The 116,889-nt window shown below is 37.9% G+C and overlaps 4 protein-coding genes across 11 annotated transcripts; 1 reads left to right on the top strand and 3 right to left on the bottom strand.

Annotated features, from left to right (window-relative positions):
- Window positions 1–25,787: 25,787 nt before the first annotated feature.
- Window positions 25,788–38,460, bottom strand: LOC139942972 (proton-coupled folate transporter-like). Its single transcript, XM_071939792.1, has 6 exons — window positions 38,215–38,460; window positions 34,267–35,272; window positions 33,332–33,463; window positions 31,799–31,882; window positions 28,638–28,794; window positions 25,788–27,878 (listed from the first exon to the last, which is right to left on the bottom strand). The coding sequence occupies exons 2-6, from the start codon at window positions 35,240–35,242 to the stop codon at window positions 27,785–27,787; spliced, it is 1,443 nt and encodes a 480-aa protein (XP_071795893.1). The 5' UTR covers window positions 35,243–35,272; window positions 38,215–38,460; the 3' UTR covers window positions 25,788–27,784.
- Window positions 38,461–43,561: 5,101 nt separating this feature from the next.
- LOC139942863 (radial spoke head 14 homolog) lies at window positions 43,562–55,661 on the bottom strand. Of its 2 annotated transcripts, XM_071939659.1 has the most exons (9): window positions 55,603–55,661; window positions 55,332–55,487; window positions 54,048–54,153; window positions 53,794–53,880; window positions 50,476–50,687; window positions 49,400–49,548; window positions 48,146–48,262; window positions 47,061–47,235; window positions 43,562–45,480 (listed from the first exon to the last, which is right to left on the bottom strand). In XM_071939659.1, the coding sequence occupies exons 2-9, from the start codon at window positions 55,422–55,424 to the stop codon at window positions 45,397–45,399; spliced, it is 1,023 nt and encodes a 340-aa protein (XP_071795760.1). In that variant the 5' UTR covers window positions 55,425–55,487; window positions 55,603–55,661; the 3' UTR covers window positions 43,562–45,396. The 2 variants fall into 2 exon arrangements, with proteins under 2 accessions (XP_071795760.1, XP_071795758.1); XM_071939657.1 differs by having other exon boundaries at window positions 55,332–55,646.
- A 112-nt stretch (window positions 55,662–55,773) lies between these two features.
- On the top strand, window positions 55,774–67,995 carry LOC139942861 (autophagy-related protein 101-like). 4 transcript variants are annotated; one of them, XM_071939656.1, is made up of 7 exons: window positions 55,774–55,919; window positions 57,911–57,999; window positions 59,363–59,440; window positions 60,070–60,255; window positions 61,270–61,384; window positions 62,792–62,958; window positions 64,541–67,995. In XM_071939656.1, exons 2-7 carry the CDS (start codon window positions 57,970–57,972, stop codon window positions 64,622–64,624), a joined length of 660 nt encoding a protein of 219 aa, XP_071795757.1. In that variant the 5' UTR covers window positions 55,774–55,919; window positions 57,911–57,969; the 3' UTR covers window positions 64,625–67,995. The 4 variants fall into 4 exon arrangements, with proteins under 4 accessions (XP_071795757.1, XP_071795756.1, XP_071795754.1 ...); XM_071939655.1 differs by having other exon boundaries at window positions 55,774–55,923; XM_071939653.1 differs by lacking the exons at window positions 55,774–55,919; window positions 57,911–57,999; window positions 59,363–59,440; ... (1 more) ...; window positions 61,270–61,384; window positions 62,792–62,958 and adding an exon at window positions 63,122–63,363.
- Window positions 67,996–70,252: 2,257 nt separating this feature from the next.
- On the bottom strand, window positions 70,253–116,482 carry LOC139943505 (APOBEC1 complementation factor-like). Of its 4 annotated transcripts, XM_071940329.1 has the most exons (9): window positions 115,524–116,482; window positions 99,969–100,143; window positions 97,331–97,523; window positions 96,196–96,382; window positions 93,620–93,703; window positions 90,380–90,478; window positions 89,373–89,502; window positions 83,556–83,837; window positions 70,253–79,122 (listed from the first exon to the last, which is right to left on the bottom strand). In XM_071940329.1, exons 1-9 carry the CDS (start codon window positions 116,214–116,216, stop codon window positions 79,025–79,027), a joined length of 1,941 nt encoding a protein of 646 aa, XP_071796430.1. In that variant the 5' UTR covers window positions 116,217–116,482; the 3' UTR covers window positions 70,253–79,024. The 4 variants fall into 4 exon arrangements, with proteins under 4 accessions (XP_071796430.1, XP_071796432.1, XP_071796434.1 ...); XM_071940331.1 differs by lacking the exon at window positions 93,620–93,703 and having other exon boundaries at window positions 115,524–116,479; XM_071940333.1 differs by lacking the exon at window positions 83,556–83,837 and having other exon boundaries at window positions 89,316–89,502; window positions 115,524–116,471.
- Window positions 116,483–116,889: the final 407 nt, after the last annotated feature.

The raw sequence follows: 116,889 nt of genomic DNA, 5'->3' as shown, positions 1-116,889 counted from the left end.
GCAAAAATGTTAACACGTTATCTTTAAGTGACCAAACGGAGGGCAACAATGTCATATGCGCCCTCATTATATTTGTAATAGTAAGTTTGAATCCGTTTTTAATGATAGTTGTAAGATTTGAGTTTGAACGAAATTTTGGTCTTTGAATGACTGTATAGTTTTCACTTTGTCTCTTCAAATTACTGATGTTACAAAAAGACACACGATTCTGTACACAAACAAATCAAAACAATACCATTTAATACTTTTGGGACCGGCACCACTTCGCCCACCATACGTTTTGTGTTGTTCGAAATACATGTAGCAATAAGAAACTGAAATAGTCACCACACTCTCTTGAACCATTCGATTCTGCTTATCCTTTACACTTAAATAAAAAAGTAAAGTAACCAGTTTAATTTCAAAGTTTTGTAATACCACTAAAAATCTAATTTTTGTTTTAAATCAACTTAAACATTTTCTTTTAGTTGTCTTAGTCCGGGACTTAGGCCTACTTTGTGTACAAAGATATTTCCAGACGTTCCTTCTGCGTATAGGATCCAGGTTCATATCCCGCCGGGGAGACTTTGTGACTGCTCAAGTTTTCCCAAGATTATTTCTCTGTGGATGATTTTCTTATCTATGAAATTGGAGCGATCTGTTCTTGTATTTGTTGGTCGTGTGATTGTTATTTGTTGGGTTTTATATGGGTCCCGGTTGGTTTGGTTTTTTGATGGAGTGTTTTTTTTATTTGTTCGGGGGGGGGGGGTGTCTAGAGCAACGGCAGCTTGCAAAATAAATATTAACTATGGCAATACTAACACTAACTCATAAAACTGAATATATTTACCAATAGCATTTCCTTAACAAAAATGTAGATTGTTGCAAACTCTGTAAATATACCCCTATTTGCTGATACATGGTTATTCGCTTCACAAAAAAAAAAATTAAAGCCACCTTTTTGTAGTTGACACGAACTGGTTTAAACATTTTAACTAAGAGTACTGTTCCTCTTTTCCATCTACAAAGCCGTTCATTTGTCCACCTATATCAAATATAATAATTAAATTAATCAGCAATGTTTCCAAACATAACAGAAGGCTTGTCAGTACAGAGAATTTGTTCACTCCTTGAGATCCGTACGAGATTGTTCAAGATGCACGCTGCCCATTCACAAGAAGTGCATGTTCTTATTATAAATGGAACTATATTTCACATGATACAAGCTCTTTTTATTGAGTTTTAATACACCCTTACCCTTCCCATCCCCAAACCCCATTTGCCAACATTCCGACACCTAAATGTTCCGACACCCCTATATTCCGACACCCCTATGTTCCGACACCCCTATATTCCGACACACCTATGTTCCGACAAACCTATATTCCGACACCCCTATGTTCCGACACCCTATATTCCGACACACCTATATTCCGACACCCCTATATTCCGACACCCCTATGTTCCGACACCCCTATATTCCGACACCCCTATGTTTCAACACCCCTATAATCCGACAACCGTAAATTTACAGCACTGTGCCCACCTGAATCCCGCTTAATCCATGTTAAGTTTTATGGGTTGTCGGAAAAAATATTGTGTAATTACTAAAATGTTTGCCTTTGTAATTGAAAGTTCAGAGTTCTTGTAATTGTGCAGGCTGGATTAATTAGCTGTGTATTACACTGGTCCAAGGCTCTCTACACGAGCAAGCACCGGTGTCGCATGCAATTATATCATCCATGCAATACTATCCGGAGGACATTGTTGCATATGCAATAATGTTCGCCGGACACATTTGCATATGCAGTTGTGTCCGCCCCCGTGCAAAACCGTCCTTGCAGTAAATTAAACGCCCTTGCTCGACGGAACACGTTCGCCATGCTTGTACAAGCTAAGTGCATGTCATGAATGACATGGGAAATGTTCGGCCGTTGGGTATTCGCTGCAATCATAAAATACGTGAATATATTTATGCTGCATGTACGTAGGTTCAGCTCGCTTACGCGCGCACATACATATTCATGTCCACCGGACGGTTTTTGCATAGCCCCGGACACGATAGCATATGCAAAAGTGTCCGGAGCGGACAGTATTGCATGGCGGACTTAATTGCATCTGACACCGGCCCCGCTCTGAATTCACGTAATGCATATAGATACTATGCTGCATGGTACATAACAGTACTTGTTACCGTGGGGTCGAAGTGAGTTTCTTCCTACGCGATGACTATAAACTGTGTCGTGCGTCAAAATTTCCATCGCGCGGGGACCATTGCGCGACCGATTATAAACCGGTCATTACTTAGTTTCGGCATGTTGGTGTTTATTTTCTGCATCACGAGCACAATCATTCATACTATCCGTTGCTTAGTATTAATTAAGGAAGTAAAGCAGTGAAAAGCGCTGTAAAATTAGTTCAAAACACAAAATCTCCACTTTGAGAAGATAGTTATACATGTTCTTACATTTTGCAGGAAAGCTTGATATTAAAAAGTGCTCAAATTCAAACACCGTTTTCTTTGATTGCAACTTGTTGCTGGCATATAATAATACGTTTGCGTCAGTCCAGTGACTCGACAATATCACATTGGATCCCAGTCGGGGGTGGGGGAGTCGGGGTTGGGGGAGTTGATGGTAATGGGTTAACACTACCTTTCTCGTATACACTACAAAATGAAAAGAGGGAGAGCAAACACATAATGATTGATAATGAACAGATTTCAGTGAAAGGGACCTTTCTAAAAGGTTTTTGCTCAGGCTTTTGTTGAGGTATTATAAGTTTTCTCGGTCAATTTCGGAAAATTACCAGCCAATTTAACCATCAAGCTATTCTATTTCGTTCTATGACTAGTAAATTGTAATGTTGCGTCATTCGATTTAACAAAATAATCATTCAATTTAGCAATTCATCAAAGCAGCATTCAAATTCGAAGACGCTTCTTGAGGCGTGTGTGTCACGAAAAAGAATGACGATACGCTAAATTGAACAGAGTGTTAAGGGAATTTGACAATTCGTGCACAATTCTCTCAAATTTGTTCAAAACAAAAAATCCCCACTTTGAGAAAATAGTTTAAATTATTTTTACATTTTGCAATGAAGATTGATATTTTAATAACAAACAGTGATTGAATTTTATGCACGTTTTTAAAAAACGCGCTTTAAAAGAATTTACACACTGTTGATATTGTCTATTGCATTTTGTTGGTGGTTTACTGATATGCGTGAGTTCGTAATGTCGGCGACTCGACAATATTATATTGATTCCCAGTGGGTGGGGGGGGGGGAATTGGTGACAATGGGTCCAAACTACCCTTCTCATCTACGGTGAAACTGACGAGTGGGGGAGAAAACGAACCATAATGAAAAAAACAGTCCGCGAAAGGGAGCAGACAGATTAATTTCCTGCTCCCGTTCACGGAACATTTTATAATACTTTAAAGGCAGTGGACACTATTGGTATTTGTCAAAGACTAGCCTTCACAGTTGGTGTATCTCAACATCAGCATAAAATAACAAACCTGTGAAAAATTGAGCTCAATCGGTCGTCGAACTTGCAAGATAATAATGAAAGAAAAAAAACAACCCTAGTCACACGAAGTTGTGTGCATTTAGATGGTTGATTTCGAGACCTCAACTTCTAAATCTGAGGTCTCAAAATCAAATTCGTGGAAAATTACGTCTTTCTCTAAAACTATGGCACTTCAGAGGGAGACGTTTCTCACAATGTTTTATACCATCAACCTCTCCCCATTACTCGTCACCAATTAAGGTTTTATGCCAAGCATTCATTATTTTGAATAATTACCAAATAGTGTCCACTGCCTTTAAGTATTTATAAAATGCCTTTGTTCAGGCTTTTGTTCAGGTTTGTGCTATGTAATACTACTGCGCTCACAAGGAAAGTAATCAAATCAATCCAAAAGCTCGCTTATTAAAGTACGTCATGTGAACCAAATATCCCTCAAGCCACTTCCCCAGTTTCGATCAATTACTGTAGAACAACCATGAAGTTTAAGATCCCCGTTAAAACCTCTGTGATTTGGGGGTGTTAATAATTTGTCATAAAAAAAAAAGGTTCGATGCCACAACAAAGGGGTCCATACATCATATTCACTAATGAATTCAATCACATCAGCCAACCTTGATAAACAAAGACCACCATTCTGTCTCACCATTCAAAGTCCATATTTATGAAGTCTGTTAGCACAAATCTCACCTATCATAATAATTATAGTCAATCATGTCTGTACTGGGGTCGACTTGGACTCGTCCTAGAATATCTTACGCCACAAACCAAGGCACAGCTTTCATTCGGGTAAATGGAGTCCCGTCGTTGGTTGAGAGCAATGCGAAGCCAGACAGACTGGTCCCATGTGTTTATACACAATGATATTTAATTTAAAGACCCATTTCAAGGGATGCAAATATTTATTTGGATAAACATGCAGCGATGAAACCTTTCCCTATTCTTGTTTTCTGTAGTCTGGTGTTTTGTTTGTCACTTTTCACTTTCGGTCGGCATGTGCGTTTTGCATCGTGTGCTGTGTACATGCAATACATGTAAAGCATTGCAATGTTGCTTTATAATGGTGTACATGTACGTAAGATTTGACCGCGAATCTCCACGTGAAACAAATGAGAGGTTAATGTGATTATTGGCGGTGAATGGCGTAGGCTCCGGGTAGATCTCCTGCGTAGTTTATACTAACCTCGAAGTTTGACGTCATATACAGGCTAGTAACCTATAGTTGATGCAAATGGTCATTTTATAAAAAGTAAACTTGCCTTCAACACGCGCCGAGGTTACACATAGTATTGTTGATCCATTAATTAGCATTCCTTGGCTACGCTTTGCGAAGAGTTTCATCTCATATCAAGATGGTGCCCAATGAAACTGCAGTTCCGGGTCCGAGGGAAATGGCACATTGGTTGGTCATCTTACCCAGACATTTGTTTTTATTTTAACCAAACATTATCATTCATTTCAGATTCTAAATCAGTGTAAACCCTTTTGGGGTGATTTTGACAAAATATTGTGGGAAATTTTGACCGAGTAAATTGTGAACGATTTTCTGAGCCCGGAATTCTGTAAAAAAAAAAAAAAAAAAAAAAAATTACCAGAATGTGTTATAGTTGAAACATGCTTGCCACAGTGCCCAATTGCATGGAGGTACACAATAAACAGATAATTATTCTTCGCTACTTTGTTACTACTCAGAGAAAAAAAATACTTAGGCCTAAGACTTGGTATTTTGGCGTAGAGTTATTCTAGTAAACATTATCATTGTGCATAACTTTTGTGTTTTTAAGAAATAACATAAACACAACATAAATAAATAAATAGAAATACAAATTTGTGAATGTCGAAGTGGCTAATAAAATAATGGAACTCAACTTTAAAGACTTATCATTTGAAATGATTAAATCCAAACTATGTTGTCTCTTTACCTTACTACAGACAATGCGTTATTAAAGACACTGGACACTATTGGTAATTGTCAAAGATCAGTCTTGTCACTCAGTGTATCTCAACATATGCATAAAATAACAAACCTGTGGAAATTTGAGCTCAATCGGTCATTGAAGTTGTGAGATATTAGTGAAAGAAAATACATCCTTGTCACACGAAGTTGTGTGCTTTTAGATGCTTGATTTCGAGACCTCAAATTTTAATTATGAGTTTTCGAAAATAAATTCGAGGAAAATTACTTATTTTCTCAAAAACTACTCCACTTCAGAGGGAGCCGTTTCTCACAATGTGTTTTATACCACAACCTCAGTCTCCCCCTTACTAGTTACCAAGTAAGGTTTTATGCTAATAATTGTTTTAAATAATTACTAATAGTGTCCACTGCCTTTAATTAAAGTATTTTTAACAACAAAACTAGTTCTTGTTTGCCTTTAGTTTATTTCAAAGCAGTCCTAGACCGATTCAACTTCGGAAAAGGGGGCAATGTATTCATACGAATATAATATTACTGTTGGCTTATCTAAAAATCAGCGGGTTCAACATGTAACCCTAACCCTAACCCTAACCCTAACCCTAACCCTAACCCAGCTCGTCTTGTAACAAGAACAACCCGTTCATCCTATACAACACCTGCTTCAAATATCTTCACTGACTCCCTCTTCGAAAGCTTGTCTGTTAAGTAATCATTCTCTCAATGTTTTGCCCTTAGCTACATTAATTGCCTTATTCTTTTTCTCTCTGTCACTTAGCCCTGATCTGCGACCTTCTACAATATCTAAACTCATTGAGAGCCATGTTCCAAAAGAACATTAATGGACAAGACATTTGATACAGCTGCTCTTTGTTTGTGATTTTGTTTACATCCTTATATTCGACAGTCTAGGTTATTAGATACTTTAAAATATCAGCTCAAAACGCAATATTGATTATACTCAACTTTGTGTATATCACAACTTATATATAAAATAACAAACCTGTGAAAATTGAGGCTCAATCGGTCATCGGAGTCGGGAGAAAAGAACGAAAAAAAACACCCTTGTTTCCGCACGTTTCGTCGTGTCATGTCATGTGTTTAAAATAAATCCGTTTTTCTCGATATCGAGAATTGATAGTTGTTCCAATGTTTCTCAAAAAGTAAAGCATTTCATGGAATAGTATTTAAAGGGAAGTCTTTCACCATTACATTATGTAAAGCGTGTAACATATTTGTAAACCTGTGAACTTTTAATTGTTTGTTCTGTTCAGAAAGTATTCAACGGCTTTAATAGGAACCTCACGGTGATATGCGCTATATAAAAAAAAATGGTTCATAATAATATTTTATATTATAGACCATCGAGCTAAGCTCCAAGTAAAGAGGCATTTCGAATAATTACAGCAGTGGCAACTGCAATGATTGAAAAGGTACGTTTTTGGGTAAGGATACATAAATTAAAGACACTGGAAACTATTGTCTTCTCAACATATGCATAAAATAACAAGCCTGTGTAAACTTGAGCTCAATAGTTCATCGAAGTTGCGAGGTAATAATGACAGAAAAAACAGCCTTGTCACACGAAGTTGTGTGCGTTCAAGTTCTAAATACCTCAAGTTCTAAATCTGAGGTCTCGAAATTATTAAAAAAATCGTGGAAAATTACTTCTTTCTCGAAAAATACTCCACTTAAAAGGGAGCCGTTTCTCACAATGTTTTATACTACCATCATCTCCTTATTACTATAGTTACCAAGTAAGGTTTTTGATAATAATTATTTTGAGGAATTACCAATAGTGTCCACTGCCTTTAATTGAGCTGTTACTCTTCCACACATAATATTATGCTCAGTTTGTCCCATAACTCTGTGAAAACAAATCCACAGGGAAGCACTGAGATACAGTGCCGAATACACATCGGTGCATGGGTATGAACCAAATTAATTTGCAATAAAAAGCACATTGCATTAAAAACAAATATTTGTCCTGCGTCTTTGTTTACCATAGCAAACGAGGACAGGCCTGATTGATGTTTTCATTATGCCGACCGAGAATATTAAAAAATATTAGCGAAACTAGGTCAAACTTGACCCATGCTCTCCTTTTATAATTCAATCAACTCCCATCTTGAGCTATCTGCCATTAGTCAAATAAACATGACGGTGGTGTTGTCATACTTAACATTGTAATTAAAGGTACACATTGGTCCATGAAATACGTTTGAAAACCGTTTGTTATAAAATGCATTATGGTTCGAATTGTTTTAAAAGAAGAAGATAATGATCCACACAGATATGCCTAGGAATTGCGTGGTTTTCATTTTACTTTGCTAACTAACATGGTCGGCCATTTCGCGGAGTCAAAAAGTAATTTGAATACACAAAATAGCGTGCCTTGTAAGTTCACGACGTATAAGAAAATACACAAAAAACGAGCAATTTCCAGGAATGGGTGTGTGGATTAATGTTTACTTTTAAAATATCCTTCTTACAAAATGCATTTTATAACAAACGGGTTTCAAACGCTGTCAATAGACCAACTCGACCGATCATAGCCAACGTATATCTTTAACTTGCTCTTAACTCATTCAATATAGAAGATCAATACAACATAATTGAAATGATAACAGGTTTCTCTAAGTGTCTCTTGGGTTGCCATGACAAACGTATCTGGATTGTGCTATCCGCGTGCCGTCTATGGCCTTGTTAAAACCAATGCCAACAAAAATAATAATAGGCGACATTTTACGATTGTAGAGAGGCTGTTCGATGAAACATTGCATTCTACTTCAGTATTGTTTTGATTACAAAATGATTTATTTGGTTTGCGCTAACAACATGTGGTATGATATACTTGTTGGGTTGATAATGGCCATTTGATAGCCTGTCTTGGTTGACAGGCATATTTAATAATAATAATAACAAATTCTTATGCATTTCACAATAAACCGTATCAATGCGCTTTACATTAGTCCCCTGGTCATAGGGCCAATAAACATCCCTTTAATCTTTCTCAGCTCCCATTAGGGAGTATACAGCCCCGAGCTGCCGTGGCGCTCCGAAAGCTTTTCATTCACAATATCAACCTCTACCCTCGCAGGTACCCATTTATACCCCTGGGTGAAATATATTCGTAACGTCGTTAGGACTCTATACTTGCGAAACATGAAATTCTTAGATTTTGTTTTCGGACATCCACATGCGTACAATAAACTCTCGAAAACTGATCATTATAGTTTTAAAGTTGTTTTACAAGATTGGTTGAACGTAAAACATAATTATTGATCTAACATGATATACGAAGCTGTTGTGAACAACGAAATTCATACAAAAAAAGATAACAATAGTAACGAATTAAACGGCAAAATCCTTCATTTTATTCGGTTGTAATTAATTAAGAAACTTGCCCAAATGAACAGCACGTGGGCAATGATACTTTTAACGTTTTTTTATTTTATTTGTGTTTTATTACATAAATTTAAATAATAATAATCAGCAAATATTACCAGATGCATTGAAAGCAACCACAATGCTCAGTGGCGCTTTCAAAGTAATAATAAAACTATAATCTCTTTAAAGCCATTGGTCCCTTTCGGTTCAGAAAAAATATAAAGTTCAAAGATTTACAAATAACTTACAGGATTTACAGAAGGCAATGGTGAAAGACTTCTCTTGAAATATTATTCCATGAAATGCTTTACATTTTTAGAAAACAGCAAAACAATATAAATTCTCGTTAACGAGAATTACAGATTTATTTTAAACACATGTCATGACACGGCGAGACGCGCGGAAACAAGGGTGGGTTTTTCCGTTGTTTTTTCCCGACTCCGATGACCGATTGACCCTAAATTTTCACAGGTTTGTTATTTGATATAGAAATTGTGGTACACAAAGTGTGGGCCTCGGACAATACTGTTTACCGAAAGGGTCCAATGGCTTTAAACACAAAGTAAATCTCAAAATTATTGGAAAGGTATGTCAATCATTTTAAATCAACAACAAATCACGAAGAAACCTTACAAGTATATTTAATGGCATTATTATGCAAGGTGTTTTATTCCATCTCAAGCCATAGTATTGCACATTGTATTATCAAAGGTAAAGACACTGGACACTATTCTATTGTCAAATGCCTGGTTTCTCACTTGCTGTATCTCAGCATAAGCATAAAATAAAAAATCTGTGAAAATTGAGCTCAATTGGTCGTCGAAGTTGCGAGATAAGAATGAAAGAAAAAACACCTTGTCACACGAAGTTGTGTGCTTGTAGATGCTTGATTTCCAGACCTCAAATTCTAAATCTGAGGTCTCGAAATCACATTCGCGGAAAATTATTTCTTTCTCGAAAACTACATCACCTCAGAGGGAGCCGTTTCTCACAATGTTTTATACTACCAACCTCTCCCCATTACTCGTTCCCAGGTTAGGTTTTATGCTGATAATTATTTTGAGTGATTACCATGAATATCCACGGCCTTTAAATACCGACACTAATGCACTAATTGTATTACTATCCATTGTTTTGTAAAGGCATCCCAGCCTACAAGCTTTGCTCTAATGGGCCATGTCTCCATACAGTCTACAGTCTTGTAAAATCCTATTGTTGGTAAATGTATGTTGTGTTTGTATGGAAATAAATGTTGATTGATTGATTGATTTGATTTGTTTTTAAATGGTCAGCAGCTGTTAGTTTAATCGGTTGATGCTCAAATCTTTTTCTCCTTCTTTCCGTTGATGTTTGCATTTCTCTTTGAGCTATAAACAAACAAATGATACGTGTAATTTCTTTTTGCTACGAAGTTTACCGGGAAATACGAGTGGCTTAGAAAAGCACCTGGATTTTTTGAATTGTACTTTTGTAATATTATTATCTTGCATCTTCGATGACAAATTGACCGACATTTTGAACGGTATGTTGTTTATGAATGTGTCGAGATACACAAAGTGTGACTACCGGTCTTTGACAATTTCCCCCTTTGACCCTTTATTATTGTTAGAACATTTCTTTACAGAGAATCCATATTTCATTTCACAGAAACTTATTTTTAAAATTATTTCGGGGGTTGAACTGAGAATTGACTAGAGTGGAATTCGGCCCAACGATCTCCGGATTAACGTGCCGACACTCTACTGAGCTATCTAGCCCAAGCTTGGCGATGGCCCTATTTTGTCACTCCCTTAGCTCTTTTTGTGTAAAACCCTTCAGGTGCAAAATCTGAAAGCAAAGACCCTTGATAAGTCAAGTTTGTGTCTTTTGGAATGACGTAATTGACCACGTCAATAACAAGTCTATTGAAAGAGAAGCTCCCCTGAAAGTTGCCATCGGGCTGGCCTCTCTGAGCACATCTTAAGTGCATTTTGCCGTACGTGATTAGCACTTAAAACTTATGATGAGTTTACACATTAAAAACGGTAAATGTATTTATCCTGCATAATGCAAAATACTAGTGATGGATAGCTCAACGTAAAATAATTGGATGACTGCAAAAAATTGTCAAATTCTAAATTATGTTGGCCGTTGACCGCATTAAACAAACACATACGAACAGTCAAACTAAGGACAACCAAACAAACACAAACTGATGCTTAACAATCATTGTTTGTTTGTGATGGCCAACGCTGACACAAAACAAGGCAACCCGCCATATGCGGTCACTTGTGAGGTGTTACAATTTAAGCAGGTTGCCATGTTCTGGTGCTAAGCAAAACAGTATTGTGCTATGTTAATAAAGGCTGTGGAGACTATTGGTAAACACTCAAAATAGTTATAAGCATAAAACCTTTTGATAATGAGTAATTGGAAGAGGTTGATAGTATAATACATTATGAGAAACGGGTCCCTCTGAAGTAACGTACTTCTAGAGAAAGAAGTAATTTTCCACGAATTTGATTTCGAGAATTTGATTTTCTCGAAATCAAGCAGGTTTGTTTTGTTATGCACATGTTGATAGGTACGAAGTGAGCAGACTGGTGTTTCACAATTACCAATGGTGTCCAGTGTCTTTAAATTAGCCTCTTGCTAAATAACTTGTTTGATAATTATTGCACATGGTGTATTTTTTATACAGTGTATGCCATTTGTTGGTAGGGGGCCGGGAGGGCACATCGCTTTGATGACAGTTTTTAAAACTATTGGCTTACCCTGGACGGCCCCTGCAAACAAAAAGTTATGTCTGGAGATTTAAAACAAAGAAATGGGAAGGGGTCAAGATAAGCAAATGAGAGTCGACTTACCAGCCACCGTGCACATGAAGGTCAAACTGAGTAATATTGGAAGGGCGAAACACCACTTCAACCACCCCATGATTTGATCGCAAAGTAAAACCAAACGCATCCTCATACCAGTAACGTTAAAACTGTCAGCACAGATAAAGTCCTGTCTCTTTACAAACGAACGAACAAGCGAAGTGGTTCGGACGAGAAACCAGGGAAGATTCCCAGCCTGCATCTGCATTGTGTATTACCACGTGTTGAGTTTCTGCGCATATTCAACACGCACCTGGGGGTGGAAGTGTTTTAATACAAAATGACATCAGCGAAAAACCACTGTTTATAGTGCGTTTATTACAAAAAAACAATGGAAAACAATATGGTTAAATGTGTCTGCTTTGTTCATTTATCGTTTGCTTTTTGTGATTTTTACTAATGCCATTGTGTTTTTACTTCGTTGTTTTCTAGTAGGTTTCATTCGTAATTTAAATTTTCTTAAATTTCCGGTTACCTTTTTCGTTTAATACAACATGGGGAAAAGCGCGTGCTCGTATACACCATGTATCATTATTTGTTATTATATTGACTTTTTTATTCTTTTCTGTGTAGTCACTTAATCTGTTGTCCTATCTTTACATTCATTCATTGGAACAACTTCAGGCAGGTCACACTCTGCTTGCATAAAAATAAAAAAAATCATACGATCCACGCATTTGCCGCTAGTTGCACTCGACTCGTGGACGCCGCCATGACAGCTACCGGAGGGTAACGGATGACTCAATACGGCACTAAAAATGGACTACTTTCGCTTACTGTGCGCAGGCATCGCATGACGTAATGCTACCGTATTTGGTCATTCGGAAAACTGAACACAGCGGACAGTTGAAACCGCCACACCGGTTCTAGTCTGATCAAAACACAGTGATTGCTTGATTTTACTCTCACTTATGTTTACTTACACATACAGTGGTACATTCTATTAAGGTGGGATACGAACCTACGAATTTTCCAATTCTAGAGTAGAGCGGTCTTACTAACTTGACCCACCGAGAATGCATGAGCGCCTTCGGCAGTTGGAATTACATGTTCTAAAAGTGGGTATCTGCGACGGTTTCGTGGATCTATGGTGCACATCCAAGCAGATACAATAAGTTTTAATATCAAAACTTGCCTATTAAAGCGTTATTTCAAGTGCCAATCGTTCCGCAAATTTTTCCATCGAGGATACCTATTATTTTGGTGTATGTAATACTAAGTCGTTTAACGTTATTTTGATAGAGTAGCACAAAAACAGCTCTTAAATTGATCGAAATCGGTACAAGACTCAGAAAGTTAACAGAGCACAGATATAAACCTTTATTGTGCAATGTATTATTCCTATTTTAGTCTGACTATTTGTAACTAAATATGCGTATTTAGGTAGAAAGTACCTTAAAGGCAGTGGACACTATTGGTAATCACTCAAAATAATTATTAGCATAAAACCTTACTTGGTAACGAGTAATGGGGAGAGGTTGATGGTATAAAACATTGTGAGAAACGACTCCCTCTGAAGGGACGTAGTTTTCGAGAAAGAAGTAATTTTCCACGAAATTGATTTCGAGACCTCAGATTTAGAACTTGAGGTCTCGAAATCAACCATCTTAACGCACACAACTTCGTGTGACAAGGGTGTTTTCTTCCTTCATTATTATCTCGCAACTTTGATGACTGATTGAGCTCAAATTTTCACAGGTTTGTTATTGTTTGCATTTGTCGAGATACACAAACTGTGAAGGCTAGTCTTTGACAATTACCAATAGTATCCACTGTCTTTAAAGTCAACACCAAATAATGTTTGCAGGTCAGCCTTTGCAGTTATCGGTAAGATAATCATATTGGGGTCATGTCCAAGGAAATTGTCCATGTAAAAAAGTGTCATACTGAATTAGGAACGCTTCAGAAACAAGTCCGGTATACTGCAATAGAATAACGGGGTTCAGCAGGGATTTGAATTATTGTTTTGTACTCGTGGCAGATTTTATTTGATGTGATGTGGCAGGGAGTTCTAGAGTAGCCTACATGTAATGAGTGTGATGCGGAGAGATGATCGAGTTAGCTCTTAATCACTTCTTTGTTCAGAACAAGAACACGGTAGAAAAGGGCACATGCATTTTCCTTATACCTCGTCCAGAAACACGGTCGGCCATTTATGGGAGTCAAACATTTGCAAATTCGAGGTTGTATATTATGCAAAAACATATTTAATTGCCAGACGTTTCGACTTTATCAGAGTCTTTCTCGAAGGCTAAATGACAACACAACACAACACACGTGAACAGGTAAGTGTAACACGAGCATTGAAGTCGAAATACATGAATGGAATTAAAGAAAGCATGACTGACAGTGGTTCGTTTGAGAATGGAGTGATTTGGTACAGGAATATTTAAAAAATAGACGAGCCTGCAATTTTACGATCAATATTATAGGAGCGCTATTTGAACATTCATTAAAAACTACAACTACAGAACTTAACTTATTTTGAACGGTTTTTTTTTAACACACGTTCAACGATAGTGCCAAGGGACGGGGAATTAACAATGTGGCCATAGATTGGTAAGACCCAACTCCCCGAAAATAGTTACCATAATTTTATGAAAAGTACTGCAACTTTTATTTTGAGATTCCATATGGACGTGCAACTAGGCTGTTTGTAGAATAATAATAATAATAATAATAATAATAATAATAATAATAATAATAATAATAATAATAATAATAATAATAATAATAATAATAATAATAATAATAATAATAATAATAATAATAATAATAATAATAATAATAATAATAATAATAATAATAATAATAATAATAATAATAATAATAATAATAATAATAATAATAATAATAATAATAATAATAATAATAATAATAATAATAATAATAATAATAATAATAATAATAATAATAATAATAATAATAATAATAATAATAATAATAATAATAATAATAATAATAATAATAATAATAATATATATATATATATATCATTATCATTGCTGTGATAACATGAAATAATAATAATAATAACAATGATAATGATAATGACAATGACAATGACAATGACAATGACAATGACAATGACAATGACAATGATAATGATAATGATAATGAGAATGATAATGATAATGAGAATGAGAATGATAATGATAATGATAATGATAATGTTAATGATAATGATAATGATAATGATAATGATAATGATAATGATAATGATAATGATAATGATAATGATAATGATAATGATAATGATAATGATAATGATAATGATAATGATAATGATAATGATAATGATAATGATAATGATAATGATAATGATAATGATAATGATAATGATAATGATAATGATAATGATAATGATAATGATAATGATAATGATAATAATAATAATGATGTCATAAATCATTATTATTTGTTTGCAGACAATTAGCTTCGGCGCAAATGGATGGACAAAATAGCATTTGAATATGGATAGGTTTGTGGTAACACCATGTAGTGACTATCTCTAATGGGTCGGGTGGTTCTGAAAAGAACCGTTGGTTTCAACTCGACGTTTCAAACAGTATGCCCCGATCGTCTTCTTAAGATGCTCTGATCGTCTTCTTGGGAAAGAAAGCTTCATCCAGAAGACAATCAGAGCATACTGATCGAAAAGTGGAGTTGAAACCAACGATTTTTTTCAGAACCATCCAACTCATTAGAGATAGTCATTACGTGATGTTACCGCAAACCTTTCCATATTGTATTTCCAAAATGCAGAGTTTCAAATCATAAGTATTTACAATGCTGTTTGTGACATCGCTTATAATTAATACGCGAATTGTTTTGTTGACAAGATATTTGCGACGCGTGAGGCACTTCAAGGCCGTCAAAATTGCCTGGTGTTCGTTAAGAACCATCGATACAACGGCAAAAAAAAATACACTCATAACAATAATAGGTCACTCCTAGTTTAATTACAATATTAGCCCCAATAAACATATTGGATGGCCGAGTTCGCGCTACAGACTTAGGGTGTGAACTCGGTGGCACTGCTGACCATTGCCTAAACATCTGATGTCACACTTCCAGACTCGTGAATTACACCGACGACTTACGCGCTTCCGATCACAATTTGTTCCACAACATTTCTGCACTAGCCTGTTAAAGGCAGTATAGCCACTATTGGTAATATTGTCAAAGACTAGCGTTCACAGTTGGTGTATCTCAACATATGCATACAATTGGTAATTACTCAAAATATTTATTAGCATAAAACCTTAATTGGTGACGAGTAATGGGGAGAGGTTGATGGTATAAAACATTGTGAGAAACGGCTCCCTCTGAAGTGTCGTAGTTTTCGAGAAAGAAGTAATTTTCCACGAATTTGATTTCAAGACCTCAGATTTAGACCTTGAGGTATCGCAATCAACCATCTAAAAACACACACATATTCGTGTGGCAATTGTGTTTTCTTCTTTCATTATTATCTCGCAACTTTGATGACCGATTAAGCTCAAATTTCCACAGGTTAGTTATCTTATGCATATTGTTGAGATACACCAACTGTGAAGGTTAGTCTTTGACAGTTACCATTAGTGTCCACTGCCTTTAAAACTAACAATGACACAAACATAATTTTAAACAACACCTTGAAACGTTTGAAAGTTGAACAAATACTGCTCGATATCACAAATCGTGCTTGAGGTCTCGATATGCGAATTAAGCCAACAATGTGTTGCGCAAACTGTGTAGCTAGTACTAACAGACTAGAGGTAAACATATTAGGTATACACAATAAGTCCTTAAATTGCTTATTTAAATTGCGTACAAACAACCGTGTGTCGTCGCACGATTTTGACAGAAACTTGGTTTTCGACTTTGTCTTACAACGATAGCTGTTTATTACTTTTGTTTTTGTCGGTGCAAAACAATTCTAAAGTGAAGCGGAAATTATGATTCCCCTTATTGCGAAAATGTAATATTATTACAATTCTTTAACTGAGTTAGTTTTCTTTATAGATTCAAACGATATTGAATTATTACTTTGGGGAATTCGATAACACGTCAAAATATTATTGTCATCTTCATCAAAACAAATAATTGCCACTTTACAAGATGTAGTCGCTATATTCAATATGCCCCAGTGGACAGATTTTCGCGAGAGCTCGTACGTTCTCTAGTTCATCTTGAGTTCAGTATTGAGTTGGGTCTGAAAGCAAACGCTTTCTGTGTAACCAAAACCATGTTAAACTGACTTTTTTTTACCAGGCAAACATTATTTTCAAACGGGAAAAAAATACAAGAAAAAAGGAGGAAAAACAAAATAACTTGGTCAATAACTGGGATGCTCGAAAGTAACAAGGGGCCGAACTCATAAAGCATTAGTTTCATCGCCAAACAAATTGTCAGTCTCAGTAATACCCTAGTGATTTGTTTTGTGACATCACACTTTTCTTACGATTGATTTGCTGTTGAAACAAAATAATATTGGTTAGTTGTGAAGTCGGCCGCAGGGTAATGTTTTAATTTTACTCAGAGCTGACTCCCACTGACTTTGATTCTGAGTCAAGATCCAACTGTTACCAGCCAGGTGTGGTGGTTTCAACTTTTCGCCGTGTTCAGTTTTCCGAATGACCAAATACGGTAACATTGCGTCATGCGACGCCTGCGCACAGCAAGCGAAAGTAGTCAATTGTTAGTGCCGCACTGAGCGCCGGAAAACTGGACACGGCGGAAGGCTGAAACCACCACACCTGTCATCCTGATTATTAACAAACAAACAACTATTAGCCTAAAGAAGTGTATGCTCGCGCAATCAAAACGTGTTAGCGTAGCTACCTGCTTGCTAGGCCCAATTTCATAGAAAGCAACAAAATATTTGCTGTGTAAAATCAGATTACCGGCTAAGACCCCACTTAATTGTTATGCTAAAGAAAACAACAGCTTAAAGCCATTATACACTTTTGGTAAACAGTATTGTCCAAGTCCAACACTTCGTGTATCACAACTTATATATAAAATAACAATCCTGTGGAAATTTAGGCTCATTCGGACATCGGAGTCGGGAGAAAATAACGGGAAAACCCACTCCTGTTTTCACGCGTTTCGCCGTGTCATGACATGTGTTTATAACAAATCCGTAATTCTCGCTAACGAGAACTTATATTGTTTTACCGTTTCCCCAAAAGGTAAAGCATTTAATGGACTAATATTTCAAGAGAAGTCGTTCATAATTACCTTCTGTAAACCCTATAAATTTGTTTTAAATCTGTGAACTTTTTTTCTGTACCGAAAGGGTCCAATGGCTTTAATATTATTCTCAAGCAATGTACATGGCACGAATTTTTTGCCAGTAACATGTGTAAAATAAGCAAGCTATTTTCGTGCTTAAACTAATTTTTGTTGCTTAAGCAGCTCTATGAAATTGGGCCCTAGTGGTAGGCAAGTAGTTTCAAGCAGATGTACAACTTCAGCTAATTTCTTGGAAGAAAACAAGTAATGACGTAGCAACAATTAAAAACAGCTAAGTAAATACTTAAGGTGTAAACATTGTTGATAACCGTAATAAAAACATTAAAACATTTAATCTGAAAGTTATACGGTACATACACCTGCTCGGTACATCAAATGAGAAACCATGGTCCAAGAGAAACTGACTGGAAAGTTATAAATGATTTAGGGTTCAACATTAAACCAATTACACACAAGTTTATCAAATTACTCAGTGGGTCTTGAAACAAAATCAGCAGCCGAACTCGAGTTTTACCAGAATAAATGACAATGCTAAACATTGTGCATGGTACTTCATTGCCATTTAACCACTAGTTTCAAATAGTGTGTTCTTAGATTATTTTTGTTCTGCCAAGGTCTGCGAATGTTCTGTACAATGTGCTGCAACAACCATTAGCTTCTTTATTGTCCCAGGCACTTTTAGATTACGTGCACATTTTGTTTACAATGTTGTCGGCCTTTTCTTTGAGGGACTGGTATATCTAAAGTCTTTTTGTCGGCTGATTATAGGTACAAATAATTAATCAGACCGATACAGACCCATAGTCGGTTCATTAACGACCAAGCAGACCTATAAAGACATCAGTCGGCTCATTGCAGCATTAGATGAATTAAAAAGACCCAGTCGGCTCATTGCAGAACCAAGTCGGCTTAGATCAGAAAGCACTTAAAAGATCTAGAAATACCCAGTAGTCCTGAAGCAGAAATGACTGTGGTATATTAAAGGTCAGCTCAAAGCGATGATGGTGTTTGAGCGCGAGACCAGGCTATCTGCTTGTTCTCATCCGTATACGGTGGACGTGGCGAGATGTAGAACAATGAGCTACTTCATGAGCCTTTTTCCCTCATACTGCATTTCTTTGGAACTCCTTGCCTGGTGCATGTTTCCCTTCATCCTATGATCTTCCATCTTTTAAGAGGAATGTCAATTCCTACCTTCAGCTCCACTGAGTTTCTGCATGTCTATGTTTTCTTCCTTGTAGCCCTTAACCTAGAGTGGCTTTTAGCCTTGTTTTGGACGACTTGCATACAAAAATGCATGTCATACCTTTGATGTGTGTGTCATATTACCTAATAAACTGCACTTAGGCAACGATTTCTACATTGGTAAGTTATAGTCATCCCGATGTTTGAATTTTGCGTTTTCATGAAGCGATTGGGTTGCATCACTAGTTCTGTACCAAAATAATTGAATCAAAATAGACGTTCAATGTCAAGACATGATATCTGTTCTTGAACATCCAAGAAGGAAACGACTAATAAACCTTGTGTGTTGCCGTCTCCTTAGCCTGAGCCCAATTCACTACTTAATTACCTTTTTATCCCACCTCCCCACCCTTGATGTTTCCATCTTCTTGCTTGTGGTCAAGCCAGTCCCTTCCCTTCCCACCACCCCACCCCCCCCCCCCTTTTTGTCCCCTATTCATTGTTTACCCCCTTGTATGCTTTCTAACCCCATTCATGTATTTCCACTTCACTGCTTATGTTTAACTTAGTTACCTGTTCATGTTTGTTGTGGGTTTTTTTCATTGTGTTTTTTTTTTTTTTTTTCGTTTAACCTTCGTGAAAGACTCTGCCAGGGTCGAAACGTCAGGCCGCTAACCATTTTTCGCGAATAATAATTTGTAACCACAATTATTGTGTTCTTTATTTATTCTGTTTGGTTTTCGATGAAATGTTTTCTTCCAGAATAAAGCGAAATTATTCGGGGAAATGCATACAGCCAGAATTTAAAACATTGACAAAAACTACAAATTAGGCCATTTTTTCCATTCTTTTGTGGAAGGCAGCTTTGTATGACCAAGATGCGACAAGATTTTTTTTTTTTTTTTTTTTTTCATTAATATAATATCTCGCAACGTCGAAGACCAATTGAGCTCAAATGTTACAGGTTTGTATAATGTTATGAATATGTTGAGATACACCAAGTTAGAAAACAAAAAGTGTACATTGTCGTTATGGATGAAAATGTGTGTTATACAATCCTATATCATGTATGGAAACAAACCATCTACACATTGAGTTTCATTTATGCAACCGTTACAATCAGTCATGCTCAACACCCTCCATATTTAAGCCCCGCCCATCCCAACTTTGGATCTCAAGAACAACTCTATGGTATATCTTTGCCAATTAGTATATGGGTTATTGGTGGTCTTGAAAGCTTCCACGTTAACTTCCAGCGGGTTATTTAATAAAATCCAAAACCATCGTTCGTACAAATTAAATTAAGTTTATTTTTTCGACCGCTCTGTGGACAAAGCTGGTGATTCTGGGTGACCCATTTTCAGCGGTGGACATAAAACAATCCGGAATCTATACATGATCTGGAAGAAGAGATAGGGCACTTATTGAACAAGTTAACCTTTTGTAAAAGCAAAAACGACCAAAAATGAATAAACGATATTAAAGCCATCGGACCCTTTCGGTACAGAAAATTTAAAAAAGTTCACAGATTTACAAATAACTTACATGGTTTACAGAAGGTAGTGGTGAAATACTTCTCTTGAAATATTATTCCATGAAATGCTTTACTTTTTGAGAAAACAGTAAAACAATATCAATTCTTGTTAACGAGAATTACGGATTTATTTTAAACACATTTCATGACACGGCGAAACGCGCAGATACAAGCGTGGGTGTTATCGTTATTTTCTCCCGACTCCGCTGACCGAATAAGCCCAAATTTTCCCTGGTTTGTTATTTGATATAGAAGTTGTGATACACGAAGTGTGGGCCTTTGACAATACTGTTTACCGAAAGTGTATAATGGCTTTAAAAAAGACAAGTATAAGAGAGGCCTTCAATTATCATGAGTTGTTTTCAGCAAACTATATAAAAAGGGAACAGCTTGAGACTTAGGGAGATTATATGTTGAATTAAGAATGTGATAAAAGCGTTGGGTTGGCATTGTTTTATTGTCTGCCTTACAGAATAAAAAGTGGGATGTTATACATAAAGCTACAATCTTGCTATTCTATAAAATTTACTCCTGCAAAAAAAAAGAAAAAAAAAAGAAAAAAAAATCACGTACTATCTAGTTGTTTCTTTAAAACTGAATAAGAATGTAATACTCCCAAATCATTTCTTTGTTATTTATTTATAATTTGCTTCTTGAACAAAATGTAATTGTGTCCTTCTAAAATCAACATCGTTGGTTCTTAAAAACTAGAGAATGAACATGATTTACGATTTGGTTAAAAACTATTGGCCAAAAATTAATGCACTAGGCCGACACCAATGTTCAACATATGCACCGCCCTTTTCCGATGTATCTAACCCAAAGTTGAATGTTGGAATAGATGTACTGTCTTTTAATGACCAGTGGTGTAGTACAATCTCTAAATGAGTTTTGTATTCAAATCTAAATATTTGATTGACTGCACTTTTTCAGAATGATTTGTTGTTTAACTGGATGACTGGATGAGTCTTTTAATGCATAAACGTTTTCTTTAAACTGTTTTGGCCACACAGAAAGTAACTTCATAAAAACACGTGTTATCAACTGCGACTTTCCTTTGATTAACTTATACAAGAAACAGTCATAGAGTCCCTCTCAAAGGAAGATAATGCTCAATAAAAAAAAAGTCAACAACGGCGATGGTTGTAAAAAACCAGCGCCGTTGTGTTAAGAATGGTTTATTAAATTTGAAGACGAGTTAAATAAATTTGATCAGTGCAGAACCAAAATTGTGATCGAATTTCAAGAAGGGAAATTAAGAAAAACTGTCCGGTGTTATTGCATTTACGGTATACCGAAACAGGAAAACGAGGGACTTGCATTTCAGCAAATAGAGTTTATATCTGGTTTAGAATTGAAGGCGAAAGACCTTGACGATCGAAGTCCAAAACGTATTGGATATAAAAAAAAAAAAAAAACGATAAGGGTTTCTTTTGAAAAAAAAAAAGTATTTAGAAGTTTCCGACCACTGGTAATTATTTGGATTACTAAGTCTCATGGGATGCTAAAGTGTTTGAAACATGCAGTTTACATTGGGGAGGTCTGGACGGTCAATTGTATAAGTTAGTTTGGTATTAAAGGAACACGTTGCCCTGGATCGGTTGAGTTGGCCTTTGAAAAGCGTTTGTAACCGTTTGTTATAAAATGCATGTTGTAAAAGTAGAATACAATGCTCCACACAAACATGCCTCGAAATTGACTAACACGGTCGACCAACACGGTCGGCCATTTATGGGAGTCGTTTTTGTTCTAGCGGTGCATCGTTTCACCGTTAAGTTGCGATTAACTTGGTGAATATATTAATTGAAATTAATCCTTAAACTTGGTGCACAATTATGTAACTACGGGAAAGGCGCCCCCACCCCCATAACCAGAGCCCCCACCCCTCCCATGAGATCGAGTGAGAAATTAGAAGAGATGAATGTTGTTCATATTATTTTTACGGCAAAACCAGTGCGATGTCATTCATCGCAAGACCAATATCGCAAGACCAATGTCTCCTGCACCAATTTACTCGAAAAATCTCACCATCACATCCTACCTATCACTTGCTTTAAGTCGAACAATATTTCCTCCCTAAAAACCTTACCCTATTTGTGTTTATATACATATGCTAGCTTAGAACATATGCTAAGTACCTAACTTATGTTTTAATGTTATCATAATGGACACTATACTCGTTTATGTAATAAACTTTGTAAATCGCTAAGAGGTTATTATGGCTGTATTTAAACTGAATAAAACAATTATAATGTAAATATATAATTGTCATTTGTGTTTTAACTATTTTGTTGTAAGGTCTTTTTGTCATTTTAATCATGTCTCGTTTATCTGTTTAAAGCCATTGGACCCTTTCGGTAAACAGTGTTGTCCAAGGCCCACACTTTGTGTACCACAACTTCTATATCAAGTAACAAACCTGTGAAAATTTAGGCTCAATCGGTCATCGGAGTCGGGAGAAAATAACGGGAAAACCCACCCTTGTTTTCGCGCGTTTCGCCGTGTCATGACATGTGTTTAAAATAGATCCGTAATTCTCGCTAACGAGAATTTATATTGTTTTGCTGTTTTCTCAAAAAGTAAAGCATTTCATGAAATAATATTTCAAAAGAAGTCTTTCACCATTGCCTTCTGTAAACCCTGAAAGTTATTTGTAATTCTGTGAACTTTTTTTTCTTTTTCTGAACCGAAAGGGTCCAATGGCTTTAAGTAATTTATTGTGCATTTTTTGTAATTATGTTTGTATCCATCTTGTCATTAGTGTTTGCTCTGTTCGATGTGCTGACATAAAATAAATGGCACCGATAGGTAGTGATCACATTTCAGTATACATGATACCAGCCAATTCGCACACCCCGCTCCAGCTCAGATACAAGGATTCTCACTAAACCTAAAACAAGATACATACTTCATCCTTCAAAGGTTTTTATGCAGCAGCACCAAACCTTGGAACACTCTTCCTTTTTTATTAGTTTTATTTGTTTTAAATCTTTACACATACACAATAGTTACAAGTTGTACATGGGCTAGTCAAGGTTAAAACAAAATTAAAACAAAAGTATAAAACTGTCATCAAAATATGTGTAAAACCAGACCCCTGCCAACGATAAAAACATAATCATACAATCTAAACAGGGGATTGCACTGAAACATTTTAGAATCACACAATAGAAATCATTAAAACACAAGCAAAACCAGACTATTATCAAATACGTCATGCTAATTCACATTCAGATTTCAAAATATCACTCAAAACACACCTTTTTCATACTTATTTCGCTTCTTATGCTATTTATTTTAATTTTGAGGTTGAGGGACACCGCCAATATAGGGCTAGATAGCTCAGTTGGTAGAGCGCCGGCACGTTAATCCGGAGGTCGTTGGTTCGAATCCCACTCTAGTCAATTCTTTGTTCAACCTCAAAATCATTTACAAATTTACCCAGTCAGTTTCCCTTGTGGTTTATATTGATATCTGAAACAAAAAGTCGCATCCCCTTAAGGTGATCCCCTAGCTGCCGCTTCCCAGGTTGTATCGTAATTTGGGTGTGATCCCTGGCTACACGGCAGTTAAATGAACACGTTGCCTTGGATCGGTCGAGTTGGTCTTTGAAAAGCGTTTGTAACCGTTTTTTATAAAATGCATATGGGTAGAAAGATTTTGTAAAAGTAGAATACATTGATCCACACAAACATGCCTCGAAATTGCGTGGTTTTCCTTTTACCTTGTCGACTAACACGTCGGCCATTTATGGGGGTCAAAATTTTGACTCCCATAATTGGCCGACCATGTTAGTTCGCACAGTAGAAGGAAAACCACGCAATTTCGAGGCAAACTTGTGTGGATCATTGTGTTCTACTTTTAAAACATCTTTCGAACCATAATGCATTAAAAAAAAAAACCGGTTACAAACGCTTTTGTTTTGACCAACTCGTCCGATCCAAGGCAATGTGTTCCTTTAACGGTTGTATGGCTTCTGACTGGCACCCCGAACAAAGATTGTGTGTGTGTGTGGTGTGTGGTGTGTCGTCTGCTGCTACGTGCTAGTGCTACATTATTTACGATGGGACTAGAAACTGTACTACATACTTCCTGCTAAAGCTGCTACAGGTGAAACCTTCAAGTGTAAGTGATGTCTAGATAAATAAGAAGACGACCTGTGATATTTATGTCACACTTTTCGTGTTGTATTGCTATTTCGGGTCGTGTTTTTATCCTGCAATTGCACACCGGGGTTGTTGCTCGGCGGTGTGCCGGTGTTGCGGTTTCAGTCTTCCGCCGTGTTCAGTTTTCCGGGTGACGTAGTCGGACATATCATCATGTTGTTCGAACTGTTTGAGCTTTCCGGCGTGTTCAGTTTTCAGGGTGACCTTGTCAGATACCGCCGCGAGTACCCTGGCGAGTACTGTAGTTCTTTCAGCAGTGACCCCAAATTGTTTATATTACGATTCGTTTTTGTGTACAGTCACAATCTCTTGTCCCATCTTGACATGTATTCATGGGAACAACTTCAGGCAGGTCACACTCCGCTTGCATATAAAACAACTCATACGATCCACGCGTTTGCCGCTAGTTGTACTCGACTCGTGGACGCCGCCATGACAGCTACCGGAGGGTAAGGGATGACTCAATACGGCACTAAAAATGGACTACTTTCGCTTGCTGTGCGCAGGCATCGCATGACGTGATGCTACCGTATTTGGTCATTCGGAAAACTGAACACAGCGGAAAGTTGAAATCGCCACACCGGCAAGGACTTGCATGGTCGGTCAGCAGGACAGAGATATAAGAAGTCACTTGGCTACGGCCTCACGGCTGATAGTCCGGTCGAACACAATCTAAACTTAAATTCATAACACTAGTATGACAATGTAGGAAACTTTCTTCGTTGTTTTGAAAGTCAAGCTCCATATTTGACGTTTCATGTACAATCTTGGTCTCATCCAGCAGTTGACGTCCTTTTTTCACCATAATTATTATTTTCCTGTAAATGTCTTTTTTTTTCGACTCGTGGTAGAAAATACAACTCACTTCACCCTCTTAACTGATGAGTAGTGTATAATTATTTTAATAAATAAATACATAACAACAATTTTCAGTTATTCAATTTAATTATAATAAACCGATGCTTTAGAGCTCATATTATGGCTGAGCAGACTTAGCGCATTTAATAAATTTGAGATAGTTTGTATCTTGAATAATAAGTAAACAGTATATACAATGAAAATTACAACACCATCAAACCTCCGGTAATGTTACGTTTGTTTCCCATAACAAATATTTAGCCTTTCCCGTGCGTACAAATAATTTTGTATATCAAACTCCAAAGAGTTTTTTACAAGGTAGACGTACAAACGCGTATGCGTCACGCCAACACCGAAGAAGCTTTTAGCCTTCAATAATCATTTTAAAGGTAAAGCCAGGGTTTATTAAAACCACGACTTTATTTTATTTACGTTTAAATAAACATAGGGCGAACACTTTTTTTTGTTCGATTTGTCACAGTTTTTCCCGCGAGAGGGCGCTATGACCAACAACACATCTCCTTGACACAATGTTTTCCATGGTGTTATTTTTAGCCAGTTGTTCCAACAGAAATTAAAGCTTTCATGAAAGCCTAGTCTTGGAGCTATCATTCTCGTGTTCAATGTCACAGTTTCTCCGCAAAAGGGCATTGTCATTTCAGAACCGCAGAGTGAGAGAGTTACGACAAGTTGCGATACAAGCCATTTGGTTCCAAAGAAATGCATGGCCGAACATGGGGTGTCAGACTAGTCTGCCCGTTGGGTTGTGCTGCATTTGGAGACAACATGGCGTCCAGCAACCACGTGACCCAAAAAAACTGGTCCTTTCATGTCGCAACTCTCTCAAAACACAGCTCTGAGAACTAATTTTCTTGTCGAGTGGTTTGTATGTGGCCTATCCTTAATCCGCGAAGGCAGGTATGGTTCATATACACATGGGTTTAACTGAGAATATCCATTACCACGGTGAAGGTCGTGTGAAATGCTGAAGGCCAATCTCAGGCGTAATTCACGACCCCCAAATTGTGACGTTAAAATGTTCAGGCTATGATATAGGTAAGAGAGCGGTTACTGTATGATAGCGCCCTCTCGCGGGGAAAACTTTTGACAAATGAAACCAGACTTTGCACTGAGACTGATAAATATCTAGCCTGAACATCTGACGTCACACTTCGAGGCTCGTGAATAACGCCAGAGACTGGCCTCCAGCCGTCGTGTAGCTTCACATTTGACCTACATTCATTTCACATAAAGATAAGTAGTCGAATTCTTTACCAACACTACGTGCAAGTACATGCATACAAATTATGCATGTATTATAATATACACGTGGACACACCATGCAGACGACCGAAAATAACTTCGGGAAATCAAAGCACGTCATGAAAAGCTCGTGTCACTGCACGGTTATCCAACGATGACATTGTATCCAATGGAACCACTGGATCTAAGCATGGAGGAATCCATGATCTAGGTAGCGGGTGGGATGATTGTCTTTAAAGCCATTATACACTTTCGGTAAATAGTATTGTCCAAGTCCCACACTTCGTGTATCACAACTTATATAAAATAACAAACCTGTGAACATTTAGGCTCAACCGGTTATCGGAGTCGGGAGAAAATAACGGGAAAACCCACTCTTGTTTCCGCGCGTTTCGCCGTGTCATGACATGTGTTTAAAATAAATCCGTAATTCTCGCTATCGAGAATTGATATTGTTTTAATGTTTTCTCAAAAAGTAAAGAATTTTATGGAATAATATTACAAGAGAAGTCTTTCACCATTACCTTCTGTAAACCCTGTAATTTTTCCAGAAAATTTGATTTCGAGACCTCAGATTTAGAATTTGAGGTCTCGAAATCAAGCATCTGAAAGCACACAACACAGTCTGACATAGGTGTTTTTTTTTTCTTTCATGATTATTTCGCAACTTCGACGACCAATTTGAGCTCAAATTTTCACAGGTTTGTTATCTTATGCGTATGTTGAGATACACCTATAGTGAGAAGACTGGTCTTTAACAATTACCAATAGTGTCCACTGTCTTAAATTAATGCAGCTCTATTCCTCTGATACAGGTGATGTCATTTCTGACATGAATATTCAACGTTTTAGACTCATCCGAAGGTTTTATGGTGTTATTAGTCGTTCTGTATCTGGTTGCGTTGGATCTTCGCGGCGGACGTTCAGCAAACCAGACCGCCAACCTCTCCACTGGTAGTATCTGTTAGAACCGAAGACAAAAATATTACAAAAGAAAACACAACACAATAGCATGTTGTGGACACATATTGGTAATTACTCAAAATAATTATTGGCATAAAACCTTTCTTGATTCTGAGTTATAGGGAGAGGTTGATGGTACAAAACATTGTGAGAAAGGCTCCCTATGAAGTGCCATAGTTTTCGAGAAAGAAGTAGTTTTCCACGAATTTGGTTTCGACACCTCAGATTTAGAACTTGAGGTCTCGGATTCAACCATCTAAACGCAAACAACTTCGTGTGACAAGGGTGTTTTTTTTTTCTTTCATTATTATCTCGCAACTTTGATGACCGATTGAGCTCAAATTTTCGCAGGTTTGTTATTTTATGCATATGTTGAGATACACCAACTGTGAAAGCTAGTCTTTGACAATTACCAATAGTGTCCACTGTCTTTAAAACCTTATCTAATGACAGCCTTTCACGCGTACACGAGACATCAAGAATTGCAGCCAATGCAAAGGTTTGGGCTATATATGGGCACATCGTGAAGAAATTGTTACCACTTACCTAGTCATGGTGCAAGACGTTTCTCGTTCCCTTTTCACGCACACCACGGCCAATCCATCGACAGCGCGCGCAACGACTCACCGCCCCCGTTTCTCCGAGGGCGGTGAGTGGACTATAAGTCAGGTGAGTCGGTGCGCGCGCTGTCGGTGAATTGGCCGCGGTGTGCGTGAAAAGGGAACGAGAAACGTCTTGCACCAAGACTACCACTTACCCTGTCATGATGCAAATCGGCGCGTAAATAGACGCCATGACAAGAAACGTCGTCCCCTGGAAGTGGTACGTTGTAAAACTGTACATCACATTGAATAAAAGTGGACCAATCAAATGACCTATACTCTCAATACTGCTGGCCAATGAGAACATCGCACCTATACAAAAAAGGAACCAGTGAAAAGGTTGGTTACACTATAACTTTAAAGGCAGTGGACACTAATGGTAATTACTCTAAATAATTATAAGCTTAAAACCTTTTTATAGTATAAAACATTGTAAGAAACGGCTTCCTCTGAATTAATGTAGTTTGCGAGAAAGAAGTAATTTTCTACGAATTTGATTTCGAGACCTCAGATTCAGAATTTGAGGTCTCGAAATCAAGCATCTAAAAGCACACAACTTTGTGTGACAAGGGTGTTTTTTCCTTCATTATTTATCTTGCAACTTCGAAGACCGATTGAGCTCAAAATTGTCACCATGTTTGTTATTTTATGCACATTTTGAGATACAGCAAGTGAGGAGACTGGTTTTTGACAATTACCAATAGTGTCCAATGTCTTTAAAGGGAAGGTACACGTTTGGTAATTACTCAAAACAAATATTAACATAAAAAAGTGACTTGGTAACGAGCATTGGAAGGCTGTTGATAGAATAAAACATTGTGAGAAACGGCTCCCTCTGAAGCAGCATATATTTTGTATTAAAGGTAATTTCTTAAAATACTTCTAGCTAGAAGCCTTTTATTCTTATCTGTAAGCACACAAATTCGTTCAACAAGGGTGTTTTTTCATTCATCATTTTCTCCCAACTACGATGACCAATTGAGCTCAGTTTTTCACAGGTTTGTTATTTTATGCATATGATGAGATACACCACGTGAGAACAATGGTCTTTGACAATTACCAATAGTGTACCTTCCCTTTAAGGAGCGCTATCATGATTGTCAAGGCAGGCCAACAGAACTTTTCACAAACACCCCTTGCGCAAAAGCGCTAACTGGTGACACGGGGGATTTTGTTCCCGGTGTGTTTTTCCCCATTGGTTTAAACAAGGGCTGAAGAAAATTTATTTCGAGAGGGCGCTATCACATGAACTTTCTACACAACTTGCTGTATGCCACACCGGCAACAAATAACATTATAAAAGACTATTCATGCATCAAAAGGTTAAAGGAACACGTTGCCTTGGATCGGATGAGTTGGTTAAAACAAAAGCGTTTGTAACCGTTTTTTATATAATGCATATGGTTGGAAAGATGTTTTAAAAGTAGAATACAATGATCCACACAAGTTTGCCTCGAAATTGCGTGGTTTTCCTTCTACTGTGCGGACTAACACGGTCGTCCATTTATGGGAGTCAAAATGTTGACCCCCATAAATGGCCGACGTGTTAGTCGACGAGGTAAAAGGAAAACCACGCAATTTTGAGGCATGTTTGTGTGGATCATTGTATTCTACTTTTACAACATCTTTCTACCCATATGCATTTTATAACAAACGGTTGCAAACGCTTTTCAAAGACCAACTCGACCGATCCAAGGCAACATGTTCCTTTAATCCATTTGTTTTTCTATTAGTTCATTTGGTACAAAGTGAATCACATTATTATCAGCGTGATGACGGTCTAGAACAACAACATAACAACTAAAAGACTTGTGCACTAATTAGTGATTCACTGAGGCAGATACTTTAAAGGAACACGTTGCCTTGGATCGGTCGAGTTGGTCTTTGAAAATCGTTCTGTAACCGTTTGTTGTAAAATTTATATGGTTAGAAAGATATTGTAAAAGTAGAATACAATGATCTACACATATATGCCTCGAAATTGCGTGGTTTTCTTTTTACCCTGTCGACTAACACGGTCGGCCATTTATGGGAGTCAAAATTTTGACTCCCATAAATGGCCGACCGTGATAGTTCGCGACGTAAAAGGAAAACCGTGCAGTTTCGAGTGATACTTGTGTGGATCATTATATTCTACTTTTAAAACATCTTTCTAATCATATGCATTTTATAAAAAACGGTTACAAACGCTTTTCAAAGACCAACTCGACCGATCCAAGGCAACATGTTCCTTTAATCCATTTGTTTTTCTATTAGTTCATTTGGTACAAAGTGAATCACATTATTATCAGCGTGATGACGGTCTAGAACAACAACATAACAACTAAAAGACTTGTGCACTAATTAGTGATTCACTGAGGCAGATACTTTAAAGGAACACGTTGCCTTGGATCGGTCGAGTTGGTCTTTGAAAATCGTTCTGTAACCGTTTGTTGTAAAATTTATATGGTTAGAAAGATATTGTAAAAGTAGAATACAATGATCAACACATATATGCCTCGAAATTGCGTGGTTTTCTTTTTACCCTGTCGACTAACACGGTCGGCCATTTATGGGAGTCAAAATTTTGACTCCCATAAATGGCCGACCGTGATAGTTCGCGACGTAAAAGGAAAACCGTGCACTTTTGAGTGATACTTGTGTGGATCATTATATTCTACTTTTAAAACATCTTTCTAATCATATGCATTTTATAAAAAACGGTTACAAACGCTTTTCAAAGACCAACTCGACCGATCCAAGGCAACATGTTCCTTTAATCCATTTGTTTTTCTATTAGTTCATTTGGTACAAAGTGAATCACATTATTATCAGCGTGATGACGGTCTAGAACAACAACATAACAACTAAAAGACTTGTGCACTAATTAGTGATTCACTGAGGCAGATACTTTAAAGGAACACGTTGCCTTGGATCGGTCGAGTTGGTCTTTGAAAATCGTTCTGTAACCGTTTGTTGTAAAATTTATATGGTTAGAAAGATATTGTAAAAGTAGAATACAATGATCTACACATATATGCCTCGAAATTGCGTGGTTTTCTTTTTACCCTGTCGACTAACACGGTCGGCCATTTATGGGAGTCAAAATTTTGACTCCCATAAATGGCCGACCGTGATAGTTCGCGACGTAAAAGGAAAACCGTGCAGTTTCGAGTGATACTTGTGTGGATCATTATATTCTACTTTTAAAACATCTTTCTAACCATATGCATTTCATAACAAACGGTTTCAAACGCTTGTAATAGACCAACTCGACCGATCCAAGGCAACGTGTTCCTTTAAACAGTTCCTTGTGAAAAGTGACAAACTTGTTCACCTTGGTCTTCTTCGTCCACGAGCTTGGATAACCTGGAACGAACCGCGGGAGAAACCAAAAACCGGAACGAACCGGAAAGTCCAGCTGCAACATACCAACAATTATTACAATAATAATTATTTACAGTCACATAGGTAAGAAAATAGTCAGAAGTAAAGTTATAAAACAAAAAGGAAACTGATAACAGTGTGGATTTTTAATTATTTTTTGCAGATTTTTTGTGTGTGATCAACTCATTGATTAGCAATTTAATGATATAAAAACTCGCACACCATGAATTTGATCCCTCTGATGGCGCTTTCCGTCCTGGCTATAATGGCATAGCTTCTAACCGGCCGGTGTCAATTGCAATTGTGTCCGCTCCAGACACTTTTGCATATGCAATCTTGCCGGGGCTATGCAAAAACTGTCCGGTGCACATGTACATGACTGTACATGTATGTGCGCGCGTAAGCGAGTGTGCATGCACTGAACCTTTATGCAGCATGAATATTCACGTATTTTATGATTGCAGCGAATACCCAACGGCCGAACGTTTCCCATGTCATTGATGACATAGCTTGTTCATAGATGACGGCTTGTTAAACAAAATGGCGAACGTGTTCCGTCGACCGAGAGCATTTAATTTACTGCAAGGGCGGTTTTGCATGGGGGCGGACACAACAGCATTTGCAAATGCGGACACAATTGCAGTATGCAGCAGCGTCCGGACGGACACGATTGCATATAAAAAAAACGTCCGGCGGACATTTTTGCATATGCAATACTGTCCTCCGGATAGTATTGCATAAGTCCTCCGGATAGTGTTGCATAGAGGACATAATTGCAAGCGACACCGACACCACGAACACAAAATATTAACACAAGTTTGTTCAATTAAATGTTTTTCAAAAGTGTTACACAAAACTATGACCCCGGAAAAGTGCATGCGACCTTATGGGGATTGTTATAAATGAGTATATCAACCAGAAGAGCCCTCTGTCTAGCCTTGGTTCAAGACGTTAGTGATCGATAGTCGATGGTGTCGTGATCAGTGAACGCTCGTATTGCATAAACAATCCAGTATCGATCTCTGACGTCTCGAGCCAAGACCAACATCTTTCTGACAACCGCCAATATTAGACGCTGTTATTTTTCTGAAGGCAAAATGGTTGAAGATAGAATAACTTCTTTATATTTGAGCAACTGAGTGTGTAAAACGAGCAGCTATCATGGCTCGCTCGTCCCCAACGCCTTGCTAGCAACCAAAGCAGTGGGATGGGTAAACGTATCATGCACTGTCATTGGTTCAATAATGCGCAGTCCCATCATGCATCACACTCACACTGCGCCATATTTCTATGCACTGTAATGTACGCATGACGTACTTCCCGAACAAGAATCTGTACAAGCGATTAGCCCATCCCACCGGTCCTGGATTGACTGGCCGCTGGGGCCGAGCGAAGTATCATGACCGCCTATCATCATGCTCTTGTCAAGCACAGCCACTTGAGGGCGCTCTTAAGCAATAAGCTTCATCACTTGAACACTTACCAATAAAGAGAATAGTTGTCGTCTTACTGAACGCAACTAAAACGAGACTTGCAGCGAAGGAAATCGATCCAAGCTGAATTACTCCCAGATCGTCCACGCACATGTTGAATATTTTCCCGCCAAGCAAGGTTCCTGAGAAACCAAACAGTGGGAATAAGGTAAAATGGAAACATTTTTGGGACGCTAGGTGGCAGCAGACTTTATAATTTGGGATCAACGTTACAACCTCTTTCCCACCGTAGGTCTGTAGCCTGCCTTTTGTCTTTTTTACAGACGTTTTCATGGTAATGTGCCACCAGTGTGTCTGACCTAATTTACCCTATTCTTCTCAACCATACACTTTGGATTTGTTGAGATGAAGAACAAAGAGTCATTCCACGGCTTTATTCCACGTCTCTTTGGAACTCCTTGCAATCTGGACTGTTTTAAGAGGAATATCAAATCCTGCCTTCAACTCTTCTGAGTTATTTTCATGTTTAATGATATTTCTTTTTGTAGCACTTTTCGTAGAGTGTGAAAAAGATTATTACCCGAAAGTATTCCCCTGCGAACAGTGAAGTCTTTACAGTTTGCTATCGCTCATGCGCATCCGTTTACATAATTGCACAGAGTGTTTACACCAATGTCAGCTTGGAGAGTTTACAAAAAAAATAATCATTACACCGGAGCATGCATCAAAATGTTTTTAATGAACTCTCCATAAAAAGTCAAGCCGCAAGATTTTATTAAAAAAAAAAAAAAATGTTTGTGAGGTAACGGCCAAGAAATGAAGGTTGTCCGGTCTGTACTGGAACTTAATAAGGATGCCCCATTAAACCCTTATGTTTGGCATGATCTTCTAAAGTTGGTGCAGGTGTTCTAAGGAAATCGGGCCCGGATATTTTTCCCCTCCGTATTATGTATACATCGGGGGCAGACTATTTAAATTAGTTTACCTATAGATCCGAGCAGGAGAGCCGACGCCACGTAGTATCCCACCGTTATAGATGTCCAACAGAGGGGCGGGCTAAGTACATACAACAGCACCAGCAGGAACGCTGTGTACAGAATCATCATATGGAGGCCCAGAACGGCCATAAAGAAAACCAGTTGCCGTCGGTGATCTTTGCTGTAGCGCATAAACATTCCATAGACATCATCCAGTAGGCGATTGTTGAAGAGTTCCAGGTCTTTGAAGCCTCCCGTTGTCTTACGAGATTCCTTCATGAGGAATGATATGTATAGGAGGCTAGCTAACATGGCGGCCACGATGAACCAGAAGGGAACTCCGAAGCCCTGCCGGACCACCCAGTACCCGACGACTATTTGAGACGCCCCGGTGCCGAGCTCGATGGTGATCCCGACCATGATGAGTCGAAACGTCCGCTCCCGCTCTGATGTTATATCGGCTAGGTATGCATTACACACGGCAAGCAGAGCTGAGAAATCCCCAGCGATGCCTATGAAAAACTCAGCCAATAGGAGGTACCAAAGATTTGAATTCGTATACGTCACATAGATCCATACCAACGAGCCAATCAGATAGCCGATGATCGGGATTACCATGGCGCGTTTCCGACCACCTAAGTCGCTCCACATGCCAATCAGAGGCGCGCTTAGAATCGACGGTACAACTTGGAATAGATTTAACAAGAGCAGCCAGAAGGAGGCTCGTGATTGGGTCTCTGAATATAGATCGCGCACTGACTGGTTACTACTGTGGTGGAGGCACATCGTCTCGTCCAATCCGAGCACGGCGGCCCGGGAACCCTTTGTGTCATCGAGTCCGTTTGAAATTCTTAGCGTGACGTACTCTGTACGTAGAGTGACTATCATACTGTAGGACACGAAGAAGAGTAGAACTATTGGCTCAACTGTGATTCGCGGGAAATTGGCTTCCGGTTTGCGTTTCTCGTGGGATGTTGGAGGCATCTTTGACGACTGATTTTGTTGCAGTTCGAACTGAAATTAAAACGAAATTGTGACATTTGTTTATGCTGGTACGTTTTATTTCAGGTTAAAAAACATAACAGAAGTTGTAAGCAAAAACTCGTCTAAGGTCACAGTTTACTTAAATCTTACACGGTCTAAAGAACATAATATATCATTATTTTGTTGATGATTTCTTTCTTTTTTTCTGTCTGAAATATCATTACTTTTTAAAGATTTTTTATTATTTTGAAGTTGGAGTTCATCGCCCAGTGAGCGCTTTTTTTATTTTTGTAATCGATGTCATAACAATGTGTCATCGGATGGCAGATCGATCTCAACTTTAAGCTCGTCAGTTTTACGTTCATGGTGGATATTTACATAAAGTGCTAACGGTTTTTCTTCCCCCAAAACCCTGAAATGTTCCTTTGAACGCAAACGAAAAGTGTTTACTATAGACCATGTGACATTTGTTTACAATAAGTGTGACCTTTACATTCTTTGGATTTTCTGGCAGGCAAGATACTGCACTGGTCATATCGGAAAGTTGACATTTTGTGTCATAATTTCCATGTAAATCCAAGAGTTATGCAAGTAAAAGCTGGACAAGTTTTAAGATGTGCCCCCTTTCATCATATCAAAAGTTGATAAGAATTAGACGTTGAAATCTCCAAAAAAAATAAGATTTTATGTTTTCTTCCATTAGGCTGTGTACAAATTGTGCCTGCAGGAAGTCCAGGCTCTGTGGCACTTTTGTAAACATGTGATGTCACAGGTCACATCATCTATAGGCTTAATGATTACCTATCATGCGGATCACCTAAACTTTTTCAGGAGGAATCCTTTTGGAGTTACTGTTCTGATTCCTACCTTGTAAATACAAAGTTACCAAAATAAAATGCTGGCGCGAGCACAGACTGACAACTAAAAATAAATGATTAATTCCCTATAAGCACCACGAACTAACACACACGTAGATACCAGTAAAAACGTATCGATAGAGTCAGAGAAAATGCCGTTTTGGGGATTAAAGGCACTGTACACATTTGGTAAATATTGTCAAAGACCAGTGTTCTCAATTGGTGTATCTCATCATAAACCATAAAAAACCGTCCCCCCTGTGACAATTTGGCCTAAATCGGTCATTGAGGTTGCGAGAAAATGATGAGAGAAAAACAACTTTGTTGGACAAATTTGTGTGCTTTCATTTAGGAATAAAAGACTTCTATAGCCAGAAGTGTTTAAGTTTTTTAGTGAAAAATTCCCTCTTTCTCAAAAAGTACGTTACTTCCGAGGGAGTCGTTTTCCACAATGTTTTATACTATCAACAGCTCTCTAATGCTTGACAAGTCAGTTTTTAAGTTACTATCTTCGTGTATCACAACTTATATATAAAATAACAAACCTGTGAAAATTTAGGCTCAATCAGTCATCGGGAGTCGGGAGAAAATAACGGGAAAACCCACTCTTGTTTCCGCGCGTTTCGCCGTGTCATGACATGTGTTTAAAATTAATCCGTAATTCTCGCTAACGAGAATTTTGATTGTATTACTGTTTTCTCAAAAAGTAAAGCATTTCATGGACTAATATTTCGAGAGAAGTCTTTTACCATTACCTTCTGTAAACCCTGTAAATTATTTGTAAATCTGTGAACTTTTATATGTTTCTGTACCGAAAGGGTCCAATGGCTTTAAAGGAACACGTTGCCTTGGATCGGACGAGTTGGTCAAAACAAAAGCGTTTGTAACCGTTTTTTATAAAATGCATATGGTTGGAAAGATGTTTTAAAAGTAGAATACAATGATCCACACAAGTTTGCCTCGAAATTGCGTGGTTTTCCTTCTACTGTGCGAACTAACATGGTCGGCCATTTAAGGGAGTCCAAATTTTGACCCCCATAAATGGCCGACGTGTTAGTCGACAAGGTAAAAGGAAAACCACGCAATTTCGAGGCATGTTTGTGTGGATCATTGTATTCTACTTTTACAACATCTTTCTACCCATATGCATTTTATAAAAAACGGTTTTCAAACGCTTTTCAAAGACCAACTCGACCGATCCAAGGCAACGTGTTCCTTTAACGTGCATAACATGACTTGTTGATATGAGATGGTGCCGGATCCCGGTAGGCCAAACAATTCCTTTGTTGTAGGTTGTTGTTGTTTTTTGTGGTGGGGGGGGGGTCGTTTCTTTTGACGTTTCCCAACACTCCAAATGAAAATTCATATTTTTCTAGAATAATATATTTTTAAAAGAAATAGCTATTCAAAATTTTATTTCAAATTTTGAGTTATAAAAAGGGAGTATTTTTTTCACCAGTTTAGCATTCAATGGTCGAATAAGATCATTCATAACAAAAGTAATAATAAACGGCACTTAAATATAGCGCCTCACACAATGTTCAGTACCGAAGCGCTTTACAAAAATTAATGAGTAAACGGGTAATTTTCCAGCCGATGTTTGAATTTGTTTTCGTTTGGAGCAGTTCTGATGTTGTGCGGTAAGTTGTTCCAGAGTGAGGGTAAAGAATATGAGAACAAGCGGTGGTCACATGACCCATCAAACCACAAGACTCATTTAATAAGTACATTCAAGTATTTCATCAAGTTTAAAATTCATCAAAGTAAAGTCTATTACCTATCAGTGACAGACTGAATGAATGAAATGATCAGAATGCGAAAAAAAGAAACGAATAATATAACTAATAAAATCATGCTAATTGCAAGAAAACGAAATTGAATGCAAAATGTCTAAAACATAAACCCAATATTTCAAAGGGGATTGGTGAAAATGCTTGGATTTAATGCGTGTTAATGAAATTGAATGAACATTTACTGAAATTGGCAGAGACAACCTATAAAATACAATGGTATTAGGGGTTTGTGCATCGACAGCAAACGATTACAATTAAAGTAAAATGCAATAAACTACCAGCGTTTACATCAACATAAACCAAGTATTACCGATAATCTTACCAATATCCACGATCTATACAGAACCTTTCTATGCACGATCAGTATTCAGTTAAGTTCACTCGTCATCACATTGCAGTGTTGGCTCTGGAATCTCGTAATAATGCTCGCAGTGAAGACGAAACACTTTCTTCAGTACTCAGCAAGAAAGTCGTCTTACTTCCTTATGTACTGTTTTGTGTATTTGTTTGTACTCAAAAATTGTAAGCTCCATTTCTGTACAGAAAATGGCCAGTATCACAGTCGCAACATCACACAGCCAAGAACGCCAGTTAACATAAATAAAATGGACACAAAGTGGAAACGAAGCAGCATAGGTTTTACATGCACACAAACAATTCCTACACTTAATAATCTGTGAAGAATCAGTGCTTGGTATACAAGTTGCTGGTACCTGCTTTAGTTGGCGCTATGCGGCTTTGCCCAAACGGCTCATGTATTTTGTTTTATGTCTTGTTGTTGTTGTACCGTTAATATAACTCACGGGTCTGTTTGATTTTAGATGAAATAGGCGTACATTTAATAGTTTGACTTATCGGGACCTTTCCACTTCGCAAAACTTTCATTTTGGTGCTTTCAACATTATTAGGCAATAAAACAACCGCAACTTTGTTTTCTCCTGATCAAAACTTTAAAAGAAAATTATTACTGAAGGCAAGTCACTTGCTGAAAGTGTGTATGGTCATTTTAAGTATTTTTACCAATTATTATATGACTCTGAACCTTTAAATTAAATTCAATATGGCGTTTAATCCATACTCTTTTTTGAAAATAATTCAATATGAAAAGCTATCAGTCCCAAGGCTGTACAAAAAACAATATTTTACTTTACGTAGACTGTACATATAGATTGTACACAGCACAGTTATCATCAGAAACGCCTACCCGCATAAGTTCTTTATAACCAAGCAATGCATTTCGCTCTGTGAAAAGAGTGACCTCAATCAAGTAGGTCAATTAACTTGACGTCACTGCCACAATAATCTCATTCTGGTTGCGCAATTTGGTGGCAAATTCCTCTTTTGTGTTTTACACGCTGTTTATAGTTAGCTGTTATTTATTGACTGACGTATTTATTTCATCCACAGCACATTGTTAAAACCAGTTTAAAGCCATTGGACCCTTTCGGTAAACAGTATTGTCCAAGACCCACACTTCGTGTATCACAACTTCTATATCAAATAACAAACCTGTGAAAATTTGGGCTTTTCATGGAATATCTTTCACCACTACCTTCTGTAAACCCTGTAAGTTATTTGTAAATCTGGGAACTTTTTTTTCTTCCTGTACCGAAAGGGTCCAATGGCTTTAAAGGAACACGTTGCCTTGGATCGGTCGAGTTGGTCTTTGAAAATCGTTTTTGACCGTTTATTATAAAATGCATATGGTTAGAAAGATGATGTAAAAGTAGAATACAATGATCAACACAAATATGCCTCGAAATTGCGTGGTTTTCTTTTTACCTCGTCCAATAACACGGTCGGCCATTTATGGGGGTCAAAATTTTGACCCCCATAAATGGCGGACCGTGATAGTTCGCGACGTAAAAAGAAAACCGTGCAATTTTGAGTGATACTTGTGTGGATCATTATATTCTACTTTTAAAACATCTTTCTAACCATATACGTTTCATAACAAACGGTTTCAAACGCTTTTTATAGACCAACTCGTCCGATCCAAGGCAACGTGTTCCTTTAACGTGTTGCCGTCGATTTCACCAAACTCTTCATAACTTAGGATTAATATTATTAGAACTTAGGATGAGTTACGTTCCATATCCGAAGACGTTAGGACGCATTTGAAATCGTCAAAGCAAATCTTAAACGCCTCACCGGTGCTGCCAAACTTGTTCTCATTGTTAACTGTTGGAGAGCTCATAAATCTCCCTCCCCCGCAAAACTACACTGGCTTCCCATGGAGCGCATCCTATTCAAAACTCTTCTATATATATATTTTTTTTTTATTTATTGACATCCAACAGCGGAAAGCCGCCACTTACAGGAATCGTTAAAAACTATGTACAAATATAAATTTAAATATGAATATAACAATATAAAACACTAACAATTGCACAATATTGATAAAAACATTATTATAAGTAGACAAAAGTAGTACACCGAAACCCACATTAAACAGACCAGGGAATTTCAACAAGTACACAAACACACATCGGACATTAAAACAAACACATTAGTAAGAACACACAAACAGAACAACACACGAATCCTCAATTAAGTACAACAAACAAACAAAGAAAAAACAAACAAACAAACAAACAAACAAACAAAACAGAAACAACACAAACACCAACAATAACTTAAACACAAACACACCAACAAACACCCCCAACGAACAAACAAACACAAGAACAAACAGACAACTTAACAAACATGTTTTTACATGTTTGAAAGGCATTGCTACGCTTTATCTATCTGATATGTTTCATCTTCACGAAACCCACCGTCGAGGACTTTGTCCTTCCGACAAAACTCGGCTTATCACTCATCATGAGTCCAGACCAAACTTATGCCTAGAGGAGCTTTCTCACACTCTGCTGCTGAACTTTGCAAGAATCGCACAATTGATGTCCGTAAATCTTCTTGTGTTGTTTATTACAAGAAAAAATGTGCAATTTATCTCATTCTTTAATATAATACACTAATAAAACTTTAGCTAGTTTAATGTATCCTTTTCTTTGTTATACGTTATGACCTTTTTGGGAAAAGCGCAATATGAAACCTTTGATTTTTTGTTTTATTAGTTATTAACAAAAGTTAGGACGAGTTACTCTTCCTAACTCCAGATGGGATTAATCCTAGCGTTTCGTGAAGTCGGCTGCTGGTGTCATAAAGTTCAAGAAATTAAAAAGATGTTCAGGTGCTGTTGTTTTCTTAAAGCGGCGCTAGCCTATCTTGTTATGGCGGATAAGTGGGACTATGAAGGCCCAAGATACAGCGCTGCACTCTCTTTAAAAGTCACCTCGAAGAGGTATTTCTTCAAACTAAAGCTTTTGTCGCTAAGATAATTTGTTTTGATGAGTGGAGTATGAACAAAAAGTTAACTAAGGTTCTAAAAAATAGTTTTCATTTTATTTTCAAATTTAAGAGTAGTCCTCAACCCGAGAGGGCGCTGTTCGTGACGTCAATCGAGGCACGATACAGACCTTTCTTTTGTTGATAAAACAAACCAACTCGGTTGGCATGCACGTGTGGTTACTCTACGCATTGCAGGCAAAGTCTGCCTTGATTGACGTCACACAAGGGGTAGGCGGTGTCAATCCCCATAAACAACTTTATCTATTGTTTTAACATATAAATCGTGACAAACAATTATTACTAAACAAATTGATACATTTTTTTTTTTTTTAGAATTTGAGGTCTCGAAATCAACCATCTCAACGCACACAACCCGTGTGACAAGGGTGTTTTGTTTTCTTTCATTATTATTTCGCAACTTCGAAGACCGATTGAGCTCAAATTTGTACAGGTTTGTTATTTTATGTACCGAACCGTCAATTGTGGCACCTGAAGATAGCAAATTATAAGAATTTGGTGATAGGATAGGTATGAAAAAAACATAAAGACCCTCTTAACAAAGTAATTAATAATAATACAAGGCATTTATAAAGCGCTATAACTAACAAAGGAAAGTACCAGCGTTGTACACAATAGACCGATCCATTTAACTCCGCCCACGGCGCACATGCGAGCAAAAACACGCGAGCCACTACAATGCACAACTCTGCCGCGCCCGTCAAGCTTGTCGAACTTTAATTTGTCGGACTTTTGGTTGCGCAATGGGTTGTGATTGGTCAATACGTAATGGGATGGGCTTAATGGAGTGGTCTATTAACAACGAGCAATGAAATAAACAAAATAAGCAAACAAATCAATTGACCAAGTGGGTTTTTAGAGATTTCTTGAAAACTGCTAGTTAGCTAGAGTAGCGGATGCTGAAGGTAAATTATTCCAGAGTTTGGGGGCAGCAGCGTGGAATTTTTTTTTCCCCAGTAGCGGTGCATGTTTTGGGGATGGCAAGTAGTCTCGCGTCGGTAGATGACCGGAGGTATCTGTTAGGTTTGTACTAAAACTTAATGAGATCCGTTAGGTACATATGAAGGGGCAGAGACTTGAGACATTTGATGACCAGGGGCCAATTTCATAGCGCTGCTAAGCACAAAAATTTGCTTAGCATTACATTTCTCCCTTGATAAAAACAGGAATGCCAACCAAATTTCCAAGTGATTTTCAGGAAAAGCAAACAACAGCTGAATTTGATTGGTAATCCTGTTTTTATCAAGGAAGAAGTTTCATGCTAAGCAAATTTTTTTGCTTAGCAGCTCTATGAAATTGGGCCCAGTGTATTAGTATTTTAAAGTTGATACAGTTGTAAAGTAATTGTAGTTATTAGGCATGGGCAGCTAGTCAATTTCACTAATCGACTAGAACAGGAGTTGTACATCAAAGACGAGGGTTTTTTATGTCTGAAGAAAATTGTATTTTTTTCCTTTAAAGACAGTGGACACTATTGGTAACGACTCAAAATAATTATTAGCATAAAACCTTACTTGGTGACGAGTGATTGGGAGAGGTTGATGGTATAAAACATTGTGAGAAACGGCTCCCTCTGAAGTGCCATAGTTTTCGAGAAAGAAGTAATTTTCCACAAATTTGATTTGGAGACCTCAGATTTAGAACTTGAGGTCTGGAAATCAACCATCTAAACGCACACAACTTCGTGCGACAAGGATGTTTTCTTCTTTCATTACTATCTCCCAACTTTGACGACCGATTGAGCTCAAATTTTCAAAGGTTAGTTATTTAATGCATGTTGAAATACACCAACTGTGAAGGCTATCTTTGACAATTACCAATAGTGTCCACTGCCTTTGAGGATCCACTGCCTTAAAGCAAAGTCAATCTAATGCTTCCAACTAGAGCTGGGTCAAGATAAAAAAGTCAACAGAGTGGAGTACCACCAGCAAATTGTTTGACACTTTGTTATTGGCAGTGGATACAAAACTGGAAACATTGCATCCAGGATACAGACGTTAATTGGTTTTGAGCTGTACACTAGATTTGAAATAATATTGTCGCGGTGATAACGTTCCGACTCTATTCTGAATCTTCCCACAATTCCCGCGGTATTCTCGCGAGACTGCTGGCCCCGCGAGACTACTGCAAAGGGCACCGCCACAACTCGACTATCTCACTGCGGCTTGTCTACAAGTCTAGCTGTACACTAATGTAGGCCTACCAAAGCACTATTATTTGTTTTGCTCATAGGACTTGGGAAAGTACCGAGTGACACATAAACATACAAATATTGTGTAATGTTTTAATTTAATTTAATTAAACACTCAATACAGCCAAGTGTAATCTTTTTACATTAAACCTCAATGTTGTTTATAAAATACAAAATAAAAATACATGTAGGTGATCCAATCACAAGTAAATACAGGTTTTTATTTACAAACGAAAAGAAGTGTTGTTGCTTATGTACAAACCTAACAGCACAAATTGAAGATAAAATAATTATACACGTAAATTGTACAAAGGTATATTTATGGGCACTGATAATATTTGCATCAAAATTGGGGAGAAGGGTTTTATATCTACCATTCCACACAATAAGGACAAGTTCCTAGTAGGTGAGTTTTCAAATGTGTTTTTCAGAACATGGACATTTTAATGCAACTTTCAGGAGAATCAGGACCAGTTGGCAGTTCAATTGATATTGGCAAAAATTTTATTATTTCAAGAAAAATATGCCATGGCTTAACAACATAGTTTTTTTTTGCGATGGTATGTGATGTGCAAAGTCACAATGCCCGATTGTAAAAACTTAAAGACTGACTAGATTTGAACTAAGAAATGTCTCAAAAGAGTTTATTTAATTAAGTTATGCAAAAAATAATTGTTTAAATAACTCACATTATTTTTTTTTAAAGGTAAAGGATTCAGTTCAGATTTCGTTTACAAACATGATTGCTTCTAAAATGTATTTAACTTCCCAGTTTATAAAAACTTAGGAGAAATTGCTTTCTGGAACCTGTCACACAAAAATAAAGTATTTAAATAGTATGAATAATAATTTCCCTTCTTTGCATGTATTTACATATGTCTCCATTTTATCTTTTGTAACGTCACCTAGCCTGGCCTTGTGGTAGAACCCAATACCCATGATTGAATAGTCAATGTCTTTTGTACTTCATCTAATAACACCGTTACCTAGGTTTGGTGTCAGGCTTAGGATCCAATTTGCATGTTCTAAGACAACATTTATTAAGAAAAATAGTTGGTGTGGTGTTCTGTTTGAGGGAAAAAAAGAGTGGAAATAGAATTTAAACATGGCAGGTGTTTGGTCCGGTTTTTGTCGAATTTGAAACTGTTTAAAAGGCACGGTTGGCATGGAGTAATATCAAGGCTCAAATTTTCCGTTGATTCCGTTGGTCTTGTGTTTTTCAATTCAATAATAATAATATCTCACTTTGAAATATCTTTAAACAGAAACAAATTATGTCAAATTTTTTTTCTTTTTTTTAAGTCTAATACTTTCTATTAGACTGTGAATAATTATATTGAGCTGTGCAAAATAGTTCATACCCATAAAGATAAAAGAGATATATACCATCATTTACGTTTGTTAAAGGGAAGGTACACGTTTGGTAGTTCTCAAAGACCAGTCTTCTCACTTGGTGTATCCCAACATAAGCATAAAACAACAAGCCTGTGAACACTTTAGCTTAACTGGACATCGAAGTTGCGAGAAAATGATAGAAAAAACAACCTTGTGAGACGAACTTGTGTGCTTTCGGACAGGAAAAAAATACTTCTAGCTAGAAGTCTTCTATTATTTTGGTGATAGAGGGAGCCGTTTCTCACAATGTTATATACTATTAACAGCTCTGCAATGCTCAATACAAAATCAGTTTTTAAGTTGTTTTGTGAGTAATTACCAAACGTGCACCTTCCCTTTAAGGCTTGTTCATTAGGACAATTCCTAAGTTAGGACCTAGTCCTAACTCTTTGTGAAATCGACCCCTGACCCGTAGGCCTAAATATTTTGTGATACAATCCCCTTTGGTCTTTCCCTCTCAAACTTGAACCCTGATTATACACACATTCAAAAAATGTAACTACAAAAATACAATCTTTATAAAGCTTATCTGAGAGAGAGTTTGTCTTAAGGTTTCCATGTGATGACCTTGACGGCAATTTCAGCAGCCTTGACTACAGCCCCGGAATCATCCTGCAACCTTTTCTCAATCTGTAGAGAGGAAAACATCAAAAATATCATTGTTTGGGGAGTAATCAACAGTTTGACTAGCCTGCTTTAAAGGCAGTGGACACTATTGGTAATTGTCAAAGACTAGCCTTCACAGTTGGTGTATTTTAACATGTATGCATAAAAAAACAAACCTGTGAAAATTTGAGCTCAATAGGTCCTCGAACTTGCGAGATAATAACGAAAGAAAAAAACACCCTTGTCACACGAAGTTGTGTGCGTTTAGATGGTTGATTTTGAGAACTCAAGTTCTAAATCTGAGGCCTCGAAATCAAATTCGTGGAAAATTACTTCTTTCTCAAAAACTATGGCACTTCAGAGGGAGCCGTTTCTCACGATGTTTCATACAATCAACCTCTCCCCATTACTCGTCACCAAGAAGGTTTTATGCTAATAATTATTTTGAGTAATTACCAATAGTGTCCACTGCCTTTAAAGGCACTTGATGGACACTACTATTGGTAATTACTCAAAATAATTGTTCATATAAATACTTACTTGGTGACAAGCAATGGAGAGCTGTTGATAGTACAACAAATTGTGAGAAACGGCTCCCTCTGAGGTAACATAGTTTTTGAGAAAGAAGTGATTTGCCACTAAAATATTTTAATTTGATTTCGAGACCTCAGAATTAGATTTTGAGGTCCCCAGATCAAGCATCTAAAAGCACATAACTTCGTGTGACAATGGTAGTGTTTTTTTTTCAATTAAATTACCTATAAAATATTTTAAAAATTATTGTTTGGGGAATTCAACATATCGACTAGCCTGCTTTAGTTTGGTATACAACAAACATATATACAAACAATGAAGCTATAGTAAGTTAACCAAACATAGGCCGGTTTATAGTCAGTCAAGCGATGGTCGCGCGACGACAATCTTCCGCGCAATCCTAAGACTGAGGCCAAAAAAACGTGTCTTTTTATGATCGCGCGACTAGATTTCCGACGCCCGACCATCGCGCAACCAACTATAACTCGGCCTTAACACTCTCATCTGCTCACAACCGGACTTTCTCCTTTGTTGCTCTCTGAATATGGAACAACCTCCCAGAACACATTTTTGCCATTGTTAAAAAAATCTCTTAAAACTTATTTGTACCAGATGTAGAATATGTTGTAGTTTAGTTCCATCTGGTTTTGCTCTTTTCAGTGCTTTGATCTCGATGAAAAGCCAGTATGCAAATGCTTTGTTGTATGTTTGTATATGTATAAAATTGGGTCCTGGTTAAAACTCTTAAATACCTCTGACAGTTTCGCTATTCCTATTGGTGGAGAACGCGTCACGTGGGGGGTGTTTAAACCGTTGATAATGACCAGTGTTTATAACTGGTTGTCCGTGCTAGTCTTGATGCAAGACGTTTCTTGTTACGGGCGATGCAGGCGCTGTCGGTGACGCCTGGTTCTTGATAATTTACCTCGACTTCGTCTCGGTAGAATTATCAAGAACCAGGCCTCGTTGGGATTAAACCACTGGTTGAAAACCTCTTCACCACACATTGATTATGTTTGGTTTGCCTTCAGAAACTGGCCCAGATGTTGAGAAAAAAACTGAAAGCTTACCGTGGACACGTTCTCAAGTAATGCTTTCCTACCCTCAGGAGCCTCAGATAGTGTGGTGATGGCTTTGATGGCATTGAGGCGTACCTCACTGGATTTATCATTGACGAGGTTCACTAGTTTAGGTATTGCCATTGCTTCAATAGCCTTGTATTTGCCCTGGGTCGTAATGGTTATCCTGGAGGAGAGAACAAACACAAGAGATTTTCATCATATAAGGAGCGTCAAAACATAAAAAACAATACATTTTGTGACAGTGAACACAGCGCTCTAAAAGGAAAAGCTTGGTGTTCCTGAAACTTTGGCTTTCCCCAAATTGCCTGTAAAAATTTCTTCATTTGACAGTTTGAGAAAAACCTCAGTGATACTAACTTCATGAATGCCAGGTTGTAAATCCTATTAAACTAACTGCACTTGACAAATGTTCAAAGACTACCTACAGGCCCACTTTTATTAGGCTGTCTACCGGTAGTAAGCAAATTGTTAATGCTTCCTTAGCAGAAAGTGTAAGCATGCTCAGAACTGATCAGGAATTTGGCCTTGATTATGGATTGGCACTGTTGCGTCGATCATCTGCTTACCAGAACTGTGGGCAAGCTAGCAATCCTTTTTGTTCACCCAAGAATTGGTACCTGCGAGGGTAGAGGTTGATATTGTGTTTGAAATAGCCCTCAGAGCACCACGGTAGCTGAAGAATGTAAACTCCCCAGGGAGCTAATGAAGATTTTAAAATTAGTGCTATTGGCCCAATGATCTGGGCACTAAGTTAAAGCGTTTTGATGCATAATTGTAAAATGTGCTATTAAGAACTACTTATTATTGTTATTACTACTTGTTTTGCTTACGGTTAGCAGTGTTTACAAAGTAGCAGTTTCTGCTAATGGCCACTCCATAAGCATAAAAGGACATTTACAGGCTTAATGAATGAAACTGGTGGGCCCTAGTTTTGCAAGAACCACCGGCAAGCTAGCATGCCTAGTGCTTTGCTTGCAGTTAGCAGTGTTTACAAAATAGGAGTTCTGCTTATGGCCGCTCAGATGCAGGAATACTGTTAACAGGCTTTTTGCAAATAAAAGATATGAACTTACGCCATGATTGCTCCAGCTGCCTTTGACCTGACCTCTGGATTAGAATCACCCAGTAACGTGACGAGAGGAGGAAGGGTGTTCACTTCACAGGCTTTGTTCTTGCCGTCCAATGGGATGCTAGAAATAAAAAAAAAAATTAAAAAAAATTATGCGAAAGTGTATTGAAACTTTGCTACCGAAAGAGCAATAATAACAAGAATTTTTATACTGTTTCTGGTAATGAAACCAAGAGTGCTTTAAAGCCCTTATACACTTTCGGTACAGAAAAAGAATTAAAAGTTCACAGATTTACAAACAATTTATAAGGTTTACAGAAGGTAATGGTGAAAGACTTCTCTTGTAATATTATACCATGAAATGCTTTACTTTTTAAGAAAACAATCAATTCTCGATAGCGAGAATTACGGATTTATTTTAAACACATGTCATGAAATGGCGAAACGTGGGGAAACAAGGGTGGGTTTTCCCGTTATTTTCTCCCGACTCCGATGACCAATTGAGACTAAATTTTCACAGGTTTGTTATTTTATATATAAGTTGTGATACACGAAGTGTGGGCCTTGGACAATACTGTTTACCGAAAGTGTCCAATGGCTTTAAAGGAACCTGCCCTTGGATCGGTCGAGTTGGTCTATAAAAAGCGTTTGTAACCGTTTGTTATAAAATGCATATTGGTTAGAAAGATGATTTAAAAGTAGAATACAATGATCCACACAAATTTGCCTCGAAATTGCATGGTTTTCCTTTTACTTTGTGAACTAACACGGTCGGCCAATTATGGGAGTCAAAAATTTGACTCCCATAAATGGCCGACCATGTTTGTCGACAAGGTAAAAGGAAAACCACGCAATTTCAAGTGATACTTGTGTGGATCATTATATTCTACTTTAAAATATCTTTCTAATCAGCATTCTATAACAAACGGTTACGTACGCTTTTCAATGACCAACTTGACCGATCCAAGGCAACATGTTCCTTTAAGTGAACTTAATCAGTGTAGCTTGCAAGCCTGAGGAAAACTGTAAACTGCTTGCTATGTGAACCATAAAACACCGGGGTTAAACACCACTCTTTCAAGATAAGGGTTCTTGGGTGGGTTTCGCAAAGAGTTAAGACTAGTCTTACTACTTAGCCGTGATGACTCGACATAAGTGTACAGGAGCTACACAAAAGATTTCCTGATACGTCCTTCATCCTTTTGATTGTGTATTGAAAAAAAAATATCAAAAAACTTTAATTTAGTTTAAAACTGACCTTAGATCCATAACATCTCTGGCAGCTTTTGCTCGGATGACGGGCAAGTCATGAATTAAGAGTTCAGTGAAGACCTCCATAGCACCAGCAATAAGAGCTTGGATCTGTTCTAACACCAAGCAGAAATGCAATGTGTCCAAAATGTACTCCTAGACGCGGGAAATAAAATAAACATAATGTCATATTATTATTATTATTTTTTTATTTTTTTTTTTTTTACCCATACACCGATGTGTGTAAGCACTGTATACTCGGCACTTTCCCGAGTCCTGTGAAAAAGATCACAGGCATGTTACTCGGGTGGGATTCGAACCCACGACCCTTGCAACATAACATAATGTTCTAAGTGGCTGATGTCAAGTCAGTAAAACCTTGTTAGCAGATAGTGAAAAGAAATTGGCATGACCGAGCGGTATGACCATGATTGTTTTTTCCTTCGGATGGGACATTGATGATTCGATAATAAAACATCCTTTTCCTCTGGCAACTCACACCTGTTACCTCTATGAAATTCCTTTTTTAAACAATTGGTTCATGCACAAACCGGTAGTGCTGCTGACTGCCTAAAGGCCCGGTCACACAGGCCCCGATAACGAGAACGAAAACGATAACGATACAAATGCACGCCCTCGATTGGTTGAATGAGCGTGGGCGTATTCTGCGTGGAGCAATTCAACCAATCGCGAGCAGGCATTTTTATCGTTCTCGTTTTCGTTCTCGTTATCGGGGCCTGTGTGACCGGGCCTTAAGGCTGAATAACTGATCATTATTAAGGACCCAGGGACCCATTAACGTAAACACACCCACAGGCCTTGAATTTTGTACTTATTAAAGGGCACAGCATTTTTTCTGTGGTAATGGTAAACTTGAATTTATATTGAAAATTTGCAAAGGGCACCACAGCAAAAACACAGGGCACCACAACAGTTGGGCTGTGGGTTATTTCAAGGCCTGCACCCACTCATTGAAAAGGATGTATACTTTAAAAGCTTCTATGGCCAAATTCAGAAATTCTTTAATTAATGCAGTTTCCTATAATGTGGAATAAACATGTACGGCTGATAATTTAAACGAACCTTTATTTCATCAAGTTCCACTTTGAGTTTGTCGACAAGCGTCGGGATCAAGCTGGCTTCTACGACTCCCTCGGCACCGGGAGTGAAGCGGCACAGCATCTCGATGGCCATGTGCGCATTACGTCTCACAATGTCTAAATCATCATTGAATAATCTAGACAGGGGAATGATGATGGAGTGCTCAAGGAAGGCATCTCGACCGATGTTGTGTCCTGAAAAAAATAAATTAGAATTTGTTAGGTGTTCGGGCAACAGCCCGAACAACTCTTTGATTTTGTTCGTTTTTTTTTTTGTTTTTTTTTTTTTGGGGGGGGGGTTTTCTTATTCTTCTTCTCGTCGATTGTCCGCAAGAAAAAGCATAGATGCGAAGCTTGCATTAAGTTGAAACTTTGCACACAGGTAGACGATAACCAGTAGATGATACAAAAGTTGTTACGTCACGATGACGTCATCAGTTGACGAGATACACTCATTCAAAGTTTATTATTTCAAAAAATCATAACTTTAGATCTACATGAGGGATTTTTACAATCAATACATCATCGGAAAGGGCATTAAAAACTCCGTAAACGCCTCACAGACATGACCCCATTTTGATTTTGTCTTCCGGCTCAAAAGAGAGGTTGAAAATTTCAAAATTCATGTATAAAGAACTACAATTCCCCATTGATTGCGCATAAAGATTTTACGATTACATGTACACGTGTACTTTGTCACCACGTGTAAGCATGCGGTGCATTGCGGTCACCACGTGTAAGTATGCGGTGCATTGAGGAGCATAACCACGCTCACGTACCACGTGTTGATCGTTCTCAACACAATGTCAATTTTCTTCAAAAGTAATTACTTGGTTTTATCTACGACTATACTGCGTTGATAACACCGGTTCTCGTCTGGTCACTGAGGTTAAGTAAAATCGGGCCCAGTCAGTATTTCGATGGGAGACCACGTGGCGACCAAAATTGGTACTATTTATTTTTGTATTTAATTTTTTTTTCTCCTATAAATAGCCTTGTTTTAAGTCTGTTTTCAAGGCGTTTTCAACATACATTTCCCTTCCGGTTAGTTAGTCTCTTCTCCAGTCGTCATTATGCATTAAGCTCCTATATCCTCAACCACAAAAGCTAATTTGACAATCTATACATCATATGAAAGGGCTTTACGTATGTAGTCTGTTTTCAAGGTGTTTTCAACAAACACTTCCCTTCCGGTTAGTTAGTCTCTTCTCCAGTCGTCATTATGCATAGTTCCTATGTCCTAAACCACAAAAGCTATTTTGACAATCTGTACATGAAATGAAAGGGCTCTACGTACGTAGTCTGTTTTCAAGGCTTTTCAACAAACATTTCCCTTCTGGTTAGTTAGTCTCTTCTCCAGTCGTCATTACTCATCAGTTCACATTTCCTCAACCACAAAAGCTATTTTGACAATCTATACATCATATGAAAGGGCTTTACGTACGTAGTCTGTTTTCAAGGCGTTTTCAACAAACATTTCCCTTCTGGTTAGTTAGTCTCTTCTCCAGTCGCCATTATTCATCAGTTCACGTTTCCTCAAATACAAAAGCTATTTTGACAATCTATACATCATATGAAAGGCCTCACGTATTCCACAAAAATGGGTATGTTGGTTACCTTCTCTTGACTTTTTGACCTTTTTAAACTGGAAGAGCCTGTAAAATGCTTTGAAAAGGCAGTATTTAAAGGCTTTTAGGTTGAAATGTACACTTTTTGATGCTTTTTCCATAAAATTATTACACATCGAGAAAACTGTTTGGTTTTGATTTCTTTGTAATTTGACGAGCTATTAACAATACTTGTTTCATTTATTCAAACACTGACCCAACAATAGCCGAACACCTACCGGTAGTGTTTGTTTCTACAAACACTATATCTAGTTTTTTTTAATTATGTTGGTCGCTTTCTCACAGGGATCTATTGACAAGTAAGTGTCTCGCTGCTACATGTATACATGAACAGTCGGCCCTTTTTTGTAAGAAGATAACCTCTCTATAACAGGAACGTTGTTATAAGGACAGCAAAACAAAGAAACACAATCAGAAATGAGATTCGGGACTTCGGAGTGTGCTCTTTATAAGCAGTCTTCTTATATCATGAGGGTTGACTGTAACATAAAAAATAACAATAGTAGTGGCCTCTTATAGACCAATCCAGTCGTGCAAGTGCTGGGAGCCGCCATGTGTGCCGCGCGCCACACTGCGGTGTCTTTGTGCCTAATTTTGTGCACAAAGACATGATAAAATCGTTTTCTTTTTCACTTTTTATGGAAATTGAGTGTCTTCCTCGACAATCTATGCAATTTCCCTGACATGGCTACATGGATATAACAATGTACTACATTCTTGGTAATTTTTTTTTTAATTCAGCACAAAGTAAAATACTGAAACTCTGACAAAACGTAACGCATTTTAGCGACTTTTATGCAGTTTACGTGTCTTTTTCCCCTGACTCACCCAAGACAATCACCGTTTTCAAGATGATTCGGTTTCTATTTAGTTGCAAATATTTGTGGTCTGTGATCTTCATTAGTATATCATGATGTCCTGGCAAGGAAATTGTGTAAGTTGTTGAGGAAAACATTTAATTTCCATAAAGAGTGAAAAGGAACATGATTTCCTCATGTCTTTGTGTGCAAAACTAAGCACATGTACACCGCAGCAGTGGCGCGCGGTGCTCAACACCTGTGCGTCCGGTGCGCGCATGGATTTGTCTATATAGCGCTCTAAACCATCACTCATTGACGCTCATCTGCTGGACACTAAGTATTTTTCCTGCAAGGTTTCATGTGGTTGAGACCACTTCCTTTACATACATCTGAGCACATGGTTTACAGGGTGCTGTGGTTCAATATAACCAGGAACACCCGGACTAACCCCTTCTCTAATCGATAATAATAGAGTCTTGCTTAAGGACACAGGTGTCACTACCAGGACACAAACCCACTCTCTGACAAAAACACTAGAACAGTGCTGTTATTCGCTCGGCCACGACACGTCAGGAACTAAACAGACCATCTCTACTTCTTGCTATTTTTACTTGAATGTTCTCTTGGGCATTATTTTATAATGCTGCACTCCATCGGGCTGCAAGACAGTTCTACAGACCACATTATTTGTCTTGAAACAGGCAAATTTAATAATATTTTGGGGTTAAACAGTTAAAGACTCACGAAGCACTGAGTATAAGGCCTCATGTATGGGTGTATGGGTGAAACACAATTAATACTTTTAAATACGTTTGTTTTTCTTTCTTTTTTCTAATATTTACCCTTCGTAAACTCTTTAAACTTAATACTTACCTGCGATGATGTATAAAACTTCTGTTGCTTTGTGCCTCACAGTCCCATCTTGATCTGTCAGTAAATTCTTCAGACTCTCTGCTACACCTAAACACAGGCGGGAAAAATTATCAAAAATTTTACTTTTCATCAATAACCAGTTCAAATCTGATGATACACACAAAATGTTTCTGAACTGCCTTAAACGACTTCCATCTTTGTGTAGTGTGGTGTTTTGTTATTTTTTACAAATTCTTTGGAGAACTTGTACCCACCTACTCGGAGAGCTTCAGCGATGTGTTCTGGATCATGTAAGTAATCACACAGCGTCATCAGAGCCCTCTGTCTAGTGATAAGTTCCTTGTCGTTCAGCTCACGATTCTAGAAACAAATAAAGAGATAAAACCTAGTTTATGAAAAATTCAAGATAGATTTGTAAATTATACTCAAAAAATGTCAAAAAAATTTACTTGATGAGAAATACAGAGCCGTTAATAGTTAGTATTTCTTATTTTGATCAAGGATTCCATTTGAAAAGAAGACATGATCTTGAAACTTTTTACCCTAAAGTAAAACAGTTGAATTTGTAACTGATTGCATGAATAATTTTTTGGATTTCTCAAGGTTCATACTTCCTGCAAATTTGAAGTGGAATTATGACAACAAATCTGTTTTGCTGCTAATGCAAGCGTTTAACAGAACAGAAGTTAAGCAAAACTCAAACTTTCTGAATTGTTTGGTGCGAATTTCTCACAAAATTTGCTTCGCGTTCGCAGATAAACCAGGCTTTTACCTTTATGCGCCATCTTGTTGAAAAAGGGAGCAGTATGTTGTTAATGATAGTTTAGTAGTGTTCAATTACTTAAATTGTTATTTAGAACATGCAGTGCCAACCTCAGACCTGCAAACAGTTGCATCGATCAATCTTTTTAATTACAGCAGGTTAAGTTGCAACTCCTTGAAGATGAAAGCGTGCCATAGATGGCGAAAATCCAATGAAAACATTTTTTCGGATTTGAGTTGTCAAAAATTATGCACCTCCGCAACAAAAGAAAAACAAAACAAACAACCACAACTCCCATTCAGTGCCATCCTTAATATTGTTCGTTGTTTGTTTGTTTGTTTGTTTGTTTGTTTAGATGATCTTCCCATCAAGGGAACTCGGCAAACTCCCACAAGGGGATATAAACACCAAGCTGGCAACAGCCAATCTCTCTCATACAAACATTGGTTTAACATCTATGATTATGAGTTGCACAAATCAAGAAATTATGATTCAGTAACTAGACGAAAATAATATTCTTGTCATTGTGAAATCAGCGGTTAGCATGGGGGATTCGAACCCACAACCTTGTGACTGCAAGTCCTACAGACAGTAACCACTTGACTAGTTGCGATAACGTAACCCTCCTGCCGACGGCGGAGGGTTACGTTATCGCAACTACCACTTGACTATCAATCATGGACTATGTGACTATACAACCACTTTAACCATAATACAACAACAATTTAGACAATATGAGAGGCCATCCAAATAGATTATGAATTATGTTACTTACCAGCTTTGGCAATGCCCTGTCACCGTACGCTAACGGGGCTTTGGTGGGATCAATGTTCGGGGGCACTCTTGCCGAAATACGCGTGGTGGCCATTTTCCGTTCCGTTGATAGAATTTTCCAAAACCACAAAGTGAAAACAAAATTGTATTTATTCTGCTGATAAATTCACAAAAAAGAACAAATTACTTGCTCGTAGAATCTAAAACGTTTGAAAAAACAATCTGTGAATTATTTGTCCTAGTTTAGTTCTTTGTTTCAATTGAAAACTCACTTCTTTTCCGACCACTTTCGTGTCAAATCACGAACACAGCCTTGCCCGTGTCATGTGTGTTGCTACGATACAACAATTATTGAACTTTGAACTCCACTGAGAGGTCGAATGAGCAGCTGTTGAATATTGATTTATGGGTCAAAGTTCAATCAGTACACAGGTTCCGGAATTTTGTGTTTTGATGATGGCAGTCGAACAGGTCGAACAATAACGCACTAAATTTCATTTGAAATGTATGAAAATGTATGAAAAGTTATGAATTTAAGAATTGAAAGATAGATTTAGATTGTTGGTGGGGTCTAAGGAACTTGAAAATGGTAGGTAAGTAGAGTGGAAATGTGAATAATCAGACGATGTTTTAGACGACAAGGGGAGAAATGAAACTGACAGTGCCCGTGTTACTGTTGTTGTATTGCAATTGCATTTGTTTGATGTACTGACTGCTGACTGCTATGTACACACATAAAATGGAAAAGTTTCCGTATGGCGCCACCACTTTTTCATTCGAAATAAAATAATATAGTATCTAATTTACCTGATTGGTATATCCCTTTTTGTAAAAATGAGTGAAAAAGTGGTGGCGCCATACGGAATGTTATCCCATAAAATCGGTGTGAGGATTCTGTCTCTCTGTCTGTAAACTCTATGGTTAGGAAATGTATGTAGTATGTAAATCATGTGCACATGTCATGACCCACAAGGACGATCATGAATATATTATTTCCATGAATGAAAGGGCGGAGGGCAATCCCTTTTTAATTTTGGCAAATAAAAATTAAAATGAATGTGTTTACAAAATTATAATTTTTGAATGTTTATTTTCCCCAACAAGAAGTGCTCTACATGTACCTACATATTTGTGTCTAAATACTGTATAACAATAACATAACCTCCTACTATATTAGTAGTACTAACTTAAACTTATTTAATTTGCATATTTCATTTAATAATTAGGGTCGAGTCACCATTTAAATTTACCAAATTTACAGCTTTGTGTCTCACCATCCATGGAGGAAACATTTGTCTCACGAACACGTTGACATTCTCACGAACAGCTACATTTTCAATTTGCCGTTTTTTTATATCATGTGTACATTTAGTTGAGAACATAGCGCTGGCACAGTGCAAACAAATTAAAGTTTTTAGTTTTCACAACAAAGACATCTTGACTTGATGATTTGGTACATTTTTGTACTGGCAGTAAGGCCAAGTAAAATAAGAAACAAGTTTCTCGTCCAGACTTTTAAAAAACAGAGGAGGCAGGGCGCTACTTTATTTACTATTTTCAAAAACTTAGCTATTTTTTCCAAGACGGCCGCCGTGTTAAATATCGTTATTTGTGCTGTTTGAGTGTACTCATATTGTGAGTTAGCCCACCTTGTTGAGCTGTTAATGGCTCTTTTTTAACATCAGTCTCATCACTGTCACGATTACAGCCCACCTTCGATACATGTCTAAAACGTGACGTTTTCAAAGGTCGCAAAATGCGTGGTACTTTGAATGCAAATTTCTCACAATATTAGAAAAATCCTACACTTCTCCAACGTACTTCATTTTAGAAAGCTTTCTCCAGAAGACGATCAGAGCATACTGATGGAAATGTCGAGTTGAAACCAACGTTTCGTTTCAGAACCACCCCAACTCATTAGAGATAGTCATTACATTGTGTTTAATACCGCAAACCATTTCAACCTCTTTTTTGTTTTTTTACTAAAATAGTTATAAACAATTTTTTTTTAAAAGGAGGCGGTGGCCAAAAAGCAGCATTTTGGACTGATTGCCCAGCGCCGCAGTGTATTATGAGGCAACCTCGCTACCACGGGCAGCGCACCGTATCACGCTAGCTCTGCGTACGTCTCTAACCCCTTGGAGGGAAACTCCAATCCGTGTCTTTGATTGGCTAATCATATACGCGCAAAATTTGAAACACCGTGCATCTCCAAAAGCTCTATACGCCGAAACGCGTGCATATAATGATGTACGTATTCACTTTTTTTTTTTCGTGTAACGCTGAACGCCAAGGCAAGTTTATAACTTTTATTACACTCAGCGCATCCAGCGTGTGCGCAACTAACGCCCAACACAGAACGGATCAACCACAGGACTAATTGTAATATCCTTCATATTTGGATATTTTTGAGTTACACTTCCAGGGGTTATGATCGAGCAAGGCATTCTGGGAAGAAAATGGCGCAGCGAGATCGATCACCCCTGGGAACGAGGTTGATTATGAGGCAACTCAGCAATGAGACTGGTGCACGCCCTTTTTTAATAACTCTTCAAATGTGTGTTTTTCTCTTCTTTACAGGAAAAAGTAAAAAGTGGACTTTGATTTGAGTTGGAAAGACTGAAAGTTATGAATGCATCATGAATGCTAGATCACAGACATTTGAAGTGGTAAGTACACCCAAAAAAAAAGGCCATAAAAAAAAACATCCACTGGACATTTATGGCAGACTTTTAAACACTAGGTGGCTGCAGACTTAAGGCTGAGTCACACTGCAGTGATAACAAAAACGATACAATCACAACCCAAAGCATACGATTTCTGTTGGTTGAATAGCTCCACGCAGAATACGCACACGCTCATACAACCAATAGAATGCGTTCTCTGCGCGTCTGCGCATCGTTAACGTTTTCGCTTTGTTGCAATGTGACTCAGCCTTTAAGCCTGGTTAATTCTTCTTGCAACTGCTACAATTTTGACTTCGCAAATTCTCAATTTGAACTGTGTTCATCAACTCCTGCGAAACATTCGCTGCGAAAATGGAGCTGTGACGTCAAAATTAATATCGCATTCTCATTTGCAGGAAGTTTGAACCAGGCTTTACTAGGTAAATTTTTGTTTTACACTGTTTTAAGGCACATGTAGTTCAAAGTGTTGACCACGTTGCCTTATTCCTGAAAACAACGGATTTATTTACCTTGCAGGCCTTAGAAGTCAGCTGCCACCCAGTGTGGAAAAAGAAACCCCATTAGAATATAGACCCTTCTCACCTAGGTCTTTTTCTTATAGCGAGACACTTTTAAAGACCGAGCAAATGTACTTAAAAAGTGTCTTGTCAAAGTGTAAAGACCAAGACTTATACCCACACTCTGCTGATTAGAAACACCAGAGTCTTAGTCTGGTGCTCTAGACTCCTCAGCCACAACATCTACACGTACATGTAGAGTCTCAGAAAATCTGCTGCTAGGGTTTTGAAACTTCATCAGGCTACGGAATCATCTTGAGGGGTCAAGGCCATTATTTTTATTTTCTGTTTTTTTCCAAACAGCACAAGTGCCAATTTACAGGACAGATGGATACAAACATTTAACAATAAAAAAACCCAGTAAAAACAGTAAAATGAAACAATAAATTATAGGAAGTAATCAAAACATGAAAGCACACACATGGCAAGATGTTAAAGTAGAACAGACAGAAAACTTGCAAGACTCACAATGGACTAGGCCGACAAGTTGAGTGAGGGGGCGGGCTGGAGCACTTGCTTGACTTGGGCTGTGTAAGGCAGAGATGGATTGGTGGTCTGGTGGAATATGTCAAGTGGGAGGGTTGGTTTAAGTGATGGAATTAAACAGGGAGGTGAGACGATGTATATTAATTCGTTTTGTAATTCGCACTTCCATTGGAAAATCTTAATGTCTATGAGAAAGTTTGAAAGAGCAACAAGGTCAAGACCAGTGCAACAGAGTGTATGGCCGTTGTGGCCTCTGTGTTATTCCAGGCTAGATTACAACTTTTATTGTGATTTTGTTTTAGGCGGTAGAGGGTCGTCAGATTGAGGAGGTTGTTCTAAGTATTCTTCATACACTGCTCTTTCACAGAACCACTGGCAAGGTAAGTATTGTTTCAATACGGGAATAACAGGGTACCAACGAGTTCTTAATTGGCCGTTTAAAACCGGCAGGGTAGTGGCCTTGTGACTAAAGGCCCGAGCCGAAGGCGAGGGCTTTTATCGCGTGGTCACGACCCCGCAATTTTTTGTTTTTTTAAAGGTGTAATAAAGTAAGAAACTCTTTCAAACTTACCTGTTTTCCGACATCCTTGAGCTCTGTTTGGGGTTGCATTTTTATGACTGAGACAGTTTTCGGATATGCATCGTGCGTGTAGTTATTCTTGGTGCAAGACGACCTCGTTTCCTTTCACACACAGCGCGGCCAACTCGCCAACAGCGCCCGCATCGCCCGTAACAAGAAATGTCTTGGGTACACCAAGACTAGCGCGTAGTATCCGAAAACAACCGGTTATAAACAGAGCTCCAGCTGGTCATTATCAACTGTTTAAATATCCCCACAGGACGCGCTCTCCACCAATAGGAATAGCGAAACTGTCTGAGGTATGAATTGTGAATATGGAATGTTGGCTGGTAACCTGTTTTTTGCTAAGCAAGATTTTCCCGAGTCTGCACACCACTAAGCCAAGATTCACCATTTACAAATTTCTGTGAATGTTCTTTGTTGATACAGTTTCATTACAAGCAGGAGGGTACGTATGCCATAGGCACTGTGGGTATGGTGGATGTAGACTGTGATTATGTGGACTTCACCTACGTACGCTGCCACTCTGCTGAGCTAGACCGTATGCTACACAGGGAGGTTACTGCGTTTAGATCATCGCTACGGTCAAACGAGGGCTCACTCAGCAATGGACAGGTGAGTTTTCACATGGAGTAATGCTGTAAAAAAAGCTTTGAGGCAGGATCAGTGAAATAGGGTGTGTAACAGAACCACTTACTCTATGAACACAATCCGCTTCTTTGGTCCTCGTGTGTGGAATGCCATAGAAGAACGCATTAGATCTAAGCGGTCCGTGAGTCTTTTTAAGTCTGCTTTCAAACGTGACATTATCTCCCATTATGTATCCTAGCTTCCCATCCTATGTAATTGAACCACATCCATCTCTTCAATACTTGTCTTATTTGTTTTCAGCTTAAACTGTTCTGGCATCTTGTCGCTTCTATTACGAATTTGTTGTGTCATGTATTATGTTCATCTGTCCTTTTTGTCTGTTTGTCTGTCTGTCTTTCTGTCTGTCTGGTTGTCTCATTTTCTTGTCTGTCTGGCTGTTTTTTACAAGCTTATTGCTTACCAAAACGGCCCCGTACTCTATTTATTTATTCATGTTTACTTTTACTTAAAGAAATGTTTTGCTTTACTCTGTAATACATGTAACTGTTGTTATTCTTTTATGAGAGTATGGAAATGAATGTATTCTTGAATTGAATTGATTTGAAATTGAAAATAGAACAAATCAGGGTGTGTTTACATAGACGGCCATGTGGTTTACTAGGTACTTCTTGGGTCAAGGTCTGTGCTACTAACCTGGGCTCAATTAGTTTTTGTAAAACCTGGGCGCAATGCTGGTTATGCGGCTAGTGTAATCGCTGTCATGGAGAGAAGACATGGAAGAAAGATTCAGTTTTTGATTTAGGAGGAAAAAACCCAGAGAACTATTCGAAAGGGAAACCCACACAGTCAAGAAGGAACTGAAAATCGGTGAGATTCAAACCAGGGCCAACGAGGTTGAAGGCAAAAAAAAATAGAATACCCCCAATTGTAGCAAATTATAATATGTTACCCGAGTATATAAACCATTTTATCATTTATTGATGCCTTAGAAACTGAACTAAGGGTTATCACCGACTTTGAATTGTCATTATTTTCTAGATTTCTCTAGAGTTTTACCAGAAGAAGAAGAATCGCTGGCCATTCCCTGATGAGAGTATACCATGGGAAGTCTGGACCATCAAGATTAATGTTGTAGTGCTGTCAAACGAGCATGGTAAGAGAAAATCTCAAAGTCAAGAAATGTATTTTTCAGCGTATTATACAGGATAAGTAGAGCTGCAAAATAGTCACAGATAGCATTCAATTTGTGTTTGATCAATCATATTCATGAACTAACAACCCTTGAAAATTTGGGCTTAAAGGGAGGGTACACGTTCATGGTAATTGTCAAAGACCTGTCTTCTCACTTGGTGTATCCCATCATAAGCATAAAATAATAAGCCTGTGTAAAGTTGGGCTCAATTGGTCATCAAAGCTGCGAGAAAATGATGAAAGAAAAAACACCCTTGTTGGACGAATTTGTGTGCTTTCAGATAAGAATAAAAAACTTCTAGCTAGAAGTCTTTTATTATTTTAGTGAGATATTACCTCTCTCTCAAAAACTACGTTACTTCAGAGGGAGTTGTTTCCCACAATGTTTTTGATTATCAAGAAGTTTTAAAGTTAATTTGTTTTGAGCAATAACCAAACGTGTATCTTCCCATTAATCTAAAAATAGTGAAAAAGCCTTGCAGAATTGTCAGCAGGTTTCAAGATTTACACTGGACAACAGGGCTGAGACCACAAAACTAGTGCTGTACGGTCATCCCTTGATGTTCATTTGTAACCAAGACCCCCTTTTTGTTATTTTTCTGTTTACCCCCATTTAATCCATAGGTCTCCTTGACCCTTTATTACACACCACTGCATTTGTTTGTAATCCCTGCTGGAAAGTAGACTGTCCACGCTGACCTCTGACCTTGTTAGATGCAGGGTATAGCATGCATGCTTCAGTTAGTGCTGTTCTATGCTGTGTCGTTGGCTAGCATTTAAGAGCACGGAACTCAAGCTTTGGTGTTTCTGATCAGCAGAGTGTGGGTTCGAGTCCCAATAGTGACACTTGTGTCCTTAAAGGGTATATGTACCTTTCCCTAACACAAACACAATGTCCACAGATTTACATTAAACTTACATAGTTTGAAGATAATGATACTAGAAAGCTTCCCTTGAAATTTTACTTACTGAGGTGCTGTAGTTTTTGAGAACGAGTAAAACAAATAATTTGGTTTTGATATAATATCATAACTGGTAAAGGGAATTTTAAATGCTAAAATAATTTTCGTCTTCTTGAGACAAAAAATATTCTGTGACTTGTTTTACTCATTTCTCAAAAACTACACAACCTCAGTTAGTAATATTTTCAGGGAAGATTTCCACTATCATTATCTTCAAACCCTGTAAGTTCATTGTAAATCTATGGACATTTTGAGAAAGTACTGAATCCTTTAAGCAAGGCAATGATGCTTTGCAGGAAAAAGTACCCGTACCGGTTTGAATATCGCATGTTTAATTTTGCAATCCTTTACAAGTCTTTATTATTGTTATTTTGTATTATTATTATTTGTTTGATTGTTTCTCGCAGAGAGGCAGCTGTACCGTGAGAAGCTTGGAGAGATTCTTGGTGAGAAGGTGATCTGTATTGCAGAGGCCATGGGTAGACATGACTACCTCCCCAAGGCACCCAACCAGCCGCAACTAGACACTGTCTTTGATATCAGCCTTCCTGATGTACAACCCTACCTCTTTAAGGTTAGTATAGTCTAGTGTAGACATGACTACCTCCCCAAGGCACCCAACCAGCCGCAACTAGACACTGTCTTTGATATCAGCCTTCCTGACGTACAACCCTACCTCTTTAAGGTTAGTATAGTCTAGTGTAGACATGACTACCTCCCTAAGGCACCCAACCAGCCGCAACTAGACACTGTCTTTGATATCGGCCTTCCTGACATACAACCCTACCTCTTTAAGGTTAGTATAGTCTAGTGTAGACATGACTACCTCCCTAAGGCACCCAACCAGCCGCAACTAGACACTGTCTTTGATATCAGCCTTCCTGACGTACAACCCTACCTCCCTAAGGCACCCAACCAGCCGCAACTAGACACTGTCTTTGATATCAGCCTTCCTGACGTACAACCCTACCTCTTTAAGGTTAGTCTAGTCTAGCGTAGACATGACTACCTCCCCAAGGCACCCAACCGGCTGCAACTAGACACTGTCTTTGATATCAGCCTTCCTGATGTACAACCCTACCTCTCTTTAAGGTTAGTATAGTCTAGTGTAGACATGACTACCTCCCCAAGGCACCCAACCAGCCGCAACTAGACACTGTCTTTGATATCAGCCTTCCTGACGTACAACCCTACCTCTCTTTAAGGTTAGTATAGTCTAGCGTAGACAGTTAGTGTAGTGTGGTGGAAGTGTAGTGGCCCAGCGGTCAAGAGCACTGAATTCAAAATCTGGTGTCTTTGATCAGCAGAGTGTGGTTTCGAACCTCAATCATGACACTTGTGTCCTTCAGCAAGACACTTTACCAATGCTTCATCTTTCGGATGCATGTATGCAAACAAAACGACCTTGAAATCAATTTGTTTTTGTGACGAAATATTCTTCCGTGGCATGTAAAGACACATTAGTTGTTGAAATCCAATGGCGTTTTGCTTAAGTTCTGCTCTGAAAAAGTCAGGAATGAACCAAAAGGCTCCCTACAAAAATGTGCAGGGACCATTTTTTTCAGAATGATGTCATCAGTTGTATGGATGTTGATAAATGTTTGCACTTAGTGGGTATCGAATACAATGGAAATTGACACCATTTTAACGTGAGGTTAGAGAGTTGTCATTCTTTCCCCTCTGTGAACTTTATCTATTAGAAAATTGGTACATCAAAAAATGGTACTTGGAAAAAATCAATTTGCTTATTAACTTTAGACTTAAAGGAACATTACAGAATTGGTTTCTGCTAACAAAACAGTTGCTGGCAGTGACAAGCACTTTATGTAATCCACCATATACAAAAACTGACGAACCTGTAGAAGTTTGAGATCAATCGGCCATCTGGGTCACGAGAGAATAGTGAAAAAACTATTACAAATTTTGAAATGCATCGATGCAAAAAGAAAAATGGATAAAACGCTCGCTGAGCGATAAACTCCGAAATTACATTATTTACTTCTCATCAAATAATATGACATTTCAGACAGAAATATTTCAAGGGATGTTTTCTACTATCATCATCATTAGACAGTGTAAGTTTTATGTAAATTTGTGATCTTTTTTTGTTTCTTACCAATTCTGGAATATTCCTTTAACTGTTTCTCTGTGCACAGATTAGTCATCAGACCTCAGGTCCAGCCAACACGTCAGTAGGAACAACTATGAGGAAACTACTACGAGACACACTGGCTTTATGATGACCTGACCATTCATCTAGTACAATGAACCCAAAGTTAGTACTTTCTACTGCCTCAATACAAATATTGAAATCTTTGCTTGAGCTTCTACATTTTTTTGTTCTTACACTATAATTCAGACCGTACAATGTACTTCTTAGGTGTAACTATAAATATTATCAAGCTTCAAGAAGTCTGTGATAGATTGTATTTGTCTAGCGGTAAAGTGATAAATAATCAGTAGGATTTGAAACTTTGCAAAGTGGAATTACTATCTAGTATGGTTTGCAGTAACACCATCATAATCTCTAACTGAGTTTGGGTGGTTCTGAAAAGAAGCGTAGGTTTCAACTTAAACTTTTCGATCAGTTTGCTCTGAGCGTCTTCTGAAGAATGCTGGATCATTGATTATGATAAATAATTTAGTGAGATTTGGGAGGCTTTTTATCCTAACTTGGAGCAGAGAAGCTTAAATGTGAAGGACATTGCTGCAACATGCTCCAGCCGCAGACATTTGGCAGCCAGTCAGACTGACCCATTGTGACCAGGGAGCACAGCCAGATATCAAAAATGTTTGTTATACCTCGGTAACGAACTGTGAAGTTTGATTGGTCGAGAACCAATCATGTGACGAGCAACAAAAACGCATGTTACATGGCGGGTAACATAAAAAATGATGTACACCGGTGTACATCACCTTGACCATTCCCAGCATGGCCGACTTCCAGCGCTGTGTACGAAACAACTGCGGGTTCGATTGAATTATTTCTTGTTCATCTGCTTATTAAACATTGAATAGTCCGTCGTAATAATGTTTGAAGATGACAACAGAACTTCGAGAAGAGGTTCCATTTTCCACCTCGAGTGTACAAAACGCCATGGACCCCGTCACAGCGTGCAACAATTGTATATTGTATTTTATCGGATGGAGGATAACCGGAGGACCTGGCGAAAAGTCTGTCTACTCGGGAGAGCAGAACCAACGCACCACTCTACTAACATATAGCCCCAGCCAGGAATCGAACCAGGACCACAGCGGTGAAAGGCAAGCGCTTTACACACTAAAGGCCCATGTAATCCAAAAGGTGCTTGACTGGAGCCCTAGCCGTGAATCGAACCAGGACCACAGCGGTGAGAGGCAAGCGCTTTACACACTAACGGCCCATGCAATCCATAAGGTACTTGACTGGAGCCCTAGCTGGGCATCGAACCAGGACCACAGCGGTGAGAGGCAAGCGCTTTACACACTAAAGGCCCATGCAATCCAAAAGGTACTTGACTGGAGCCCTAGCCGGGAATCGAACCAGGACCACAGCGGTGAGAGGCAAGCGCTTTACACACTAAAGGCCCATGCAATCCAAAAGGTACTTTACTGGAGCCCTAGCCGGGAATCGAACCAGGACCACAGCAGTGAGAGGCAAGCGCTTTACACACTAACGGCCCATGCAATCCATAAGGTACTTGACTGGAGCCCTAGCCGGGAATCGAACCAGGACCACAGCGGTGAGAGGCAAGCGCTTTACACACTAAAGGCCCATGCAATCCAGATAGTACTTGACTGGAGCCCTAGCTGGGAATCGAACCAGGACCACAGCGGTGAGAGGCAAGCGCTTTACACACTAAAGGCCCATGCAATCCAAAAGGTACTTGACTGGAGCCCTAGCCGGGAATCGAACCAGGACCACAGCGGTGAGAGGCAAGCGCTTTACACACTAAAGGCCCATGCAATCCAAAAGGTACTTTACTGGAGCCCTAGCCGGGAATCGAACCAGGACCACAGCGGTGAGAGGCAAGCGCTTTACACACTAAAGGCCCATGCAATCCAAAAGGTACTTGACTGGAGTGGTTAAATGGGTCTCTTTGTGATAAATAACTTAATGGATGTGAACCTAGTACCAGTAGTTGCATTGAACCCAGTACCAGTAGTTGCATGCCCGGCAGTCTAAACACGTCATCAACGTCACCGACATAAACTCTACCGTAATAATGTGAATAAACAATGTAGGTATTGTTGTGATATCATCAGTCAACTTTTGGATGTGAACCTGGAACTTTGTGATTTAAAGTCTGGTGGTCTAACCTTTCTACTAAGGAATGTAATGTGCACCAGCATCAAGAGTCTCTTTTATTAACTCAATGTTTATGTACATATAAAAATCATTAAAGGCAGTGGACACTATTGGTAATTATTCAAAATAATTTATTAGCATAAAACCTTACTTGGTAACGAGTAATAGGGAGCTGTTGATAGTATAAAACATTGTGAGAAACGGCTCCATCTGAAGTAAAGTAGTATTCAGAAAGAAGTAATTTTCCAAGCATTTGATTTCAAGACCTCATAATTAGATTTTGAGGTCTCGAAATCAAGCATCTGAAAGTACACAACTTCAAATTTTCACAGGTTTGTAATTTTATGCAGATACACCAAGTGAGAAGACTGGTCTTTGACAATTACCAATAGTGTCCAGTGTCTTTAAGGTTTTGAACCCAGAACACTTGTTCTTTATCTTTTGAGTCCATCTTCTATCTCTTCAATTGATTTGATTTGATTTGATTTGAATTTATTCGGATAATATTTTGGCCAGGATTGCACACATCTCACAGCCTTCTCGTTTGCTGTCTTCAAGGCAGCACTGCTCCTCAAGTGCTGAGCATCGTAGAAGGTGTGGCATAGATTGGGGTGATGGGCCACAATTATCGTTTGGAAGTGTCGTGGCCGAGCGGTTAAGAGCACCGAATTCAAACTGGTGTTTCTGATAAGTAGAGTGTGGGTTCGAATCCCCAGCCGTGACACTTGTGTCCTTAAGCAATGGCCCATCTTTCTTTGAGTACCTTGTTTGGTAGATACATGTACATGCGCTATACAAGACTTCGGTATAATAATAATATAATCGTTAGTATACATGTTTGTCTTGCATCGTCCCACCTCCGCTTGTAGTCTATTGAGGGACTTCCATGTTCTCTAGTCCTGCCTACTGTCCAGGTCGTGGCTGTGCTTCAGAACACTTGTTTAACGAGAATAACTTTGAAAACCTACGGTAAATTCACGATTGACCAGTTGGTATGCCGGTATCTTTCATTGTAGCATGTTCAAGCTGATTTTAAATCTTCTTTTTAGACAAAATGTTATCGGTAGGACTCTATTGTTTAAACTGACCCAAAATATTTCAACCAAAAAACAAAAAACTTGAGTTTGGTGTACATGTACGTAGCATTGTCATAATGGGTTGGGGAGTGGCTTGCTTGTGGGTAGGCATAAACACAGCTTAGTTGACTTTTTAACACAATGGAACTGAGGTCCCACATGCTGTTTTTTTTTTTTTTTTAACCTGGGTCCCTGCGGCGAAATTTTTCAGAAATGGGAATAAAATACAACAACAGCAAGTCCCCACAACTGTGCTTGCAAAATAATGTACACATGGGAGACCAACCTGCTATTTTTTTCTGTACTCAAAATTTTAAAATTAATACAAAACTAAATGTGGTTACAGTTTTATAAAATTGATGTTGATGCATGGTTTTCAGATGGGAAATAGTTTTGAAATATCGATTCAAGACATGGGACTCTCAATTTTTATGATTGAGCGGAAGTAGGTCATGGGACACAGTGTTAGGAGTACTTACATTAAGTTTGCACTGTTGTACTGGTGCCCCACTCAATTTTTGCTTAGCTTTTTTCTGTTATTTATTTTCTGCTTAACAGCTATATTAAATGTGACCCTAGTCTCCAAATTGTTAAATAGCATTTTACATTGTTGAATGAGAAATGTCATTGTGAATTTTTGCCACATTGTGAATTACTTAATAAATAATAGTATGTACATAATACACCTGAAAAAAAAGATAATACAAAACTCTTTGAGTCATGTATAATTATCTCTTGTGTCAGAATTGCCGAGTCGATGGAGATTAAAGGCAGTGGACACTATTGGTAATTACTCAAAATAATTATCATCATAAAACCTTAATTGGTGACGAGTAATGGAGAGAGGTTGATGGTATAAAACATTTTGTGAGAAACGGCTCCCTCTGAAGTGACATAGTTTTCGAGAAAGAAGTAATTTTCAACGAATTTGATTTCGAGACCTCAAGTTTAGAACTTGAGGTCTCGAAATCAAGCATTTCAACACACACAACTTTGTGTGACAAGGATGTTTTTTTATGTCATTCTCTCGCAACTTCGACGACAAAATTTTCACAGGTTTGTTATTTTATGCATATGTTGAGATACACCAAGTGTGAAGACTAGTCTTTGACAATTACCAATAGTGTCCACGTCTTTAAGTCCTTTCTGCATTTAATCTTAGTAGTGCCTAGTCTTGGCCCAAGACGTCAGTGGATAGTGTGCTGCCTTGGTTTCGTTGGTTAAAGATGTCATGTAAGATTTTTGGCCCCAAACATTTAAAAAATAGATTGTTTTGGAGTGAATGGTATTTCAAAGAGTATCACCCGCTCTAACGAAAAAAAGTTTAACTTTTACTTTTAATGGTCAGGAACCATGAACAAAATTTAAAACGTTTCTTATAAAACACATAAGAATTGGTCACGTGATATATTGTCGGGATCCTGACAAAAACTCTGCTGGCTCCCCGATTAAAATAATTAGGAGTAGAAATCAGGGAGCCAGCAGTTCGTGCGAGAGCAGTGATCTCGCGAGAGCACCGCTACAACTCGACTATCTTTACCGCGTGGGGCCAATTTAACGACTTGTCCACAAGTCTACCATCAGGGCAACAAAGGCTGTGGCCTCCGTGAAATTCTAGACCTGGAAGTGCTCTTTCAAAGTTGAAAGTCCAGGCCCGAGGTCTTTATCTTTTGTTAAATACTCCAAAACCTTATTTGTGTCAGAAGCGCTACAGCTGTTGATAGTGAAGCTATTTTTAAGACACGTTTCCCTTTGAAATAATATGGTTTGGATAATTTGTCACAAACATTTGAATCCGAGATTTAATTCAGGAGTGAATCGTTTCTCCTGAATACTGCAACCAGAGATGTGGTTAGTGGCCGAGCGGATAAGAGCACCGAACTCAAGCTCTGGTGCTTCTGTTCAGTGGAGTGTGGGTTTGAATCCCGGTCGTGACACTTGTGTCCCTGAGCAAGAGACTTACATGTAACTGTACTTGCCTCTCTCCACCCAGGGGTAAATGGGTACCTGTGAGGGCAGAGATGGTTCTTGCGATTGGTTCAGCCGAGTAGCGCACATATTGCGCACAGGCTGTATACTCCACAAGGAGCTGAGATGGTTTAAGGAATGATTTAAGGCCCAGTGACCAGGGGTAATAATGTCGGAAGCGCTTTGAGACGCCCATCGGGCGTGAAAAGCGCTATATAAAAACGGTCGATTATTATTATTATCCGCTAATTGAGGATGGACTCAACATTCTTGTGAAACTGATTTTTTAGTGGTCTTCTCTAAAACTAGAAACTGTATTGAACTGAAACAATCACATGTAACTTTTATTGTATTTTTCTTGAAAATTGTGCCTATAAATCAGTATTGTGTTGACAAAAACCAATATAGGACCGTACTTTTAACCTGCAAATAATTTGTTTTCTAGATTGAAATTGAAATTCCAGAAGAATCAGAACTGTGTGTAAGTAGTTGCCAGACTCAAACTCATCAAGAAAGAAACACAAAAAGACAAACTCTTCCATTTCAATTCTTAGATGATTTTATTTATTAAATGATGGAATGATGATGATAAAATGATAAACAATAATAATGAGAACCACTACAAACAGGGAAACCCCCAGATTTACAAGGGCGGCTGGCTTCCGTAAAATTCAACTAAAATAACTCTTTTAACTCATCAACTCTATATCAATAACAAGGGCTTTTAAAAGCATTCTTTTCATCATCAAGTACATATTTGTTCATGTTAAATCTCGTGATTTTTCGTACATGAGATATTTTGTCACGCTGCATTACGAATATGTTTTTTTGAATTGACCCCTTGCATTTGATGTCAAAAATCATATGGTGCCGTAACTGAGTTCAAAGGCAAATAGTTCCATACGACCATTTTGGTTCAGGGTGCACACTTGCTTGATCTTGGCCACGGCAGCTTATATGCAAAGGGTCTGTTGAGATTTTCTAAGCAAAAAAACAAGGTTGGTCTCGCACAAGAAATCTACAATCACAGGGCATTTACAATGGGATAGTAGCCTGATAGGCCAACAAGCAAGATCTTTTCAGTCGCTTGCAATACTCCATTGCAAATGCCTTGTGACAAAATTATAACAATTTCTTACTTAGCAATAATATTCATAACAGCTTTAACAGTGGCGTGTTTGTTTAGGTTTTTTTCAATTAAGGTACAAGTTCTGTTTAGTATCAAGTAAACTTTGGCAATCAATTTTTTTGTTTAAGGTCAAATTTTCCTATCCCTTGACGCGGACCAGTTAACACAAAACATTGCAATCTGCACCTCAGTCACTGAATTCAACTTGTGAGTTTGATGGATTTAAGATGGTTCTGAAAAAAAAATCCATTTGGACCAAATATTGGTCAACACTAAACAAGTTTTACTTCAGCCAAACAAGCTTGTTATGTCAATTCTGTTTTCACTGGTCCGCAAATCACCAAAGGTTAATTTTGTGTCTTTTTGTTTCTTTTTACTCTCAAAATCACAACAAATAGTACAATTTCCTCACACCACTAAAATGTGGTGCATCAAAAGGCACTTTTCAGCCAAAAAATGTTGACGCAAGTTATACTTTAAAAACCATAATGAAATAAAACGCTCTGAAATATTAAATTTTTGTCCTCACCATCAGGTATTTTCTAAATTTTCAGAGTCGCTGTCTAAGTTCATTGTTCATTGAAAGGCGACTGATAAATTTCCATGCACCTAAGGATGCTCAAATATTACATCATCCTAAACTGACGAATCATCATCTCCGACAGGTATCTTGGACACTGTCTGGAAACATTAGGACACTAAACCGTGCAATGCGATTGGTCAACCAGAGGCAATATAAAAATAGAAAACACCTGAGTAGGCGGAGCTTTGTTGGAATCCAACTGCTGTTTAATGTTAGGTTTAAAATGCACACAAAACAGCAGTTGGATTCCATCAAACTTGTGTACCTTTCTGGGGAGCACAAGTGAATACTTTTTTAAACTCAAAAAACTTCTCTTTTTAAACTTTAGACTAAATATATATTTATTTCTTATAAAATAGCTTCAATGCTTTGAACTTTTTACTAGCACAAACAATGCAAGGTTTTAAAAATACTTGCATCAAAAAGGTTTTGTCGGCATGTTTTTGTTGTAGTTGCAAGTAGCAGATGTTATATAGTTGTAGATCAAAACATACATTTTTTGTTTTTGATGGGCAAGAGGGTTTGTGTATAAATCTCACAAGTGCCACAAATTATCCTAGTTGGGATAATATTCCAAAACGGGCAACATTTGAGCGTCTATAAAGTGACTGTATTTTAAGACGGGCAGTGTCACAAAAACTACCCAAATAGGGTTTATTATTTTCCCCACTGTGAACTCATTCACTCAATGGGAATAACAATAGTCTCTGATCTTGAACTTTTAGGGAGCCAACAATTGTTGCAAGTCCATTCTGAGCCTGATCTTATAAATCCGCTTAACACTTTTTTCACAAGTAAGCAGAGTTTGTATGAACTCATCAAAATCCATAGAGATCAACTCAGAATCTTGACGAGCACCCAATTTCTTGTAAGCAGGTTCTTTTTGTGCTTAGCAGCCTAGTAAAATCAGACTTAAAACAAAGTTTGTAAAATATAAGTACAACTTGATGCAATGAACAACATTAACAGGCATGAACTCTCAACAATAACGTTAACATGTGTACACAATAATATACCTAACACTCCCCTCCTTTTTAAAAGACCAAACAGGAAAAGATCTTTAACTACCTTAAAAGGAATAACTAACTACAGTTTTAACAACTAGCTTCTAAAAAGGGGGGTTGAACTTCATGATCGCAGCAGGCCTCGTTTCTTTACATGGACTTATCTTATTATGAACTCTCGCCCAGTTACTGCATGCACACATGGGCCCGACTTCATAAAGCCTGCAAGCACACAAACTTGCTTATCAAAAACAGGTTACCAGCCAGAACACCAAACAGTTACCATTGCTGTGGCTGGTACATTGATCATTTCTTGCAAGCCACAAAATTTGCTTAAAGCAGAATTTTCTGCTTAATAGCTTTCTAAAACTGGATCTTCAACTAGCAGTAATAGATACATGTATATGGCTAGCTAGTGTACGCGTGCATGCAATAAGCGAATGAGAGTTCATAATTGCCATGTAATGCCACAGGCTTCAATCACGAAGACATTACAATTTTACATTGATTTGAACTTGTTAAATGGCGCTCTTAAACTTGTTTTTCAAGCTGTCAACATTTGTTGCAATTAAAACCTTTACAAAGATCTATACACTTTATGCAAATCAGTCTTGACGACGATGGACTTTGATTGGTTCAATATAATTGACCCTGTGAACCATGGCCAATGAAAACAGCCGTTTTATTTCCCGACTGGTAACTGGTTATAATTTGTTATGGAGTAGTTCCTGGCAGTCTACCAGTCTACTTTTACTGAAACTAGCCAATGGCATTAGCTGTTGCATCAATGTCAATAATGAACTAGCCAATCACATCAACCGTTCTATGCAGTCAAGAGAGATTTGCAGCATTGATCACACATACATAGCTTTACAATATTTCCAATCATGTCCTTTGTACTAGACCTAATTTCATAGAGCTGCTTAAGCACAAAAATTTGATAATTATGCTTACCAGGACATGGTTACCAACCAAGCTACAGTGCCACACGTGCAGTTTGTGACTGGTGTCCAGTTCATTTCTGCTTAGCAGACAAATTAATTGTTAAGCAAATATTTTCTGCTCAACCAGCTCTCGTGAAATTGTGACCTCTTGTGTTGGAGTTTGTACAAACAGAACGCAGTGATTTTTTTTTTCGTTTTTTCCTTAAATACTCAAAAAGCGAGGATATTTCTTTTTGTCCTTCACAGCAAGACGCAGTGAGCACCATCACATGATTGTCAACATAAATATGGGCAAACTTCATCACTGTCAAATAATTACCTATCCCTATACATAACCTCTATGCAAATATGAAAATAGTTTTAAATAGTATGCATATTTTAATGATATGCAAATGAGATACAGTATTCAATACTGTGCAAAGTCAATTCACAGACGTGTGCTGATGGTCAATTCATGATGTCGTTGAATTATGAATGATTTGATGGTCAAGAATGTGACCATGATATAATTCATGAATATTCAAAGTATGTAAATTCATGTAACTTCAAATGGAATGTTGCTCAACATTTTTATCAAGTTTTAAAATGCATTCGAAAAGCTAAACAAAGTAAAATAAAAACGAGTTATTCAAACGAACTATGAAATAACAGTAAATAGAGAAATAGAAGTGTTTTAAAATAGTGCATAATATAAACCTCAAACATGAGCCAACTTTTCTACAGTAATTAAATCACCAGGACCCAATTTCATAGAGCTGCTAAGCACGAACATTTGCTTAGCATGAAATTTCTTCCTTGGTAAAAACAGGATTACAACCGAATTTCCATTTTGTTGCATTTCCTAGTTACTTGTATTCAGCTGTTGGTTGGTTATCTTGAAAATCACGTAGAAATTTGGTTGGGAAATCCTGTTTTTATCAAGTCAAACATTTCATGCTAAGCAAATTTTTGTGCTTAGCAGCTCTATGAAATTGGACCCAGTACCACGCTGGATGGGTGCTAGCTTGTGGAAGTACCACATTAAGACTTGACTGCACAAATGCATGGATCAACCATGCATCACAGGCTAAGCTAATACCAAAGCTACAAAAAAAGACATTGCCAACCTGAGGCCACATAATGCAAACTTCAAACATCATGTGCCTTCATAATCCACAACAAAGGTTTTACATTCCGACTGGTTTATTTGTTTTTTTAAATGACAGAATTTTGAAACTCTCTCAGGGTTGGAAATGGCAACTCCCCTACTTGACTACCAAGCAAATAATAATAAACAAAACTAAAAAATAATATTAATACATATATAGCAAACTCTGCATATAGTTTTCTCTAAACTTTCCTGGATTTTTTTGGCAGTTACATGGCTAGTAAATACACAATTTAGTTTGGCAATAACAGTACTGTTGCTTTCCTTAAAAAAATACGAGTTGGAGTTTGTTTTTTGTACAAAAGATAGGAAGTTTTTTTTTTTTTCCACGATGTGATGAAAAAAACCAGAGGGAATAAAATGTGGTTAAAAATAACTCTTTGAAATGGCGACTGCTCTGTATTTCGACAACCCTATGTTCTGAAAAACCCTTGATGGCTTACATGCTAGGGTAAGGGTGATGGTTAAGATTGTAAAAAAACAATAGGAGTGTCAAAACGCAAGGACGTAACCATTAAAACCAGTCAAAGATTTTGTGACCAATTAAGATATTAACAAGTTATAGAGGGAGTAATTGTAGATTTTGAAATAGCACAGATCAGCTGAAGAGAAAGAATGATTTTCCAGGTTTTTGTCATCAGAAAAATTACAGTGCTTTTAATAACAAATCTTGCGCTCAACATGGAAATGAAATTTCTAGAGTGCAGGCCTGATACAAGTACTTCACAGGGGCAACAAAGGCGATTGCCTCCATGCCCCCTGGTCAGTGTCTTGGTGCCCTTGAAATGCTCCAGTAGGAATGTCCAATTTCCTCATAGGGTGCCCTTTACCAAGGTGAAAATGCATTGGTGCCCTTGCCCTTTCAAAAACAAAGCATACAGGCCTGAGATTGACCTATTACGGGGGCAAATAACAAGCGTTAATTGTCTTCCCCTTTATTACTTTATAAAATGCAAGAACTGGAAAATCGTTGGTCCTTCTAAGCTATGCAGTCAACGAAGAGCTAAATAAATACAGTAGGAAAAGAATACCTCAGCAGCTATACAAGGGTTTGGGTTTTGGGTGGGGTTTTCTTAAGGGCTAGGGTAAAGAAATATGTCAAGATGTTTTTTAGTGAACTCTTCTAGTTTTCTTAAAAACACAACTACTGATAAAAAAAGACTTTGCATAATGGTATAGCACACTTGTTGAAAATGACAAGAGTATCGGCAGATTTAGGAATCAGTTAATCCAGCAAGTTTGTCTTCCTTCTTCTTTAACAGTTAAATAATTTAATTTACTCTTCGGCTTATTTATTTTTATCTTGAAAAAAGCAAGCACTTGATCTGATCATCCACAAAGAGTCACTGATAATTATGTTTGTTTGAAATCGGTCAAGATTTCTTCGCGTTGAAGTTGATCTAAATGCTGGATTTACCGATCCCTAAAATGTCTTCGGTTTCAGAATTTTGCAATTACTAATTACTGAATATTCATGAGCATGAGATGCTTTTTATCCAATAGGAAGATACTTACGAGGCACTGGTTACAGATTACAAAGGATTATTTTATGCATTTCTGCATACCTTAAGGCCGAGTCACACTACAGCAATAACGAAAACGATAACAATCACTACGCAAAGATACTGCATTCTATTGGTTGAATTGCTCCAGGCAGAATACACACACCCTCATCCAACCAATGGAATGCGTTCTCTTTGCTTCCTTATCGTTATCTTTCTCGTTATCGCTGCAGTGGGGTCGGGCCTTTAGTTTATAATGTGCCTCATAAGTATCCAGTTTTTATTGAGAGCTGATCTGCTCTGGGTTTTTTAAACTTTTTTTTCCTTTCTCTCAAGCTACTTTCATTTTTGCCGATTTTTGTTGTACGATTACAACGGTTTCCGTTTGTGATTAAAAAAGCCTTTTCGCTCACTTTTCTTAACCATTCCAACAAATAAACAATCGGTTGGTAGTTAAACATACAGGGACACATTGCTTTAGATTGGGTTATTTTTGGAAAATACAAAGCATTTGCTATGAAATGATTTCAAATGAATATGGTTGGAAATATGTTAAAAGTAGACAATAATGATCCACACAAATATGGCTCAAAATTGTGTAGTTTTCATTTTACTTTGTGATTTAACACCATCTGCTGTTTTGTACAACCAATGACTCCACAAAATGGCCGACAGTGTTAGTTCACAAAGTAAAACTTAAAAGGAAAACCACACAATTCTGAGGCATATCTGTGTGGATCATTACATTCGGCGTAAACCATCTTTCCAACCATATTTATTTGTATTCAGTTCCTTACAAAAACGCCTTCACAGCCAAGATCGCCCAATACAAGGCAAAGTGTTCCTTTAACTAATCACCATGCATCATGTTACTTATTAGAACTAGGCTTACCATAACAAAATAATCCAGTTGTTTTTCTCACTTTTGTTTGTTAACTTCCCCTCAAATTTGTTTCTTTTTTCCTCTCAATTCTATGGTAAGAATCTTTGGTTGTCTCGGAATTTTATCGAAACACTTTATCTCTTCATAATGCAATACATCTTAAAACACTTCTTTTAAAATCTGATTTAAAATTCATAGATTAACTAGTGATGATAACTAGTTATAACTTTCAAAAAACATTACTAGTCTAGGTTAAAACTAGTAACGATCAACCACTGAAGTTAAAACTAGATAAAAAATTACTAGTTAGATTAAACCAGTTTAAAATGCGTCTATAATCTACTCTAACTACTGAAATCCTTAACGCACCAAGCATTAATAAACTGAGTAAAATTGAGTCTTAACCAATTTTTACCTATTAAAAAGTAGACAACATATTGGGTAGTAATAATAAATGAGTTGTATGAACAAAAAACAATGAAGTCATGGCTTGATAATACGCATGCTTTACTTTAAACTTGAAATTAACATGAGTGTGAAATTTGATGAACAACTAATGAATGATCAAGAATGAATGGAACTAAATCTACTTCTAAGGAAAAACGGTGAACACCAGGCTAGTTTCCAGCATTTTTTTTTTTTGTAAGTTTTAAGACTGTTCAGTGTCAGCCAAAAATGCACAACTATTCCCCTGGTTAAGATTGAAATGACAGGTTTAATTATCATTTACCGAAAACGGTTTAAAGAGTTTTGGAACTTAACTTAAATCTAAACCATCTGGAAACTTGCCAAGTATTCAAATAAACAAGTAAGATCAAAATTTTCATAAAACTGGATTGATAAAAATTAGGAAATCATTCCTAAACCAAACTAAAATGGGTTATCAATAAAATGAAACTCGCTAACTAGTTTAACCAACTTGTTAGCATAGTCTGTGATAACTTCATGGTAAAAGTTTTAAAATCCATACATTCTCTATAACACCTTAATCTACTAACCATAACTAGCAACATAATCCTGGTAACATAATCCAAGTTAACTATTATAAACTATCAACTAAGATGAATACCTCTTTACAGATAGAACAACCAAAAATAGCCAAAATATACAAGATGAAAAATCTCAACTCAGTAATCAACAATTATGTAAATCAACAAATATCCTCAACTCAAAAAGTTAAACTTTAAACTTGCATTAAAAATTAGCACACGCTTTTGTTACCAAGCAGCGATGCAAACTTTGCACTTGGTAGAACCTGCTCACTTGGTTTTAAGCTTTTAATCTTTGGTGTATATTTAGCTGTATACTTCCTCAATGGAAACCATAAACTGGGATGATGAAACGAACTACAAAAAAAAGAATGATCTAGGAGTGCTTATAAATGATGAATAAGGAAACGGTGCATGATGAATGATTTGTCTAGTAATATAAGTTTTATAAATCTTGAAAATTCCGCACCAAAACGATCGTCCCCCTTTTTGATTTATACGACTGGTCTTGGGGAATTTTCATAACTCGTGGGATGAAAGTGTTTCTCCTTTCAACAATTTGATCTTAATCTGGCTAACTGCTGGATGTTCCTGAAAATATTTGGCAACATTTAATTTATGGGGAAAAAACATTTGTTTTGCGGGTTTTTTTTTGGTTTTTTTTTTTTACCTTTGAGGGACTTAAGTTGTCTGGACTCATAATAATAAGCGATCAATGCATCGAATGACCAATCTCAGGTTATCAATTATCATTGTTTATCTTTAAGGATTTCACATTGTAAAATAAGCGATAAACGCATCAATTGACCAACCGATATATTGAATAACACATCAATACATCTAATGACTGATCAATACATCTAATGACTGATCAATACATCTAATGACTGATCAATACATTGAATGACCAATCAATATATCAATGTTAAACAATGATCGTTGACAACCTGAGTGTAATGTTTATAGATATGCCAAACTTTGAGGGTTTTACATTGTCTGGGCTCATCATCATTTTTAGCGATCAATACATCAAATGACGAATCAATACATTCTAATCACCAATCAAGACATCAGATATCTGATAAATAAATCCAACTTGGCAATCACAGGGTCGGTGCTGTCCTTGTTTAATATTGTGTCTGGTAGACCTCTGGTGAGGTAGGGGCGTATCCCTGGCCATGGTAACCTCCGTAGCTGTAGTGGGGGCTGTCTGGTGCGTCACCTCCTGAGAATCATGTAGAAAGGGGAACAGAGAGAAGAGGACCAAGACAAGATTTTGGAGAGAAAAATAAATGTTAAAATTGCTCATAAAAACACAAGAGATGACACTCAAAAAAAGAATGTATCATTAAAATGTATTTGCAATGACAAAAACAGACTGCCAAACAATTGCTGCTTGCAATGAGGGAGACGTTGTGCAACCATCAGTGAGATTTTTAGTTTGCATTCAATAATGCTGTATGAAAAAGGTTTTCATATAATTTTATCTAGGCATTTTGCAAAATTGGCTCACAAAATGAACCTATTGGTTTTGTTTCAACCATCATCCAGGTAGATGTTGTACAACAATCACAGAGATATTAATACATGTATATATGGAAAGTTGCATCAGGGATAAAGAATATTAATTTGAGTTTTACCCATACATGTATACATACACCCATGTTTGTTAGCACTGTGTATACTTAGTACTTTCCCGAGCCGGTGAGATTCTTCACGGAGTTCGAGAAAGTACGGAGTATTGACCCCTTGCACGCGTGTCACACGCAGCGACTGGTGCCACGCTCACCATGTTAGGTTTATGTGTATTAATGCCGCGTCGCCTAAAATGCGCACTTCACTGCATAACGCACAGCATGCATAGAGTTATATATGAAAACGCACAGTGAAATTGCCCACCAGTATGGCACATTCAAGATTTTTCTGATGATGACGTCAGGTGAAATGGGTCAATACAAAGTGCTAACACACATCAGTGTTTACATGTATTACAGGTAAAACCAAAATTAATAATCAGGGAGATGTTTCAAATTTCTGTACCCTCAATATAATCTAGGGAGAGGTGTCCATAATTAGTGAGACGTTCAAGCGTTCATCATTACATGGAAAGATTGGTTTATGTAGTTTCAGGGAACTTTCTGCAGAATCAATGAGACTTGGCAGCTCCGCATAAAATGTTCTCAAATATTGTACTAGTATAATGAAATAACACAAACAAACAAATGAGAAAACAAACTCATTTGAAAGAAACAATGAATTATAAAACGTGCAACTCTGGTATGTTTCCAATCATAATGAGAGCATCAATCAACATTTAAAGGAACATTTTGACGACAAACTTGATGAAAATGATGAGAACTAATCTGATGGAACTGTGATTCTATAAGCATGCCACACTTCAAAATAAAACAAAGCATTCTAAAAAAAAATAAAAGCTTCACAACAAATTTGCAAAAAGTAATAAACCCCAGCTTTATGTTTCACTGCGTGGTGATGAGCATGTAGGTTGGGCACTGAATGAAAACAAAAGTGGTTAATGGAGTGACGGTGAGAACTGTTACTAGTGTTTTTAATCAAACACCAATGAGTGTTAAAGGTTGCATCAATAATTGGTAAAAAATTAATGATCAAATAAACTATGACAGTAAAGACTATTTTGAGAATAGATTCCCTTGAAAGTTATGTGGTTTGAGAATATTTTCGCCTCAAATCATTTTAGTCTGAGATTCAATTCATGCTATCTCAGATTTCTGATGGAATTGTGTTGGAACCCACTGTCCCCTCACTAAATGGGGACATTCTTTTGAAAATACTATGAAATCTGTTTGCTATTTGCTCATCAGCAACTAGACACTGTACTGAGACATGCAGCTTTCTAATTGCAACAAAAACAGGAAATAGACGATCACACTGAACTTTTGTACAGTGTTTTTTAGTTTTCTACGGCACCGTTTAAAAAAAAATAAAAGAGGAAATCAGCTAATCAACTGAAAGGTTGCATGCCTGTGACATGTGTACTGACTATGTAGGTGAAATTTCACAAGTGAATTTTATGATCTGTTTTTGTGTCTTTAAAGTCACCTGGAAGTGGTATTTTTTCAAAATAAAGCTTTTGTCACTAATATATGTGTTTTGATGAGTTGAATGTGAATATACAGTTAACTTGAGGTTTTAAAAAATCAGTTCTTATGTTATTTACAAATTTAAGAGTAGACCCCGACCCGAGAGGGCGCTGTTCGTGACCTCAATCGAGGCAGACTTTGCCTGTAATGCGTATAGTAAACACAATTGCAAAGTACATGTACGGACCAAGTCGTGAGTTTGTACGTTTCAAAAAAAACATTTTTGTTTTTGTCCGGCAATGCTGACCAGGTGTATTGCTGCTGAATGCAGAAAAACACTTTTTGAAATGTACCAACTCATGACTTGAACGTACATGTACTTTGCACGTGTGTTTACTATACGCATTGCAGGCAAAGTCTGCCTCGATTGACGTCACAAACAAGGTAGGCGGAGTTAGCCCCCCAAACAACTTTAAATATTTTTTAAACATATAAATCGTGACAAACAATTACTAAAAAAAATTGTTTTATTGTTCGTAAGCATATACTCTTATGTTTGAAAGAAAAACAATTATATTTCCAGGTGACTTTAAATCAACATTACTTTGACAAAAATCAATCTACTACGCTGCCTTTATAAACGTAATTGCTGAAAAAAATGTCTACAAATGAAAAGCACATGTCATTGTGAATTGTGAATTGCCCAATGGAGAGTACAATTATGATGCAATTGACTAGCAGTAAATGTAGCAAACCTTGAAGCATTTCACATTTTGAAAAAAAAAAATAAAGTGAAAAGAAGAAACATCACAAAAACCATGCTTGCTTGGTTATCATGTCCGAGTTACATGTACGCAGGGAGATTTTTAAATAATGTTCATCAGAACATTGAATAATTGGTTTTCTTTCATTTTTGACTTTCAGGGAACATTTTTTACAGAATCAAGTAGAGTTGGCAGCTCTATGGTAGATTTCACTGGTCCATATTTCAACAGAAATGAAACCACTTGGATTGTGATTTTTTACTGGTCCTTATGTTTTAACTGGCATTTGGCCAGTGATTCAGGTAAGGTATACCTTTGGCCAGTGATTCAGGTAAGGTATACCTTTGGCCAGTGATTCAGGTAAGGTATACCTTTGGCCAGTGATTCAGGTAAGGTATACCTTTGGCCAATGAACCAGGTAAGGTATACCTTTGGCCAGTGAACCAGGTAAGGTATACCTTTGGCCAGTGAACCAGGTAAGGTATACCTTTGGCCAGTGAACCAGGTAAGGTATACCTTTGGCCAATGAACCAGGTAAGGTATACCTTTGGCCAGTGATTCAGGTAAGGTATACCTTTGGCCAATGAACCAGGTAAGGTATACCTTTGGCCAATGAACCAGGTAAGGTATACCTTTGGAAATGACTCCACAAATTTATTATCATAAAAACTTACTAGGTAAAAAGCATGGGAGAAGTGTTGATGTTATTTTCAGAAACAACCCTCTTTGAAGTAGTTGTTTTAGAATGCTTTTGCAGTGACACAACAATGTATGGCTTGACTTATGCCAAATGTCTGGCAAAAGTCAAATGATTCTAACAGTTTGAAATGTATGATTAATGAAGCATTATTATTAACATGATTAAAGAGGAGGGAAATGATCAATTCATATTTGCATGGTGCACTCATAATTCCAATTGCGTCCTTATGGAAGTGGGGTAAAAAGTTACAATTCTCTAACCTCATGTTAGAATGATGTAAATTGCCAATTTATTTGATACCAACCCAGTGCGAAATTTGTCAACATCCAGAACATCTGACGGCATCATTCTGACAAAAAAAAAAGGCCTGTAAACTTTTGTATAGGAATGTTTCAGTTCATTACTGACTGTTTTAGGGTGAAATTTGGAACATGACACCATTGGATTTCAACAACTAATGGATAGATTATATGCTTTTCTATCAAAATATCAAATTCAAGGCTGTTTTGATTGAATATTATCGGAAAACAAGTTTTAAAGAGAGATGCATGTTTGGTAATTACTCAAAACAAATAAGAACTTAAAAGTGACGTGGTGACGAGCATTGCAGAGATATTGATAGTTAAGTAGTGTAGTTTTTGAGAAAGAGGTAAATTCTCACTAAAATATTAAAAGACTTCTAGCGAAAAGTCTTTTATTTCTATCTGAAAGCACACAAATTCGTCCAACAAGGGCGTTTTTTCTTTCATCAGTTTCTCGCAACTTCGATGACCAGTTGAGCCAAAATGTTCACAGGCTTGTTATTTTATGCTTATGATGGGATACACCAAGTGAAAACACTGGTCTTTGACAATTACCAAAAATGTACAGTGCCTTGAGCCAAAACATCCCAAGAGAAAACTGTAGAGACCTATTTTTCTCAGAATGTCATCAGATGTTCTGGGCGTTGACAAAATTGCACCGTATTAAATGCAATGACATTTTTCACCATTTTATTATGACGTTAAAGACTTGTACATTTTCTCCACTCACATGAGGACTCTATCTAATTGAAAAAGAGTATCAACGTTGATTTGATGATCATTTCCCTCCCTCTAAAAGGTGGAATCTAACATGATGAAAGACTGCATACCTGGCGTCAAAATCACAGGTGATGTTGTAGTGATAGGGACACTGACATATGTAGGCTGGTAATTAGCGGATGTGATGGCAGCTACACCATTGCTCATCCCGTGGGGGTTGGGTGGGATCCCGTGAGGGTTAGGCGGGATTCCGTGGGGGTTGGACGGGACCCCCTGGTGTTGGTGTTGGTGTTGGTGTGGAGGTGGGGGATGGGACAGCATGTAGTCCCCGGAGCCTGTGGGGGAAGATGAGGTGACAATGGTGGTCGTGGGTGCAGCGCCGTCCAGCAGGCCTGGATGCAAAGCAAGAAGAGGAGGAGGGGTAGAACAAAACAAAAACAAAAAGCCATGCAGGAATCAAACTGGCTGCTTTGTGACTGCGTGGAGCATAGAGAGGTTAAAAAGGGGCTTCGATGTCAAATACAGTTTTGTGATTCACTCATGTTCCAAATGAAAAGGAGCATGACAAAGAAGTCTTTAAACAAAAGTATCTCATGTTTCAAGGGTCTGGGTACTTTTTACATAATGTCCACAGATACTACAGCACCTAATCAAGTAGAATTTTAAGGGAAGCTTTCTACTATCATTATCTTCAAACTGAGTAAGTTAATGTCATTCTGTGGACATTATGTTTTGTGTTTAAAAAAGTACCCAAATCTTTTAATGGTGTAAGTATGTTTAATACCCTCCAAAATGTTCGATGAATGTCAGATTTCAAAACGATTTTGTATGAGAAACTTTGTTTATTCCTGAATGCTGATTATACTTTATCAAAACAGTATTGAATTTGACTTTTTGACTGGCCCATTGTATAGACCCATTTGTTTTTGTATTCTTTTCAATTTTTGCTATGAAAGAGTCTCAAGACAAAATGACGTGAAGCCTTCGAGAAAGACTCTGCTAGGGTCGAAACGTCAGGCCATTAACTATATTTTGCATCTATACTCTCGGACCATTTGGTTGGTAAGTTGTTTGCAACAGCTAATTCTATTTTCTCACAAAATGACATTTTACACGTAACAAGAAGATAGAGAGTTTGTAAGTTTCCCCGGCTTTCTTGAGGACTTTATCTACTGGAAAATGAGTGCCTTACAAAACTAAACTCGACATTGAATCGTTTCTTTTGGGACCCTTTCTCTATGCATGAAGGGAGGAAGGAATTCTTGACACATTTCTACATGAAGTGAGGAGGGAAGGAGGGGCGCATGAAAATGAGAGCATGATTCTATTACACTACATGGTACATGTATATCAGATAAAACAAGGGTGAGAGTCACTGCAAACAAAAAGTCTAGTATCGAGATCTTAAGAGATACATTGAAATTATAGCATTTCTATCTTGCTTATGAAAAAATGTTGGCGACCCCAACCAGAAACATCAAGTTTCAGTGATTTAACTGTTTCCGATCAAACCAAAACCGAGTTGTGAAGACATTTTTTATTTTTTTATTTATCACATTGGCTCAGGTTACCTGAGCCAAAAGAATATTATGTCCAGCCCAATTTCAGAGGGCTGCTTTAAAGGCAGTGGACACTATTGGTAATTACTCAAAATAATTATTAGCATAAAACCTTTCTTGGTGACGAGTAATGGGGAGAGGTTGATGGTATAAAACATTGTGAGCAACGGGTCCCTCTGAAGTACCATAGTTTTCGAGAAAGAAGTAATTTTCCACGAATTTGATTTTGAGACCTCAGGTTTAGAACTTGAGATCTCGAAATCAACCATCTAAACGCACACAACTTTGTGTGACAAGGGTGTTGTTGTCTGTCACTCGACACTTTTGGTTATTGTCAAAGACCAGATCTCCTCACTTCCTTGACGTATCTCAACATACTATGCATAAAATAACAAAACCTGTGAAAATTTGAGACCAATTGGTCTCCGAAGTTGTGAGATAACTATGAAAGAAAAAACACCCTTCACACAAAGTTGTGTGCTTTCAGATGCTTAATTTAGAGACCCCAAAATCTAATTTTGAGGTCTCAAAATCAAATTATTCTTTTCTCAAAAACTACATTACTTCAGAGGGAGCCAATTCTCACAATGTTTTTATACTACCAACCTCTCCCCTTACTAGTTACCAAGTAAGGTTTTATGCTAATATTAATTTGTGTTATTACCAATGGTGTCAACTGCCCTTCATCAACTTCATGCACATCAATTTTTCTGATACTAGAAAAAGGCTCACCAACCAAAATCCCATTTCACATACCCAATTAATTGTGCCATTTAGGGCACAACTCCCAAACGTGCAATGTGCTCTCGGCTGGCAAAACTGTAGCAGTTGTTTCACTATTTAGGACAACCCGTGGGATCCACAAGTTAAATGTAATGCAAGTTGCCAAGAACTTCAAGTCCTTTAGTGAATGATGCGGCCGGCCAGAGATGCAGTTTAGTACCTGTTTTAAGTCGGGATGGGTTCACTGTTCTTGATCAAAATATAGGGACTGCTTTTTGCTGGAGTTTTTTTTTCAACAAGTAGGCACTATGTAAATGATTCAGCTGAACCTTTTCACACGTAGCTTATCCAAGTATCTTTATTGACAATTTGGCCTATAAATCAGCATTACACCAACAAAAACCAATCTATGACCCTAAGTTGTTTTCTCATAATCAGCATACATCATATTTGAGCCCAGTAATCATTGGACTGTGAGCTTTTTATCACTACGTGTATGACTAATCCATGATAAGAGATTGTGAAATACCCAAAAAAACAAGTTGTGTTTTTCTGTCTATACTGCGCCGCACTGGAGCACAGAGTTTTATCTAATGAGATAAGATTAATAAAAAGTACCGTCCTGCTGTTCCAAGTTTTTTTATTTTTTGGGTAGTTTGTTTTTCATCCAAAGATTAATATTCTCAGATGAATCCATTGTACTCTTATCATTAACCACTTCACTTCAGTATTTTACTTTTTTCCTTGCCCACCCACAATTTTTTAATTTTTTTTTTAGAGACACCAACCAAAACGATAGTTAATGTAAAAAACAGTTATTGGCATGACGTTTGTACCATAGCAGAGTCTTTTATTTCAGCTTCTTGGAATTTGTTTTCCTTTGAAAATATCAAGCCATTTTCAAATTAGATTTGAATAATGTCTGGTACAATGACTTGCTTAGTCACAATGTAACGCTTACATTTGAATTCCTCAGACTATAGAGACAGTTGCTATGTCACATGGTTCGGGGGAAGCCTTTGCATAACAACCTCCAGATGAGCAAACCCTGGTACCATTGTGCCATACAAATCCATTCAGAATTGTGTATGGGTGTTCACCATCACTTCTGTAACTACGCAAAAGCTTGCCCCTAATCATGTGACATAGCAACGGTTTTGATAGTCTGAGCATGGTCTTAAGGTACTCAAATTTTAGTGGTAACTTGCAATCAAACACGTCATTGCACCAGACAATTATTCAAATGTAACACTCAAATGGCTTATTGAAACCTTAACTTGAAACTAGTGTTCTCATATTTAGCTCCTGGATTTGATTTTGTTTATCATGTGAAAAAAATTTGAGTAGAACTCAACTCACTGGATTCACAGCTACCTCGGCCGTGAGCCACTGCAAATATAATTGCACTGGTATAATGGGATTTCAAAAAGCAGAGACTTTCCTCTCATTGAGCCGAATATAATGACAAATAATGGTGGCAGTCTGTCTTTTCTTGGTTGCCGCTTTTGTACAAAAATACTACTAGAATCGGCAAAAATTGGGTTGGAATCGGCGGTTCCACAATAACCCTCGGAAAGGGAGTTTACAAGGCATGTTTCCCAGAACCTGTTGTCGCTCTTGATACAGTTGAAACAAAGCAGTGTTATGTGGGTGCGTGCCTGTTCACGCTGCACACTGGAAAGCCTAGGTTGATAAAAATGTCAGCCGCCCGTTTGTCACGAACAAATTTGAGGAAATCCAAAGCAGTTTCAAGCGTTAAAAAACATCTGGCGGGTTTTGCAGGATATTAAAAAGGTTGTCCGACGTGAGGTGGATAGGTTTTTATAAAATGAAAATGAGGCCAGTCTACCTTCACTCTCTGCGAGCAGAAAATTTAAAAAAATTAAAAAATAGGCAAAAAACTCTAAGTGCTTGGTGACAAGTGTGCTGCTAGCAAGTGGCAAACTTTTAAAACAATTTTCTTTATTTTTTTAAACCAATCACTAAAACTAAAAGAGATAAAAATAAGTCTACACTCAGCAGCTTTAGCGTGTAAGTGATTGTGGGACAAGGTCATCAAAAGCTAAGCTCTAACTTCAACAGGAATGTGATTGCTAAATAAGTTACGACAATGAAAACTTAGCTTGTTTTTGAAACCATTTACATAAGTCAAGAGTATCATTTTACAACCCAGACAAATAACTTAGATAGGGTATTTTTCCGATTGTCTGATAAAACCCCGCCCCCCAGACCTTAAATAAATACCCATTTGTTATTTTAGACGATCACTCTAAATTGCAATAAACAGAAGATAAGAGTTTTGTGCAGAAGGTCAGGTATCTTTCTACCTCTTTTGAGAATAAAATAAAAGCAAGATATGTTTTTTTTTTTTCAAATAGTCCTAACTTAAAGGTAATAAAACAGGATTGGTAGAGTTGACAAACTAGTGACAGATAATGGTAATGTTTTGTGTGATTTCTACCTCCATCTTTGAGAGGGCAAGGCCCTATTTCATTTTGAAAGGGCCACTTCCATTTGAAGTCTATATGAAACATTTGAAGGGGCATCGAGGCCTAGACCAGGGCAACAAAGGCCATGACCTCCTTCCTTCTCCTCTGCGAAATTCCAGGCCTAAACTTTATAACGAACATGTGGAAATTTGGATGCGCTGTACGAGTCAGGAAAAAAAAAATGAGAAACCCTCAAAATTTTGTTTAAAAGTCAGCAGATAATGTTAAGGTTTTGTGATCAGAAAGCCCACATGAAATAATGAACCTGTGAAATTGGGGCTGATTCTTAGCGAGTCAGGCGAAAAAATAGTGAAAAGCCATGAACAATTTACAGCTTGTACACACATCAATTTGTCTATAATTTTGGTTTTTAACACCGAAACCACCTGCTTTCTTTTTTTTTTTACTCTGCTTTTTAAATACTTTTCTCGAATCGAATAACATATCTAGATTTCTGAAGGAAATATTTCTGAGAGAGAAAAATAGTTCTTGTGTGATGAGGTTCATTTCAGTAAGCTTTCGAACTGAAACTATTTGTTAATCTTCACCAATCTTGTGTGAGGCCTTTAAATCAGGAAATTATCTTGGTAAACCACAAACCTGGCAAGTTGAGCTCAAGGCAAATTTTTTTTCCCTGTTCATTCATGAGGATGCGGCCTTAGCATTTGTAGCATTCACATTCCGAGTTGAGTACTAGACCGATCCAGTAGGCTCCGCCTCTAACGTACATGTGAGCAAGAACACGTGGGGTTCTCCTTTCTGCACAACTCTGCCGCACGCGCCAAGATACGCGCGCGCATGTTGGACCTTATTTGTCGGACGTTCGTTGCGTTGTGATTGGTCAACACGCAATGGGGCGGAGCTTAATGGATCGGTCTATTGAGCAAGCCTTTGAACCTTGATTTGAGTGCAGCTGCAAAAACCTCCACCATTCATACCATGAACCGCAACGTGCTTTCAGCAAAAAACAAAAAAAAAACACTAAGAAGAAGACTAAACACTATCCCTGCGAAAAACAAAAATGGCAAGACTACCCTTCTACGCCCATGATGATTTGACACCAGGAGTTTGGTTTCCGGTAGGGGGTTTGTGTTAGTACCTGTCGCGTGGCAGAAGAAATGCCGCAGCTTCGTGTCTCTTTAGAATTACCGCTTACCATCTAACGGGAGCCCCATAGTGGTCAGGACGTGCTCGGATGCCAGGGATTTGGCGTCCTCCACGCTGGTACAAAGCTTGGAGGGTTGCATCCCGCCAGGATAGCTCTGGCTCAGGGCTGGTATTTGGACCTGTATGGTGGAAGAACATAGATTGAATACAAAATATTGGGGAGAACCCTGAATGCATTGTTCTTGTTGTTTGTAGTCTCGTAATCAATGACAACATCTCCTGATATGTCACAAGTGAGCCAATTTTCACATCTGAACAGAGTTTCCATTTAGACACTTTTAAGAGTCAGGGGTTTCCCTTAATTTTTACAAAATGTGGGCAATCTGGAGCCAAACTTTTGTATGTTTGGCTGAGCACGCTGAATTGTAACAAGGTCTTTATAATGTTTTTTGTAAGTTGTCTATTTGGTTTTAAAAGTTATACTGTGCAATCTGGAGCATTTTATTATGGTTTTTGGACAAATCTTTACAGGACCATAAATGGTTTTAACCGACCAAAACTTCAAAAGGCAGATCAACTTTCAATGTCTTTATTTGCACAACAACACCAATATTTATCTAATTTTATTGATCAATAAGTAATTAGTATACTTTGATTTGTAAACTGAGGATAAAAGGAAGAACAGTACTTAAACAATTGAGAGCACAATATTTTTGAGGGATTTTTTTTTTCTTTTTGGTGGTTTGTATACTAATGTTTGTCTGTTAGTTTTTTAAGGGTGTTGGGTATTTTGTCTGTTTGTTTTTGTTTGTTATGGGGTGTTGTTTGGTTGTTTGTTTGTCTGTCTTAGCTCAGGCCTGATACTTCACGGAGGCAACGAAGGCGATTGCCTCCGTGTCCACTGGTCATTGCCTTGGTGCCCTCGAAATGCTCCAGTACAAATTTGCAATTTCATCATAGGGTGCCCTTTACCAAAAAGAAAATGCCTTGGTGCCCTTGCCCTTTCAAAAACGAAGCATACAGGCCTGTTAGCTGTCTGTTTGATTTTTACTGTACCTTGTAGACAAAGAGCTGATCATTGTTGGGTCCTCTGCTTGACAGCAGTGTGTAGGTTGGCATGCCCCAGTTGTGCTTGGTGCATTCCTCTTCAAGAATCTGATGGAACAAAAAGGCAACAATTTTTGGTAATGGAAGAAATGCTTTCGCAAATTCCACGATAAATCATTACATTGACCATTGATACCAGATATATAAAGGTAGGATCACAGATTGGTTTTTCGCAACTTTAAAATGATGGATTGGCAAAGTTTTCAAGAACGATACAATACAAGAACGATACAAGAACGATACAAGTCACACGAGAAAGTCTCAGCTGAAAACAATGCATACTTCTATAGAAAACAGTATTCAACTGTCACTTTCTCAGGTGACTTTTATTAAGGGAATAAAAGGGTAGCGACGAGTTCTTAAACGGCCGTTTAAAACCCCCAGGGTCGTTGCTGTGTGATAAATGCCCGAGCCTTAGGCGAAGGCCTTTATCACACGGCAGCGACCCTGCAAGATTTTAAACGGCCGTTTAAAGGATTTGGGTACTTTTTTAAAATGTCCATAGATTTACATTAAACTTTCAGGGTTTGAAGATAATGATAGTGGAAAGCTTCCCTTCAAATATTACGTGCGGAGGTGCTGTAGTTTTTGAGAAATGAGTAAAACAACATCATGAAAATATATTTGTAAATGATTAAAATAATTTTCGTCTCATGAGATGAAAATTATTTTCATGATATTGTTGTACTCATTTCCCCAAAACTACACCTCCGCACGTAATATTTTCAGGGAAGCTTTCTACTATCATTATCTTCAAACTGTGTAAGTTTAGTGTAAATCTGTGGACATTGTGTTTTCTGTCCTACAAAAGTTACATAGACCCTTTAAGAACGAGTCACTACTCTTTTATTCACATTCATAAATGCCTTTTTGGTTAAAAGGCGTGATTAAGTAAGAATTTGTGTAAAACTTATCCGTTTCGGTTGGGCTTGAGCTCTGTACGTCTGTGTGTTGCATTGTTATGACTGAGACGCCTATTTCCGACAGTTTCTAGACTCGTTCGTGCGCGTATAGTCTTGGTGCAAGACGCTCTTGTTTCCTTTCACACGCAGCGCGCCCAACTCACCGACAGCACCCGCATCGCCCGTAACAAGAAACTTGCACCAAGATTAGTGTGTAGTATCCGAAAAACAACCGATTATAAACAGAGCTCCAGCTGGTCATTATCAACCATTTAAACACCCCCATGTGTCATGCTCTCCACCAATAGGAATAGCGAAACTGTCTGAGGTATTTATGAATGTATCTTTCTTGATAACTTTGCTTGTAAATCTTTACGTTAAAACCAAATCTCTGACCATACCTTTAAAAGGAGGGTTGGTAATCGTCAAAAATCACTTCAATTTTTAAGGTCGTTAATTGTTGGAGTAATTACCCATACTCCGCCTAATGCTTAACACGTGCAACAAAACAGAAATACATTGGCATGCTTTTGTGGAATGTCCCATGCTAATGGTAATCATGCATATTATTTAGCGAAAGAAACATGCCATGCTATATTTCCCTGTCAAGTCCTTAAAGTCACCTGGAAGTGGTATTTTTTCAAAATAAAGCTTTTGTCACTAATAATGTGTTTTGATGAGTGGAATGTGAATAAACAGTTAACTTAAGTTTTAAAAAATCAGTTCTTATGTTATTTACAAATTTAAGAGTAGACCCCGACCCCAGAGGGCGCTGTTCGTGACGTCAATCGAGGCAGACTTTGCCTGTAATGCGTAGAGTAAACACAATTGCAAAGTACATGTACGGACCAAATCATGAGTTTGTACGTTTAAAAAAAAAATGTTTTTGTTTTTTTCCCGGCAATGCCGACCGGGTGTATTGTACGCAGAAAAACACTTTTTGAAATGTACCAACTCACGACTTGGACGTACATGTACTTTGCGCGTGTGTTTACTATACGCATTGCAGGCAAAGTCTGCCTCGATTGACGTCACAAAAGGGGTAGGCGGAGTCAGCCCCCCAAACAAATTTATATATTTCTGTAACATATAAATCGTGACAAACAATTACTAAAAAAAAGGTTTTATTGTTCGTAAGCATATACTCTTATGTTTGAAAGAAACAAAATTCTATTTCCAGGTGACTTTAAATGCATGCTACAAAATCAATCCAAAATGTGTTTATTTATTTGATGACTGTGTGAACGTAACTTTGCTTGAGCATTAAAATGGTTGTGACAACACAAAGCGTGTGCTACTAAAACTTCTTAGGATTGTAATATAAAGAATATAATTAGCATCAATTACAATTTCCTAGTTGCACCTGGTTGGCTACTTTACAAAAAGTGCATCTTATATACGGGATTTAGTTGAACATCCTTAACCAGCGACATAATGTAGAAACCTTCACTCCACAAATCAATATCTTTTGTCAGCATGTTTCTCGCTCAACTATGCCTACATGTACACTAAACCTTGCTACTTAAATATTTATGTATACCAAAAGAAAAAATTATTCAAACATAATCACTAAAACTAGAAAAAAAAACTATCCTTAAACCAGTTTCATGGTTCTTACGTATGTAAAGATAAAAAAATAACTGATTACAAAATGTAAACAGGCCATTAGAATGACGGATCAAACAATTCAATTTGCTTTTTTTTAAATTGTTTTGACCAACCTTTTCACCCAAATTTTGATTTCTAGACTATACAGTATACTGAAGAACAAAGTTACGATGGAGGTATTTTAAACAATGCTCTCCCAGCTCAGAAAGTGTTTTTAATGGCTTTTCCTGGCTTCAGCAGGCACCTTTCTTAGTTGGAACAGAAGAGCAAATCTGCGACATCTCTCCATTGAGCACTGAAGTCAGCTATTACAACAAGGGGTGCGTTTTCGCGGTCGTAACCAATACAGCTGTTTGTGTTGAACTTGCCGTGGGTTAACCACCAGCCATTGACTGAAACAGTTATGTTACGACCGCAAAAACACACCAATGATCGACTGTTGAAAATGAACTTTAAAATAGACTGTTCTTCTATTATTTGAAATGAAAACCAAATTTCTATTTTCAGTTAATTTCCTTTGACCCAAGTTTGAAGAAAAAAAAAATGAAATCTTTTGAATACCAGATTGATAAATACACTAAGTACATGTAGCTCTTATGACTAAATGTTAAGAAATAAAAAGAAATTCTTGTGATGAATGTTGTCTACTCTTGAAGGATCAAAAAAATGGATGAAATACCTGGACAAAACTCTTCTGAGGCTTGAGGGTTACCGGGTTGGTTGGCGTCAGTTCCATTCCAGGGATTATATCATATAGCCTTGACTATTAGTACAATGGTGATCAGGTATAGGGAGCGGGACATCGGTGAAGATGTTATGTGAATCATGGGGGAGAAGGGATGGGGTGCAAGATGGGGTGCAGTCGTTGATCACAGACGAAGATGAAGAGGGTACCAATGGATTGAGGAGAAGGAGGGGTGAAAAGATGGGGGATGGGCCAGCAAGATTGGAGAGGGTGTGGTTGGTTGGTTGATCACAGAAGAGGTTGATAAGGAATTGGATAGGAGGAAAAGGAATGGGGTGGGGATGATGGTCCAGCGAGATAGGGTGCAGTTGTTGATCACAGAAGAAGACGAGAGGGCGCCAATGGATTGAGGAGGGGTGAAAAGATGGGGATGGGCCAGCAAGATTGGAGAGGGTGTGGTTGGTTGGTTGATCACAGAAGAGGTTGATAAGGGAATTGGATAGGAGGAAAAGGAATGGGGTGGGGATGGTCCAGCGAGATAGGGTGCAGTCGTTGATCACAGAAGAAGAGATGGTGGCATTGGATTGAGGAGTAGGTGGGAAAAGAATGGGGAGGGGCCAGCAAGATTGGAGAAGGGGGTTGGTTGGTTGATCACAGAAATTGATAAGGAAATTTGATAGAGGGGGAAGAGATGTGGGATGGGCCAGCAAGATGAGGTGCATTGGTTGATTGGTCATAGAGGAAGATAAATAGAAGGCAATGGATAGACGTAAAGGGAGAAGAAACAGGAGCAGGGTTGGTGATGAAAAGTAAACATTTTTATGTTGCACAAACATGACAATTTTAAGTAACAACAAAATTAGTATAATGATAGGAGTAGATTTGGGGAATGATAACAGTATGATAAGAGATATTAATTTGGAAAAAGTTGTTAAAAGATTTGAGTTTATCAAAGTGTGACAGAATTGAGACAATTTATTTTTGTTGATGATTTTGTTTATTCGAAAAACACATGGATGTGCAATAAATTCACAACATCATGAAAAATAGAAATGTTGTCGGAAATGTTTATTTTAGAGACAAAAATTATAGGTGTTTTGGGTAGGTACAAGAAGTGTAGAAAAAATGTGCATACAGTCATGGTTGTAGGGGAAAATACCATTTTGGAAAAAGTGTTTGGAAAATGTTGGGAAAGGGAATGGATGTGAAGATGGGGAAATTGTGCAGGTCATGCAAATGTAAAGAGGTTTTTTTTATGAAAAAGGATTGTCATTTGAGGTGCAAGTTGGAGGATGTTCATGATGTGTTGGGGAGAAGTTTGGATGGGTATAAACGAGAGGAAAGGAGAAAATGCAAAAAAAAAATAAACAAGCTGTTAGAGATTAGTTAGTAATCATGCTCAAAGTTATAAAACAGAAATGTTTAAAATTGTTGATGTTATTTTAAAAGAAATCTACATGTAGCTCAGGTTACCAGCCATGAAGGCATGCCATTCAACATGCTCACATTCTTTGACTCTGACTGATTGCTTTGTTATTTTTAGTCAGGATTAATTTTTCAAATTCTCTTTGATGAAACTTTGTCACTCTAGATTTACGGCAACAACTCCGGTTAAATCAGGCTTGGAGTTCCGTTTTTAAGAGAGTGAGGCCATTTTCATTTTGCAAAGAGTACTTCTTTGGGGAAATCTTCAAGTCGATGGGAAACATTTGAATGAGTATCAAGGTCAAGACCTGGGCCCAATTTCATAAAGCCTGAGTACAGAAACCTGCTAAGCACAGGAAAGTCTTGCTTAGCAAAAACAGGTTACCTTCCACAGGGCCCAGTGTCATAATTAAGGAAACCAGTCGCAAATGTGTTAACTTAAAGGAACACGTTGCCTTTGCTCAGACGAGTTGGTCTATAAAAAGCGTTTGTAACCCTTTTTTATAAAATGCACATATGGTTGGAAAGATGTTTTAAAAGTAGAATACAATGATCCACACAAGTTTGCCTCGAAATTGCGTGGTTTTCCTTTTACTGTGCAAACTAACACGGTCGGCCCTTTAAATGCGAGTCAAAAATTTGACTCCCATAAATGGCCGACCGTGTTAGTCGATGAGGTAAAAGGAAAACCGTGCAATTTCAAGGCATGTTTGTGTAGATCATTGTATTCTACTTATACAACATCTTTCTACCCATATGCATTTTATAAAAAACGATACAAACGCTTTCTAAAGACCAACTCGACCGATCCAAGGCAACGTGTTCCTTCAAGTTAACACATTTGCGACTGGTTTCCTTAATTATGACACTAGGCCCTGTGCAACAGAGACCATGACCTCCAAGGCACTAAATAAAGGCCGGTTTTAAGTCGATCGCGCGATGGTTTCGCAATGAAAATCTTGGCGCATGATCATGAAAAAAAAAGTTTTAAGTCATCGCTGAGGCCACAGCAATGAACTATAATAAATTATGCTTTTTATGATTTTGCATCAAGATTTGCACCGTGCGACCATCGCGCTACCGACTTGAAACCGGCCTTTAATGTAACTCTAGGCCTGAAGTTTACATCAAATGACAACAATTACCTCAGCTGGTTTGCGACCATCATAGTTATAGCGACCATAGCCACCACGTCCTCCAGCCTGAAGGCCTCCATAGTTCCTCATACCGCCAGCACCGCGCATACCAGCTGCCCCACGGCCACGCCCCCTAGGTGAGAAGGCAGCACCACCTCCACGCATGGCAAGACCACCTCTACCTGCTGTTCCAAATCTAAGGATAGAGGACAAACTTTAATTGGCAAGTGAGCTTTTTTGGTTTTGATACAAATGTTGGGCAGTGAAAGAGATTCATAACACCACTTTTGCAAGGCTAATTTTACACCTCTTTTACAAAGGACACAATTAATAGCCCTTTTCAAATTACTCTTTTCCCCCCTTGGTTGATCGTCTTAATCCAGGGTTTTCCCCCGGTCTGCCTCGGCAAAAAGGCATACCCAGAAAAAGAGCCACCCCTGCTCCAGAGTAGGGGTTCTTGCAGTGTGCAGCCGTAACCCCGTGGAATAGGGACCTAGGTGGGGACAGTGTGAAAATGCGCCAGGGTAACGATGGGGAAAAAGTCCAAGGATCTCATCAGATCTTGCAGTGTGCAGCCGTAACCCCATGGAATAGGGACCTAGGTGGGGACAGTGTGAAAGTGCGCCAGTGTAAGGATGGGGAAAAAAGTCTCAGGATCTCATCAGGGCTGTATTCCCTTGGGATTAAGAGTTTAACAGTGAGAAAAGGGCTTAAATGATAAATTATCATGTAGACAGTCCATAGATGTGCATTTTGGGCCCGCTTGTAGAAATCTTGGTAAAACTTTAGGGCATCGATACTACCTGGAGCAAACTAAGCCAATTCAAAGAAACTGTTGACAGTTTAAAGTTAAAATGTGAGATAATTAAAAAGCAAATTGAGGTTCAAGAACAAAAAAAATTGAATTCAGTGGGACTCGATCCAAAGACCTCCGGATTAAAATACCGCCACTCTACCAACTGAGCTATGATTTAAAAGTAATAAAAATGAACACAAACGGCTGTTCCAGAAAGAACTTCTTTCATTTCATTTTCATTTCATTTATTCTGCTTTTGAAGTCAAGGACTCTCAGAAAAGTGAACTCAATTACTGCACTAGCCAAGAACCCAATGGAGAGAGAAGACAAGGAAGGAAGTTTTCTTACCCGTTGACAGCTCCTGTGTTGTTGTACGGCTGGTAGTATGGTGGCTGCTGAACGGTCAACGGCTGTTCAAATGAGCCATAGCCATAAGCTCCAGGCTGGATGTAACCTCTACCACGGGGGAACCTCATCAGGTTGTTCTTGTCTACTGGCTTGGCAAACACTACCTCGATGACTGAACCGTCAATTGTGGCACCTGAAGATAGCAAATTATAAGAATTTGGTGATAGGATATGTATGAAAAAAACATTAAGATCCTCTTAACAAAGTAATTAATAATAATAATACAAGGTATTTATAAAGCGCTATAACTAACAAAGGAAAGTACCAGCGTTGTACACAATAGACCGATCCATTAGGCTCCACCCATGGCGCACGTGCGAGCAAGAACACGTGAGCCACTACAATGCACAACTCTGCCGCGCCCGTCAAGCTTGTCGAACTTTAATTTGTCGGACTTTTGGTTGCGCAATGGGTTGTGATGGGATGGGCTTAATGGAGTGGTCTATTAACAACGAGCAATGAAATAAACAAAATAAGCAAACAAATCAATTGAACAAGTGGGTTTTTAGAGATTTCTTGAAAACTTCTAGTAAGCTACATTAGAGTGGCGGATGCTGTCATGGTAAATTGTTCCAGAGTTTGGGGGCAGCAGCGCGGAAGCTTTTTCCCCCAGTAGCGGTGCATGTTTTGGGAATGGCAAGTAGTCTGGTGTCGGTAGATGACCGGAGGTATCTATTCAGTTTGTACTAAAACTTAATGAGATCCGTTAGGTATGAAGGGGTAACGCTGTATTGAGACATTTGAAGACCATGGGCCCATTTCATAGCGCTGCTAAGCACAAAAATTTGCTTAGCATGACATTTCTCCCTTGATAAAAACAGGAATGCCAACCAAATTTTCATTTGATTTTCAGGACAAGCAAACAGCAGCTGAACACCAATAAGAAGCAACATGCAACAAATGGAAATTTGGTTGGTAATCCTGTTTTTATCAAGGAAGAAATTTCATGCTAAGCAAATTTTTGTGCTTAGCAGCTCTATGAAATTGGGTCCAGGGTATAGTATTTTAAAGTTGATACAGTTATAAAGTAATTGTAGTGATTAGGCATGGGCAGCTAGTCAAATTCACTAACCGACTAGAACAGGAGGTGTACATCAAAGACGAGGGTTTTTTATGTCTGAAGAAAATAGTATTTTTTTCCTTTAAAGGGAAGGTACACATTTGGTTATTACTCAAAACAAGTATTAACTTAAAAACTGACTTGGTAACAAGCATTGGAGAGCTGTTGATAGTATAAAACATTGTGAGAAACGACACCCTCTGAAGTAACGTAGTTTTTGAGAAAGAGGTAATTTCTCATTAAAATAATAAAAGACTTCTAGCTAGAAGTCTCTATTCATATCTGAAAGCACACAAAGGGTGTTTTTTCTTTCATAATTTTCTCGCAACTAGATGACCAATTGCGCCCAAATTTTCACAGGCTTGTTATTTTATTACCAAACAGGTACAGTGCCTTTAAGATGCCTTGTGTATTTTAAATTTAACAAAAAATCATGTGGCATATAATGTACTTGGCTTTCATGACCTTGCCAACTTTTATCCATTTACGCAATCGATACCACAATGTTGATTTGAATGACTTTGCTATTTCCCCCATCGTGAGATAATCATCATTATTTGCACTGTAACTTGTACAGTATAAGCTCACACAAGATTAAAAGGACTAACTACATGTAGCAATGACCAAGTGTATTTTTCATGATTTGAAGGCTTTTCATTTGCTTTTCAGTTGCCCTTGTGGCTTTATAGTTAATAATAGAACCAAAGAAAGACGCAGGACGGCTTTGTAGAGGTGCTGGTCACCTGTTTCTCCTCGCCACTCACTGGCTTGGTATTTTTTAGCTATTCGATTCTTTATTTTTTTTTTCGTATTGATTTGTATTTCTATATTTTTATGCCAGTGTAAAGTCTAATAAAACTAAACTAAAATCTAGTTCAGCGAATGCATTTGGAAATCATCTGTAAATTGCACTATATAATTGTTTTTAAAAAAACATGCATTGTAATCTTATGGATTGATATCATAGTCTGTTGTCCGGATTACGGAAGAATTATTCATTACCTTAAAACAGCAAATAAATACACTGGATATCGAGTGTTCGCATAAAATTAAAAAACAGAGGGATTTGTCAGTGTAAACAAAAATTAAACCTCAAGATTTCTTTTGAACAAATAAATTTGATATTAAAAAAAGTATGTTAAGTTTGGTGAAAACTCTACTTGAAAATCTGTATGAAATATTTGAACATCCTTGTTGACAGCGGAAAAGGTTCAATCAGGGTCATGGATAAAACCAAAATGGTTAGTTATACTTCAAAAGACAAAAACATTTCGAGTGTAAGAAGAAAAAAAATTGTACCACATCAATAAATATTTTGCAATATTCATTCATGATTATGACATAATATTGGCATCATTAGCTTCTTTTACATTCCAAACTAGTTCTTAATAAAACAAACAAATTTACACCAAAATTAAATGCAATTTTTCTAAGCAAACACAAACACTCCCCTATCCTCGCCCTCCGCAAAAAATATTGTGAATCCAAAACAATCTCAAATTCTCAACAGACACTCACCATCCATTTCTTTCAGGGCAACGTAGGCATCCTCCCGAGACATCAGATGTACAAAGGCAAAGTCTCGCAGCTTCTTGACACGTTCAACACTGCCTTCCTTCAACTTGTTGAAGGCTGCCTGGATGGTCTCTTCAGTAGTGTGCAACATTAGGTTGCGCACATACAAAATCTTGACCTGAAATGGTAGAAAGCATACATAAGATAAACTATTGGTTACAACCATGTAATTGCGTTAAAGGCAGTAGACACTATTGGTAATTACTCAAAATAATTATCAGCATAAACCTCACTTGGTAACGCAGGCCTGAAACTTCACGGAGGCAACGAAGGCGACGGAGGCAACGAAGGCGATTGCCTCCGTGTCCCCTGGTCTCTGCCTTGGTGCCCTTGAAATGCTCCAGTACAAATTTGCAATTTAATCATAGGGTGCCCTTTACCAAAAAGAAAATGCCTTGGTGCCCTTCCCTTTCAAAAAACGAAGCATACAGCCCTAGTAACGAGTAATGGGGAGAGGTTGATAGTATAAAACATTGTAAGAAACGGCTCCCTCTGAAGTGAAATAGTTTTCGAGAAAGAATTCATTTTCCACGAACTTGATTTCAAGACCTCAAGTTTAGAATTTGAGGTCTTGCAATCAAGCATCTGAAAGCACACAACTTCATGTGACAAGGGTGTTTTTTTATTTCATTCATATCTCGCAACTTCGACGACCAATTTAGCTCAAATTTTCACTGGTTTGTTATTTTATGCATCAATGTTTAGATACACCAAGAGAGACGACTGGTCTTTGGCAATTACCAATAGTGTCCACTGTCTTTAACACCATTCTGTATAAATTGCCAGGTAGAGTTTGTTCTTTAGAGAACTGTCTTGCAATTCTACTACCGCTGAGTATGTTTTCCATGTTTTTCCAGAGACTTCTCAGTTCTGAAAAGGACTGTGCTGCTTTTGAACTACAGTGTCCTATATTAACCTGGCTGGAAGATAGAAATTGGCTGGGACTACTCTATGTACTACCTTGGCATAGGATTATTATTAACTGCACTACCACTGAGTGAGTTCTGAATTGGTCTTAATGTTTCAACTAGCTTGCTCTAGTCGTCATCAGGAGACTGAACAGGTATAATTCTCTTTTGAGGGAGTGTTGGTTGTGAAAAGAACCGATTGGACATTTCGAAAACCTTCAAACATCACTGATTAGACGCCAATGTAAGTTTTGATTCTAGCATCCCAATCAAAACTTGTTTGCCCTGGCAAAAACAGATAACACTTTATGTACTGTACATGGCTTGCCCCTGGCCTTGCCTTTGTGCCCCATCAAATGTTTCCCAAAGATTTTCCAAAGGAAGAAATAGAACCCGTTGTAAAAAGAGAATGGCCTTGCACTCTCTCTAAGATGAAAAAACCATGGCTGATTTCAGTATGTAAGATGTTTTTGGTTTTGTTATGTGGCTTTACAAGGGATGAGAAGAATCACAAATCTTTGTATTTTAGTGTCTGGCATTAAGGCTACAGACACAATGAGATCTATTTCACTGAAAAACACACAAGTCTTTCAAGTCAATAATGTGGCTTACCAACTAAAGTAATTCTTTAGAGCCTCTACCATTGTCTATTAAACTACAAAGTGTGTTATTTGTTCTTATTGTGCCAAACAAGTCTGTGTAAACCAACATGTGTACACATGCATGTATGCTTTGGTCAAGAGCCTCATCAAAGAACCAGTTTGCATAGGTAAAACGTTTTAAGGTCATAAAGTTCATTCAAAGTACTATCATTTTACAACCTGAATCTTCAAATTGACATACAATAGACCCCAAACAAGGAGCCTCCATTAGGGCAGTACTGCTGTTTTTACTGGAAAGTAAGTACCATGTTCAGCGTTGTAGCAATGGTGGGCGGTGCTACGCGGGCCTTCCCAGGACTCACAATTTTTGCCAGAGAAAAAATAGAAAAATTTACTCAGAGAAAAATACAAATGCCGCCCAGCACAGATTTCAAATATTGTCCACTTTGCATTGATCTGAGACACAGCTGATGATGAGGAGAATCAAATGTCATAGAGAAAGAACACAATCAAAGGACTCGATTATTGGAGGAAAATTCTCACTTCAGGCCCTAATTCCATGAAGCTGTAACCAAAATTAGTGTTTAAAGCGGTAGACACTATTGGTAATTGTCAAAGACCAGTCTTCTCACTTGGTGTATCTCAAATATGCATGAAATAACAAACCTGTGAAAATTTGAGCTCAATTGGTCATCAAAGTTGCGAGATAATAATGAAAGAAAAAACACCCGTCACACAAAGTTGTGTGCGTTTAGATGGTTGATTTCGAGACCTCGAGTTCTTAACTTGAGGTCCCAAAATCAAATTCGTGGATAATTACTTCTTTCTTGAAAACTATGTCACTTCAGAGGGAGCCGTTTCTCACAATGTTTTATCCTATCAACCTCTCCTCATTACTCGTTACCAAGTGAGGTTTTATGCTGTTATTTTGAGTAATTACCAATAGTGTCCACTGCCTTTAATAGCAAATTAATTGCTGAAGAAAACATTTCGAGTGGCACTGTTGGCAACATTGGCAACATTATTCACTTTATGGGATTCTTGGCTGGTTGTCCATTTCTGCGAGATTTTTCTGTGCTTAGCAAGTATTTCTGCTAATATTAGGCTTCGTGAGATTTGTAGCTCAGTTTTTTTTATGGACCAAGAACAGAGAAAACCAGAACACGCAACACAGTTCCACTGTTTTTTATTGGCAAAACCACCCCTAAAATCAGTGCACTGTTTGTCTGATCTGGCCTCTTATGGGCTACCCTTAATTGCCTGATAAGAAAAGGACAGATAACTCTAGACCCCCCTCTTATCAATTATCCTACCACCCAGGATAATGGATGGCTATCCCAAGGGTCAACAAACACTCTGATAAGAGGGGAAACTAAATGAGGGGAGGGGTGGAGGGGCTGTGACCATCAAGATACCCAATAATAAATTGATATCTGTTTACAACTGCAAACAAACTTCGATGTCATGTAGTGTAATCCAGTTGGAGAGTAAACATGTGCACAGTAGTTCACAGGATTTTAAAAGAAATTTGAGTTCAACTTCACAATAGTTGCACTTTACTTTTTGAGAACAAATATATATTTTTGGAGACTAGAAAAAATTTGTTGAGTAGTCCACAAGTCTTTAAATTTGTCAACAGGTCCACAAGGCATATAATATACAAGTGCATTTTACATGCCTCCACACCTGTTTCAAATACATGAATTAGGTGATAAACTGAATGGATGATGTTAAATAATTTTGGGTTGAACAAGGAGAAATTTACTGAACAGGATTTTCACCAACAACCCTGGATTAAAATTCCAGCTCTTTTCCAGGTGAATTCTATTTCGTCAATACCTATTATGTCAAAAGCCAGACATTATGTGACTTTCATTGCCAGGGACAACACCCAAGTTCTCAATACAAGTATTATCATAAATCTTAATTTCTGATTTGTTAATGGTAGCGATCACAAAAATGTACACACTTATTTACATTTATTATTCACATCTGAAAAGGGAAGAATTAGTTAGTTTTCAAATATTTTTATAGCTTACTGGGCAAGCTGAGAAGTAAGTTACTTAGAAGTGGTGTTTGCTACTTCTTCTGGTTACTCTACTGGACAATGTATAAATTTACCAAGAAAGCATTGATAAGTAGAATTTGAAAGTGATCAAATGTCACTGTCAGGATGGCTTACTGGCAACAACAACATTTGACATTAAACTGTGCTATTTAACTCCTGGACTTTCCAACTCCATTCCCGCTGAGTGTGGGAGCAGTGTCAAGCCTTCTATCCCGCAGACATTTGTCCCCACATCTCCAAGACCCATCACCAATCAATCACTCATCTGGGCACTTGGAAGTTATCAACACCCTTGATGTGGGGTAATTGGAACCTCCACTTATACAATAACATTTATCTTGTTCTTAATTACATTAGGGGTTGAGACAGTTACTGGTCTATTTCAAGACATGAAGGGAAGACAGTGGTACTGGTGGCATGAAATCATGCTCCCTTCACCCTCCATGGTCCACATCTACTATCCATAATCACTAGTCAGTGGTTTATTGTATGATCTGTCACATAATAACAACAATAACAGGAATGTGAGTAACTAACAGTAACTCCATTAAAAAAAAGAGGAAACCAGGCAAGAACAAAAGGGGAACAGATTAAAAATTCTTTACTTTTGCACACATAAAGTGAGGAATAGAAAAGAAAAGCGGAAATCAGCCAAAAAGAGGATGCCTGATATAATAACCAGTTGGGCAGCGCTTTTCACACCCGAAGGGCACCTTAGTCAAAGCGCTCCCAAATTATTACCCCGGTCACTGGGCCTTAATTCATTCTAAACCATCTCAGCTCCCTGGGAGTATACATCCTGCGCAATAAATACCCACTACTCTTCTTGTTTCCCTTCTGCCATCAATCCACCAGACATGCGACTCTCCAATTCAAAAAAATAGGAAATTGCTGAACACATTAACTTTTGTACAATATGTTTTATAACCCAATAGAATGATCACAAAGAGAAAGTGTTTCTGGCAGTGGGTTAAGTGCGCCACAGCACTTTGTAAAACCTGTCTTTAAAAGTGTTTCTCTTTGTTTGAGCACCGATCATCTTATTGGTAGATGCACTATACAATATTATTCTGCAACCAAGCAGATCCTTGTCATTTGATTGGAGGATTGTCCGTCACGTGATAGCAAATAAAAGTACTATTGCACGCTACGTCACTCACCGTGCATTCGTTCCATTCAGCGTGGATTTGTTTTCCATCCGAAAAGTACTATTGAACAGGGCATAAAACATCAATGCTGGGGCGTGTCTTTGGTAACGCAACAGAACATACTGCAAGGCACGTCATTATGGTGCCGCATCTCTCAAAACGGCTTAACGCACATAGTCACTGTTTAATCCAACAGGCCGAACCAAAAACGGGTGTAATGTCACAATTAGAAGTTGTATGCCTACGCTTTATTTGTTTTGAAAGTGGTATGGCCAGTTAAAGCCATTGGACACTTTCGGTAAACAATATTGTCCAAGGCTCACACTTCGTGTACCACAACTTATATATAAAATAACAAACCTGTGAAAATTTAGGCTCAATCGTTAATCGGGGTCGGGAGAAAATAACGGGAAAACCCACTCTTGTTTCCCCACGTCTCGCCGTGTCATGACATGTGTTTAAAATCAATCCATAATTCTCGCTATCGAGAATTGATATTGTTTTAATGTTTTCTCAAAAAGTAAAGAATTTCATAGAATAATATTTCAAGATAAGTCTTTCATCATTACCTTCTGTAAACCCTGTAAATTATTTGTAAATCTGTGAACTTGTCTGTACCGAAAGTGTATAATGGTTTTAAAATGACAAAGATCTATAATGTACTTGGATGTTAAATAAAACAAATAATGAATTCTAATGAATAAAACAAATAATGAATTCGTTGAAAGATTGAATGTTCTATTCAACAAGGCGGAATCTTTCAACTCTTGAAAATATTTGCACCAATGATTGCACTCATAAACATTCATTGTTTGTATTATTGTACTAGTCCCTAGCACTTCTTCACTAGACAATGTACGCCAGACAGGTATGGGCATGCTCCGGTTGGGCGCGAGGTGTACAAGTTGCAACATTACTTTGCAGAAAAACTTGGGGTTGGGAGTAGGCCTAAATACCTTGAAAAAGTTTTAAGTACACACTAACAAACTTGCCAGTTGCCAAGCTCTCTTCTCTTACCCCCCTTAGCCAAAACCCCATGCAACAATCTACAATATGGCATGTAGAGTTTCGCATGAGATTAAATTTTAACTAGTGTTATCTTGTGTATTATCATAATTCAATTGTTCATGACGGTGAAGATTTATAAATGGGGCGAATTAACTGATAAAATGTCAGCGAGGTCAGGCTAGGCTGGTTAAGCCTGGTGGCAATCAGCAAAGACAGGAGTATGGTTTGATATTTAGCCTGGGATGTCTCTGGGTTAGCTTTTCTATTGTGTAATCAGGCCTGATACTTCATGGTAAGCATAGGCAACCTAGGTGATTGCCTCCATGCCCCTAAGCCTTGGTGCCCTTGAAATGCTTATTACTAAAAAGTTCTACATTGCAGGCTTGAAACTTCACAGAGGCAATGGAGGCAATCGTCTCTGTTGCCCCTCTCCATTGCTTTAGTGCGCTTGAAATGCTCCAATACAAATTTGCAATTTCCTCATAGGGTGCCCTATACCAAGGAGAAAATACCTTGGTGGCCTTGCCCTTTCAAAAACAAAGCATGCATGGCTGTTAAGTCTATGTTCAAATTGATTGGAGGATCAGAAGTGCAACATATTTTGCAAATTCCAATGGACTAGGAAAGTCTTCCCAGGTCTCACCGCACACTAGCACGACATAACAAGTTCTATGGGCTAGGTACACTCAAAACTGTGCAACCTACCTACTAAAATTTCTCAAATTTCTTCCTTCCAGATGTGAATAATTGTTAAAATGTTTCTTTTAGTGTATGAATGTGTAACTCATTGACCATTAAACTGGTTGTGATCACTATGGTGTAGCGGCGGTGCCGATCGACCGGTAGGGGGCGCCAGCACGACTCCCCTTCGGAGCAACGCTTGTGGCCCAGACCAGCCGATCGTGTCTGCTCGCTGGAGAGGGCGCTCTCTGGCCTAGGTTGCTGCTTCGTGTAATTTCATGACTTGTTGTGTGTGAATAAACCTCCAAAGAAACGGACAGAAAAGGCAGTTAATTGTACCTTCAATTGTGTCATTCAACTGTGTACAACGCAACCCACGGTCGACGCTACAATATTAAATTGATACTCCAAAACACACCAGAAACTTTGGTTAGGAATGACTAACACCCTTTTCACACTGATCTCTCCATATCCACTGGAATACAGCCCCGGGAAGGCCCCAGGCCTGATACTTCACGGAGGCAACGAAGGCGATTGCCTCCGTGTCCCCTGACCATTGCCTTGGTGCCCTTGAAATGCTCCAGTACAAATTTGCAATTTCATCATAGGGTGCCCTTTACCAAGAAGAAAATGCCTTGCGCCCCTAGACATTTTTTACCCCCATGGTTTACCCTGGCACACTAGTTAATTGTGCATTTAAGTTCCCCTAGATGCTCCAAGTTTAAAATGTCGTCTTTCTGATGCAATAATGGTAGCAAGCACATCACCCTTTAAATTTACAACCTCAAAAAATCCCCTAAATGTATCAAAGACATGAAACTTTGAAGTGTATTTTTTTTTAACAGGGCCTACTTAAAACTTTGATTCACCCTATTATACCATGAAGAATGTTGGGATGGTTTAGGTCGTTAATTTTTAAAGGTCCAGTTCTCCCACCCATGCCATGAGTACAGCACACGTGTTTCCCTCCCACCTATCACCCAATTCCTACAAACAAGCCAAACAGCATAACCCAAACAGACACGACCCTTCTTCCAAAATTTAAGACCCCCTCAGGGTCCTTAAATACTACCTACAGTATTCATTACAGTATTTTGTTAAACCAGTGACAACCATTTAAAAAGTCAATAAACACCAATCCTTTCCACTGTTGTGAATTGTAAAGGAACTGTAAAGGTTTAACACCTCTTTCATGAACATTGTGTAGGGCACACTTCTCCCACCAGCAATTAGGGCACTGGGGGACAGAGGAGGTTGCCCACAATGCTGGGGGATTAGGAGGTTGTTTGGCACTGTTAAGAAGTGTTAAGAAGCCTGGATGGTCAATTAAAGATCACCTATCAATTCACCTGGTTTTATAGGCCTTGTTGCCTTTGTGGTTTCATGGTGTTTAAGCAATGCATGGATCATGCTTTGGGGCATGTTGATTGTCAACAAAACAAAGTGTCCTCTCCCCTTTGATCTTGCAGCTACCATGGAAATTATTGGCCTTTATTTTAGCATGTTTTCAGCAAGGAGCTATACAAAAAGTTATATGTTTTTAAGTAACTGATCTTTATAAATGATAACTGCTTGGATGTTTTGAAGAGGCTTCCTTATCCTTTCAGAGGTCTTTATTGGTTTGCTTTATTGTCGTTCTCATGTTTCACAAATAGAGGCTTTACACCATTATGACCAGGGCTGAAAATTAACAGCAGACCACAAACCTGAGGTCAGTGATCTTAAACCAGTATCCTCATCGGAAAAGTCAACTGGCTGGGGTCAAATTTGCGAAAAAAAATCCACAACTTACAGAACCCAGAGTTTGTAACCAAAAAGAGTTATTGGCCAGGATTCTTGCAACATGCATTGTGTTTTATTTGTGAACAGTTAATAAACTAAGGGTGGGGACTATCAACAGGTGTTTTGGTTTATTTTATTCTTCAAGAGAGCTGTCCAATCAAGAACTTTACAAAAACTATGAAAACAAAGTATCAGTTATCATTAATTTGTTAAACTATTTTATTTTTAAGAACCCATTCAAGAAAGGTTTGCAGCCAGAAATATGATCTTGAGAGAAACGCATAACAGACATGATATTTGGCCATTTGAAAAAAAAAGTTAGATTTATTTTTAGCAGAAGGGCTGAATAAAACAATTGTGTTTAAGGTCTAAAAGACTTTTTTATGCCATTTAAAGGCAATGGACACTATTGGTAATTACTCAAAATAATTATCATTATAAAACCTTTCTTGGTTTCGAGTAATGGGGAGAGGTTGATAGTATAAAACATTGTGAGAAACGGCTCCCTCTGAAGTAAGTAGTTTTCGAGAGAGAAGTAATTTTCCACGGATTTGATTTCGAGACCTCAGATTTAGAATATGAGGTCTCGAAATCAAGCATCTGAAAGCACACATTTTCGTGTGACAAGGGTGTTTTTTTTTTCTTTCATTATTATCTCGCAACTTCGACAATCGATTGAGCTCAAATTTTCACAAGTTTGTTATTTTATGCATACAGTGGGATACACTAACTGTAAAAACTAGTCTATGACAATTACCAATAGTGTCCACTGTCTTTTATCAGTCTGTTCTTCAAATTTGTCCAAGGACAAAAATCTGAAACCAGACTTAAGTAGGAAAAATGTCATATCTGGCATAAATAGGGCGGCGGGTCTACAATACTTGCAACAACTGAACAGTCCCCTTTCACCCACATAAAAAAGTGGGCGTGTACACAAATTTATGCATGCACACAACTAAAAAAATACAGGATGGATATAAGCTCAACATGTTACAATAGGTTTGTTCAATGGAGGACGAGTTCATCGTATCTTCGTCACTGTGTGACGAGGTATTATCTTTGCTCATGACTACAAAGTTAATTATACACCAGGAGGGTCCAAGGGTCTATTGTATTGGCGAGGCTACCAGGCCGTGTCTAAAGTGCACGTGGCATCATACTATATCCTCAGATGTAGGATTAGCTAATGTCGGTTGGTTTTGTTTGCGCCATATTGTACGGAGTGTCGGTATCACTGCTTTTGAGGAAATGATAAGAAGAAGACTGTCCTATTATTTTTTTTTAAAGTTTGTTAATAAATGCAATTCTGGCTGGCTAGGTTAAATATTGCTCGTTTAATGTTTAAAGAGCGGGGTTATGGACACCTTTTGGTAATTACTCTAAAAAAATTCCCTTCAAAGTAATGGGGTTTTAGGGAGCGGAATTCAAAACATTTCAATCTGAGAAGCGATTCCATAATTACAAATTGCCTGTACCATATTTTTAGCAATATATCTCAAAAACCTTAGTATGCATTTTCTACAGCTTTGTTTTATTGCATACATTTATTTAGAATTAAAGCAATCAAATATTATTCCAAAAACCATGCGAATAAAGTTACCTGGAAAAACTTTACCTTGAATACAGTGCTGACTTATTGAGAAATTGAATTAAAAACTTTAACAGTAAAGTTTTGTAAAAAAGTGTCAAATCAACATTTTAGGGAGGCGACTGCTGGTACATGTACCAACCCCATCTCTGGCTATATTCAGACACCATGAAAATTTCAAAAAATCACTGCAGGCAATTTTGGGGGATTCCTTTTTTTTTAACAATAGGGGGATTCACTTTTGAAACAAATAACATAATTTTATTTCTTGTCCTGGTAATCACTAGCATGACTCTGCTGCCTTTACACACTCTACCCCAAAAATGTATAATACTTTGTTATACATTAATTATTTTGTCATTTCAGTCTGAAAAAGGTCAATATAATTATACACAGAACACATTGTGTCTGTATTTTAGCCTACCACATTTACCAGTGTTTTCAGTAAATCAATTTAAGGCCGAAGTTGCCTTGCCCTAAAAGTTTCTAAATTCTTTGCCTGCCTCGCGCCCCAACTACACAAGTATACTTGTAACAACAAAGTTTCAGTCCTGAATTCATAATCAGTAATTTACAGAATGGCTTGTTCCTTCAAGGTTCTGTAGCAGTTTAAAAATTAACCAGACTTATGTTAATACTAAATTACTTAGGGCGTAATGTATTAAAACGTAGGAGGCTAAAGTCCTGACAGTGACAAGGCAAGGCATAATGATTGCGTGGTACAACTTGCAGGAATAAACATGCATTACTGTTCCCACCCACACAAGAACGGTTGATGCACTGTGTCAGACCTGTAGGCCTATGCTTCGTTTTTGAAAGGGCAAGGGCACCAAGGCATTTTCTCTTTGGCAAAGGGCGCCCTATGAGGAAATTGTAAATTTCTATTGTCAGAGCATTACAAGGGCACCAAAGCAATGGAAAGGGGCAACGGAGACAATCGCCTCCGTAGCCTGCAATGTAGAACTTTCTGTTTTCATGTTCCCAGTGTGTGAGGAATAGGAAAAGGTAGCCTGCAATGTAGAACTTTCTGTTTTCATGTTCCAAGTGTGTGAGGAATAGAAAAATCAATTATGAAAAGTGATACTCACCACCAAAATTAACCGGGGGCCAGACTAACTACCATTTGAGCCCCAAATTTAGTCATTTTAAAAATGCCTCAAACTTGCAATAGGAAAACAAACAAACTATAGTGCCTGCACTATTTAGCTTAAAAAGGGTGCTTTATCATTTGCTGCAGTTTGAGGGGGTGTGTCCCAATCAGATGGTTTGCAGCATGGCTTACTAAATCAATGATTGACACCCTATCATGGTGCCACTGTTGCTTAATTTGCCACAATATTGAAAAAAGCTCCTGAAATCAAACTGTTTTTCGGAAACAGTACTGAAATTCAATAAGTCCATGAGTCTATTCAGTGTTCTCCCTCAACATTGGCCTGCTGATGAAATGCCAGTTAAAGGCAGTGGACACTATTGGTATTTACTCAAAAGAATTATTGCCATAAAACCTTTCTTGGTGACGAGTAATGGGGAGAGGTTAATGGTATAAACCATTGTGCGAAAAGGCTCCCTCTGAAGTGCCATAGTTTTGGAGGAAGAAGTTATTTTCCACGGATTTGATTGTGAGACCTCAGATTTAGAACTTGAGGTCTTGAAATCAACCATCTAAACGCACACAACTTTGTGTGACAAGGGTGTTTTTTTCTTTTATTATTATCTCGCAAGTTTAATGACCGATTGAGCTCAAATTTTCACAGGTTTATTATTTTATGCATAAGTTGAGATACACCAACTGTGTGAAGGCTAGTCTTTGACGATTACCAATAGTGTCCACTGGCTTTAAAACAACTGAGGACCAGCCAAATTCTGTCCAACTGGCCAGCTAGCTCGGGATTTTTACTTCCCACTGACTGTGCATCACCTTTGTTTTAAAATGAATTCAAATTACGCGGCTTTGCATTTCCAAGATAAAATTATAAGCCACATAAGAAACTGACCGGGTAATTTTATATTAAAGTTTTGTGTCCTTTGTGGTTTATAAATTAATTTCAAAATTGTACTGAACTCTTTCTACATCATCCACAGCATCTTGTTTGTAAAAATCACATGGCATTATGTTGAATACATTTTCATCGCTTCCAGGTCATCAGTACATCTACTGTATTTGTGTGTACACTGCACTCACACATAATACACACAAATCTGAAATGTGCACGACCCCGAGAGACAAAACAAGATGGCGGCCAACAATAAAATAGAATAAAAAGCGTGCAATAAAACACAGGGAAAGCCCTGGCTCACTCTGTAAATATGTCTCTGGTCTGATTTACGATAGAAAATGACCATGGTTAGAGGATTATAACCCTTGGACAAATTTGAAGGAGGACAGGTACCTATTCACACAGTTGAGAAGAAAACAAGCTAAAGAGGTTGCGCTTTGTTTGGCTAGTAATGTTGGTACAAGTCCTTTTTTGTTTGCATGGGGCTAGAGGGTTAGTTAGTGAAGATCCTTTCTGTGGTTTGTGTGAATGTGGTACTCATTCTACAACCATGCCATTGTCCCCTCTTTTCTTTGTAAAATCATGTAAAAACTACCTGATTGAAATATGAAGCTATTGAATTTTAAGTTATTTAATTTCTCAGAACTACTTTAAATTGAAATTAATAGCTGTCAGGCCTGGATACTGACAAAATACAGGGCGATGGCCTACATGTAAGAATGTTTTATTTATGCCAACTTAAATTTTAAATTTGGTAATTTATAATGGCTTTCAAAACTAGCCTTACTAAGGAAAACAACTCTTGTTTTCTTTGGATTTCTTTAAAGATATTGATCAGGGGTCGACATTAAGTGTATTTCCATGGTAGTCAGCAGGGCTAGTGACCAATAATTTTTAGTAGCCCTGATTAGATTTTGGTAGCCCAAAAGCCACGTTATGTCTCGCGTCACGGCTCAAACTTTACAACACACCAATAACATAGTTCTTTATTGTTTGTGATGATGATTTTTGCATTATTATTCAACTAGCCCGTCGGGCTATCAAACTGGAAAAATCAGTAGCCCGGATGTAAATCTGGTAGTCCCGGGCTAGCGGGCTAGTGGCAATTTCGACCCCTGTTGATAAAAAGATAAAAGTTTACAATGTTTAGCCCTGCACACCAGCAGCAGTGTGTACAAGTTGTACACATGTAGGTGACATTTAGACCTTGGAAGTTCATCTTTGAGAGGACAAGGCCAATTTCATTTTGCAAAGAGCACTTCCATTGGTAAATCTTTCTGCCATTTGAAAACTTTTGAAGGCGTGCCTTTGAAGCAATAACCACAGCAACAGAGGCCATGGCATCTTAAAGGAACACGTTGCCTTGGATCGGACGAGTTGGTCTATAAAAAGCGCTTGAAACCGTTTTTTGTAAAATACATATGGTTGGAAAGATGTTTTAAAAGTAGAATACAATGATCCACACAAGTTTGCTTCGAAATTGCGTGGTTTTTCTTTTGTTGTGCAAATTAACACCGTCGGCCATTTATGGGAGTCAAAAATTTGACTCCCATAAATTGCCGAATGTGTTAGTCGACGAGGTAAAAGGAAAACCGTGCAATTTCGAGGCATGTTTGTGTGGATCACTGTATACTACTTTTACAACATCTTTCTAACCATGCATTTTATAAAAAACGGTTTCAAATGCTTTTCAAAGACCAACTTGACCGATCCAAGGCAACGTGTTCCTTTAACTGACAATTTATTTGAGGTTTTAGTCCCTCGGCCAATAATCACCGTTACCTTGACATGGGATTGACAATTTTGTTTCCCTAACTTAAATACCAATTTGAATATTTTTCTTTTGTGGTTCACAACAAAATTTAGTTTGTTGAAAAGTGGTTCTGTGTACTTTCCTTGAAAAGGCAGAGTTAACCCACAAAAGTAATGTTTACTGACATCTTGGTTGGTCATGATTCCCTTACAGTAGAGGTCACTGTCTAGGCATCAACTTTACAGAGAAGTAAACCAATTGAAAATGGTAGGCCCCCTACTTAAACAGTTGTTTTAGCTGGTAACCTTTTTCAGGTTAGCGAATGTCAGTTCTTCATGCTTACCATAATATAATCCATTCCACATGTAGGCCTGCTGTCTGTGACTGATAACTACTTATTTTTGCTTAGCAGAAAACTGTTTAACAATTTTCCGCTATTGAAGCAGCTAATGCTATCTGAATTTGACCCCAATGGAACTCCATTTATATTTTCGGGGAACTGTCCTCCCCTGTCTGTCGAGCAATTTTGCACAGCGAAATATTCAGACTGAAGCTACCCATAGATCTGTATTGTGCACACTACATTGTAAATGTTAATTTTGGAGTTTGAAAATGTAGGTTTTTGAGTAGAAATTTATAAAGTTTGTTAAGCATTTTACTGTGCTCATAAGGAATTGCAGTCACATTTCAACTTATTTATTGAGGGTAATGCTAAAAAAAATCAACAAAAATCAATGTGAAATATTACTCTCAAAATACCATCTTATCTTTAGGGATTTTAAACCACAAAGGCTTAAAGGGGTCCCAAAAAAGTTCACAATAAAGTTTCAGTAATTGGATCCTGGTCCTAAATAAAGATTACATTGTATTATTAAAAGAGTTTTGTGGGTTCAGCAGATTCAATAAATACAGGAATAACTTTTTCAATGTTGGATTTTTGTTGGATTTGTGTTGGATGGGTGCGAGGACACTTCGCACGTATGTACGTTTGTCGCTTTGTACCCTGGACATCTCATACCTTTTGCAAGGTACAAATTGACTTTGGACTCTTGGACACTTCGTACTGTATAAGACACTTCGTACATTGTTTCAGGACACTTTGGTAAAAAGTGACCAATTTGGTTTCGATATGAAGTGGCAAAGGTACAAAGTGTCCGACATTGGATGTTAACCAGGATTTTGAAATCCATTTTTGGTGGTCGTAATTATTTATAGATTGAAAGACCTGGATTTTATGTTCTTTTGAAAATTACTTTTTTAAGTTTCTTTGAAAAGAAATTACTTGGTTTACCAGAAAAATCCACTATCAAGATGGATGAAGGCTAGTTACGTTATCGCAACGAGATGAAGGTGGGGTCTAAATTCATTCATTCCTCCATGTATGGTTCATTTAACAGTTTAATAGGCCCCCCTATCCCTATTGACTTCAGAAAGTTTAGCCTCGATCGATACGACTTTAATAAAAAGGAAATCTTCTGTTGTCTGTTTTACGATACTCTACCTGCAAAATAAACTTGAAATTACTAAGCAAAAAATTTAACGACACTACATGTAGCTGATTAACTTCCATCATAGTTTAAAACCATACTTTGTGTTGTAATCAACAAGTAAGTTTATGGTTTTAAATTTAAACTTTTATCTGCAATCTTATTTTTAATAAATTATGATGGAAAAAAACACGCTTTCATTTTCAACATGTCAATAAAACCTGTGTCTACAAAATTTCTTAAGTAATAATTTTCATAATTTGAAAAACTCAATGTGAACCCAAAAGCCCCCTCAGTTTCTGGTGATAATACCTGATATGAGTGATAATGATTTAGTCACTTATTTAGCAAAAACAAAATTCTTCAATAATTCAATCAAATTTTAAAGTTTTACAAAGTATTTTGAATGTAATTATTGGAGGTCACTTCCTAGTTTTTAAATCTGTATTCTTGTTTCAAACAGGTTATGAACTTACGGTCTTCATGATGTCCTCGTCGACATCTCTTTCTGGCTCAGCCCAGTCCACCATGATCTGATGTCCCCACAGCTGAATTCTACCGGGGATGAGTTTTCGTCTCGCCATGGCTGCCGCTCGGTGATTCTCGAATTCGACGAAAGCAAAGCCTCTGTTTTTCGATTTATCCGTCGCCGACGGGTAGACAATGACATCGGTGACCTGCTCGGTAACTTTGGACATTTCTTCGAGGATCTCATTTCGCTTCTTGTTCTTGGGAATCCCTCCAACAAAAAGACGGCAGTTGTCGACGCTTGGGCATACCCCGAGGTATCGGCCTTTCCGGATTTCGTAGTTGTTGAGCTGTTTCACCGCTTTCTTGCCATCTTCCTTGTTCGTGAACATCACAAATGCATACCCCCTGTTGTTACCACTAAAATCCATCATCAGTCTCAGTTCGTAGATTTTCCCAATTTTCATGAAGACCGGCACAAGCTCGTCTTCGAAGAGATCACGGGGTATTTTCCCGACGAAGACCTCGCAGCCCCTGCTTGGTGGCTGTCCCTCCCAGCCAGGGCACGGCCCGCCGTACTTCCTCTGGCCGTTCTCCTGAACAATGTCGTAGCCGGTCTTCTCCATGAGCGCCAGAAGGGCTGCCTCATTCCGGGCCCCGGCAATTCCCTCGGGTGCTGACTTTCCGATTGAGTTTTCCATGATTCGTTCCTATTTGATTCGGTGTGATTAGGGCTAAGGTTGGCCAAGGAATGATCTGAAAAATCACTTCATATCTTGATGGTTGAATAATTTACTAGAGTTTAATCTGGTGTCGATGTCACATGTACCTTGCCAACAGCGTGCGTCAGATTGTGTGCGAAAAGTGAGCATCAAAACTGCCCCCTATCGATACAAAACCAAAGTATCGATCTATCGAAACAAATGTTTAGGCTCGTCAAAAAAACAATCTCGTCTGTGATTTTTACAAACTTTTGCTCAAATTCTTGAAAATTTTATCCTTTTGAGGAAGTTGATCACTTTCAAATAACTCTGGTCAGTCTAAGATTTGCTTTCACGGTCTTTTTACAATTGCCGATTTATAATAATTGATTGCTACCAATAAAAAGATCACCCCCGGCGTCATCGCCTCAAGTGATCCAGCGCATGCGCAGTATCCGAGATGGCGGCGATGTCGGCTGCTCACGCAAAGTCAATATTGATTGTGTTAGCAGGTCAGATGTCAAAGTTGTAATTGGCTCAAAGTTGTCCTTTTCATAATCTGATTTTTTTTTTTAGACTATAGTGTGTTATTTTAAGAAGAGCCTAAAAACCAAAAGAGCATTTCGCTGGGGCATCGCGGCAATGGCTGCTGGTGGCCGCTGTAGAGGTTGAG

This window comes from Asterias amurensis, chromosome 10 (assembly GCF_032118995.1).
Source record: "Asterias amurensis chromosome 10, ASM3211899v1".
Taxonomy (NCBI): domain Eukaryota; kingdom Metazoa; phylum Echinodermata; class Asteroidea; order Forcipulatida; family Asteriidae; genus Asterias; species Asterias amurensis.
The sequence above is the reverse complement of the archived record's forward strand: the minus strand, read 5'-3'. Positions and strand labels throughout refer to the sequence as shown.

Coding starts and splice junctions, on each gene's coding strand:
- LOC139942972 (XM_071939792.1), bottom strand. CDS start 35,242: ATGCCTCCAACATCCCACGAGAAACGCAAACCGGAAGCCAATTTCCCG. Junction 31,883..33,331: donor GACAACTATTCTCTTTATTG/GTAAGTGTTCAA, acceptor GGTATGTTGCAG/CTGGACTTTCCGGTTCGTTC. Junction 28,795..31,798: donor CGTGGACGAAGAAGACCAAG/GTGAACAAGTTT, acceptor TTTTTTGTATAG/GTGCGATGTTCTCATTGGCC.
- LOC139942863 (XM_071939659.1), bottom strand. CDS start 55,424: ATGGCCACCACGCGTATTTCGGCAAGAGTGCCCCCGAACATTGATCCC. Junction 50,688..53,793: donor AGTTTTATACATCATCGCAG/GTAAGTATTAAG, acceptor TATTTTTTTCAG/GACACAACATCGGTCGAGAT. Junction 47,236..48,145: donor GCAGCTGGAGCAATCATGGC/GTAAGTTCATAT, acceptor TCTCTCCTCCAG/GATAACCATTACGACCCAGG.
- LOC139942861 (XM_071939653.1), top strand. CDS start 65,425: ATGACAACAGAACTTCGAGAAGAGGTTCCATTTTCCACCTCGAGTGTA.
- LOC139943505 (XM_071940329.1), bottom strand. CDS start 116,216: ATGGAAAACTCAATCGGAAAGTCAGCACCCGAGGGAATTGCCGGGGCC. Junction 100,144..115,523: donor ACGAGGACATCATGAAGACC/GTAAGTTCATAA, acceptor CTACCATTTCAG/GTCAAGATTTTGTATGTGCG. Junction 79,123..83,555: donor ACCTGTGATTTTGACGCCAG/GTATGCAGTCTT, acceptor CATGATTCTCAG/GAGGTGACGCACCAGACAGC.